The sequence below is a fragment of the Rhinoderma darwinii genome, chromosome 2 (assembly GCF_050947455.1).
Source record: "Rhinoderma darwinii isolate aRhiDar2 chromosome 2, aRhiDar2.hap1, whole genome shotgun sequence".
Taxonomy (NCBI): domain Eukaryota; kingdom Metazoa; phylum Chordata; class Amphibia; order Anura; family Rhinodermatidae; genus Rhinoderma; species Rhinoderma darwinii.
Window position 1 is genome coordinate 478175167 of NC_134688.1, and position 144179 is coordinate 478319345.

Sequence of the window (144179 nt, forward strand, 5' to 3'; positions counted from 1 at the left end):
CAGCTGATTCTCTGCTCGGGGACTCCAGCGATAGAAAACCCCTGAAGTCCCTGACCAAATATTGGGAGCGGTGCTGGAGTCCCGGGCAGAGCGCTAGCTGATGGTCTGCTCGGGGACGCCAGCAATAGGCAACGTGGCAGCCGCTCGCGGTCATGCCATTGATAACGCGCCGACACGAACAGCTGGTTGCGCCAGCCACGGTATTGATAGTGCGCCCTGTGTGAAAGCCTACCATCCACCCTGCATATAGACCTAACACTTCTCACAGCTGAGAGTTTGCTACAATGTATCAGTCTAGACAATCCTCTCAGAGGTAAACGAATTTATCAACACTAATCACTCTTCTGCTGCAATGTATCATTCTGGGGTCCAGATTGCACCTCACAGGAGATTACATCAACTGGATTCAACTGTAACAAACTTTCAGCTGTGAGAACTATAGGGTCAGTATGGGTGTTCACATTCACTGACAGCAAGTAAGAGATAGTCAAGGAAGCAAACACAGCATGTTCCTGAGGGATCTTTTCACTTAACCTTTGAGTTCCCATGATCCTTTGTGCCCGGATATAGCTTTTCCACATCAGAGGATTGTAGAGTGCCTGGTGTACATCTCCCAGAATGCACCGCAGCAGAACACGCAGTGTACAGAGGAAGCTCAGACAGAAGGTTCTCGCATCTCCAGAAGAAATCTAGAGAATTGTAAACGCAGCTCTGGATGCGACTAGAGTATTAAACAGGCAGTAACTCGAGCTCAAAGCAAAGGATTTACAGACATTCAACATTCTAGGAATACGTAACTGCTCAAGCTCTGGGCACACCGAGTCCAGCAAGTGTAGTAGGTGGGAGCCTCCGTTTCAGCCGCCTGAGCAGACCCTATGACAACACTGCACGACACAGAACCGTTATTTTCAGAGCATTTTAATAGAATTCAAAAATAAAACTTTATTAATAAGATTTACAGGAAAATCTGGTAACAAATCTCCATTTCTCTTCACCCTCCTGGGTCTCCAGTGATCTTCTTACACCAAGAAATAAGTTAACACCTCCAAGCAGCACACACTGAAAGAACAAGACGCGGGATCACTGAGGGTCTATGGGAACGCTGCCCCCTACTGGCCACTGTGTGTCAAACAGTCACCTTTTTTTTAAAATTATTAAAGGGTTTCTCCACAATCTCCACTTGTTAGAAGTGTCTCTAGATAGTAAGATGATCACAAAGTGCCAGCAGTGATCAGTGGGGGAGCCTGTGTAAGTGGTTAGTTTCCCTGCAGCGCCACCACAGGGGAAATAAAGCATTACACAGTGTCCATTCAGATCGCAGAGAGGGATGAGGATCCTGAACAGACGACCCCCCCCCCCCATATGATCTCATAATTCACTAATAGGGTGTATGACAATGGGTTTTCTAAACTGGACGATCCCTTTAAGTTGTGCGGTATTACAGCTCTGCACAATTCTCTTCAATAGAGCTGCAAAACCGGACGCCTCGCGGAGGTGCGGGAATCTATCTGGAAGGAACGGCCGTGTTTATCTGATCCTGTAAACCCCTTAAAGGGCAACGTTCCCGCAGGCCGGATACGCTGCAGGTTGTCAAGCATTTTCTGAAGCCAAAACCCGGAAAGACCTTCCTTTTATATAGTCCTGTTTCCCTTCCTGGTTTTGGCTTGAAGAATACATGCAAAATCTGAAGCAAATCTGCACTGTGTGAACAAGGCCCAGGTCCCACGAGTGACGATTCCTTACCAAACACGCCGGACCTCCCGCACTCGCTCACACTTTGAAGCCGAGGGCCCTCATACATTCTTTATGAGCCTCGATGAGATCCCGGCAGTGATCTTCGCCCTTCTCAATGATGCTAGAGGGGGAAAAAGGAAAAAAATTTGTCACGAATATATTATAGGGGGCGGGGGATTTTTTGCCGTGTTTCCTGAGGTGGGGGCAGTAGGTCAGGGGCTGTGATTAACCTCACGTTATACTCCCCGCTCCAGGAAAAGATCGGGGGCTGGTGGTGCCGGAACGTCTGCTCTGTGAAGGTCACCCAAACGCTGGATATTCATTAGTCAATGTGCAGGACTGGAGTTCCCCTTTAAAGGGGTTTCCCCACTACTTACATTTAAGAGCGCTGTGACACCCCCCCCCCCACTGATTGAAAGAACGGAGGGCCCCCAGTTTTGCACGCTCGGCTCTCATTGGCTGCGCTTGCCTTTACTCAGGAGACGCCAGATTTAGACTAGAGTGTGACGGGGGCCGGAGGAGCGCCGCAGACCCTCAGCTTTAGGGATCAGTAGTATCAATTATCGAACCACCACCACTATTCATACGTTTCTGTCATTTCTATCAGTGTCTGCAGGGCACACAGCGGATTCCAGGGGCGCAGCGCCCTCACCAGGCATCCCGCACTTTCTTGGTCTCCGGACAGGCGCAGCACGGCTTTAATGGCTTCTTCTCCTGGGTGTCCGGGGTCACGGGGGTCGACTCACAACTCGCAGCGGCAAAAGTGGACATGATGGGAAGGTGCGCAGAGAAGGACTGAGGAACAAAGGACACGAGGTCAACACCAACCACACGGGGCGCCAATACCCTACAGCACTGCAAAAACTCATCACGTACCAGGCGGCCCGGGGCAGAGGACCCTAGTGGTGGGGAGGGGTCACTACTGCGAGATACCAGGGTCACATGGCTGCCCCGGCTTTGAAGTGAGTTTCCAGTTTTATGTAACTAAACATTTAACAAACTTCTGACATGTCATAGTGAGATATAATAGTGGCATGTCAGAAGTTTGGATTGGTGGGGGTCTGAGCACCGAGACCCCCACCACTCACTAGAACGACACAGCTGAAGGTCTCGTGTGAGCGCTCAGCCGCTCGTGTCTGTTCGGCTTTTTCCAGAAATAAATGTATCGGTGTCCGGACTCAATAGAAAGTCTACGAGCCCGTCCTCCGATACATCGACTTTACGGAAAAAGCCGAACAGACACGAAGCGGCCGAGCGGTCACACGAGATCTTCAGCTGCTTCGTTTTAGTGAGTGGTGGGGGTCTCGGTGCTCAGACCCCCACCAATCCAAACTATGGACATGTCAGAAGTTTGTCAAACATTTAGCTCCACTTTAATCAAAAGTTCTACAAGTTTTTAATAGACTGTTCAAATTCCTCACCATTTCAAGATCTCTGCTTGCTGTGAGTGAGAGGGAAGATTTGTGGTTATAGCCAAAGGCTGACAACCGGTCCTGATCTGAGTTACATCTGAGGGTTTGTTATAACTGTATCCAGTCTACAGAATTCTCTGGCTGATACATCTTCCTGCACTGATACATTGTAGCAGATTTACGATCAAATAGCAGCTTCACTGTGCGGTCAGCTCTTCCCCGGGTGTAATATAGGAAGTGCGCAGGACGGGTGTAACGCCACCTCCTGGCATTGCTGTATACAGGCCGCATATCAGGAAGTGGATGAGTGAGAATTATCCTCAGCCTGTGCCCTCCTGCCTGGCACTGCCCCCAATGCCTCCTCCTGGCTGCCATCGGATCTCATGTCTGCCCGCCTCATATTCCCTCCCCTGTTCCTGCAAAAATATCACACCCAAGACTTTACTCTTGTGACCTTCCACATAAATCTAGATCTGACAGGCGTCCTACAATGTCACTGCTAGAGACAGCACGGCCTCTCTGATCATCCCGCCCCGACATTACATCATCCCGCCCCGACGCACCCGCGTGTTACATCATCCTGCCCCGACGCACCCGCGTGTTACATCATCCCGCCCCGACGTTACATCATCCCGCCCCGACGCACCCGCGTGTTACATCATCCCGCCCCGACGCACCCGCGTGTTACATCATCCCGCCCCGACGCACCCGCGTGTTACATCATCCCGACGCACCCGCGTGTTACATCATCCCGCCCCGACATTACATCATCCCGCCCCGACGCACCCGCGTGATACATCATCCCGACGCACCAGCGTGTTACATCATCCCGCCCCGACGCACCCGCGTGTTACATCATCCCGCCCCGACGCACCCGCGTGTTACATCATCCCGCTCCGACGCACCCGCGTGCTACATCATCCCGCCCCGACGCACCCGCGTGTTACATCATCCCGCCCCGACGCACCCGCGTGTTACATCATCCCGCCCCGACATTACATCATCCCGCCCCGACGCACCCGCGTGTTACATCATCCCGCCCCGACGCACCCGCGTGTTGCATCATCCTACTCCGACGCACCCGCGTGTTACATCATCCCGCCCACGACGCACCCGCGTGTTACATCATCCCGCCCGACGCACCCGTGTGTTACATCATCTTACCTCGATACATACGCATATTACATCATCCATGAAACACCCACGCATCCCATCACCCCCCCCCCCCCCCAATAGACCCACACGTCCAGTCATCCCACCCACCACTATGTATCGGTCTGGAGTTCAGGGGGGTCTACGATTGTCAAGACGGGATGATATAATAATAATAATAATAACAAAAACTTGAGTTTGAGTTTTAAGCCTCTGGATGTAAAGAAGAGGGTTTCAATTCACTGACCGCAAGCAGAAAATTTTAAAATGTTGAGAAACTGAAATAAAAAGTGTATTAGAAAGTTGCAGAACTTTCCATCAGACACGGATGAAGTTTTATTTACAGAAAAGTGGACGGACCCAGTATAATAATTCTAGTAAATGGTGATAGAGAATAGTCTGTGGAGAGGCGGCTGCGCGACCATATAAAATACGGACAGGCGGGAACATTCGCCTTCGGCGTGATCGGCGTTTACGTTATATTTTGACGCTTGAGCGACGTGCGAAGGTTATTCATTCCGAATATGGTTTTGTAATTTCTTAAAGGGTTAAATAAGCGACAATCAGGAAATATTTTAAATTGTAACCAATCGTCGATCTACAAAGATGTAACAATTACTGATCGCGGTCGCACTGCTTAGAATTATCTCTAGATTTATGGTCACCTTATTTCTGATAACTACACCCCTCCCAATATAGAAGACTCTCCCACCAACATCAACCCTCCCCCCCTTCTCCATATAACAGAAAATATAGAAAGTACCCGGGACCTCTACTACTCACGTGTTATATAAATCAACCGGGACACCGCTATACTGCGCAGGCGCTCGCCGTGAATGCTGGGAACTATAGGCCACTCGCTAAGAACGCCGGGAAGTGTAGTTTTTAATCTAAACAGACACTGTAGCTGCGCAGTATTTCCACAGCGGCATCAAGCGGCAGACCTCCGTAAGTGCACCTCTGAAGCTGCTAAAAGTACCGCCTCCTGATTATTCACGCGTCCAATACATGGCAGTTGGGGGCGGGGTTAGACAAAGTGTGTCGCCTCCAATCACGTGGTACTGTTACCACAGTGATTCCGAGACGCCGGGTACCTGGTATCCTAGCAACCGTGGCAACAAAGATGGCGGACATGGAAGAAGCAGAGGGGACAGGTAGAGAAGGCTGACGCAGCCGCTCCCGCACTAGATACATGTCTATGTGTATATTTGATGTATATATAACGTGTTTGCGCGGGATTTGTGCATTTTTTGTTGCTGTTTCAGTTACACGACTGACACATTGTAACTTTGCAAAAGATTTCCATAGTATCGTTGTATCCGGACAGTCGTTTTTTAGGCGCAATCTGCGCCTTGTTGTGATTTCATGCAATAATCGCACTCCGAAGCCTCATATTAAATACAGACGCGTTTCGTCCAACTGGTCGTTAAACCTTTCTCGCTGCAGCCATTTTTTCCTTCCAAGAGCCATAACTTTTTTTATGAAAACTTAATTTTTGTGGGATTGCGTTTTAGTTTTTAATGGCACCATTAATTGTATCATATAACGTACTGGGAAACGGTAAAAGACGAGATTAGTGTAAATATGCGCCATAATTGTGTCACAGTGACGGCAGCCGTGCGTGCGCCGTGTATCCCCCCTTCCCATTGGACATGCTGTATAATAAAAAATATTTATACTCACCTCGCCGCTCCTCTTCTCCCGGCCCGGTCCCTCACGCGGGACCCAGAGAAGAGGAGCGGCGAGGTGAGCCTTCATTTTTTATTCTTTATTCACGGTAATTGTCCGATGGGGGCAGGGTAGTTTGATTGGGGGGGGGGGCAAGTTACGGAACGCGACATGGGCCACTAACTTTCTACGCCTCCTGGTTAACCCCTAAAGGACTGAGGCTTTTTTGGCCTTCAGGACAATTTTTTCAAATCTGACGTGTCACTTTATGTGGTAATAACTTCGGAACGCTTTTACTTATCCAAGCGATTCTGAGATTATTTTCGCGTGACACATTGGACTTTATGTTCGTGGTAAAATTTGCTCGATACATTCAGTGTTTATTTGTGAAAAACACCAAAATTTAGAGAAAATTTGCAAAAAGTAGCATTTTTCTAAATTGAAATGTATCTGCTTGTAAAACAGACAGTAACACCGCACACAATAGTTACTATTTCCCATATGTCTACTTTAGATTGGCATCGTTTTTTGAACATTCTTTTATTTTTCTAGGACGTTTTCAAAATTCAAAATGTCCAAAACCTATTTTTTTTAGGGACCAGTTCAGATCTGAAGTGGCTTTGAGGGCCTTATATATTAGAAACCCCCCATAAATTGTCCCATTTTAAAAACTGCACCCCTCTCGAAACAGCAATCAGAATATTTCTTAACCCTTTAGGCGTTTCACAGGAATTAAAGCAAAGTGCAGGTGAAATTTACCAAATAATTTTTTTTGCAGAAATTTCAAAACAGTGGAACCCCCAAAAAGACACCATTTTGCAAACTACACCCCTCAAGTACTTTATCGAGGGGTGTAGTGAGCATTTTGACCCCACAGATGTTTTGGCTGAATTTAGTGGAATTAGGGCGTTAAAAACAAAAACGTAGAAATCTTCAATTTTTACAAGGAATAAAGGAGAAAAAACACCCCAACATTTGAAAATCAATACCCCATATGTGGTAATAAACTGCTGTTTGGACCCACGGCAGGGCTTAGAAGGGAAGGAGCGCCATTTGTCTTTTGGAGCTCACATTTGCAAAGCCCCTGAGGGACCAAAACAGTGGAAACCCAAAAGTGACCCAATTTGGAAAAATACACCCCATAAGCAATTTATTGAGGGGTATAGTGAGGATTTTGTTCCTACAGGTTTTTTTTTTACAACATTTATTGCAATTAGGCGTGAAATTGAAAATCTACATTTTTTTTCTAATAAAATATAGTTTTAGCTCAGATTTTTTATTTTCAAAATAGATAAAACAGAAAAAGCACCCCAACATTTGTAAAGCAAACTCTACTGAGCACCGCAATACACCATATGTGGTAATAAACTGCTGTTTGGACACATGGCGGGGCTTGGAATGGATTGGAATGCATTTTGCCCCTCCCCCACTGACTACAGATGTGGCGCTAGCGATAATGCTTTCAGCTATTGAAGTTTATTACTGTTTGTACTGTAAGTCAGTGATTCCTATGTGGAGCGAGACCCCAAACTGCAGATATTACAGTGCCACTTACGGAACAAAAACACACTGACACTTGGGGTACAGGATAATGACACTGACACTTGGGGTACAGGATAATGATACACTGACACTTGGTGTACAGGATAATGATACACTGACACTTGGGGTACAGGATAATGACACACTGACACTTGGGGTACAGGATAATGACATACTGACACTTGGGGTACAGGATAATGATACACTGACACTTGGGGTACAGGATAATGACACACTGACACTTGGGGTACAGGATAATGAGACACTGACACTTGGGGTATGGGATAATGACATTGACACTTGGGGTACAGGATAATGAAATTGACACTTGGGGTACAGGATAATGAAACTGACACTTGGGGTACAGGATAATGACACACTGACACTTGGGGTACAGGATAATGACATTGACACTTGGGGTATGGGATAATGACATTGACACTTGGGGTACGGGATAATGCCATTGACACTTGGGGTACAGGATAATGACACACTGACACTTGGGGTACAGGATAATGACACTTGGGGTACAGGATAATGATACACTGACACTTGGGGTATAGGATAATGATACTGACACTTGGGGTACAGGATAATGATACACTGACACTTGGGGTACAGGATAATGACACACTGACACTTGGGGTACAGGATAATGATACACTGACACCTGGGGTACAGGATAATGACACACTGACACTTGGGGTACAGGATAATGATACTGACACTTGGGGTACAGGATAATGATACTGACACTTGGGGTACAGGATAATGACACACTGACACTTGGGGTACAGGATAATGATACTGACACTTGGGGTACAGGATAATGATACACTGACACTTGGGGTACAGGATAATGACACACTGACACTTGGGGTACAGGATAATGATACACTGACACTTGGGGCACAGGATGATGACTCTGACCTCATGGATAATTTTGCTTTTGTATTTTCTTAGCTGACGTTGTACATGTTGGGCTACAAGAGAATGTGGGACATGAAGACAAGACTATGACACCAGGACACTTGGAGGGAGATGGACGGGGAGGCACTGGACCAGATTCTGTTTTTGAGGAAATCCCAGCTGATAACTCAGCCCCTGACACAGATGAGCCCCACATATTACCTGCACCCCTCAGTGACCAGCGATCCGGTGATGAGCCGCATAGTACAGGAGCCCATGACATAGTCTCTACCTCACCTAGACCTGGTCATTCAGCCACTGCTGGTGATGGAGGAGAAGGCGAGGAGTCCGGAGACGTTACAGGGAATACTGCGGACCGTCCTGCCACCAGCGATGACCCCTCCTCAGGACGAGAAGGTGAGGAGTCCGGAGACGTTACAGGGAATACTGCGGACCGTCCTGCCACCAGCGATGACCCCTCCTCAAGAGCAGAAGATGAGGAGTCCGGAGACATTACAGGGAATACTGCGGACCGTCCTGTCACCAGCGATGACCCCTCCTCAGGACGAGAAGGTGAGGAGTCCGGAGACATTATAGGGAATACTGCGGACCGTCCTGCCACCAGTGATGACCCCTCCTCAGGAGCAGAAGGTGAGGAGTTCGAAGACGTTACAGGGAATACTGCGGACCGTCCTGCCACCAGTGATGACCCCTCCTCAGGACGAGAAGGTGAGGAGTCCGGAGACGTTACAGGGAATACTGCGGACCGTCCTGCCACCAGTGATGACCCCTCCTCAGGACGAGAAGGTGAGGAGTCCGTAGACGTTACAGGGAATACTGCGGACCGTCCTGCCACCAGCGATGACCCCTCCTCAGGAGCAGAAGGCGAGGAGTCCGGAGATGTTACAGGGAATACTGCGGACCGTCCTGCCACCAGTGATGACCCCTCCTCAGGACGAGAAGGCGAGGAGTCCGGAGATGTTACAGGGAATACTGCGGACCGTCCTGCCACCAGTGATGACCCCTCCTCAGGACAAGGAGCTGAGACTGTGAGGGAATCACCTGCTGAGGAGGACGGAGCTGATGCTGCAGGAGAGGAACCTGTCCCAATAACCGTGGACACATCTGATGATCAAAATACTGCAGCCCCTCCAGAGGATTTTGAAGGTGGGTGTCTCTGGACTCGGCCTGGTTTTGTTATATAATATATTTATCTGCATTTGTATTTATTTGGATAATATAATGCACAGGTGGCGAAGAAGATACCGAGCCTGAAACCAGTCTGGCCGCTGACCATAAGGCTGGGTTCACACGACCTATTTTCAGACGTAAACGAGGCGTATTATGCCTCGTTTTACGTCTGAAAATAGGGCTACAATACGTCGGCAAACATCTGCCCATTCATTTGAATGGGTTTGCCGACGTACTGTGCAGACGACCTGTTATTTACAGCTGTCAAACGACGACACGTAAAAATACAGCCTCGTCAAAAGAAGTGCAGGACACTTATATACATTATATGCAGGACACTTATATACATTATATGCAGGACACTTATATACATTATATGCGGGACACTTCTTTGGACGTTTTTGGAGCTGTTTTCTCATAGACTCCAATGAAAACAGCTCCAAAAACGGACGTAAAAAACGACGCGAAAAATGCGAGTTGGTCAAAAAACGTCTGAAAAGCAGGGTCTGTTTTCCCTTGAAAACAGCTCTGGATTTTCAGACGTTTTTGGTCACTACGTGTGAACATACCCTAATACAGAAGACGGAGAAGAGAAAGCGGAGACCATGGAGCTTACTGGTCAGTCAACTTTTTACTCCCTGCACACTCGTCCGTACGACTTGTCCATATGGATGTGAAACGTACATAGAAACCACCAAGTCTATGGAGTCTGGACTAATGTATGGGGAGAGCAAGTAAACTGATCATTTCTCCCAGCATGCAGCAGTGCCTGACGATAGCTTGCAGAAACTGAGTTTTACCGGGCCGTATGTTACTATCTGTATTAGTTTGTGTATTTTATGTGCTTTGTTATTTCAGTATTCACCCGTGTAACACCATTTTTTTTTAATCTAAATGTGTCCAAAATGTACTGATTAATTTCTTAATACATCTTTATAGAGTCCATAGTTGCAATTTTCAGAGCTCCAAATCCCCTGCAGAGACATAGAGTTACATGATAAAATTCTGTCTTCCTGCAGTCACCACTAGAGGGAGCTGAGGAGCTTACTGCATACTGATTATACATTGTACTCAATAATCAAGCAGTGAGCTCCCTGTAGTGGTGGCTGCAGGAAGACAGAATTTTATCATGTAACTCTATGTCTCTGCAGGGGATTTGGAGCTCTGTATCAGGCAAACAACACTCTGACTGCTATAAAGATATATTAATAAATGAATCAGCACAGAATATTGGACCTAAAACAACATGATGATAAAATATGGACATTCATTTTAAATATTTTCTTGTATTTGTCTACACATTGGCCCCTGGTGGGCGCTGTGCTATAGATGTCCGCAATACCTACTGGAAATGAGCTGCATGTTATTGCAGGGGATAAGCAGCTGCCAGACTGCCTGGAGCTGCTTATCTCTGGGTAGATCACAACAAAATATTCTTCTGTAGAACATCCAAACTCAGAAGACGATGAAGAGGAGGTGGAAGAGACCGAGAAGATCCCAGACGACTTTTTCTATGACTATGACAGTATCTGCTCCCAGCCGTACATCTCTCCTGGCTCCGGGATCCCCAGGGGAGTTCTTCATCTTCTGTATCCTTCCACCAGACAGTCAAACATGCTCAATATTATCTCTCATCCTCTGGGAGAACAGTGAGGTTTGAGAAATATGTTTTAGATACCTGTTAGTCTAACATGTCACACAATATAATAGGGAACAATGTACGACTATATAAAAAAGGATGAAAACAAGTTACGTTATCAGGCAAAATCATGCTAAAATATTTTCACAAAAAACATAGTTAAAATATTGTTTTATTAAAAGTATTCACCACTTTGGACAATCCCTACTTATTAGAAGGGACCTTTGACCTCATCACAAAGTCTTCCCCTGCTGGGACCCCCAGTGAACAGCTGTAATTTGTGGGGAAACTTGCCAGTAACTGTTCAGTTTCCCTGCAGTGCCACCACAGGTGAAGTAAAGCATTACACAGTACTCATTCATATTAATGTATTGTCTGTGAAATACAGGACAGGTCCTCCAGAGCGAGGGACGCTCTATGTAACCGCTCTCCACTCTGACCAAGAGGGTAGGATCCGAAACAGAGGACACCCCTCTATTAACCCAGTATTCCTTAATTGGGTGTATGGAAATGGGTTTTCTAAACTGCATACCCCCTTTAAACATAATCGAAACATGGGTGATAATATGAGTGAATTACCAATATGCACCGAGCACTTTGTAGGTACCGCAATGGGCACCAACTGAAAGCCAAAAATTAAAGCATGTCATATAAATATAAAACATTGTTTTACAATTCATATAGGATCAAACTAAATAGCATAGCAAAGTGAGTAAAGTCGGATTAAGGATGGTGGAGGCCCCATTGCAAAAAATTTGGTGGGGGCCCTATTCCACCTGACCCCTTATAGTAGCCACATATAGTAGAGGTGTCCACATATGTGTGTGGCACATTCCACTAACGTTTATAGTAGTTATGGATATAGCTGAGCCGGGGAGTCGTGTGTACACTACCCATATAAGTAGTGACAGATAGATAGATAGATAGATAGATATGAGATAGATAGATAGATAGATAGATATGAGATAGATAGATAGATAGATAGATATGAGATAGATAGATAGATAGATAGATAGATAGATAGATAGATAGATAGATAGATAGATAGATAGATATGAGATAGATAGATAGATAGATAGATAGATAGATAGATAGATAGATAGATAGATAGATAGATAGATAGATATGAGATAGATATGAGATAGATAGATAGATAGATAGATAGATATGAGATAGATAGATAGATAGATAGATATGAGATAGATAGAGAGATAGATAGATAGATAGATAGATAGATAGATAGATAGATAGATAGATAGATATGAGATAGATAGATAGATAGATATGAGATAGATAGATAGATAGATAGATATGAGATAGATAGATAGATAGATATGAGATAGATAGATAGATAGATAGATATGAGATAGATAGATAGATAGATAGATAGATAGATAGATAGATAGATAGATAGATAGATAGATAGATAGATAGATAGATAGATAGATATGAGATAGATAGATAGATAGATAGATAGATAGATAGATAGATAGATAGATAGATAGATAGATAGATAGATAGATAGATATGAGATAGATATGAGATAGATAGATAGATAGATAGATAGATATGAGATAGATAGATAGATAGATAGATATGAGATAGATAGAGAGATAGATAGATAGATAGATAGATAGATAGATAGATAGATAGATAGATATGAGATAGATAGATAGATAGATATGAGATAGATAGATAGATAGATAGATATGAGATAGATAGATAGATAGATATGAGATAGATAGATAGATAGATAGATATGAGATAGATAGATAGATAGATAGATAGATAGATAGATAGATAGATGATAGATAGATAGATAGATAGATAGATAGATATGAGATAGATAGATAGATAGATAGATAGATATGAGATAGATAGATAGATAGATAGATAGATAGATAGATAGATAGATGGATAGATAGATAGATGGATAGATAGATATGAGATAGATAGATAGATAGATAGATATGAGATAGATAGATAGATAGATAGATATGAGATAGATAGATAGATAGATAGATGGATAGATAGATGGATAGATAGATAGATAGATAGATATGAGATAGATAGATAGATAGATAGATAGATGGATAGATAGATAGATGGATAGATAGATAGATATGAGATAGATAGATAGATATGAGATAGATAGATAGATAGATAGATGGATAGATAGATAGATGGATAGATAGATAGATAGATAGATAGATAGATAGATAGATAGATAGATAGATAGATAGATAGATAGATAGATAGATCGAACCGTCCTGGGAAGGCGGGGGGGGGGGGGGTCATTGGTGGTGACCCCGGGGATGTGCCCTCTTTACATTCTGGCCCCGGAATAAAGGGATGGAAGATGTAGGAACGACTACAACCTCCCATCCCAACATCCATTGCACTATATATATTTCGTAGGACTCGCCATGATGGAAGATGAACACTTTTCCACCAGGCAGCGCTGGAGCAGTCACTATTCATTATACAGATATCATCATTTCTGATGTTTTTGGTTCCTTAATATTTACCAGCCATTCTTTTGGCTATGACTGTACAAAACGTGCCAACCTTCAGTTGCTGGATGAGCAGACCTTGTTGTACGTGGCCGGTACTACGGCCATCATCCTAGGACTGAAGACTCAGGAACAGCGATATCTGAGGAGCAGCAGTGGTCGGGGTATTGGAGCTGTAGCGGTGAGATTATCTATACTCTTATAATAATAGAGACCTACCAACCTGACCCCTGACATGTTTAACCCTTCTTTACCTTTAGGTCCATCCCAGCAGGAACTATTTTGCAGTAGCAGAAAAGGGACACAACCCGAATATTATCCTGTACGAATTCCCATCTCTGAAACCATATCGGATGCTCAGAGGTCAGACCGCAGCTAAGACCTTTCATGACATCTAATAATCCTGTCCTTCACGGTAAGTCATTGTTCTTGTGTCTCTCCTGCAGGGGGCACTGTGGAAGCCTTTGCCTTCATAGACTTCAATATGTCCGGGACACTTCTGGCCAGTGTGGGCAGCAGCCCCGATTACATGCTGACTATCTGGGACTGGAAGCAGGAAAAGACTATGCTCAGGTCCAAAGCATTTTCCCAAGATGTGTTTCAAGTCACTTTCTCACCAGAAAATGAGGAGCAGCTCACCACCTGCGGGACGGGGCACATCAGGTGACTGGCGGTGTCCGTGTGTATTTTATGATAGTACTGTGTATTGCACCTCATGTGTCTATCAGGGGCGTAACTAGGAAAGACTGGGCTCCATGGCAAACATTTGATTGGGCGCCCCTCCTCCCCTGGGTGCCACACAACCCCCCCCCCCCCTTGTAGATAGTGCCTCCCTGTAGATTCCGCCACACAGCAGCTCCCTGTATACAGCGCCATACATCCCCCCTGTAGATAGTGCCATACAGCCCCCCTGTAGATAGTGCCATACAGCCCCCCCTGTAGATAGTGCCATACAGCCCCCCTGTAGATAGTGCCATAGAGCCCCCCTGTAGATAGTGCCATACAGCCCCCCTGTAGATAGCGCAATACAGCCCCCCTGTAGATAGCGCCATACAGCCCCCCTGTAGATAATGCCATACAGCCCCCCTGTAGATAATGCCATACAGCCCCCTCCCTATATAAAGCGCCATACATCCCCCTGTAGATAGTGCCATACAGTCCCCCCTGTAGATAGTGCCATACAGTCCCCCCTGTAGATAATGCCATACAGCCCCCCTGTAGATAGTGCCATACAGCCCCCCTGTAGATAGTGCCATACAGCCCCCCTGTAGATAGCGCCATACAGCCCCCTCCCTATATAAAGCGCCATACATCCCCCTGTAGATAGTGCCATACAGCCCCCCTGTAGATAGTGCCATACAGCCCCCCTGTAGATAGTGCCATACAGCCCCTGTAGATAACGCCATGCAGCCCCTGTAGATAACGCCATGCAGCCCCCTCCCTATATAAAGCGCCACACAGCCCCCCTGTAGATAGCGCCATACAGCCCCCTCCCTGTATATAGCGCCATACAGCCCCCCTGTAGATAGCGCCATACAGCCCCCCTGTAGATAGCGTCATACAGCCCCCCTGTAGATAACACCATGCAGCCCCCTCCCTGTATATAGCGCCATACAGCCCCCCTGTAGATAGCGCCATACAGCCCCCCTGTAGATAGCGCCATACAGCCCCCCTGTAGATAGCGCCATACAGCCCCCCCTGTAGATAACGCCATACAGCCCCCCTGTAGATAACGCCATGCAGCCCCCTGTATATAGCTGGGGGGGGGGGGAGCTTATGGCTGCTACAGCGGTACTTACGCCACTGGTGTCTATAGACTAAATGTAATATTAATCGGGATCTACCCTGTTCCTTGTCTAGATTTTGGAAGATGGCCCGCACGTTCACTGGATTGAAACTGCAAGGAGAAATAGGGAGATTTGGAAAGACGGCCCTTACAGATATAGAAGGATATGTCGCGTTGCCGGATGGAAAGGTAGAATTGTGAACCCTTTACGTTAAAAATGTACTTCAATTTTACTATATTAAAAATTAAAAGTGGATTATGTCATTATAGTCATCCCCCAGCAGAACAAAGCCACCGCGGCAATCAAATGGTTTTATTATAGTGTGATGGCTCGTGCCCGCCAGAACCATTCTGGCTTGTAGAGGGGGGGTTCTGAGCACAGAAACCCCCTGTTTGACATCCATGTGCCCTAATTATATCGACAGGGATTGTCTTCATTCATTGATTAAAAATAACTGAAACATGAGAAGTACTCATGAGAAAGTAATGGGCACCGCAATGGGCACTTGTTAAGGGGCCAATTTTATCCATATTTTCACTGCAGGTGATATCAGGGTCAGAATGGGGCAACATGCTGCTCTGGGAAGGTGGTCTCATCAAGGTGGAAATCTGTAGAAGAGGCCGAAGATCTTGTCACAATGGTCCTATTAACCAGTTTGTTCTGGATGAAGGAGAACTTATCACCATTGGCGCAGACGGGTTTGTCAGGGTAAGTGTGTATCCTATATATCTGACTGGAAGGAGAAACATATTTAGATTGTTTTCCTAAATTTGTACTTTTCCTATCTTGCTATTAGGTTTGGGATTTCGAGACGGTGGATACTGCGGACTCTGTGGATGACACCGGTCTCTTGGAGATGGAGCCTATGAACGAGCTTATGGTTGGAAAGAACGTAAACCTCCGGTATATGGTGAAGACCATGGATGGGGAATCCCCGGTGTGGTTTGCTCAGGTAGGCTAGGCTCTTGCTACACAGTTTATCACATGTCGTCACTTCTGCTACCAGAGATACTGCCACAGTGATTGGATAGCCCGGCTGTTATACTGGGTCATTGTACCTCACAGTCGTATTGTGTTGTATCCGGTTACAGATCGGGTAATGCTAAATCACAGTTCAGATGAGACATTGATATCTGCTTACATTGCATCCTGATGTGTATTTCAATTGACTAAGTAACGCTGAGCTAATAGATACTTTTAGGAACGCATTCGAGAATTCATGTGTATACGTTCCCGGTCTTGTTGAGTGTTCCCGGTCTTGTCGGGTGTTCCTGGTCTTGTTGAGTGTTCCTGGTCTTGTTGAGTGTTCCCGGTCTTGTTGAGTGTTCCCGGTCTTGTCGGGTGTTCCTGGTCTTGTTGAGTGTTCCCGGTCTTGTCTGATGTTCCTGGTCTTGTTGAGTGTTCCCGGTCTCGTCGGGTGTTCCTGATTTTGTGGGGTGTTCCCGGTCTTGGGTGTTCCCGGTCTTGTTGGGTGTTTCCGGTCTTGTGGGGTGTTTCCGGTCTTGTGTGGTTTCCCTGGTCTTGTGGGGTATTCCCGGTATGTAGTGGTTAGCACCGACCAAAAGTTCTCCAATTAAGGACAACCGGTGACTGGTGACAGGGTGATAGGCTCCCAAGTCTCATTAATGTGCGGGGGAGGGGATGCTGGCACATCTGCTCCGATCCCACAGAAAATCTACTGTAGTACAAATGACTTATAAAGTTACTGCTGACAATGATAGAAAGTTGTCAGGACACGCAGAACATCGCAGCTCGCTGTATATGGGGCTGTGTAGCTGCAGACCAGTCAGAGCGCCCATCCTGACCCCTGCCCACCGCCCAAAAGTGCCAACAAAGGGCACGTGATTATCAGAACTGGAGTAATGGAAAAAGGCGCCGGGTCTGATGAATCGTGTCACATCATGTGGACGGCCGGGTCCGGCACTTACCTGGGGAGAAGGTGGCAGAAGGATGCATTATGGGAAGAAGACAAGCCTGCGGGGGCAGGGTAATGATCTGGACAATGTTCTGCAGGATAACATCCCCGCCACACTGCAGGATAATGCCCCCGCCACACTGCAGGATAATGCCCCCGCCACGCTGCAGGATAATGCCCCCACCACGCTGCAGAATAATGTCCCCGCCACGCTGCAGGATAATGTCCCCGCCACGCTGCAGGATAACGCCCCCGCCACGCTGCAGGATAACGCCCCCGCCACGCTGCAGGATAACGCCCCCGCCACGCTGCAGGATAATGTCCCCGCCACGCTGCAGGATAACGCCCCCGCCACGCTGCAGGATAACGCCCCCGCCACGCTGCTGGATAACGCCCCCGCCACACTGCAGGATAACGCCCCCGCCACGCTGCAGGATAACGCCCCCGCCACGCTGCAGGATAACGCCCCCGCCACGCTGCAGGATAACGCCCTCTCCACGCTGCAGGATAACGCCCCCGCCACGCTGCAGGATAACGCCCCCGCCACGCTGCTGGATAACGCCCCCGCCATGCTGCAGGATAACGTCCCCGCCACGCTGCAGGATAACGCCCCCGCCACACTGCAGGATAACGCCCCCGCCACACTGCAGGATAACGCCCCTGCCACACTGCAGGATAACGCCCCCGCCACACTGCAGGATAACGCCCCCGCCACACTGCAAGATAACGCCCCCGCCACACTGCAGGATAACGCCCCCGCCACACTGCAGGATAACGCCCCGCCACGCTGCAGGATAACGCCCCCGCCACGCTGCAGGATAACGCCCCCGCCACGCTGCAGGATAACGTCCCCGCCACGCTGCAGGATAACGCCCCGCCACGCTGCAGGATAACGTCCCCGCCACGCTGCAGGATAACGCCCCCGCCACGCTGCAGGATAACGCCCCCGCCACGCTGCAGGATAACGCCCCCGCCACACTGCAGGATAACGCCCCCGCCACACTGCAGGATAACGCCCCCGCCACACTGCAGGATAACGCCCCCGCCACACTGCAGGATAACGCCCCCGCCACACTGCAAGATAACGCCCCCGCCACACTGCAGGATAACGCCCCCGCCACGCTGCAGGATAACGCCCCGCCACGCTGCAGGATAACGCCCCCGCCACGCTGCAGGATAACGTCCCCGCCACGCTGCAGGATAACGTCCCCGCCACGCTGCAGGATAACGCCCCCGCCACGCTGCAGGATAACGCCCCGCCACGCTGCAGGATAACGTCCCCGCCACGCTGCAGGATAACGCCCCCGCCACGCTGCAGGATAACGCCCCCGCCACGCTGCAGGATAACGCCCCCGCCACGCTGCAGGATAACGCCCCCGCCAGGCTGCAGGATAACGCCCCCGCCACGCTGCAGGATAACGCCCCCGCCACGCTGCAGGATAACGCCCCCGCCACACTGCAGGATAACGCCCCCGCCGCACTGCAGGATAATGCCTCCGCCACACTGCAGGATAACGCCCCCGCCAGACTGCAGGATAATGCCCCCGCCACACTGCAGGATAATGCCCCCGCCACACTGCAGGATAATGTCCCCGCCACGCTGCAGGATAATGCCCCCGCCACACTGCAGGATAACGCCCCCGCCACACTGCAGGATAACGCCCCCGCCACACTGCAGGATAATACCCCCCCCCCCACACTGCAGGATAATGCCCCCACCACACTGCAGGATATGGCCCCCGCCACACTGCAGGATAATGCCCCCGCCACACTGCAGGATAACGCCCCCGCCACACTGCAGGATAATACCCCCCCCCCCACACTGCAGGATAATGCCCCCGCCACACTGCAGAATAACGCCCCCGCCACACTGCAGGATAATGCCCCCGCCACACTGCAGAATAACGCCCCCGCCACACTGCAGGATAATGCCCCCGCCACACTGCAGACCTTGTCCAGGAATGATGAGGAACATGACGAAGACTTCAAGATGTCTTCAAAATCCGATCATCTGTGGGAAACAAGTCCTATCCCCGGAGGCCGCACCTCCCGACTTACAGGATCGGCTGCTGACGTCTCACACAATATTGGGCAGGTGGTTTTAATGTTATGGCTGATCTGTGCAGCCAATAACCTGACAATATGTTTTTGCGGTGCGGTAGGAACTAGAGAACACCCATGTACTGTATACAAAGAGAGAACAAACTCCAAGCAGATGTTGTCCCTGTTTGGATTCAGACCCAGGACCCCGGTGCTAATGACCCTCCCACCCTGATCCTCCACTGGGCCAGTTACACACACGTCCCCCGCGGCCGGTCAGGGTGGCTGTCGTCTCATTTTCTATTCTTGCCTTTGATTTGCAGGACGGCAGTGGAGGAATATGGAAGCTGGATCTCTCCTTCTCTAATATAGTAAGTGTTATTCTCCATTACCGGCGATCACTATGATCTGCACCCCACACGTCATGCAGGCCACTAGTCACTACTACGGTCCTGGTGGTGGATGAAGACCTGACTGTGTGGGGGTCCTGCAGGGATCTCTATCAGGTTCAGCTTTACAATTATTCTTATTTCTGTAGACACAGGACCCGGAGTGCCTCTTCTCCTGTCACTCCGGCACGATCAAGGCTTTGGACGCGTCTCCTTCAACGTATCTCATGGCCACTACGTCCCTAGACCGTAAGTCCCGGTGTCACACACAGGTTGATGTTTCTGTTCAGACGTCAGGACAGATATTATTATTTTCATGTGGCAAATATAGGATTGGTCACCGCCAACCTTTGCCCACGGTAAGTCTGAATTACCTAGTCGGTGCCTTTCCTACATATATGCCATTCTCCAGCCAGTGCATGAATGAGTCCTCCCTGAAGGAGTCACAGATAACGGGGAGTACAGGGACCCATGGGCAGTGTTCCCTATAAGGTGCACGGCTGCGCGGCCGCGCACCTTCCACAGTCCTCCCGCTCACTAAACTTTAATGCCCGCGCACTGTCACGGGCAGATGCAGTGGCGTCGCTAGCACCTGAGGGGGCTCCGGGGCTGGCGACAGCCACATTCACTTGTATGTGCGTCCTCAGGACTCAGATACAAATGAATACTATAGGCTGCAGGTCACGTTAGTCCTGCAGCCTATAAGGTGCTGGGAGTCGCGCAGGCCGGCATGATGACGTCACATCATCACGTCGGTCTGCGCATTCGTCCCGCCGGAGAGGCAGTGTAGCGCCCCGTCTGTCGCAGGAACGGGGCATGGTAAGTACAATCTTATTTTTTTTTTAAGGAACTGTGTAGCTGTATATACAAGTGGAGGGGGGCTGTGTAGCGCTATATAGAAGGGGAGAGGGGCTGTGTAGCGCTATATCCAAGGGGTGGAGGGGGGCTGTGTAGCACTATATACAAGGGGAGGAGGGGGGCTGTGTAGCACTATATACAAGGGGAGGAGGGGGGCTGTGTAGCACTATATACAAGGGGTGGAGGGGGGCTGTGTAGCACTATATACAAGGGGAGGAGGGGGGCTGTGTAGCACTATATACAAGGGGTGGAGGGGGGCTGTGTAGCACTATATACAAGGGGTGGAGGGGGGCTGTGTAACGCTATATCCAAGGGGAGGAGGGGGGCTGTGTAGCACTATATACAAGGGGAGGAGGGGGGCTGTGTAGCACTATATACAAGGGGAGGAGGTCGGCTGTGTAGCACTATATACAAAGGGAAGAGGGGAGCTGTGTAACGCTATATACAAGGGGTGGAGGGGGCTGTGTAGCACTATATACAAGGGGAAGAGGGGGGCTGTGTAGCACTATATACAAGGGGTGGAGGGGGGCTGTGTAGCACTATATACAAGGGGAAGAGGGGGGCTGTGTAGCACTATATACAAGGGGAAGAGGGGGGCTGTGTAGCACTATATACAAGGGGAGGAGGGGGGCTGTGTAGCACTATATACAAGGGGTGGAGGGGGGCTGTGTAGCAGTATATACAAGGGGTGGAGGGGGGCTGTGTAGCACTATATACAAGGGGAAGAGGGGGGCTGTGTAGCACTATATACAAGGGGTGGAGGGGGGCTGTGTAACGCTATATACAAGGGGTGGAGGGGGGCTGTGTAGCACTATATACAAGGGGAAGAGGGGGGCTGTGTAGCACTATATACAAGGGGTGGAGGGGGGCTGTGTAGCACTATATACAAGGGGTGGAGGGGGGCTGTGTAACGCTATATCCAAGGGGAGGAGGGGGGCTGTGTAGCAGTATATACAAGGGGAGGAGGGGGGCTGTGTAACGCTATATCTAAGGGGAGGAGGGGGGCTGTGTAGCACTATATACAAGGGGAGGAGGTCGGCTGTGTAGCACTATATACAAAGGGAAGAGGGGAGCTGTGTAACGCTATATCCAAGGGGAGGAGGGGGGCTGTGTAGCAGTATATACAAGGGGAGGAGGGGGGCTGTGTAACGCTATATCTAAGGGGAGGAGGGGGGCTGTGTAGCACTATATACAAGGGGAGGAGGGGGGCTGTGTAGCACTATATACAAGGGGTGGAGGGGGGCTGTGTAGCGCTATATACAAGGGGAGGAGGGGGGCTGTGTAGCGCTATATACAAGGGGCGGAGGGGGGCTGTGTAGCGCTATATACAAGGGGAGGAGGGGGGCTGTGTAGCAGTATATACAAGGGGAAGAGGGGGGCTGTGTAGCACTATATACAAGGGGAAGAGGGGAGCTGTGTAACGCTATATCCAAGGGGAGGAGGGGGGCTGTGTAGCACTATATACAAGGGGAGGAGGGGGGCTGTGTAGCACTATATACAAGGGGTGGAGGGGGGCTGTGTAGCGCTATATACAAGGGGTGGAGGGGGGCTGTGTAGCGCTATATACAAGGGGTGGAGGGGGGCTGTGTAGCGCTATATACAAGGGGAGGAGGGGGGCTGTGTAGCGCTATATACAAGGGGAAGAGGGGGGCTGTGTAGCGCTATATACAAGGGGAAGAGGGGGGCTGTGTAGCGCTATATACAAGGGGAAGAGGGGGGCTGTGTAGCGCTATATACAAGGGGAGGAGGGGGGCTGTGTAGCACTATATACAAGGGGTGGAGGGGGGCTGTGTAGCGCTATATACAAGGGGAGGAGGGGGGCTGTGTAGCACTATATACAAGGGGAAGAGGGGAGCTGTGTAACGCTATATCCAAGGGGAGGAGGGGGGCTGTGTAGCAGTATATACAAGGGGAGGAGGGGGGCTGTGTAGCACTATATCCAAGGGGTGGAGGGGGGCTGTGTAGCACTATATACAAGGGGTGGAGGGGGGCTGTGTAGCACTATATACAAGGGGAGGAGGGGGGCTGTGTAGCGCTATATACAAGGGGAAGAGGGGGGCTGTGTAACGCTATATACAAGGGGTGGAGGGGGGCTGTGTAGCACTATATACAAGGCGTGGAGGGGGGCTGTGTAGCGCTATATACAAGGGGTGGAGGGGGGCTGTGTAGCACTATATACAAGGGGAGGAGGGGGGCTGTGTAGCGCTATATACAAGGGGAAGAGGGGGGCTGTGTAGCGCTATATACAAGGGGAGGAGGGGGGCTGTGTAGCACTATATACAAGGGGTGGAGGGGGGCTGTGTAGCAGTATATACAAGGGGAGGAGGGGGGCTGTGTAGCGCTATATACAAGGGGAGGAGGGGGGCTGTGTAGCACTATATACAAGGGGTGGAGGGGGGCTGTGTAACGCTATATACAAGGGGTGGAGGGGGGCTGTGTAGTGCTATATACAAGGGGAGGAGGGGGGCTGTGTAGCACTATATACAAGGGGAGGAGGGGGGCTGTGTAACGCTATATACAAGGGGAGGAGGGGGGCTGTGTAGCGCTATATACAAGGGGAGGAGGGGGGCTGTGTAGCGCTATATACAAGGGGTGGAGGGGGGCTGTGTAGTGCTAAATACAAGGGGTGGAGGGAGGCTGTGTAACGCTATATACAAGGGGAGGAGGGGGGCTGTGTAGTGCTAAATACAAGGGGAGGAGGGGGGCTGTGTAACGCTATATACAAGGGGAGGAGGGGGGCTGTGTAGCGCTATATACAAGGGGAGGAGGGGGGCTGTGTAGCGCTATATACAAGGGGTGGAGGGGGGCTGTGTAGTGCTATATACAAGGGGAGGAGGGGGGCTGTGTAGCACTATATACAAGGGGTGGAGGGGGGCTGTGTAGTGCTATATACAAGGGGTGGAGGGAGGCTGTGTAACGCTATATACAAGGGGTGGAGGGGGGCTGTGTAGCGCTATATACAAGGGGTGGAGGGGGGCTGTGTAGCACTATATACAAGGGGTGGAGGGGGGCTGTGTAGCGCTATATACAAGGGGAGGAGGGGGGCTGTGTAGCACTATATACAAGGGGAGGAGGGGGGCTGTGTAGCACTATATACAAGGGGTGGAGGGGGCTGTATAGCGCTATATACAAGGGGAGGAGGGGGGCTGTGTAACCCTATATACAAGGGGTGGAGGGGGCTGTATAGCGCTATATCCAAGGGGAGGAGGGGGGCTGTGTAGCGCTATATACAAAGGGTGGAGGGGGGCTGTGTAGCACTATATACAAGGGGTGGAGGGGGGCTGTGTAGCACTATATACAAGGGGTGGAGGGGGGCTGTGTAGCACTATATACAAGGGGAGGAGGGGGGCTGTGTAGCACTATATACAAGGGGTGGAGGGGGGCTGTGTAGCACTATATACAAGGGGTGGAGGGGGGCTGTGTAGCACTATATACAAGGGGTGGAGGGGGGCTGTGTAGCACTATATACAAGGGGTGGAGGGGGGCTGTGTAGCGCTATATACAAGGGGTGGAGGGGAGCTGTGTAGCACTATATACAAGGGGAGGAGGGGGGCTGTGTAGCGCTATATACAAGGGGTGGAGGGGGGCTGTGTAGCACTATATACAAGGGGAGGAGGGGGGCTGTGTAGCGCTATATACAAGGGGAGGAGGGGGGCTGTGTAGCGCTATATACAAGGGGAGGAGGGGGGCTGTGTAGTGCTATATACAAGGGGTGGAGGGGGGCTGTGTAACGCTATATACAAGGGGTGGAGGGGGGCTGTGTAACGCTATATACAAGGGGTGGAGGGGGGCTGTGTAACGCTATATACAAGGGGAAGAGGGGGGCTGTGTAGTGCTATATACAAGGGGTGGAGGGGGGCTGTGTAGCGCTATATACAAGGGGAGGAGGGGGGCTGTGTAGCGCTATATACAAGGGGAGGAGGGGGGCTGTGTAGCGCTATATACAAGGGGAGGAGGGGGGCTGTGTAGCGCTATATACAAGGGGTGGAGGGGGGCTGTGTAGTGCTATATACAAGGGGTGGAGGGGGGCTGTGTAGTGCTATATACAAGGGGAGGAGGGGGGCTGTGTAGCACTATATACAAGGGGTGGAGGGGGGCTGTGTAGCGCTATATACAAGGGGAGAAGGGGTCTGTTTGGCAGTATATACAGGGGATCTGTGTGGCGCTATCTACAGGGGGTCTGTGTGGCACTATCTACAGGGGGTCTGTGTGGAGTTATCTACAGGGGGGCTGTTCGTGGCGCTATCTACAGGGGGGCTGTGTGGCGCTATCTACAGGAGGGCTGTGTGGCATTATCTACAGGGGGTCTGTGTGGCGCTATCTACAGGAGGGCTGTGTGGCATTATCTACAGGGGGTCTGTGTGGCGCTATCTACACGGGGGCTGTTCGTAGCGCTATCTACAGGGGGGCTGTGTGGCATTATCTACTGGGGGTCTGTGTTGCGCTATCTACAGGGGGTCTGTGTGGCGCTATCTACAGGGGGTCTGTGTGGCAGGATCTACAGGGGGTCTGTGTGGCGCTATCTACAGGGGGTCTGTGTGGCGCTATCTACAGGGGGTCTGTGTGGCGCTATCTGCAGGGGGTCTGTGTGGCGCTATCTGCAGGGGGTCTGTGTGCCGCTATCTATAGAGGGTCTGTGTAGTGCTATCTATAGGGGGTCTGTGTTGCGCTATCTGCAGGGGGTCTGTGTGGCACTACCTACAGGGGGTCTGTGTGGCACTACCTACAGGGGGTCTGTGTGGCGCTATCTACAGGGGGTCTGTGTGGCACTACCTACAGGGGGTCTGTGTGGCGCTATCTACAGGGGGTCTGTGTGGCGCTATCTACAGGGGGTCTGTGTAGCGCTATCTACAGGGGGTCTGTGTGGCGCTATCTACAGGGGGTCTGTGTGGCATGATCTACAGGGGGTCTGTGTGGCGCTATCTATAGGGGGTCTGTGTGGCGCTATCTACAGGGGGTCTGTGTGGCATGATCTACAGGGGGTCTGTGTGGCGCTATCTATAGGGGGTCTGTGTGGCGCTATCTACAGGGGGTCTGTGTGGCAGGATCTACAGGGGGTCTGTGTGGCGCTATCTATAGAGGGTCTGTGTGGCAGGATCTACAGGGGGTCTGTGTGGCAGGATCTACAGGGTGTCTGTGTGGCGCTATCTATAGAGGGTCTGTGTGGCAGGATCTACAGGGGGTCTGTGTGGCGCTATCTATAGGGGGTCTGTGTGGCGCTATCTACAGGGGGTCTGTGTGGCATGATCTACAGGGGGTCTGTGTGGCGCTATCTACAGGGGGTCTGTGTGGCGCTATCTACAGGGGGTCTGTGTGGCATGATCTACAGGGGGTCTGTGTGGCGCTATCTATAGGGGGTCTGTGTGGCGCTATCTACAGGGGGTCTGTGTGGCAGGATCTACAGGGGGTCTGTGTGGCGCTATCTATAGGGGGTCTGTGTGGCGCTATCTACAGGGGGTCTGTGTGGCGCTATCTACAGGGGGTCTGTGTGGCGCTATCTACAGGGGGTATGTGTGGCACTATCTACAGGGGGTCTGTGTGGCGCTATCTACAGGTGTCTGTGTGGCGCTATCTACAGGGGGTCTGTGTGGCGCTATCTATAGGGGGTCTGTGTAGCGCTATCTACAGGGGGTCTGTGTGGCGCTATCTACATGGGGTCTGTGTGGCGTTATCTACAGGGGGTCTGTGTGGCGCTATCTACAGGGGGTCTGTGTGGCGCTATCTACAGGGGGTCTGTGTGGCGCTATTTACATGGGGTCTGTGTGGCGTTATCTACAGGTGTCTGTGTGGCACTATCTACAGGGGGTCTGTGTGGCGCTATCTACAGGGGGTCTGTGTGGCGCTATTTACATGGGGTCTGTGTGGCGTTATCTACAGGTGTCTGTGTGGCACTATCTACAGGGGGCTGTGTGGAACTATCTACAGGTGTCTGTGTGGCACTATCTACAGGGGGTCTGTGTGGCACTATCTACAGGGGGTCTGTGTGGCGCTATCTACAGGGGGTCGGTGTGGCGCTATCTATAGGGGCAGTAGTGTAATGAGGGATTCTTTCATTGATTCCTATAATTGGTGTTTATAACTGTCGTCTATTTTACTGCTGGACTTGTAATATTATATTTAAAAAAGTGATTAAAACTAATTTAACATAAGTTTTCTTATTCTCTTATTCAGTTACTATATTAGCGTTTACTGCGGGTATTACTTTTGGTCATCAGATCGCCCACATTGATGGAGACTCGTCCTGCTCCCTGACTGCCCCGCTCAGGAGCTGCCAGGACTTAGAGGGAACATTGCCCATGGGACCCCAAAGCATAACTTGTAATGAGGCTGCAGTGCGTCGTGCCCACCATCAGCAGCGAGCCAACGCACAGACTGGTGCTGCCATTATTAGCGTCTTCATTCTGTGCCATCCTTGGTCTTTTCCTCTGCCCACCTTCCCATGTCCTCTAAACAAAATTCTCCTTCTTCACCGCCCTACAGATTCCTATACTTACCATTCCTAGTAACAGTGGCCGCTCTCTGCCTCTCCCCTCTAAGTTATTAAGGTGCCTTCTGAGTATTACACAGGGGTCCTGTGCACCCTGTAGCGGTGGAACGACAGCCTAACTCCTGCTCCCGCATGTTTAACCCTAATATCGAGTTTCCCGTGGTGCGATTAGGGCCTCTATAAAGGGCCCCAGGGCTGACCGTTCAGTAGACTAAATGTTGTCCTAAAAGCCGGTGTTACAGTGACGGCGATCACAATGTACAGAAGTAAACCGAAACATGATGGGTTCAAAATAAAGATGGAAAATATTAATCCCTTAATGGGATTTAAATAAATAAAAAATAAAAATGAGATAAAAAAAAAAAAAAGTTAAAAAAAAAACAGCATTTTTTTTTTTTTTACAAAAAACTTATTAATTTAGTAAAAAATTCATTTTCTTGCGCATACATTGAATAATATAAAAAAAAAACGACACTTATTAGGCATCCAGACAACCGTGATAACCTGTAGAATTAATATAACGGACTTGTTGAGTGCAAAACGAGAACGGTATAAAAAAAACAAAAAAAAACAAAACAGAAAATCGCTCTCCGCTGCTGGACCCACATCAACCGCTACCCGGGTAGTTACACATTGATAGGAAATACGCGGCCTGCTGGACCTTCATCTATACAGCAGAGGAGGATGTATGTTCTGTGCCAACTCCCATCCGGCTCAGGATGATATGCCCTCCCCCCGGTCCAGTCCGTCCCTGGTTCAAAATGCCACCCCCGTTTTCGGCTAGGTGGCGCCGCCTGAGGCTGTCGGCTCACCTCGCCTCATGGCAGGTGCGGCACTGGATATGGCTTGTATGTCATGGGGCAAGGACTGACTAGTAGGGGGATGGAGGATGGGTAGCAGAGCTCTGCTGTATAAATATCCCCCACATTTTTTGCAGTCACTCTTTGGGTTATTTTGGCCTGTGCAGTGGGTTCAGTGTATTCCCCGGATGTAAAGCTCCGCGACGCTCTTTCTTTTTTAGGATCACTGAGGATCTATGACTTTGTAGGGAAGACTCCTCTTGTGGACATGAAGTTTAAACAAGGTGGCACCGCCCTGACCTGGGCTCCTCGCATGGTTAGTTCCTTGTACATAGTTTACCCTGGAAACTTTATTTATCATGTTATCTTGCTGCTTAAAAAGGGGTTGTCCGAGATATATTTTTATTTTAAAGTTAAACACACAATGCACACATTAAGTATTCCCTAATATACTTACCTGTGCAATCTTGCTTCTGTTCTCCGTTCTGGCAGCTCTTTTCTGCCGATCACATGTCTTCTGACGTCACGTTTTCTTCCTCCTCCACTGTCGTGTCGTGTCCCGATCACATGGTCTCGCCCCAGCGAGACCTCGGATGGGACACGACACGTCACTGGAGACGTGACGTTTCTGCGCGTGCCCGCCCGCCCAGCCTATGCATCTTTTCACTGTGAACGCGCCTATGCATGTTCACAGTGAAAAAAGTGAAGAGGGACGGCACCCGCGGACTAGAAAGGTACAGTGACCTCTGTACTTTTAGTTCTTCCCCTATCAAAGCCTACACATAGTAGGCTTTGATAGGGAATTATACAACACGATGCAGCACACGGGTCGCATGCAGCCCTTGAGGCTGTTATCTGCGGCCCGCGGGACACCGTGCACTGTTTAACAACTGGTTCCCGACCGCTGGCTGTATTTTTACGGCCAGCAGTCAGGGACGGGTCCTTAAAACCCGAGCCATAGACTTTCTACGGCTCGGGTTTTAACTTGCTGCCCGCGCGATCGGGCAGCTGAATGTCGGGTCTCCGGCTGTCAGTGACTGCCGGGGACCCTGAGGAGAGGATAGAGGCAGCTTTAGCTGCTTCTGTCTTCTCTGATCACTTGTACACAGCGCTGAATGCGCTGTCTCTATTCCTCCCGGTATCATGTGACAGGTCACATGATCGCCGGGTGCCGTTAGTGGCAGACTGTTGCTGGGTCTTACTAGACCCAGCACAGCCCTATTAGTGACAATCGTCACTATGAGAGGGCTGATTTCCCCTGTAACTGGGGCTGCTGTGCAGCTCCAGTTACAGTGGAAAGACATGGTGTAAAAGAAAGAAAAAAAATATATAAAGTTCCCCAAAGGTCTTTTTTGACCTTAGAGGGACAGACAATAGTAATAAAAAAATAGTAAAGTAAAGTGCAAAAAAAAATACAATAATAAATACACATAAAATACCCACCCCAAAATAAAAACGTTCCCCCCGCCAATCATTGTTGTAACGCTAGCGCTGACCCAATTACCCTAATATAGACATGTAATATATAAAAATTTACGGTAGACAATGACGATCACAAATAAAAGGTCTATTTTAGGGTAAAACTATGTTATTACCAAAAAAAAATAGCTGAAACGTAAAAAAGCTTTTTTTTTACTAATATTTTCAAACTTTATGAAAGAAAATTCTAAAATTGCAAAAAAGGTGTGTATAAAAATGATAAAAAAAGAAACCTGCATAGTCTACGGAAAAAACGTCGCAAAAATCACGTCGTTAGCCCAACAAATAAAAAAGTTATAGCCATTTAACTAACGCGTGCTAAAAAGGGCTAAACGGTGTCTGGTCCTGAAGGCGCAAAATAGCCCGGTCCTGAACTGGTTAAGATCTTCTGGGGTCCTGTATCTAGGCCTACATTGTTAGGGTATGTTCACACGAGGGCGTCCATAACGGCTGAAATTACGGGGATGTTTCCGCCTGGTTTTTTTTTAAGCGGAAACAGCGTAGCAAAACTTGTAAAAAACGGCCCGAAAATGCGTACCATTGATTTCAATGGGAGGCGTCGGCGTCTTTTTCCCGCGAGCAGTAAAACTGCCTCGTGGGAAAAAGAAGCGACATGCTCCATCTTCGGGCGTTTACGCCTCTGACCTCCCATTGACTTCAATGGGAGGCAGAGAAAGCGTATTTCCGTTGTTTTATGCCCGCGGCGCTCAATTGCCGTGGGCGAAAAACATGACGAAAAACGCAGCAAAAAAAGCCGCAAAAACAACGCCAAAAAGGCTGCGATAAACGCCGCGAAAAACATCGCAAATAAAGCCGCGAAAAAAGAGGCAAAAAACGCCACGAAAAACGACAGGAAAAACGCCATGAAAGACGCAACGAAAAACGCAGAAAAAAAAACCGCAAACAGCGACGCAAAAAAAAGAGGCGAAAAACGACGCAAAAAAGGCTACGATAAACGCCACGGAAAACGTTGCGAAAAACATCGCGGAAAAAGCCGCAAACAAAGAGGCAAAGAACGCAGTGAAAAACTACTGGGAAAACGCCACGAAAGACGCAACCAAAAACACAGCAAAAATAGCCGCAAACAACGATGCAAAAAAAGAAACGATACGAAAAAGGCTACGATAAACGCAACATAAAACACAGCAAAAAAAGACGCAAACAAACAAGCAAAAAATGCCAAGATAAACGAAGCGAAAAACGGCCCGAACAAAGCGGCAAACAAAACCGCAAACAGCGCACAAAAAACTCCGGGAAAAATGACGCAAAAATCAACGTGCAGGGAGAGGTAAATCTGCCGCAAACTTCAAGACAGAATTTTGAGGCAGATATTCCTCCGGCAAAAAAACTCTGTGTGAACATGGCCTTAGTGGAGAGAGACGTGAGATAGAGGAGGGTGGGCGAGGGTTAGGGTGAGGGTTAGGGTGAGGGTGGACGAGGGTGAGGGGAGACACGAAGAGGTTTATAGACCTGAAAAGAGAAATAAAACATAATGGGGGGAGAACGGTCACCATCCTTCAAGAATGTCAGCAAGGAGACAATCCAGTGAAGGAGGTCAGCGGGGAGGAGCAAGGACAGCTCACATGAACTCTTGGAAGCTACGTGCACGCTCATTGCAGCCTGCAATGAGCGTGCACGGGAAAAAAGTTTCATAACAAGGAAAGATCAACAAACCAGAGCTGAACTGCATGTAAACAAACCGTGCTAAATTCAAAGAAGAAATGTGCTAAGTAGAATTTTTTTAAAAAATAATGCTTTATTTAGGTTGTCTGTATAAGGGGTAATGTATGACACAGTTTTTGAAAAAATGTTGGTATCTCGGACAACCCCTTTAAGTTCCCGGGATCCCCTACAGATGAGATTGTTGGGGTGTTTTCACCCTCTTGAATTACTGTTAGTAATAATGATAATAATAATAAATAATAGAATACTGACATATGTCCAGCAGGTGGCGCTGCAGAGAGCTCCAATTCTTCCATGACAAGGAGATCGTCTCCAGACTCCTTCCTGTCTTCAGACTCATTCGCCAGTGTAGTATGGGTCTGACCCTATTTCTTTACAGTGAGGGCAGATCACAGTGATAATTCCCTGTCTCTTCCTAGCGCTCAATAGTTCCCGAATCGTTGCCTTATTCTTAACTTCTTGTCGCATCAGGAGCTTCTACCCGTGCGCCAGTCTCAGGCTTCTATTGATCGTCTATCCTCTGTTCTGCAGGTTAATCCAAAAGGCGGCTTGTTTGCAGTGGGATTTGAAGACGGGGTTGTTCGTATCCTGGAAGTTTACAATGCCACGGGCATGAGGCTCATGGCAGGACGAGGCAGCACCCGCGATGCCGCAGTAAACCTGAAACAAGCCTTCAAACCGCACAACGCTCCAGTCACGGCATTGGCATATGAGCGCAACGGAGAGATCCTCGCCACTGGGGTAAAATCTGGTTGCTGCTTGAAGTTCATCATAGACACACGCTTAACAGTTTAGCTACGATCCCTGAATGTACTTCGCTCTGCTACACTGCATTGTGGAAGATGTAGCTGTTTCTCTTTCGACATGAAATAGTGCATCTCCCACAATGCATCACATCAGAGCTGGATATGCACAGACACTGAATCTAGCATGGTTTAGCAGTGAGATGTGACGTTCAGCTTCCTCTAGAAGAAAAGATACAGAAATGTAAATGCAGCTCTTGATGTGACTGGAGTATAAGACATGATATAAGGTGAAGAAGACCTGTCCGCTCTCCTGACTTGTCTGTTTTAGTAAATACTTGCATTCTTCATCAAATAACAATTCAGGAAAATCTGTTCTTAGAACTCTGCGTTGAGACATTACTCAATTATTCCTCCTGGAATTGTATGAATAAATGGACAAATTAGCTTTTCCTTTCCCCTTTGTCAATAGGGGGCGTCTGACACCGACAGCACTGATTGGACTGTGTAGGGACACGCCCCATTGACAAAAAGAATGGTAACACCTAGTTGTTAAGTTATGCATAGATTTCCAGGAGGAATAACAGAGGTACAGCATAATTCAGAGTTCTAAGAAAAGATGTTCCAGAATTATCTCATGGGGAATCCAATTATTTTCTAAAACAGACATGCCAGGAAAGGTGTCAGGATGCCGAGTAGTCCCCCTGCTGGCCCACTATCTTTACCCCCATATCTGAGTCTCAGCTGCCATCTTTGGGACATAATTAATATTGATAATTGTTACCAGCACTTAAAGGCGTTGTCCAGGAATGTGAAACACATGGCTTCTCTCTTCTAAAAAAGGCGCCACCCCAGTCTATGGTTGTGTGTGGTATTGCAGCTCAGCTCCATTAGAGCGGCCATGCTGATCTAATCCTCGATCACACTTTTAATTACAACATCAAACATGATCCCTCTAGAAATCCCGATCTATTCACCTGTAATAACCGACCCCATTACCTTACAGAGCATGGACAGAACCGTCTTCTTCTTCGCTGTCGGAGACGTCTATGAACCCATGGGATTTGTACGTCTTCCAGGAGCGGTCAGAGAATTGCACTGGTCTCCCCCCTCACACGTGAGTAGTGGGACAGTCCGTAATGAGTTGTGATGTTCTCCCCTCACAGGGTTATATATTATCAGACCCTTTCTTCATACTCACTGGATAGACCTATAAAAACTCCACCCCATGGACAGCGACATCCCCAAACCCTCATTTAAAGGGGAAATGCCAATATGATATATCGTAGATACGTGTCACGAGATCACGTCAGTAACTGAGCTCGGACCACCACTGCATCCGTCATTGCAACCTATGGGGCCCCTGGATCGGCCCAATGGATCTTCACTCGTGGTCCACCCTGTTTACTGTGGTTTGTTCCCTTGTTGCAGGAGCAGAGCGCGCTGCTGGTTCTCTGTGAGAATGGATTCGCCGTTCAGATCCCGGCCCCGGCACCGGAGAAAATGGACCTGGTTTTATCATATGAAATCTTCAATCTCCCTCTAAGTTACTTCAGATTCAGTAGCATCAAGTCAAAGATTGAGGTAAAAACACGGCACAGATCCGGCAGCCACATTATACACACATTACACCCACCCTACAGATCCGGCAGCCACATTATACACACATTACACCCACACTACAGATCCGGCAGCCACATTATACACACATTACACCCACCCTACAGATCCGGCAGCCACATTATACACACATTACACCCACCCTACAGATCCGGCAGCCACATTATACACACATTACACCCACCCTACAGATCCGGCAGCCACATTATACACACATTACACCCACCCTACAGATCCGGCAGCCACATTATACACACATTACACCAACCCTACAGATCCGGCAGCCACATTATACACATATTACACCCACCCTACAGATCCGGCAGCCACATTATACACACATTACACCCACCCTACAGATCCGGCAGCCACATTATACACATATTACACCCACCCTACAGATCCGGCAGCCACATTATACACACATTACACCCACCCTACAGATCCGGCAGCCACATTATACACATATTACACCCACCCTACAGATCCGGCAGCCACATTATACACACATTACACCCACCCTACAGATCCGGCAGCCACATTATACACACATTACACCCACCCTACAGATCCGGCAGCCACATTATACACACATTACACCCACCCTGCAGATCCGGCAGCCACATTATACACATATTACACCCACCCTGCAGATCCGGCAGCCACATTATACACACATTACACCCGCCCTACAGATCCGGCAGCCACATTATACACATATTACACCCGCCCTACAGATCCGGCAGCCACATTATACACATATTACACCCGCCCTACAGATCCGGCAGCCACATTATACACACATTACACCCACCCTACAGATCCGGCAGCCACATTATACATATATTACACCCACCCTGCAGATCCGGCAGCCATATTATACACATATTACACCCACCCTGCAGATCCGGCAGCCACATTATACATATATTACACCCACTCTACAGATCCGGCAGCCACATTATACACACATTACACCCACCCTACAGATCCGGCAGCCACATTATACACATATTACACCCACCCTGCAGATCCGGCAGCCACATTATACACATATTACACCCGCCCTACAGATCCGGCAGCCACATTATACACACATTACGCCCGCCCTGCAGATCAGGCAGCCACATTATACACACATTACACCCACCCTACAGATCCGGCAGCCACATTATACACACATTAGACCCACCCTGCAGATCCGGCAGCCACATTATACACACATTAGACCCACCCTGCAGATCCAGCAGCCACATTATACACATATTACACCCACCCTACAGATCCGGCAGCCACATTATACACATATTACACCCACCCTGCAGATCCGGCAGCCACATTATACACACATTAGACCCACCCTGCAGATCCGGCAGCCACATTATACACACATTAGACCCACCCTGCAGATCCAGCAGCCACATTATACACATATTACACCCACCCTACAGATCCGGCAGCCACATTATACACATATTACACCCACCCTGCAGATCCGGCAGCCACATTATACACATATTACACACGCCCTGCAGATCAGGCAGCCACATTATACACACATTACACCCGCCCTGCAGATCCGGCAGCCACATTATACACACATTACACCCACCCTGCAGATCCGGCAGCCACATTATACACATATTACACCCACCCTGCAGATCCGGCAGCCACATTATACACATATTACACCCACCCTGCAGATCCGGCAGCCACATTATACACACATCACACCCACCCTGCAGATCCGGCAGCCACATTATACACACATTACACCCACCCTGCAGATCCGGCAGCCACATTATACACACATTACACCCGCCCTGCAGATCCGGCAGCCACATTATACACATATTACACCCACCCTACAGATCCGGCAGCCACATTATACACACATTACACCCAGCCTACAGATCCGGCAGCCACATTATACACACATTACACCCACCCTACAGATCCGGCAGCCACATTATACACATATTACGCCCACCCTGCAGATCCGGCAGCCACATTATACACACATTACGCCCGCCCTGCAGATCCGGCAGCCACATTATACACACATTACACCCACCCTGCAGATCCGGCAGCCACATTATACACATATTACACCCGCCCTGCAGATCCGGCAGCCACATTATACACACATTAGACCCACCCTACAGATCCGGCAGCCACATTATACACACATTACACCCACCCTACAGATCCGGCAGCCACATTATACACATATTACACCCACCCTACAGATCCGGCAGCCACATTATACACACATTACACCCACCCTACAGATCCGGCAGCCACATTATACACATATTACACTCACCCTGCAGATCCGGCAGCCACATTATACACATATTACACCCACCCTGCAGATCCAGCAGCCACATTATACACATATTACAGCCACCCTGCAGATCTGGCAGCCACATTATACACACATTACACCCACCCTACAGATCCGGCAGCCACATTATACACATATTACACCCACCCTACAGATCCGGCAGCCACATTATACATATATTACACCCGCCCTACAGATCCGGCAGCCACATTATACACATATTACACCCACCCTACAGATCCGGCAGCCACATTATACACATATTACACCCACCCTGCACATCCGACAGCCACATTATACACACATTAGACCCACCCTATAGATCCGGCAGCCACATTATACACACATTACACCCACTGTAAAGGATCTGCCAGGCACTACGTCTGTGGAGACTCCCAGGGTTAATCAGTCGACACCTGAGGCCAGACCTCTTAGACTGACACCGGCTCCCACCAATCAGGGTGGCAGGCTCAGGAGTGGGAGAGCCTATCGCGGCCTGGTCAGTCAGAGTTAGCTCCGCCCCCTGTCCATTTATACCTGCAGTTTTCTCTTCCTCATTGCTTGTTATTCTTTTGGATTCCTGGCCCCACTGCTGCTTGCTCCAGCCTGCTTCTGCCGTGCTTCTGCCTTGCTGCAGTTCTCCTTGACTTGACTTGCTTTGCTTTGCTTTGCTTTGCCCCTGGCTTGCTTCTGTCTCCGTGCCCGCTCGGGTTACTCACTTCGTCCTGGTCCTGACTGTTCGTTCGCCGCTCCGTTTCCTCGTGGCGTTCCGTGGCTACTGCCCCTTCCCTTGCGTGTTCCCTGTTTGTTTTCCTGTGCACTTAGACAGCGTAGGGACCGCCGCCCAGTTGTACCTCGTCGCCTAGGGCGGGTCGTTGCAAGTAGGCAGGGACAGGGCGGTGGGTAGATTAGGGCTCACTTTCCCTTCACCTCCTTCCTGCCATCACAGAATAACAAGCCCTTACCTAGTCTACCATTTCTCCTACGCTGTCGCTATCATGGACCCCCTTGAGACCCTGACCCAGCAGATGCAGGGCCTCTCCCTACAGGTCCAGGCCCTGGCCCAAAGGGTTGGGCGCACCACCTCACCTCTAGAACCCGACCTCAAGTTACCTGACCGGTTTTCAGGGGACCGTAAGACGTTTCTCTCCTTCCGGGAGAGTTGCAGACTGTATTTCCGCCTAAAGCCCCACTCCTCAGGTTCCGAGAACCAGCGGGTGGGTATCATCATATCCCGACTCCAGGAAGGGCCCCAAGAGTGGGCCTTCTCCTTGGCTCCTGACGCCCCTGAACTTTCCTCTGTTGATCGTTTTTTCTCTGCCCTCGGACTCATTTACGACGAGACTGACAGGACTGCTTTAGCCGAGAGTCAGCTGGTGACCTTACGTCAGGGTAGGAGACCGGTTGAGGAATACTGTTCTGATTTTAGGAAGTGGTGCGTAGCTTCTCAGTGGAACGATCCGGCCCTAAGGTGCCAGTTTAGGTTAGGATTATCTGACGCCCTGAAGGATCTGCTGGTTAGCTACCCCTCGTCTGACTCTCTTGACCAGGTTATGGCCCTAGCAGTACGACTTGACCGACGTCTCAGGGAACGTCAGCTAGAACGCTTCAGTGTGCTCCCCTCTGACTTTTCTGCGATCCCCCCCGAGGTCCCGCCTCCTCGCCCCTCCACGGAGGACTCGGAGGTACCTATGCAACTCGGGGCCTCCATGTCCCCTCGACAACGTAGGGAGTATCGCAGAATGAACGGTCTCTGCTTCTACTGTGGGGACGACAAGCATCTACTGAACACCTGTCCCAGGCGCAAGAATAAGAAGCCGGAAAACTTCCGCGCCTAAGTGATCATCGGGGAGGTCACTTGGGCGCACAGGTATTTCCCGTTAATGTGAAACGCAATAAAATTTTGCTTCCCTTTCAGGTCTCGTTTGCTGGCCGGTCTGCCACGGGCAGTGCTTTCGTGGATTCTGGCTCATCTGCTAATATCATGTCTGTGGAATTTGCTATGTCTCTAAAGATGCCTTGTATTGATTTACCTTATCCTATCCCTGTAGTAGGAATCGACTCTACTCCCCTTGCTAATGGTTATTTTACTCAGCATACTCCTGTTTTTGAACTCCTGGTTGGCTCCATGCATTTGGAGCAGTGCTCTGTACTGGTAATGCAGGGATTATCGTCTGATCTGGTTTTAGGCCTTCCCTGGTTGCAGTTGCATAATCCCACGTTTGATTGGAATACTGGGGATCTCACCAAATGGGGTAATGAATGTCTTATGTCATGTCTTTCGGTTAACTCTATTTCTCCCCGGGAGGAGGTAAACACGCTTCCTGAGTTTGTTCAGGACTTCGCCGATGTGTTTTCTAAGGAGGCCTCCGAGGTGTTGCCCCCTCATAGAGATTACGATTGCGCTATCGATTTGGTGCCTGGTGCCAAGCTTCCTAAAGGTAGGATATTTAATCTTTCATGTCCTGAACGTGAAGCCATGAGGGTGTATATCCAAGAATGCCTGGCCAAGGGTTTCATTCGCCCCTCGACTTCTCCTGTAGGTGCTGGCTTCTTCTTCGTGGGGAAGAAGGATGGTGGTCTTAGGCCGTGCATTGATTATCGTAACCTGAATAAGGTCACTGTAAGGAACCAGTACCCACTTCCTTTGATTCCGGATCTTTTTAATCAGGTTCAGGGAGCCCAATGGTTTTCTAAGTTCGATCTACGGGGGGCATATAACCTTATCCGCATCAAAGAGGGGGATGAGTGGAAAACTGCGTTCAACACACCCGAGGGTCATTTCGAATACCTGGTCATGCCCTTTGGGTTGTGTAACGCCCCTGCTGTCTTCCAGAATTTTATTAATGAAATCCTGAGAGAGTACCTGGGTAATTTTCTTGTTGTGTACCTTGATGACATACTGGTGTTTTCCAAGGACTGGTCCTCTCACGTGGAGCATGTCAGGAAGGTGCTCCAGGTCCTTCGGGAGAATAATCTGTTTGCTAAGACTGAAAAATGTGTCTTTGGGGTACAGGAGATACCATTTTTAGGGCAAATCCTCACTCCTCATGAATTCCGCATGGACCCTGCCAAGGTTCAAGCTGTGGCGGAATGGGTCCAACCTGCCTCCCTTAAGGCGTTACAGTGTTTTTTAGGGTTCGCCAACTATTACAGGAGATTTATTGCCAACTTCTCGGTCGTCGCTAAGCCTCTTACGGACCTTACCCGCAAGGGTGCTGATGTCCTCCATTGGCCCCCTGAGGCCGTCCAGGCCTTTGAGACTCTCAAGAAGTGCTTTATCTCGGCCCCCGTGCTGATTCAGCCCAACCAAGAGGAGCCATTTATTGTGGAGGTTGACGCTTCCGAGGTGGGAGTGGGGGCCGTCTTGTCCCAGGGTACCAGCTCCCTCACCCATCTCCGCCCCTGTGCTTACTTCTCTAGGAAGTTTTCGCCCACGGAGAGTAACTATGATATTGGCAACCGCGAACTTCTAGCCATTAAATGGGCTTTTGAGGAGTGGCGGCACTTCCTGGAGGGGGCCAGACACCAGGTAACGGTCCTTACGGATCACAAGAATCTGGTTTTCCTAGAATCGGCCCGGAGGCTTAATCCTAGACAAGCTCGGTGGGCACTATTCTTTACCAGATTTAATTTCTTGGTTACCTATAGGGCTGGGTCCAAGAATATTAAGGCTGATGCTCTGTCACGTAGTTTCATGGCCAATCCTCCTTCCGAGAAGGATCCCGCTTGTATTTTACCCCCTGGTATAATCGTCTCTGCCACGGATTCTGATTTAGCTTCTGATATCGCGGCTGATCAGGGTGCAGCTCCCGGGAACGTCCCTGGGGACAAACTGTTTGTTCCCCTGCAATACCGGCTGAGGGTACTCAGGGAAAACCATGACTCCGCTCTATCTGGTCATCCTGGCATCTTGGGCACCAAACACCTCATTACCAGAAACTATTGGTGGCCTGGGTTGCCTAAAGATGTTAGGGCTTACGTCGCCGCTTGTGAGGTTTGCGCTAGGTCCAAAACCCCTAGGTCCCGACCTGCGGGCCTACTACGTCCCTTGCCCATTCCCCAGAGACCTTGGACCCATATCTCCATGGATTTTATCACCGATTTGCCTCCATCTCAGGGCAAGTCGGTGGTGTGGGTGGTAGTCGACCGCTTCAGCAAGATGTGCCACTTTGTGCCCCTTAAGAAGCTACCTAACGCCAAGACGTTAGCTTCTTTGTTTGTGAAACACATCCTGCGTCTCCATGGGGCCCCAGTCAATATCGTTTCGGACAGAGGGGTACAATTTGTTTCCTTATTTTGGAGAGCCTTTTGTAAAAAGTTGGAGATTGATCTGTCCTTCTCCTCCGCCTTCCATCCCGAAACTAATGGCCAAACGGAAAGGACCAACCAATCCCTGGAACAATATTTAAGGTGTTTCATCTCTGACTGTCAATTCGATTGGGTCTCATTCCTTCCCCTTGCTGAATTTTCCCTGAATAACCGGGTCAGTAACTCGTCAGGGGTCTCCCCGTTTTTCTGTAATTTCGGGTTTAACCCAAGGTTCTCCTCCGTCTCCCCTGGTTGTTCCAATAATCCTGAGGTAGAGGATGTTCATCGGGAACTGTGCACTGTCTGGGCCCAGGTTCAGAAGAACCTAGAGGCGTCCCAGAGCGCACAAAAGATTCAGGCGGATAGTAGACGTTCTGCTAACCCCCGGTTTGTCGTCGGGGATTTGGTCTGGTTGTCGTCCAGGAACTTGCGCCTTAAGGTCCCGTCCAGGAAGTTTGCTCCCCGATTTATTGGGCCTTATAAGGTCATTGAAGTCCTCAACCCTGTATCCTTCCGTCTGGAGCTGCCCCCATCCTTCCGCATACACGACGTCTTTCATGCTTCCCTCCTTAAACGCTGCTCCCCGTCCTGGTCCCCCTCTAGGAAACCTCCTGTTCCCGTTCTCACCCCTGAGGGGGTGGAATTCGAGGTGGCCAAGATTGTGGACAGTAGGATGATCCAGGGCTCCCTCCAGTACCTGGTCCATTGGAGAGGATACGGGCCGGAGGAGAGGACTTGGGTACCTGCTCGAGATGTTCACGCTGGGGTATTGGTCAGGAGGTTCCACCTTCTCTTCCCCACTAAACCGGGTCCTCTTAGTAAGGGTCCGGTGGCCCCTCATAAAAGGGGGAGTACTGTAAAGGATCTGCCAGGCACTACGTCTGTGGAGACTCCCAGGGTTAATCAGTCGACACCTGAGGCCAGACCTCTTAGACTGACACCGGCTCCCACCAATCAGGGTGGCAGGCTCAGGAGTGGGAGAGCCTATCGCGGCCTGGTCAGTCAGAGTTAGCTCCGCCCCCTGTCCATTTATACCTGCAGTTTTCTCTTCCTCATTGCTTGTTATTCTTTTGGATTCCTGGCCCCACTGCTGCTTGCTCCAGCCTGCTTCTGCCGTGCTTCTGCCTTGCTGCAGTTCTCCTTGACTTGACTTGCTTTGCTTTGCTTTGCCCCTGGCTTGCTTCTGTCTCCGTGCCCGCTCGGGTTACTCACTTCGTCCTGGTCCTGACTGTTCGTTCGCCGCTCCGTTTCCTCGTGGCGTTCCGTGGCTACTGCCCCTTCCCTTGCGTGTTCCCTGTTTGTTTTCCTGTGCACTTAGACAGCGTAGGGACCGCCGCCCAGTTGTACCTCGTCGCCTAGGGCGGGTCGTTGCAAGTAGGCAGGGACAGGGCGGTGGGTAGATTAGGGCTCACTTTCCCTTCACCTCCTTCCTGCCATCACACCCACCCTACAGATTCAGCAGCCACATTATACACACATTACACCCACCCTACAGATCCGGCAGCCACATTATACACACATTACACCCACCCTGCAGATCCGGCAGCCACATTATACACATATTACACACACCCTTCAGATCCGGCAACCACATTATACACACATTACACCCACCCTGCAGATCCGGCAGCCACATTATACACACATTACACCCACCCTGCAGATCCGGCAGCCACATTATACACACATTACACCCGCCCTACAGATCCGGCAGCCACATTATACACATATTACACCCGCCCTACAGATCCGGCAGCCACATTATACACACATTACACCCACCCTGCAGATCCAGCAGCCACATTATACACATATTACACCCACCCTGCAGATCCGGCAGCCACATTATACACACATTACACCCACCCTGCAGATCCAGCAGCCACATTATACACATATTACACCCACCCTACAGATCCGGCAGCCACATTATACACATATTTCATCCACCATACAGATCCGGCAGCCACATTATACACATATTACACCCACCCTACAGATCCGGCAGCCACATTATACACACATTACACCCACCCTGCAGATCCGGCAGCCACATTATACACACATTACACCCACCCTGCAGATCCAGCAGCCACATTATACACACATTACACCCACCCTACAGATCCGGCAGCCACATTATACACACATTACACCCACCCTACAGATCCGGCAGCCACATTATACACATATTACACCCACCCTACAGATTCGGCAGCCACATTATACACATATTACACCCACCCTGCAGATCCGGCAGCCACATTATACACACATTACACCCACCCTGCAGATCCGGCAGCCACATTATACACACATTACACCCACCCTACAGATCCGGCAGCCACATTATACATACATTACACCCACCCTACAGATCCGGCAGCCACATTATACACACATTACACCCACCCTGCAGATCCGGCAGCCACATTATACACATATTACACCCACCCTGCAGATCCGGCAGCCACATTATACACATATTACACCCACCCTGCAGATCCGGCAGCCACATTATACACACATTACACCCACCCTACAGATCCGGCAGCCACATTATACACATATTACACCCACCCTACAGATCCGGCAGCCACATTATACACATATTACACCCATCCTACAGATCCGGCAGCCACATTATACACACATTACACCCACCCTGCAGATCCAGCAGCCACATTATACACACATTACACCCACCCTACAGATCCGGCAGCCACATTATACACACATTACACCCACCCTACAGATCCGGCAGCCACATTATACACACATTAGACCCACCCTACAGATCCGGCAGCCACATTATACACACATTAGACCCACCCTACAGATCCGGCAGCCACATTATACACACATTACACCCACCCTGCAGATCCGGCAGCCACATTATACACATATTACACCCGCCCTACAGATCCGGCAGCCACATTATACACACATTACACCCACCCTGCAGATCCGGCAGCCACATTATACACACATTACACCCACCCTGCAGATCCGGCAGCCACATTATACACATATTACACCCACCCTGCAGATCCGGCAGCCACATTATATACACATTACACCCACCCTGCAGATCTGGCAGCCACATTATACACACATTACACCCACCCTGCAGATCCGGCAGCCACATTATACACACATTACACCCACCCTACAGATCCGGCAGCCACATTATACACATATTACACCCACCCTACAGATCCGGCAGCCACATTATACACACATTACACCCACCCTACAGATCCGGCAGCCACATTATACACATATTACATCCACCCTTCAGATCCGGCAGCCACATTATACACATATTACGCGATCTCTGCCTCCCATTGACGTCAATAGGATGTCAGAGATGGAAACGCCTGAAGATAGGGCATGTCACTTTTTTCTGTGAGCGCTTTTTACCGCTGTTTCGATGTGGTTTCCGGGTCAAAAACAGCACCAAAATACTCAGTGTGAACTAGCCCCATTGCGAGGCAGAGGTCACGTTTTTCACGGCGGTTTTTGCCCGCAGCACTTAAAAAACCGCAGCGAAAAACGCGGCAAATATACTGCTGGCAAGTCAAAATCTGCGTCAAAATTCCTGAAGGAATTTTGAGGCAGATTTTCCGCCTACAAAAAACTCCTTTAAGCCTAAGGGTATGTTCACACACTATTTACGGACGTAATTCGGGCCTTTTAGCCCCAAATTACGTCCGAAAATGCGCCTCAATAGCGTCGGCAAACATCTGCCCATTCATTTGAATGGGTCTTACGATGTTCTGTGCCGACGGTCATTTTTTTTACGCCCCGCTGTCAAAAGGCGGGGCGTAAAAAAGACGCCCGCGTCAAAGAAGTGCCTGTCACTTCTTGGGACGTAATTGTAGCCGTTATTCATGGACTCCAATGAAAAGCAGCGCCCATTACGTCCGTAATGGACGCAGCGTTCAAGCGCCTGCACATGCCGTTACGGCTGAAATGATGGGGCTGTTTTCTCCTGAAAACAGCCCCGTAATTTCAGCCGTTACGGACGCTGCCGTGTGAACATACCCTTATTGCCGGGACTTTGATATTGATGACCCTTATTTAGGATAGGTCATCAATATAAGATCGGTGGGGGTCTGACTCTTACCGCCCCCACCAATCAGCTGATTGAAGGGGCTACGGCACTCCGCTGAGCGCTGCAGCCTCTTCATTGCTTACAACACAGTGCCATACATTATGTGGTGGCTGTGCCTGGTACTGCAGCTCAGTCTCATTCACTTGACTAGGACAGCATTGTAAAGAGCAGCAATACAAAGCAATGTAGCTGTTAACCAATAAAGAGGCCTCAATACTCCGCCGCGGCCCCTTCAATCAGCTGATCGGTGGGGGGGAGGGGGGCTGGTAATCAAACCCCTACGATCTAATATTCATGACCTGTCCTAAAGATCGGTCATAAAAGTCCTGCAAAACCCCTTTAAAAGACTCGTTCTGTCCTATGTAAATAAAACGTAACCATTGTATGATGAAAAGTTCTGTAACTCTCTAATATACTTTGTCTTTTAATTCCACTCCTTTTTTAAGATCTCTGCTTTCTGTCAGTGAATGCAAACATTCTTTATATTTAGAGGCTGAAAACCTGCCCTGCTCAAACAGCAGAGGGGTTGTTACAATGTACCAGTGTATGTAAGATCTGTCACCCTGAGGTCCAGGACAACAAAGAGCTTTATGTGGCTGCTGTGTAAAACTCACAAAGGATGACCTAAACTGATGCATTGTAACAAACTGCAGCTGTGTGAGCAGGACGATGCAAAGATCTAAGAATTGGTGAGGAATTGAAGCACAAAGTATATTGGATAGTTGTATAACACTTCAGCCCGAGGTGATTATGCTTAAAGGGGTTAGAAAAACATGGCTACTTTCTACCATAAACAGCACCACACCTTCTATGGAGCTGAGCTGCAATACCAGACGCAACCTATGAACAGGTGTGGCGCTGTTTGCCATGTTTTTCTAAATTCTGGACAACCCCTTTAAGTGAAGTTGATTGTAACCTCTTTGTATTGTGACCCTATTATTTGATGGTCACATGACATCTGGACTACATAGAAGACAATGAAAACGTAGTTGTCATCCATCCCTAGTTTAGGAGGAAAACTCCATTAATGAATAATCCTTGTAAACATCCCATTAGGTTGGAATATTTATGACACAAGAAGAAAATAGAGCTTTTGACGCCAGTATGTCAATATATAAAAAGTTATAAATTTATTTGAACAGACAACATATACATTTAAAATTAATACAAAAAGTATGACTCTAGAAAATTACGGAGACCGTACTCACAAGCTGCTACACAAAATGGTCTATGGGCAAGCAAAATACCCAGCACTGTATGGACCACCGCACATTTTGAAGTCAAAGACAATGCATAACATAGGGTTTAAATGGTCAAATCTAGGGACTTACCCATGTGTGAAACAGAGAGTGAAGGAGTGTCTGCTCCGCCGTATACCCCGACGCGCGTTTCACTTCGAAAAGCTTCCTCAAGGGGATGTGTAACTGTGTGTGTCCCACCACTACCCCTTTATAGTGTCCATATCCTTTGATTACGATTGAGCCCAGCGGCGCAAGAACGCTGAGGCAGCCGGAAGCGAGGCAGGCCCCACATCCGGCTCCAGGCACGGCAGCGCACATCCGGAATCCTGACGCGTCACGGGAATTCCGGATATGCGCAATGCGCCCACGGAGACAGAGGGGGAATGTCCCGCACCAAGCCGCCGCAGCGGACATGCGCACAGCACCGCCGAATCAAGGACAGTGGGATCTGTCACGGTATGTATAACTGGGCCGATGATCAGGACATTCACATGTCAAATGCATCGCCAATAGCTCCCAAAGCATCTAATTCCTACATGCCCCGACTCTCCATCCCATGATCTATTTCCGTCCCCAATAGGGGATGAGAGAGGGGACGCTAGTTATTACATGTACTAATATGTATGGTCATAAAGAGTCCATAAGACTTAATAGGGCACAAGTAACTCTTACTATGGATACTGTAATTTGCAAACGTTCATCCTGCCCATTATATATTGCTTTGATCCCATAGATACTGTAACAGTAAATGCAAAATACAATATTCCTCATATTTGCAGTGATATACATCCAACACATAGGCACACACAAAAAATGATAATAAATATGACTCCATAGAAAAATAGAGAACAAACCAATAACAAATAATTTGTGAATATGTGTAATGAAATTAAATAAAATAAAAGTAATAATATAAAAGTGCATAAGTGAACAATTTTAGTAATTTGTCCCAAAAGAATGATATAAAGTGACAAAATTATGATTAATGAAAGTTATTGAGAATTAATAAATATAATAAACAGTGAATGATGCGTAATATAGTTATATAGTATAATGAAAAATCGTGAATAGGAATATAAAGTATAAAATATATATAAGTACAAGACGGGCATAGAGAATATATGTATATCAACAATTACATATCTATATATACTCAATGTTACGTCAGTCATATCCATGATTAAAAAAAGGAAGTACATATCAAGGAACCGATGTCATTGTCCCTATATAGAAGCATTATTGGCAATGCAGTTTTTCTTGAAGTGATGTCTCGCGGAGGTTCATAAAATTCAGGCCGATTCCAAAGGACAAAAAAGGGGGCTCGGTCAGTTACTCGTCATATCTAGTAAAGACATATAAAATAGATATAATTAAAAATACAAATATAGACATACACGGGTGGTAGGAACTGTGAGATAAACCTAAAGAAATGGAACAAAGCTAAGATTCTCATTAAGTCCCCGTGGAGTCATGGATCCCAACATAACTATCCATTTGCTTTCCCTTTGCGCCAACACCTTCGCATTACCCCCCCTGATGCCGCAATGTATCCTATCAATGCCCTTCACCAGGAAGGTTTTTGGATTGGACTCATGATGAAGTTTGAAATGTCGGGGTATCGTTTTTAATTGTGTCAAATCGTCGACCGTGCGAGCGTTCACAATATCCCGCACATGCTCACGGGTGCGAATTCGTAGTTCGCGTGAAGTTAGTCCAACGTATATCTTGGAACACCCACATGTAGCCAGATAAATAACGTAAGCGGTACTGCACGAGATATAATCCCGAATCTCAAAGTGACGTACTCCGTCAGCTGATGAGAAGTCAATTGCCCGACATATGTTGGCACAGGCTCTACATTTGCCACAAGGAAAACAGCCCTTTCTGGGTCCGCTTGAGCCAAAGAGCGCCGTCTGTCGTGGGACATAGTGACTCTTCACCAGTAGATCCCTCAGGTTCCTGGCTCTTCTAGCTGTCATAAGGGGTCTTTCAGACAGATTTTGTGCTAGTTGTGGTTCAGACATAAGAATGGGCCAGTGTCTCTCCAAGATGCCACGCATCTTATTCCACTGCCCATTGTAAGTCGATATAAACCGTACCCCGGGTTCCTTATCCTGCTGTTGTTTAGAGGTGAGGAGATCCCGGCGTGGCGTTGTTTTTGCTCTCCTATAGCCAGATTTTATAGCTCTCTTGCTATAACCACGTTCCAAAAATCTCTCCCTTAAATCTGCGGATTGATGTTCAAACAGTGCATCAGAGGAGCAGATCCGCCTCATCCTGAGAAATTGACCAACCGGGATGGCTTTGATCGTGGATGGAGTGTGGGATGATGAGGCATGCAGCAGCGAGTTAACCGATGTAGATTTACGGAATACATCCGTATGCAAATAACCCTCATTGTCCGAAAAAATTCGTATATCCAGGAATTCCACCTGTTGCCGGTGATACTTGTATGTCAATTTGATGTTAAATGGGTTTTGGTTAAGCTGCTGCATAAATCCCATCAGGCCAGACTCCGATCCTTGCCATATGAAAAAAATGTCATCAATGTATCTCAGCCACATCTGCACCTGGTCGGCAGCGTGGGCGCCGTCCCCCAGGAAAACCTGTCTCTCCCACAATCCCAGAAACAGGTTCGCATAGGACGGCGCACACGCCGCCCCCATGGCAGTCCCCTGTCTCTGCAAGTAGAAACAGTCCTTAAATACAAACAGATTGTGGCTGAGAATAAACTGTAATAGTTCAAGAATAAATTCACATAGATGGCCATCCCGGTTGCCGGTCCCCAGGAAGAAGCGGACCGCTTCCAGCCCATCCTGATGCCTGATACTTGTATAAAGTGACTCTATGTCTGCAGTCACCAGATACATGTCTGTTTCAATTTGGATTCCATTGACCCTCCCAAGCACGTCCGTCGTGTCCCTGACATAGGACGGTAGATCATATACCAGTGGTTTCAAGTAATGATCAATAAATTTACATACTGGATCACATAATCCATCTATCCCGGACACGATCGGGCGGCCCGGGGGGTCAATGGGATCCTTATGGATCTTTGGGAGGAGGTATAGAGTTGGGATTCTTGGGTCCTCAATGGTTAGTCCATCACGTATTTTTTTGGGGATAATGCCATCTTCGAAGGCCATGTCTACAATGCTTCTCAACTGCTGATTTGACCATTTAAACCCTATGTTATGCATTGTCTTTGACTTCAAAATGTGCGGTGGTCCATACAGTGCTGGGTATTTTGCTTGCCCATAGACCATTTTGTGTAGCAGCTTGTGAGTACGGTCTCCGTAATTTTCTAGAGTCATACTTTTTGTATTAATTTTAAATGTATATGTTGTCTGTTCAAATAAATTTATAACTTTTTATATATTGACATACTGGCGTCAAAAGCTCTATTTTCTTCTTGTGTCATAACTATCTGTGTATGGAGCTGCCTAGATGATTTTTTGGGGGGACAGTGATGCTTTAAAGCAGTCCCTAGCCATTAACACAACTCTGTTTAGAGTCTATATATTCATTAGGTTGGAATATTTGTTGCTTATAATTTCTTCTTGTCTGCGTTGCAGAGGGAGGAGCAGCTGGAACGCATACGGAAGAACAGAGAGCAGAAGAGTAAGGAGCGGGAAGCCTGGATACAGCAACAGAAGGAGCGGGGAGTGGAGTTGTCAGAGGACGACCTGCTGCCAATCACCGATGATGAAGAGGAGAAGCTGCCAGAGCTGTACGTTCCGAAAGATCCCAGTCCCATCCTGTGTGGTTTCTACGCCAGTCCTGGGACCTTCTGGTTATCCCTGGTATGTGTCTTGTGTCCTATTATCACCATCATCACCATCACCACCATCATCACCATCATCATTACCATCACCATCATCACCATCACCACCATCATTACCATCATCACCACCATCATCATTACCATCATCACCATCACCACCATCATCACCATCATCACCATCACCATCATCATTACCACCACCATCATTACCATCATCACCACCACCATCATTACCATCATCACCATCATCAGCACCATCATCACCATCACCACCATCATTACCATCACCATCATCATCATCATCACCAGGGCCGGCCCTAGGATAGATGGCGCTCTGTGGGAAATGATCTTTCGGCGCCCCACCCCATCATTAAAAAAAAATGGCCCATAAAAAAATTAGAATGCCCCTTTAGTGCCCCCATACAGTATAATAATAATAATAATATTTAATAATATATTACAACCCCTTCAAGGACACAGAATTTTGTCCACTAATTGTGCCCACAGTATTATGCCACCTGTAGTACCCCTACACAGTATAATGTCCGCTTAGTGGCCCCCACACAGTATAGTGCCCCCCTGTAGATATTGCCATTCAGCCTCCCTGTAGACAGTGCCATACAGTCCTCCACCTCCCCCTTGTAGACAGTGCCATACAGTCCTCCACCTCCCCCTTGTAGACAGTGCCATACAGTCCCCCACCTCCCCCATATAGACAGTGCCATACAGTCCCCCACCTCCCCCATGTAGACAGTGCCATACAGTCCCCCACCTCCCCCATATAGACAGTGCCATACAGTCCCCCACCTCCCCCATATAGACAGTGCCATACAGTCCCCCACCTCCCCCATATAGACAGTGCCATACAGTCCCCCACCTCCCCTATGTAGACAGTGCCATACAGTCCTCCACCTCCCCCATGTAGACAGTGCCATACAGTCCTCCACCTCCCCCATATAGACAGTGCCATACAGTCCTCCACCTCCCCCTTGTAGACAGTGCCATACAGTCCCCCACCTCCCCCATATAGACAGTGCCATACAGTCCCCCACCTCCCCATATAGAAAGTGCCATACAGTCCTCCACCTCCCCCATATAGAAAGTGCCATACAGTCCTCCACCTCCCCCATATAGACAGTGCCATACAGTCCTCCACCTCCCCCATATAGACAGTGCCATACAGTCCCCCACCTCCCCCATATAGACAGTGCCATACAGTCCTCCACCTCCCCCATATAGACAGTGCCATACAGTCCCCCACCTCCCCCATATAGACAGTGCCATACAGTCCTCCACCTCCCCCATGTAGACAGTGCCATACAGTCCTCCACCTCCCCCATATAGACAGTGCCATACAGTCCTCCACCTCCCCCTTGTAGACAGTGCCATACAGTCCCCCACCTCCCCCATATAGACAGTGCCATACAGTCCCCCACCTCCCCCATATAGAAAGTGCCATACAGTCCTCCACCTCCCCCATATAGAAAGTGCCATACAGTCCTCCACCTCCCCCATATAGACAGTGCCATACAGTCCTCCACCTCCCCCATGTAGAAAGTGCCATACAGTCCCCCACCTCCCCCATATAGACAGTGCCATACAGTCCTCCACCTCCCCCATATAGAAAGTGCCATACAGTCCTCCACCTCCCCCATATAGACAGTGCCATACAGTCCCCCACCTCCCCCATATAGAAAGTGCCATACAGTCCCCCACCTCCCCCATATAGAAAGTGCCATACAGTCCTCCACCTCCCACATATAGACAGTGCCATACAGTCCTCCACCTCCCCCATGTAGACAGTGCCATACAGTCCCCCACCTCCCCCATATAGAAAGTGCCATACAGTCCCCCACCTCCCCATATAGAAAGTGCCATACAGTCCCCCACCTCCCCCATATAGAAAGTGCCATACAGTCCTCCACCTCCCCCTTGTAGACAGTGCCATACAGTCCCCACCTCCCCCTAGTAGACAGTGCCATACAGCCCCCCCAAACCTCCCCCTTGTAGGTAGCGCCACACAGCCCCCTTGTAGATAGCGCCAAACAGCCCCCTGTAGGGAGCGCCACACAGCCCCCTGGTAGGGAGCGCCACACAGCCCCCTGGTAGGGAGCGCCACACAGCCCCCTGGTAGGGAGCGCCACACAGCCCCCTGGTAGGGAGCGCCACACAGCCCCCTGGTAGGGAGCGCCACACAGCCCCCTGGTAGGGAGCGCCACACAGCCCCCTGGTAGGGAGCGCCACACAGCCCCCTGGTAGGGAGCGCCACACAGCCCCCTGGTAGGCAACGCCACACAGCCGCATGGTTGGGAGTGCCACACAGCCCCCTGGTAGGGAGCGCCACACAGCCCCCTGGTAGGCAACGCCACACAGCCCCCTAGTTGGTAGTGCCACACAGCCCCCTAGTTGGTAGTGCCACACAGCCCCCTGGTTGGTAGTGCCACACAGCCCCCTGGTTGGTAGTGCCACACAGCCCACAGCTCCCTGGTTGGTAGTGCCACACAGCCCACAGCCCCCTGTTAGGTAGTGCCACACAGCCCCCTTGTAGGTAGCAAACCACCCCCCCTTCCTGTAGATAGCGCCACTGTAGCTCCCTGAAGGAGCGGAATCCCCGTGTGGCCAGGGATTGCTCTCCTGGAGCGCTCCTTGATGTCTCTGTCCATATATGGACAGTGACATCAGGGGAAACTCCTGCAGCTGCAGCGGAATCCCTGTCCACTGCGTCGCTGAGTCGCCAGGCCCGGGCAATTCTAAAACAAGCAGGGGAAGGGACCCAGCGCAGTGCCCCCTTCCACCTGCTGGAGTGATGCGCCCTGTGTGAAGGCATAGCTCGCACACCCCTAAGACCGGCCTTGATCATCACCATCATGATCACCATTTTCATCACCATCACCACCATCATCACCACCATCACCACCATCACCACCACCATCATCAGGCACAAAAAAATAATAATTGGTGCATACTGTTAAAGGGTTATTCCCATCATAGACTTTTATGGCATATCCACGGGATATCCACCACTGGGACCCGCACCTATCAGACATTTCTGTCGATATGCCATAAATGTCTATAATGGGAATACCCCTTTCATGATTTGTATTGGATGTATAATAACACATAGCGCCAAGTTCTCATACATCACAATTTTTGTGAATATGGCGCCGTCCAATTTTGTCAACCATATGACAGTTTTATAAATGTGCCCTAATGTCTTATTCTTCATCTCAGGACGGATACGACTCCGGGTTCCTCTACCTCTGTAAGTTTTCCGAAGGTCAAACTGGAGATCCAACTCTGAGGAGAGATGAACCGGTGTGCGCTGTGCCCATAGAAAACACCAGCAGCAATCCCATCCACAAAGTGCACTTCAGGTAGAGAACCCCTTATTTCCATACAGATCCTGTCACTTATACCGATAATGATTTGTAGCTAGATATCACGATATTAATATATGTCACGATATGTAGCCTGGTTTCAGAGGACAAACAAAAAGAAAAAAGTATAACAATCTTAGACCTCGTTCACACCTGCGTTGGGGTCCCGTTCTGACGTTCCGTCGGAGCTTTCCATCAGAACGGGACCCGGAACAGACACAAACTGACAGGGGTTTCCGTTTACATCACCATTGATTTCAATGGTGACGGATCCGGTGGCCATGGTTTCCGTTTGTCTCTGTTGTGCAGAAACCGCATCAGAATCAGCTCCAAAAAACTTCCGAAATCGCCCACCATTGGCGTTTTTTATTCCCGGGCAGCTCGCGGAAAAAAACCAGCATGTCCTTCCTCGCCATAGTTTCCGCCTCTGACCTCCCAGTGAATCAATGGGAGGCAGAAAAAACCTGCTGCGCACTTTTCTGACCGTTTTTCACTGCGTTTTTTGCCCGCAGTCCCTGCATTAGCTTCAATGTCCACGGGTGACGAACACCAAAAAATATGGAAAAACATGTGCAGGCATTTCAAAATCTGCCTCAAAATTCCTGCAAAAAAACTCAGTGTGAACAAGGCCTAAAAGTGATGGCTGTTGCTGTTGCTTGTGGCTTCCCTAACCGGGGTCCAAGGCGGGATGGGAAATACTAACATATACATTATGCTAATTCAAGTTGAATTATTTACCACTTTTTTCCCTAATATTTGGGGCAGCTGTGTGCATACAATATGTAGAGCGCGCTGCCCTGGTATTTTGTATTGAAATGATGTAGTGTATGGCGAATATTATATGGTGAGAGGTCCTGGATGTATAGCACGGGAGCATTGGTCCGCTGACTGTCCTGCTGGAAGCTGACGGTCCATACACCCTCAGGCTGAGATCTGACAGCAGAACAGGGCTCCCCCAGCAGACAGATGATCCCCCACCCCCGATCAGATAACTATTGAGCTTGGCCTGTAATACTGGGATAGCATTTTATTCAAGGGGGTGTATCATTATGACAACCCCTTTCAGTAGCCCCTATAGAGTATACGGACATTGCAGGGGCCCCCAGAGCAGAGAGCCGGCTTGTGATAATGGCTCCATTAATAATGAGGTTTTTCTCTCTTTCTCGTCCGCAGCTCCAACAAGCAGCTGTTGTTCTGCGGGATGGAGGACGGAGCCGTCCGGGTTTACCCTCTCCAGACCAACGATCCTTCACTGGATTCCATGAGCAATTACTGGTCCCTGGGGGTCCACGATAACCAGTACGGAGCCGTCCAAGCCATCAGCTCCAGCTTTGATAACCAGTATCTCGTGACCTGCGGAGCCGACGGCAACATCTTCTGCTTCAGCATTCTCTCCATGGAGGACATCGAGCGGGACCTGAGAGTGAAGAAAGCTGAAGTACCTTCTCCTAGGGTAGGTCCCTGGAGTCCAGAGGCAGAGCTGGAAGCAGAACCCGTACCCCTCAACCATCACCTGCCATTTATATCACCTATGTCCTCTTATAATACAAAGCAACCTCCGGGCCCCCTCCGGTACCAGGGCCCAGGTGCGACTACAACCCCTACACCCCCTATATCTACACCACGGCCTGATCTTATCCGTTCCCCTTCTCATGTCTGCATCACTAACAACATCTTATGGTTGAACGGGTCACTTACAAGTTGCAAAAAGTATGAACACCCGAACCTGGGTGGGTGATAACCAATATGGCCGCCATTGCCGCTTCCACAGAGCTTGTCACCCAGCTTTCCCTGACTTCTCTGTCACCAGACAGACCCCTTAACACCGCAGGACTTCATGACGTACATGATGGTGATTGTGTGGGAACAGGAGCTGTGCCCACCTAATTAACAGCTGGAGCCTGGCAGGGATTGGGAGTCGGGCTCCTGCTTTAACCTGCTGATCGCGATCAAAAACAACCGCGGCATCTAAAGAGCTTGACAGGAGAAGTGGCTTACCCTGTCTGCCCGATGGCGCCCTGTGACGCGAGCGTGGGGTGCCCATAAATTACCTTGGCTACTCTGGGCCTAACAAAATCCCAGCTCTACCATAGCTATGCCAGGGGCACGGCGTGATAGGTGGCCTCTCAGTGATACCAGCGATCAAATCGCAGCTTAGGGACAAAAAAGAAAGTGAAGTCAAGTTTAATACAGTTTAACAAAAAAAAAATAAATCATTTTTCATTAAAATATATTAAACAATAAAAAAAATCCATATAGAGCGTCGCCGTAACGGTAACAACCTATAGAATGGATATTTATGCCGCGTGGCGTAAAAACAAAAACTATGGCGGAATTTTATTTTTTACCCCAAAAAAAAAAAAATATTCAAAAGTTATCTAATAATTTCTATTTACCTCCAAATGGTCCAAGTATTGTGCCGAGCATTAAAACATAAAAAAGAACCGTGGTATCGGCGTAATCGTAGCGACCCATAGAATAAAGTGGGCGTGTTATTTACACCGTACAGTAACAAGCGTGAAAGAAAATACAAAAATGCCACGATGGAATTGTAGAGGTTTTTTTTCATCCCCCCCCCTCCAAAAAAATGAATAAAAGTAAATCCATAAAATATATTTACCCCAGAATGGTGCTAATAACGAGTACAGCTCGTCCATCAAAAACCAAGCCCAGAAATGTGCGCGATATCCACCGCTGCATCACGTTATCAGGAGAGATTTCCCAGATCCCCGAATGACGATTCTGCCTCGTTACGGTTCGGTCCGGAATGATTCGGACGGTGACACGATCTCCATGATTTGGGCTCCACTGCCACCACACTGGATTACAAATGAAACATCTGAGATACAATTGATGCTTAGACTTTCAGGTTTAATTCTTGGGGTTGGACAAAAATCTCCTGTGAAATGTTTAGGAATTGCCGCCATTTTTCTGCACTGCCGCCTCATTCCAGGGGTGCAAAAGTAATTGGACAAATGAACATTCCCAGAAATAAAATGTTTTTTTTTAATACTTTGTAGAGAATCCTTTGCAGGAAATGACGGCCTGAAGTCTGGAACTCATGGACATCACCACACGCCGGGTTTCCTCTTTTGTAATGCTTTGCCCGGCCTTTACTGCAGCGTCTTCAGTTGTCGCTTGTTTGTGGCTCTTTCTGCCTTAAAGAGGCTCTGTCACCAGATTTTGCAGCCCCTATCTCCTATTGCATGTGATCGGCGCTGCAATGTAGATTACAGTAACGTTTTTTTTTTTTTCAAAAACGAGCATTTTTGGCCAAGTTATGACAATTTTTATATTTATGCAAATGAGCCTTTCTAAAGTACAAGTGGGCGTGTATTATGTGCGTACATCGGGGCGTTTTTACTTGTTTTACTAGCTGGGCGCTCTGACGAGAAGTATCATCCACTTCTGTTCGTTAACACCCAGCTTCTGGCACTGCAGACACAGCCGTGTTCTCGAGAGATCACGCTGTAACGTCACTCACAGGTCCTGCATCGTGTCAGACGAGCGAGGACACATCGGCACCAGAGGCTACAGTTGATTCTGCAGCAGCATCGGCGTTTGCAGGTAAGTCCATGTAGCCTCTGTCGCCTGGTGCCGATGTGTCCTTGCTCGTCCGACACGATGCAGGACCTGGGGCAGGAAGTGACGTCACAGCGTGATCTCGCGAGGACACGCTGTGTCTGCACTGCCAGAAGCTGGGTGGTAACGAAGAGAAGTGGATGATGCGGATTAGTCAGCATCATACACTTCTATTCACAACGCCCAGCTAGTAAAACAAGTAAAAACGCCCAGATGTAACACACATAATACACGCCCAGATGTTACACATAATACACGCCCACTTGTACTTAACTTTAAACACGCCCAGTTGTACATAAGAAAGGCTCATTTGCATAAATATAAAAATGATTATAACTTGGCCAAAAATGCTTGTTTAAAAAAAAAACAAAAAACGTTACTCTTATCTACATTGCAGCGCCGATCTGCTGCAATAGGAGACAGGGGTTGCAAAATCTGGTGACAGAGCCTCTTTAAGTTTTGTCTTCAGCAGGTGAAATGCTGGATCGGGGTGAAATGCTGGATCGGGGTGAGATCTGGTGATGACACGGTCATTGCAGAATATTCCACTTCTTTGCCTTATAAACTCCTGGGCGGCTTTCACAGTATGTTTTGGGTCATTGTCCATCTGTCCTGTGCAGCGCCGTCCAATCACCTGCTGCATGTGGTGGAATCTGAGCAGAAAGTAAATCCCAGAACACTTCAGAATTCATCCGGCTGCTTCTGTCTTCAGTCACATCATCAATAAACACTAGTGACCCAGTGCCAGGCAGCCATGCACGCCCATGCCATCACACTGCCCCCACCATGCCATCACACTGCTTCCACCATGCCATCACACTGCCTCCACCATGCCATCACACTGCCCCCACCATGCCATCACACTGCCCCCACCATGCCATCACACTGCCCCCACCATGCCATCACACCGCCTCCACCATGCCATCACACCGCCTCCACCATGCCATCACACTGCCCCCACCATGCCATCACACTGCCTCCACCATGCCATCACACCGCCCCCACCATGCCATCACACTGCCCCCACCATGCCATCACACTGCCTCCACCATGCCATCACACCGCCTCCACCATGCCATCACACTGCCTCCACCATGCCATCACACTGCCCCCACCATGCCATCACACTGCCTCCACCATGCCATCACACCGCCTCCACCATGCCATCACACCGCCTCCACCATGCCATCACACCGCCCCCACCATGCCATCACACCGCCTCCACCATACCATCACACTGCCTCCACCATGCCATCACACTGCCCCCACCATGCCATCACACTGCCCCCACCATGCCATCACACTGCCTCCACCATGCCATCACACTGCCCCCACCATGCCATCACACTGCCCCCACCATGCCATCACACTGCCTCTACCATGCCACCACACTGCTTCCACCATGCCATCACACCGCCTCCACCATACCATCACACTGTCTCTACCATGCCACCACACTGCCTCCACCATGCCATCACGCTGCCTCTACCATTCCATCACACTGCCTCCACCATGCCATCACGTTGCCTCTACCATGCCACCACACTACCCCCACCATGCCATCACACTGCCTCTACCATGCCATCACACTGCCCCCACCATGCCATCACACTGCCTCTACCATGCCATCACGCTGCCTCTACCATGCCATCACACTGCCTCCACCATGTGTTACAGGAGATGTGGTGTCCTTTGGATCATCAGCCGTTCTAAGCCTTCTCCATATGTTCTTCCTCCCATCATTCTGGTACAGGTTGATCTTCGTTTCATGCTGTTCCAGAACTGGGCGGCTTCTTTACATGTTTTTTGGCAAAGTTTAATCCGGCCTTTCTATATTTGAGGCTGATTAATGATTTGCACCTTGTGGCGAACCCTCTGTATTTTCTCTCATGAAGTCTTCTCTTTATGGTAGAGTTAGATACTGATCCACCTACTTCCAGGAGAGTGTTCCTCACTTGGGTAGATGTTGTGAAGGGGTTTTTCTTCACCATGAAAGGATTCTCCGATCATCCACCACTGTTGTTTTCCATGGACGTCCAGGCCTTTTGAAGTTCACGAGATCACCAGTGCGCTCTTTTTTTCATGAATGGACTAAACTGTTGATTTGGCCGCTCCCGACATCTGCGCTATCTCTTTGATAGATTTCTTCATGTTTTTCAGCCTAACGATGGTCGGTGTCACCCTCATGTTGTGGGTTCACAGCAACAGCTTCCAAATGCAAATACCACACCTGGAATCAACTCCAAACATTTACCTGCGTAATTGATGATGGATTAACCAGGGAATAGCCCATGCAGCCCACTAAATAGCTTGTGAGATAATTGTCCAGTTACTTTTGGTCCCTTAAAAAAGAGGCAGCTACGTAGTAAAGAGCTGTAATTCCTAACCCCTTCCTCAAATTAGGATGTAAATACCCTCAAATTAAAGCTGAGAGTCTGCACTTTAAGCCCATAGTGATTATATATCTGTATATTCAATATGTTTTGGTAAACAGCGAAAATGCCAAAACTTGTGTCCCAGTCCAAATAATTCTGGACCTGACTGTATACACCGGTGAGAGCTGTACTGGCGTCCATATTGGTTGTCACCCGGCTTTCCCAGGTACAATGAGGAGCAGATGACTGGAATATTTAGCTGCTTGACACAGAAAGACGATACGGGAACTCACATTGACTTCTATTCTGTTTATGTATCCATACGCCATTGCACTTACTGAGCTTCACGTGTCACGGATCTATTGTATTTTGTAGGTCAGTCTGGATAAAGAGAAGCCTGCGGAAGATATTGAGGATCCAAGTGCCTACAGGTAAAGTCACTTGCAATGTATTCGGATAATGCTGACTGGCTCACCTCAGTCATGCAGACCCCATTTTTATACAATACAATACCCCCTGATCATAATATAAGTGGTTTACCAAATCATTGCATCAATGTCCCTCTCCAAAAACCCGTGGCTGCAGGTAATGAGCGCGGACTAGGACATGTGATGTCATCACGGACATCACATGACCCCATCACCCGCAGTCGCATCTATCCAGTGGTGCGAATACCCCCCCGCACACAAGCTCAGTGCTGTTAGATCATCTATTAGATGGTCCATTTGGCTCATAGAGTGGAGACCCCCGTCTTTTAGCACTGGACGACCGCAGCTTCACCTATTATAATTAATGGCCAACTCAGAAATCCATCAATGTGTTTGGTCTCCCTGCTCCATACATTTGATTGGGAACCCCATCCAATCAGCATCTGGGAGGGGGACCCACAAAATGGGGCAAGGTTATAATATTGAAGAACCCTCTATAACGTATTAGCTGTTACCCCCCAGCATTACATGACCACTGGTGTCACTGCGATTCCTTTCAGCATCGAGAATGCTAAGCAGAAGCGACAGTCCGACCTTCTCATGACACAAGCCGAGAAGAAGAAGGCCGGCCGGAGGCGAGAGCTCCAGGTGTTAAGGGATCAATTCCGGCAACTATTGAAAAACAACATGGAGCTACCAAATCACATGCAGCTCGGCCGGACGGTAATTATCAAGAATCAGAGACCGGAAACTACCTCTCTATGCATAGCGGACAATTATATGACTCTAACCTACAGTGACGTGACACGTGTCCAGCACCTGATAGTCCAGAACCCCCACTGGTCTTACATGTACTGAAAAAGAAGTGTCAGACTCGCAGGATGACTATCGGGTGCTGAACAATTAAAATCCTGGATTTATCTCTTTTATATTTATATTGTGTTTCGAGACTCGCAGTGGTCCACACAATCTGATAATCCAGGACCACATTGTCTTATAAGGGGTTTCGTTACAATGTGTCGGAGCTGTCTCCTTCAATGACCCATGCACCTTTTTTCAGTAAGGCCCCATGGACACGACCATTAAATCGCCCGTAATTATGGACCCATTCATTTCTATGGCCAACGGACACCTTCCCGTATACTTTCGGAAGGTGTCCGTGCCGTAGAAACTTTTTCAAAAAAATAGGACATGTCCTATTTTTTTTTATTTTACGGACCGTGTTCCCATACGTTATAATGGGAGCACGGCCCGTAAATGCGGATGGCTGTCCGCGGCTGTTCGTGCCCATAATTACGGGTCGTTATTACGGGCATGGTCGTGTGCATGGTAAATACTGTCCGTAAATACAGATCCGTAGTAATTTATAGTCATCCGTAAATCATCCACCTATACGGAAGGGTGTCGGTAAATACGGTCCATATTGCATTTACGGATCCACTAAAAAACAGGGAGGAATCTAGGGTAATCCCCTGGCATCATATAGCAACGCTTCCGTAATTACGGTAGTGCCCATAGACTTCTATGGGGAGTCCGTGCTGTAATTATGGACAAAAAAAGGAAATGTTCTATTATTTCTATGGCACGGACAACCAACCGTAAAAATACGGAAGTGTGTCCGTAGCCAATAGAATTGAATGGGTCCGTAATTACGGATGAAAAATACGGTCGTGTGCATGGGGCCTTAGACATGACTAGGATGTGTTTCATCCTTTGGTTGTTATCATTCACTGATAGCAGAGATGTTGAAAATTGTGTGATATTTAAACTCAAGGTATATTAGAAAGTTTCATCATTTTTAGTTGTGCAGTTTTTGTCCTATTTTTTTTATGCAGTTTTTTGAGCCAAAAAATACAAGAGATAAAAATCAGTAAAAAAAAAAACTGCATCAAAAACAGTCACCAAAAATTGTGTGTGTGAACTGGGCCTTACACAAAATCGGAGATCAGACTCAATCAAATGATTGCTGTATATGTGCTCGTTTCTAGTACTCCATACTTGTCCCTGACACCTCTAGTCCCACCCAATGTTGTGATGTCAGAGGCAGACGATACCTAAATACCGAGACTTGGAATAGAAAAATGCCTACAACGTGTTGTTTCCCCTTCCAGGAGTTTGAGATGGATCATAGGATCCGAGAGGAGATGGAACGTCAGACGTCAGAGAGGATCCGCACCGTACTGAAGGAGCTGGCGTGGGAGCAGGAGAGGCACAACATAGGACTGAAGAAGCTACAGGCTCGGTGAGCGAACATCCTAATTCTTTATCACCAAACCCTCCCAACATGGACTGCTTTACATGTGTTAGGGGTAATGTACATGCCATAAAAGTGGAATCAGTCAAGGTTCAACCCTGTTCCTGAAAATAAGGGGGTCCCAGTCCACAGTGGGGAAATCATTCTCATCGCTGCTTGTAGTGTATGGCCCTTTAATGACAAATGGGGTAGCGTATGGCCCTTTAATGACCAATGGGGTAGCGTATGGCCCTTTAATGACCAATGGGGTATAGTATGGCCCTTTAATGACCAATGGGGTAGCGTATGGCCCTTTAATGACCAATGGGGTAGCGTATGGCCTTTTAATGACCAATGGGGTAGCGTATGGCCCTTTAATGACCAATGGGGTGGCGTATGGCCCTTTAATGACCAATGGGGTAGCGTATGGCCCTTTAATGACCAATGGGGTAGCGTATGGCCCTTTAATGACCAATGGGGTAGCGTATGGCCCTTTAATGACCAATGGGGTAGCGTATGGCCCTTTAATGACCAATGGGGTAGCGTATGGCCCTTTAATGACCAATGGGGTAGCGTATGGCCCTTTAATGACCAGTGAGGTTTTTTATTAGAATTACTGGTTGGATGAGGGCAGATTATCCCGCTATGGTCAGCTTTACTCATTCTGGTCATATAGTCCATGTTTAATAGTAAGGAGGGGATTTTGCTACCACATTTGGTGCACTAGTTAAGTACCCTAATGTAATAGAGGGGTATTCCTTATTTGGACCACCCCTCTGTCAACCAAGCTGGAGAGCTAGTACAAAGATTTAAAGGGTGCCCTGGAATACTTAAAGGGGTCGTCTCATCATATACATTGGTGACATATCTCTAGGACCGTAGCCAATCAATGGCTCTGCTCGGGAGACGGCATGCACAGCCGTTACAGTGAAATCACATGGATCAGACGCCCGCCGATCAGACATTTATGGCATATGCTGTCTATGCCACCAATATCTATGATGAGGCAACCTCTTTAAGTTGAAAGAAAAATACTGACCTGGAATCGCTCCGCCGATGTCGTCTGATTGATCTCTGATATTGGACCTTTAGATTTCGGGATAAAGTGGAATTTGACACGGTGATCGTCCGCGCAATCAACACTGAGCATGAAGTGTCCACATACAGACTCCTGTCTCTCTCCGAGAAATATTATAAAGTGAAGGGGATGATTGGAAAGAGAAGGATGACCCGCTACGATCTGTATCAGAAAGAGTCCGACATCGCGAAAGAGAGCCGAGATTTAGGTGAGGATTATCAATAGTCAAGACAACAGGGGAGGAATAACAGGAGATGATCTCCCCCATGGAAGGATGAGATGGGGGTATTATAGGAACACTGTGGGCTCAACTAGGATATCATGAAGAATATACAGGTAGATTACCATAGAGGAGATTACTGGGGATGATCTGGTCTCCGGTAGATTACCATAGAGGAGATTACTGGGGATTATCTGGTTTCAGGTAGATTATCATAGAGGAGATTACTGGGGATGATCTGGTCTCAGGTAGATTATCATAGAGGAGATTACTGGGGATGATCTGGTTTCAGGTAGATTACCATAGAGGAGATTACTGGGGATGATCTGGTTTCAGGTAGATTATCATAGAGGAGATTACTGGGGATGATCTGGTCTCCGGTAGATTACCATAGAGGACATTACTGGGGATGATCTGCTCTCAGGTAGATTACCATAGAGGAGATTACTGGGGATGATCTGGTCTCAGGTAGATTATCATAGTGGAGTTTACTGGGGATGATCTGCTCTCAGGTAGATTATCATAGTGGAGATTACTGGGGATGATCTGCTCTCAGGTAGATTACCATAGAGGAGATTACCGGGGATGATCTGCTCTCAGGTAGATTACCATAGAGGAGATTACTGGGGATGATCTGCTCTCAGGTAGATTACGATAGAGGAGATTACTGGGGATGATCTGGTCTCAGGTAGATTATCATAATGGAGATTACTGGGGATGATCTGCTCTCAGGTAGATTACGATAGAGGAGATTACTGGGGATGATCTGGTCTCAGGTAGATTACCATAGAGGAGATTACTGGGGATGATCTGCTCTCAGGTAGATTACGATAGAGGAGATTACTGGGGATGATCTGGTCTCAGGTAGATTATCATAATGGAGATTACTGGGGATGATCTGCTCTCAGGTAGATTACGATAGAGATTACTGGGGATGATCTGCTCTCAGGTAGATTACCATAGAGGAGATTACTGGGGATGATCTGCTCTCAGGTAGATTACCATAGAGGAGATTACTGGGGATGATCTGCTCTCAGGTAGATTACCATAGAGGAGATTACTGGGGATGATCTGCTCTCAGGTAGATTACGATAGAGGAGATTACTGGGGATGATCTGCTCTCAGGTAGATTACCATAGAGGAGATTACTGGGGATGATCTACTCTCAGGTAGATTACCATAGAGGAGATTACTGGGGATGATCTGCTCTCAGGTAGATTAAGATAGAGGAGATTACTGGGGATGATCTGCTCTCAGGTAGATTACCATAGTGGAGATTACTGGGGATGATCTGCTCTCAGGTAGATTACCATAGTGGAGATTACTGGGGATGATCTGCTCTCAGGTAGATTACCATAGAGGAGATTACCACAGAGGAGATTACCCGTGATGATTTACGTAATAGGTTAACACAGGGGGTTACTGGTGATTCCTCTTCTTATTCCTAGAGCTACAATAATCTATATTCACCAACCGATAATCTATATTCGCCAACCAATAATCTATATTCACCAACCAATAATCTATATTCACCAACTATTCCTTGTTTCACATCTTGTAGCAGCTACTACAGAAGCAGATGAGCCTAGTTCTGTAACACAGCACAGGCAGCAGTGGAGAGGAAGACGCACTGAGGGACGCATGGAAAGAATCAGGAAGATCCTTGAGAAAACCGAAAAGGCAAAATCCAAAATCTTACAGAGGAGGCAGGAATGGGACGAACTGTAAGATTATATCCAGAACACGGCACACACTGCTGAGTACTTTATATCCAGAACACAGCACACACTGCTGAGTACTTTATATCCAGAACACTGCACACACTGCTGAGTACTTTATATCCAGAACACGGCACACACTGCTGAGCACTTTATATCCAGAACACTGTACACACTGCTGAGTACTTTATATCCAGAACACTGCACACACTGCTGAGTACTTTATATCCAGAACACTGTACACACTGCTGAGTACTTTATATCCAGAACACTGCACACACTGCTGAGCACTTTATATCCAGAACACTGTACACACTGCTGAGTACTTTATATCCAGAACACTGCACACACTGCTGAGCACTTTATATCCAGAACACTGTACACACTGCTGAGTACTTTATATCCAGAACACTGCACACACTGCTGAGTACTTTATATCCAGAACACGGCACACACTGCTGAGCACTTTATATCCAGAACACGGCACACACTGCTGAGCACTTTATATCCAGAACACTGTACACACTGCTGAGTACTTTATATCCAGAACACTGCACACACTGCTGAGTACTTTATATCCAGAACACTGCACACACTGCTGAGTACTTTATATCCAGAACACTGCACACACTGCTGAGTACTTTATATCCAGAACACTGCAAACACTGCTGAGCACTTTATATCCAGAACACTGCACACACTGCTGAGTACTTTATATCCAGAACACTGCACACACTGCTGAGTACTTTATATCCAGAACACCGCACACACTGCTGAGTACATTATATCCAGAACACTGCACACACTGCTGAGTACTTTATATCCAGAACACTGTACACACTGCTGAGTACTTTATATCCAGAACACTGTACACACTGCTGAGTACTTTATATCCAGAACACTGTACACATTGCTGAGTACTTTATATCCAGAACACTGCTGAATACTTTATATCCAGAACACTGCACACACTGCTGAGTACTTTATATCCAGAACACTGTACACACTGCTGAGTACTTTATATCCAGAACACTGTACACACTGCTGAGTACTTTATATCCAGAACACTGTACACACTGCTGAGTACTTTATATCCAGAACACTGTACACATTGCTGAGTACTTTATATCCAGAACACTGCTGAATACTTTATATCCAGAACACTGCACACACTGCTGAGTACTTTATATCCAGAACACTGCACACACTGCTGAGCACTTTATATCCAGAACACTGTACACACTGCTGAGTACTTTATATCCAGAACACGGCACACACTGCTGAGCACTTTATATCCAGAACACTGCACACACTGCTGAGTACTTTATATCCAGAACACAGCACACACTGCTGAGCACTTTATATCCAGAACACTGCACACACTGCTGAGTACTTTATATCCAGAACACTGCATACACTGCTGAGCACTTTATATCCAGAACACGGCACACACTGCTGAGTACTTTATAGCCAGAACACTGTACACACTGCTGAGTACTTTATATCCAGAACACGGCACACACTGCTGAGTACTTTATATCCAGAACACTGTACACACTGCTGAGTACTTTATATCCAGAACACTGCACACACTGCTGAGCACTTTATATCCAGAACACTGTACACACTGCTGAGTACTTTATATCCAGAACACTGCACACACTGCTGAGTACTTTATATCCAGAACACTGCACACACTGCTGAGCACTTTATAATCCAGAACACCGTACACACTGCTGAGTACTTTATATCCAGAACACTGCATACACTGCTGAGTACTTTATATCCAGAACACGGCACACACTGCTGAGTACTTTATATCCAGAACACTGTACACACTGCTGAGTACTTTATATCCAGAACACTGCACACACTGCTGAGCACTTTATATCCAGAACACTGTACACACTGCTGAGTACTTTATATCCAGAACACTGCACACACTGCTGAGCACTTTATATCCAGAACACTGCACACACTGCTGAGCACTTTATATCCAGAACACCGTACACACTGCTGAGTACTTTATATCCAGAACACTGCATACACTGCTGAGTACTTTATATCCAGAACACGGCACACACTGCTGAGTACTTTATAGCCAGAACACTGTACACACTGCTGAGTACTTTATATCCAGAACACGGCACACACTGCTGAGTACTTTATATCCAGAACACTGTACACACTGCTGAGTACTTTATATCCAGAACACGGCACACACTGCTGAGTACTTTATATCCAGAACACTGCACACACTGCTGAGTACTTTATATCCAGAACACGGCACACACTGCTGAGTACTTTATATCCAGAACACTGCACACACTGCTGAGTACTTTATATCCAGAACACGGCACACACTGCTGAGTACTTTATATCCAGAACGCTGCACACACTGCTGAGTACTTTATATCCAGAACGCGGCACACACTGCTGAGTACTTTATATCCAGAACGCGGCACACACTGCTGAGTACTTTATATCCAGAACGCGGCACACACTGCTGAGTACTTTATATCCAGAACACTGTACACACTGCTGAGTACTTTATATCCAGAACACTGCACACACTGCTGAGTACTTTATATCCAGAACACTGCATACACTGCTGAGCACTTTATATCCAGAACACTGTACACACTGCTGAGTACTTTATATCCAGAACGCTGCACACACTGCTGAGTACTTTATATCCAGAACGCGGCACACACTGCTGAGTACTTTATATCCAGAACACTGTACACACTGCTGAGTACTTTATATCCAGAACACTGCACACACTGCTGAGTACTTTATATCCAGAACACAGCACACACTGCTGAGTACTTTACATCCAGAACACTGCACACACTGCTGAGTACTTTATATCCAGAACACTGCACACACTGCGGAGTACTTTATATCCAGAACATCGCACACACTGCTGAGTAGTTTATATCCAGAACACTGCACACACTGCTGAGTACTTTATATCCAGAACACTGCACACACTGCTGAGTAGTTTATATCCAGAACACGGCACACACTGCTGAGTACTTTATATCCAGAACACGGCACACACTGCTGAGTACTTTATATCCAGAACACGGCACACACTGCAGAGCACTTTATATCCAGAACACGGCACACACTGCTGAGCACTTTATATCCAGAACACTGCATACACTGCTGAGTACTTTATATCCAGAACACGGCACACACTGCTGAGTACTTTATATCCAGAACACTGCACACACTGCTGAGTACTTTATATCCAGAACACGGCACACACTGCTGAGTACTGTATATCCAGAACACTGTACACACTGCTGAGTACTTTATATCCAGAACACTGCACACACTGCTGAGTACTTTATACCCAGAACACTGCACACACTGCTGAGCACTTTATATCCAGAACACTGTACACACTGCTGAGTACTTTATATCCAGAACACTGCACACACTGCTGAGTACTTTATATCCAGAACACCGTACACACTGCTGAGTACTTTATATCCAGAACACTGCTGAGTACTTTATATCCAGAACACTGCACACACTGCTGAGTACTTTATATCCAGAACACTGCACACACTGCTGAGTACTTTATATCCAGAACACTGTACACACTGCTGAGCACTTTATATCCAGAACACGGCACACACTGCTGAGTACTTTATATCCAGAACACTGCACACACTGCTGAGCACTTTATATCCAGAACACTGCACACACTGCTGAGTACTTTATATCCAGAACACTGTACACACTGCTGAGTACTTTATATCCAGAACACTGTACACACTGCTGAGTACTTTATATCCAGAACACTGTACACACTGCTGAGTACTTTATATCCAGAACACTGTACACACTGCTGAGTACTTTATATCCAGAACACTGTACACACTGCTGAGTACTTTATATCCAGAACACTGCTGAGTACTTTATATCCAGAACACTGCACACACTGCTGAGTACTTTATATCCAGAACACGGCACACACTGCTGAGTACTTTATATCCAGAACACTGTACACACTGCTGAGTACTTTATATACAGAACACTGTACACACTGCTGAGTACTTTATATCCAGAACACTGTACACACTGCTGAGTACTTTATATCCAGAACACTGTACACACTGCTGAGTACTTTATATCCAGAACACTGTACACACTGCTGAGTACTTTATATCCAGAACACTGCTGAGTACTTTATATCCAGAACATTGCACACACTGCTGAGTACTTTATATCCAGAACACGGCATACACTGCTGAGTACTTTATATCCAGAACACTGCACACACTGCGGAGTACTTTATATCCAGAACACTGCACACACTGCTGAGTACTTTATATCCAGAACACTGCACACACTGCTGAGTACTTTATATCCAGAACACGGCACACACTGCTGAGTACTTTATATCCAGAACACTGCACACACTGCTGAGCACTTTATATCCAGAACACTGTACACACTGCTGAGTACTTTATATCCAGAACACTGCACACACTGCTGAACACTTTATATCCAGAACACTGTACACACTGCTGAGCACTTTATATCCAGAACACTGTACACACTGCTGAGTACTTTATATCCAGAACACAGCACACACTGCTGAGTACTTTATATCCAGAACACCACACACACTGCTGAGCACTTTATATCCAGAACACTGCACACACTGCTGAGTACTTTATATCCAGAACACTGCACACACTGCTGAGTACTTTATATCCAGAACACTGTACACACTGCTGAGTACTTTATATCCAGAAAACCGCACACACTGCTGAGTACTTTATATCCAGAACACTGCATACAATGCTGAGTACTTTATATCCAGAACACCGCACACACTGCTGATCACTTTATATCCAGAACACCGCACACACTGCTGAGTACTTTATATCCAGAACACTGCACACACTGCTGAGCTCTTTATATCCAGAACACTGCACACACTGCTGAGCTCTTTATATCCAGAACACTGCACACACTGCTGAGCTCTTTATATCCAGAACACTGTACACACTGCTGAGTACTTTATATCCAGAACACTGCACACACTGCTGAGTACTTTATATCAAGAACACTGTACACACTGCTGAGTACTTTATATCCAGAACATTGCACACACTGCTGAGTACTTTATATCCAGAACACTGTACACACTGCTGAGTACTTTATATCCAGAACACTGTACACACTGCTGAGTACTTTATATCCAGAACACTGCACACACTGCTGAGTACTTTATATCAAGAACACTGCACACACTGCTGAGTACTTTATATCCAGAACACTGTACACACTGCTGAGTACTTTATATCCAGAACACTGCACACACTGCTGAGTACTTTATATCCAGAACACTGTACACACTGCTGAGCACTTTATATCCAGAACACGGCACACACTGCTGAGTACTTTATATCCAGAACACTGCACATACTGCTGAGCACTTTATATCCAGAACACGGCACACACTGCTGAGTACTTTATATCCAGAACACTGCACACACTGCTGATCACTTTATATCCGCAACACGGCACACACTGCTGAGTACTTTATATCCAGAACACGGCACACACTGCTGAGTACTTTATATCCAGAACACTGCACACACTGCTGAGTACTTTATATCCAGAACACTGCACACACTGCTGAGTACTTTATATCCAGAACACTGTACACACTGCTGAGTACTTTATATCCAGAACACTGTACACACTGCTGAGCACTTTATATCCAGAACACGGCACACACTGCTGAACACTTTATATCCAGAACACGGCACACACTGCTGAGTACTTTATATCCAGAACACTGTACACACTGCTGAGTACTTTATATTCAGAACACTGCACACACTGCTGAGTACTTTCTACCCAGAACACTGCACACACTGCTGAGCTCTTTATATCCAGAACACCGTACACACTGCTGAGTACTTTATATCCAGAACACTGCATACACTGCTGAGTACTTTATATCCAGAACACTGCACACACTGCTGAGTACTTTATATCCAGAACACTGTACACACTGCTGAGTACTTTCTACCCAGAACACTGCACACACTGCTGAGCTCTTTATATCCAGAACACCGTACACACTGCTGAGTACTTTATATCCAGAACACTGCATACACTGCTGAGTACTTTATATCCAGAACACGGCACACACTGCTGAGGACTTTCTACCCAGAACACTGCACACACTGCTGATCACTTTATATCCAGAACACCGCACACACTGCTGAGTACTTTATATCCAGAACACGGCACACACTGCTGAGTACTTTATATCCAGAACACTGCACACACTGCTGAGTACTTTATATCCAGAACACTGCACACACTGCTGAGTACTTTATATCCAGAACACTGTACACACTGCTGAGTACTTTATATCCAGAACACTGCTGAGTACTTTATATCCAGAACACTGCACACACTGCTGAGTACTTTATATCCAGAACACTGTACACACTGCTGAGTACTTTATATCCAGAACACTGCTGAGTACTTTATATCCAGAACACTGTACACACTGCTGAGTACTTTATATCCAGAACACTGTACACACTGCTGAGTACTTTATATCCAGAACACTGCTGAGTACTTTATATCCAGAACATTGCACACACTGCGGAGTACTTTATATCCAGAACACTGCACACACTGCTGAGTACTTTATATCCAGAACACTGCACACACTGCTGAGTACTTTATATCCAGAACACTGCACACACTGCTGAGTACTTTATATCCAGAACACTGTACACACTGCTGAGTACTTTATATCCAGAACACGGCACACACTGCTGAGTACTTTATATCCAGAACACTGCACACACTGCTGAGTACTTTATATCCAGAACACTGCACACACTGCTGAGTACTTTATATCCAGAACACGGCACACACTGCTGAGTACTTTATATCCAGAACACGGCACACACTGCTGAGCACTTTATATCCAGAACACCGTACACACTGCTGAGTACTTTATATCCAGAACACGGCACACACTGCTGAGTATTTTATATCCAGAACACGGCACACACTGCTGAGTACTTTATATCCAGAACACTGTACACACTGCTGAGTACTTTATATCCAGAACACTGCACACACTGCTGAGTACTTTATATCCAGAACACTGCACACACTGCTGAGTACTTTATATCCAGAACACTGTACACACTGCTGAGTACTTTATATACAGAACACTGTACACACTGCTGAGTACTTTATATCCAGAACACGGCACACACTGCTGAGCACTTTATATCCAGAACACTGTACACACTGCTGAGTACTTTATATCCAGAACACTGTACACACTGCTGAGCACTTTATATCCAGAACACGGCACACACTGCTGAACACTTTATATCCAGAACACGGCACACACTGCTGAGTACTTTATATCCAGAACACTGTACACACTGCTGAGTACTTTATATTCAGAACACTGCACACACTGCTGAGTACTTTCTACCCAGAACACTGCACACACTGCTGAGCTCTTTATATCCAGAACACCGTACACACTGCTGAGTACTTTATATCCAGAACACTGCATACACTGCTGAGTACTTTATATCCAGAACACTGCACACACTGCTGAGTACTTTATATCCAGAACACTGTACACACTGCTGAGTACTTTATATTCAGAACACTGCACACACTGCTGAGTACTTTCTACCCAGAACACTGCACACACTGCTGAGCTCTTTATATCCAGAACACCGTACACACTGCTGAGTACTTTATATCCAGAACACTGCATACACTGCTGAGTACTTTATATCCAGAACACGGCACACACTGCTGAGGACTTTCTACCCAGAACACTGCACACACTGCTGATCACTTTATATCCAGAACACCGCACACACTGCTGAGTACTTTATATCCAGAACACGGCACACACTGCTGAGTACTTTATATCCAGAACACTGCACACACTGCTGAGTACTTTATATCCAGAACACTGCACACACTGCTGAGTACTTTATATCCAGAACACTGTACACACTGCTGAGTACTTTATATCCAGAACACTGCTGAGTACTTTATATCCAGAACACTGCACACACTGCTGAGTACTTTATATCCAGAACACTGTACACACTGCTGAGTACTTTATATCCAGAACACTGCTGAGTACTTTATATCCAGAACACTGTACACACTGCTGAGTACTTTATATCCAGAACACTGTACACACTGCTGAGTACTTTATATCCAGAACACTGCTGAGTACTTTATATCCAGAACATTGCACACACTGCGGAGTACTTTATATCCAGAACACTGCACACACTGCTGAGTACTTTATATCCAGAACACTGCACACACTGCTGAGTACTTTATATCCAGAACACTGCACACACTGCTGAGTACTTTATATCCAGAACACTGTACACACTGCTGAGTACTTTATATCCAGAACACGGCACACACTGCTGAGTACTTTATATCCAGAACACTGCACACACTGCTGAGTACTTTATATCCAGAACACTGCACACACTGCTGAGTACTTTATATCCAGAACACTGCACACACTGCTGAGTACTTTATATCCAGAACACGGCACACACTGCTGAGTACTTTATATCCAGAACACGGCACACACTGCTGAGCACTTTATATCCAGAACACCGTACACACTGCTGAGTACTTTATATCCAGAACACGGCACACACTGCTGAGTATTTTATATCCAGAACACGGCACACACTGCTGAGTACTTTATATCCAGAACACTGTACACACTGCTGAGTACTTTATATCCAGAACACTGCACACACTGCTGAGTACTTTATATCCAGAACACTGCACACACTGCTGAGTACTTTATATCCAGAACACTGTACACACTGCTGAGTACTTTATATACAGAACACTGTACACACTGCTGAGTACTTTATATCCAGAACACGGCACACACTGCTGAGCACTTTATATCCAGAACACTGCACACACTGCTGAGCACTTTATATCCAGAACACTGCACACACTGCTGAGTACTTTATATCCAGAACACTGTACACACTGCTGAGCACTTTATATCCAGAACACTGTACACACTGCTGAGTACTTTATATCCAGAACACTGCACACACTGCTGAGTACTTTATATCCAGAAAACTGCACACAGTGCTGAGCACTTTATATCCAGAACACGGCACACACTGCTGAGCACTTTATATCCAGAACACGGCACACACTGCTGAGTACTTTATATCCAGAACACGGCACACACTGCTGAGTACTTTATATACAGAACACTGCACACACTGCTGAGTACTTTATATCCAGAACACGGCACACACTGCTGAGTACTTTATATCCAGAACACGGCACACACTGCTGAGCACTTTATATCCAGAACACTGCACACACTGCTGAGTACTTTATATCCAGAACACTGTACACACTGCTGAGTACTTTATATCCAGAACACTGTACACACTGCTGATCACTTTATATCCAGATCACTGCACACACAACTGAGTACTTTATATCCAGAACACCGCACACACTGCTGAGCACTTTATATCCAGAACACTGCACACACTGCTGAGTACTTTATATCCAGAACACTGTACACACTGCTGAGTACTTTATATCCAGAACACTGCACACACTGCTGAGTACTTTATATCCAGAACACTGTACACACTGCTGAGTACTTTATATCCAGAACACGGCACACACTGCTGAGTACTTTATATCCAGAACACGGCACACACTGCTGAGCACTTTATATCCAGAACACTGCACACACTGCTGAGTACTTTATATCCAGAACACTGCACACACTGCTGAGTACTTTATATCCAGAACACTGCACACACTGCTGAGTAGTTTATATCCAGAACACTGCTGAATACTTTATATCCAGAACACTGTACACACTGCTGAGTACTTTATATCCAGAACACTGCACACACTGCTGAGCACTTTATATCCAGAACACTGCACACACTGCTGAGTACTTTATATCCAGAACACTGCTGAGTACTTTATATCCAGATCACTGCACACACTGCTGAGTACTTTATATCCAGCAACACTACACAAAGTTTTGCATTCTTCTGTAAGACCCCATGCACACGACCGTAAGAATCGCCAATAATTGTGGACCACAATTACGGTCTGCAATTACGAAAGCGTTCACTTCTATTGTTTATGGACACCTTCCTGTTTATATACGGGAAGTTGTCCGGGCTGTAGATGTGTGCCGCAAAAGATAGGACATGTCCTATCATTTGCTTTTTATGGTCCGCGCTCCCATACGAAAATATAGTCTGCTGTCCGCGGCTGTCGTTGACCGTGATCACGAGCACGGCCATGTGCATGGGGCCTTAATGTGCAAATGTTTCCTACTTTACAGAATAACAACGTTCCTGCTATTTTTTTCCCAGGTACAAAACGAAGCCCAGTGAGGACTATGAGGACCCAGCGGATGTTTTGGCCATTAAAAATGCCATGGAGAACATGGGAGACTTTAAACTAAAAACTGCAAAGGATTACACTGTCCCCGAGCACCTGCGTATAAATGCAGAAAGAAAGAGGAATGAACTGGCAATGTTAGAAAGCATGGTATGTCTGAATGTTATGTACACATATAAGGCTGCAGGTATGACGTTATCTCCAGGGCAGGAGCAGAGGATTGACATTTCATGCTAAACATATCCTATAAATCAGGTTGTGAACCCCTGACACTCGTCGTCAGTGATTAATCAGTGATCAGTAATTAGTTATTGATCGTACAGGAGATACTGCGCTGATTTGTATTGTAGACCGGCTCCATATAACTCTGACTTGTGTTTCTTCTTAAAGATACATGAACATAAATCATCCATGAACCGCTCCATCATGGCGCTCCGTGATCTCAAGCTAGAAACCATAGAAAAGATGGAGCGTTTGGTCCGAGAATTGATAGACATCCAGGAAGCACTGGACCCGTCCAAACACCTCCCTATCCCGAGAGTCCCTTCACTGCTCCCTGACGAGACACCAGAGAAGAAGTTCCAGTATGACAGCGAGACTCTCCGCAGGTTCCAACTGCAGCAAGAGAAGCGGGTCCAGGCACGGCCGGCGGTAGAGAACGGAGGGTTTGGTGGATTTGGCAGTTTTGGAGGAAAAGAGCAAACGGCAGCAAAGAAATCAGAATCACATTCCAGACCGTCCACCACGAGCACCTTCAAATCACACCGCATCGTGTCTTCCCAAAGTTGCCGTATACAGAATACAGAGCTGTCTGACCTGGAGAAGGAGGCCGTGCAGAGAGAAGAAATCCAGAATTTATACATGCAGGAAAACCTCATCAAACAGGTAACCGACAGGGACACGGCACAAGCGGAGTAACGGTGAAACTAGTATCACCGGCCCCACTGCAGAGAAAAACACAGGGCAGATCAATGCACCCACCGCCCCATTGTAGCTGCACCTACTAATATTGCTGCATTACAAAGTCGTCATAAATACTCTAACCTAAAGAATACATTCAAATCTGAACTGCATTTTATAAATGTGTAATGGCATCGGGAACATAAATAAAAGAGCTGCCTCTGGAGAATTGGGAACAGAGACCCCAGTAACCCCTAATATTATTTTAAGCACCGCATCCCAAAAACTCCTCAACGAGGGGCAACTCCACCAAACATGAGACATGGAACCTCCCACAGCTCCACAACGCCAACAATTGTCAGGCACGGACGGATACCATTTATGAAGAGCAGCCGGGACCCGGTACCATCTAGAAACAATTTTGGAACTAGTTTCCTGGGCTCTGATGGCTATAGAGGCTTTTTTAGAAAGAGAGAAACACCGTTTCCATTTTGCGTCAGTGAAATTATATGTAATTCTCTCTCCCAAGCCCCGCAGAAGGAAGGGAGTTGGTGGGATCGCTGGGAAAGGAGTAGTTTATATAATGTGGAGATGGCATGGGTAGGGGGCAGGGTGGAAACACATAAGCGTTCAAAATGAGTAAGCAGCCGGTGAAGATGTGAGCGGCGATTGATAGCACCATAAAAATGCTTTAACTGGGAATATTCAAACATATAGCGAGTAGAGGGCGTATCAGTGGGGCAGATGGAGGCTAGAGGGAGTAGAGAGGAATCGGAAAGGACTTGAGTAAAATACATGGGATTGGTGGACGTCCTGCCTAGGAAGGAGCGACGAGCCCTACCAACAGGAAAGGCTGGATTGTCAGTAATAGGGGTTAAAGGACCCGATGGGTCTATGAGCGAACCACCCGCCGCCCCTGAAGATCGCAACGCCAAAAAGGTGTGGTAAACAACAAATGAGGCTTGAGTCGGTCTGTTCCCAGACAGGGTCCACGGCAGGGTAGATGGGGTACTAGGGCAGAGTTGTTGGGCTAAACAAACCCACATTTTTGAGTCGCGATTATGAAAAAAATCCAGAACACGAGCATGATTCGACGCCAAGTAATAGAGGCGACAGTCCAGCAGACCAACCCCACCTGCATCTCTGGATCGAGTAAGAAGAGCTCGACTCAAACGTGGATGACCGGTTGGCCATATGAAGGATCCAAAGCATTGCTGGATACGCAACCAGTAAGAGGATGGGATGGAGATGGGGATCGTCTGCAGGAGGAACAGTAATCTGGGAAGGAGAGACATTTTGATAATATTAATACGGCCAAACCAGGAGAATTCCGTCTTATGCCAGGAAGTGAGATCTGTGCCAAACTTGGCCAATAGGGGAATGAAGTTATTTGTAAACAGTTGTGAGAGGTCACTACTTATACGGGCCCCCAAGGATGTTATACCCCTAGAGGGCCAAGAGAAGGGGAAATTGCTTTTGAGAAGCGACACTAACGGGACCGGGAGAGAGACATTCAACGCTTCAGACTTGGAGAAGTTGATCTTGAAGTTAGACCATGTCCCAAAACGGGACCGCTCGGACATCAACGAGGGGAGAGAGACATGCGGGTCCGTGAGGTAAACCAATAAGTCATCAGCAAATGCAGAGCACTTATATTCCTATGGTAATGCCTTTAATATCTGTGCTGTTCTGAATGGAGGCCATGAGATGCTCCATGACCAGGACATACAACAACGGGGACAGGGGGCAGCCCCGCCTGGTGCCATTATGAAGTTGAATCTGTTTTTAACGGTACAGAACAACGGAAATGAACAACACCGATGTGAATAGAGCCTAAATGTTTCCGTAGATCTCCGTTTCACAAGTCTCTGTCAGAATCAGTTTTCTAGACAGGACATAGAAATGGAGACTGTTAGGGCCCGTTCGCTTTCCGTTCCGGGGTTCCGTTGGAGGTTTCCGTCGGGTGAACCCCGCAACGGAAAGTGAAAGTGAAACCACAGCTTCCGTTTCAGTCACCATTGATGTCCATGGTGACGAAAACATCGCTAATGGTTTCCGTTCGTCACCATTCCAGCAGGTTTCCGGTTTTCCAGAGTCGACTCCGCTATTGATTCCGTCGGAAAACCGGAAACCTGCCAGAATGGTGACGAACGGAAACCATTAGCGATGTTTTCGTCACCATGGACATCAATGGTGACTGAAACGGAAAGTGAACGGTGATGTGAACAGGCCCTTATCTATAAACCCGGTATGTTCTGAATGCATGGCGCAAGATGTTAGGCTATATTCACATCTGCTAACGGAGCCTTCGTCGCAGGTTCCTCCGTCACTGCCGTCATTTTTGTTGCTTTGCTCTTATAACAGAGCAGAACAATGAAACGACAGACACAGATGTGAAAAGAGCCTTAAACAAACATGTAAAAAAAACATATGCGTCCGACAAATGCAACCTGTCAGCTTTCAGACTCCCATGTTAAAAAACATACACCTTAAAAATTAGGGGTGGACACATCTGTATGTCAAGGAACAGGAGTGGATTTTAGCAAATGCCCAGACTCTGCCATTGGACGAAAAGAAAACCTTATATATTAGCACCCATTATCCTTATCCCTTTACTCCTCTCATTGGGTCAGGGCCCACGTGGAAATCCTGTTGAATCATTTTCCACCTCTATTCCAGATGAACAAACTGGCCAGCGACTTTGACGCCGAGCTTCGCCTTTTACGACACAAGAAGTTGCAGCTGGACGTGCAGATGAAGATGGCTGACCTGCGGCACATCACGCTTTTCGAAGAGCTTCTCCTGCTGAAGGAGTTTGAGAAGCGAGAAGACATCTTGCAGGAGAAAGTCAGTGACCGAATTACTGAGCTGGATGAGATGAATGTACGTCTATAGATATCATGCCTGGGGAGGGGGGGGGGGGGGGTTCAGGACCTGAATATCCAAACATTACATTATTTTTTACATCCTGTCTTGTAGAGAAGGTCCGAGGATTTTATGCAGCTGTTGGAGGCGAAGAGGAAGGAAGTCGTGAAGCTGCAGGAGAAAGAGAAGGCTTTACACGCCGCCTTCCAGACCTCTCTGGGAGAAGGCAACAAATTTGCCACGTTCCTCACCAAAGTCTTTAAGAAGAAGATCAAGCGGGTAAAGAAGAAGGAGGCGCGCGGAGACGAAGGTTGGTGTCCAACTACAGTATACAACTAATGTCATCATACAGTACACACAACTAATGTCATCATACAGTACACACAACTAATGTCATCATACAGTACACACAACTAATGTCATCATACAGTACACACAACTAATGTCATCATACAGTACACACAACTAATGTCATCATACAGTACACACAACTAATGTCATCATACAGTACACACAACTAATGTCATCATACAGTACACACAACTAATGTCATCATACAGTACACACAACTAATGTCATCATACAGTACACACAACTAATGTCACATACAGTACACACAACTAATGTCATCATACAGTACACACAACTAATGTCATCATACAGTACACACAACTAATTTCATCATACAGTACACACAACTAATGTCACATACAGTGCACATAAATAACACTGCCATACTGTACACACAACTAATGTCACCATACAGCACACATAAATAACACTGCCATACTGTACACACAAATAATGTCACCATACAATACACATAAATAACACTGCCATAATATGCGCATAACTAATGTCACATACAGTACACATAAATAACACTACCATACTGTACGCAACTAATGTTCCCATACAGTACTCATAAACAGTTCCATAGTATACACAAAGCTAATGTCACCATACAGTTCACATAAATAACACTGCCATACTATACACATAACTAATGTCACCATACAGCACACATAAATACCACTGCCATACTGTATACAACTAATGTCACCATACAGCACACATAAATAACACTGCCATACTGTATACAACTAATGTCACCATACAGCACACATAAATAACACTGCCATACTGTACACACAAATAATGTCACCATACAATACACATAAATAACACTGCCATACTGTATGCAACTAATGTCACCATACAGTACACATAAATAACACTGCCATAATATACGCATAACTAATGTCACCATACAGTATACATAAATAACACTGCCGTACTATACACATTACTAATGTCACCATACAGTACACATAATTAACACTGCCATACTATACGCAACTAATATTTCCATACAGTACACATAAATAACACTACCATACTATACCCATAACTAATGTCACCATACAGTACACATAATTAACACTGCCATACTATACCCATAACTAATGTCACCATACAGTACACATAAATAACACTGCCATACTATACACATAACTAATGTCACCATACAGCACACATAAATAACACTACCATACTATAGACAAAACTAATGTCACCATACAGTACACATAAATAACACTACCATACCATATATATTACTAATGTCACCATACAGTACACATACCATACAGTACACATAAATAACACTGCCATACTGTACACACAAATAATGTCACCATACAATACACATAAATAACACTGCCATACTGTATGCAACTAATGTCACCATACAGTACACATAAATAACACTACCATACTGTACGCAACTAATGTTCCCATACAGTACACATAAACAGTGCCATACTATACACAAAACTAATGTCACCATACAGTACACATAATTAACACTGCCATACTATACACATAACTAATGTCACCATACAGTAAAAATAAATAACACTGCCATACTGTACACATAACTAATGTCACCTTACAGCACACATAAATAACACTGCCACACTGCACACATATCTAACAGTACAAATAAATAACGCTGCCATACTGTACACAACTAATGTCATCATACAGTACACATAAATAACACTGCCACACTGTAGACATTACTAATGTCATCATACAGTGCACATAAAGAACACTGCCATACTATACACATTACTAATGTCACCATACAGTTAAAATAAATAACACTGCCTTACCATACACATAACTAATGTCACAATATAGTACAAATAAATAGCACTGCCAAGCTGAACACATAATTAATGTCACCATACAGTACACATAAATAACGACATACTGAACACATAACTAATGTCACCATAGTACAAATAAATAATGCTGCCATATAGTACAAATAAATAACGCTGCCATACTGTACACATTACTAATTTCACCATATAGTACACATAAATAGCACTGTAATACTATACACATAACTAATGTCACCATACAGTACAAATAAGTAACTGCCATACTATACACATAACTAGTGTCAACATACAGTACACATAAATAACGCTGCCATACTATACACATTACTAATGTCACCATACAATACACATAAATAACACTGCCATACTGTATGCAACTAATGTCACCATACAGAACACATAAATAACACTGCCATACTATACACATTACTAATGTCACCATACAATACACATAAATAACAGTCATACTATACACATTACTAATGTCACCATACAGAACACATAAATAACGCTGCCATACTATACACATTACTAATGTCACCATACAATACACATAAATAACACTGCCATACTATACACATTACTAATGTCACCATACAGAACACATAAATAACACTGCCATACTATACACATTACTAATGTCACCATACAGAACACATAAATAACAGTCATACTATACACATAACTAATGTCACCATACAGTACACATAAATAACAGTCATACTATACACATTACTAATGTCACCATACAATACACATAAATAACACTGCCATACTATACACATTACTAATGTCACCATACAGAACACATAAATAACAGTCATACTATACACATAACTAATGTCACCATACAGTACACATAAATAACAGTCATACTATACACATAACTAATGTCACCATACAGTACGCATAAATAACAGTCATACTATACACATAACTAATGTCACCATACAGTACACATAAATAACAGTCATACTATACACATTACTAATGTATCCATACAGTACACATAAATAACAGTCATACTATACACATTACTAATGTATCCATACAGTACACATAAATAACAGCCATACTATACACATAACTAATGTCACCATATAGTACACATAAATAACACTGCCGTACTATACACATTACTAATGTATCCATACAATACACATAAATAACAGTCATACTATACACATAACTAATGTCACCATACAGTACACATAAATAACAGCCATACTATACACATAACTAATGTCACCATATAGTACACATACGTAACTCTGCCATACTGTAGACATAAATAATGCTGCCATACACTAGAAATTAATAACACTGCCATACTATACAGATAACTAATGTCATAATACAGTACACATAAATAACACTGCTGTACCATACACAAAGAATGCTGCCATATTGTACACATAATTATCACCACCATACAGTACACAATAAAAAATGCTGCCATACTGTACACATTACTGTCACCATACAGTACAAATAAATAACACTACCATACTGTACAAATAACTAATGTCACCATACTGTACAAATAAATAACACTGCCATACTATACACATAACTAGTGTCAACATACTATACACATTACTAATGTCACCATACTGTACAAATAAATAATACTGCCATACTATACACATAACTAGTGTCAACATACAGTACACATAATAAACACTGTCATACTATACACATTACTAATGTCACCATACTGTACAAATAAATAACACTGCCATACTATACACATTACTAATGTCACCATACAGTACACATAAATAACACTGCCATACTATACACATTACTAATGTCACCATACTGTACATATAAATAACACTGCCATACTATACACATAACTAGTGTCAACATACTATACACATTACTAATGTCACCATACTGTACAAATAAATAATACTGCCATACTATACACATAACTAGTGTCAACATACAGTACACATAATAAACACTGTCATACTATACACATTACTAATGTCACCATACTGTACAAATAAATAACACTGCCATACTATACACATTACTAATGTCACCATACAGTACACATAAATAACACTGCCATACTATACACATTACTAATGTCACCATACTGTACAAATAAATAACACTGCCATACTATACACATAACTAGTGTCAACATACAATACACATAAATAACAGTCATACTATACACATTACTAATGTCACCATACAGTACACATAAATAACACTGCCATACTATACACATTACTAATGTATCCATACAGTACACATAAATAACAGCCATACTATACACATAACTAATGTCACCTTACAGCACACATAAATAACACTGCCACACTGCACACATATCTAACAGTACAAATAAATAACGCTGCCATACTGTACACAACTAATGTCATCATACAGTACACATAAATAACACTGCCACACTGTAGACATTACTAATGTCATCATACAGTGCACATAAAGAACACTGCCATACTATACACATTACTAATGTCACCATACAGTTAAAATAAATAACACTGCCTTACCATACACATAACTAATGTCACAATATAGTACAAATAAATAGCACTGCCAAGCTGAACACATAATTAATGTCACCATACAGTACACATAAATAACGACATACTGAACACATAACTAATGTCACCATAGTACAAATAAATAATGCTGCCATATAGTACAAATAAATAACGCTGCCATACTGTACACATTACTAATTTCACCATATAGTACACATAAATAGCACTGTAATACTATACACATAACTAATGTCACCATACAGTACAAATAAGTAACTGCCATACTATACACATAACTAGTGTCAACATACAGTACACATAAATAACGCTGCCATACTATACACATTACTAATGTCACCATACAATACACATAAATAACACTGCCATACTGTATGCAACTAATGTCACCATACAGAACACATAAATAACACTGCCATACTATACACATTACTAATGTCACCATACAATACACATAAATAACAGTCATACTATACACATTACTAATGTCACCATACAGAACACATAAATAACGCTGCCATACTATACACATTACTAATGTCACCATACAATACACATAAATAACACTGCCATACTATACACATTACTAATGTCACCATACAGAACACATAAATAACACTGCCATACTATACACATTACTAATGTCACCATACAGAACACATAAATAACAGTCATACTATACACATAACTAATGTCACCATACAGTACACATAAATAACAGTCATACTATACACATTACTAATGTCACCATACAATACACATAAATAACACTGCCATACTATACACATTACTAATGTCACCATACAGAACACATAAATAACAGTCATACTATACACATAACTAATGTCACCATACAGTACACATAAATAACAGTCATACTATACACATAACTAATGTCACCATACAGTACGCATAAATAACAGTCATACTATACACATAACTAATGTCACCATACAGTACACATAAATAACAGTCATACTATACACATTACTAATGTATCCATACAGTACACATAAATAACAGTCATACTATACACATTACTAATGTATCCATACAGTACACATAAATAACAGCCATACTATACACATAACTAATGTCACCATATAGTACACATAAATAACACTGCCGTACTATACACATTACTAATGTATCCATACAATACACATAAATAACAGTCATACTATACACATAACTAATGTCACCATACAGTACACATAAATAACAGCCATACTATACACATAACTAATGTCACCATATAGTACACATACGTAACTCTGCCATACTGTAGACATAAATAATGCTGCCATACACTAGAAATTAATAACACTGCCATACTATACAGATAACTAATGTCATAATACAGTACACATAAATAACACTGCTGTACCATACACAAAGAATGCTGCCATATTGTACACATAATTATCACCACCATACAGTACACAATAAAAAATGCTGCCATACTGTACACATTACTGTCACCATACAGTACAAATAAATAACACTACCATACTGTACAAATAACTAATGTCACCATACTGTACAAATAAATAACACTGCCATACTATACACATAACTAGTGTCAACATACTATACACATTACTAATGTCACCATACTGTACAAATAAATAATACTGCCATACTATACACATAACTAGTGTCAACATACAGTACACATAATAAACACTGTCATACTATACACATTACTAATGTCACCATACTGTACAAATAAATAACACTGCCATACTATACACATTACTAATGTCACCATACAGTACACATAAATAACACTGCCATACTATACACATTACTAATGTCACCATACTGTACATATAAATAACACTGCCATACTATACACATAACTAGTGTCAACATACTATACACATTACTAATGTCACCATACTGTACAAATAAATAATACTGCCATACTATACACATAACTAGTGTCAACATACAGTACACATAATAAACACTGTCATACTATACACATTACTAATGTCACCATACTGTACAAATAAATAACACTGCCATACTATACACATTACTAATGTCACCATACAGTACACATAAATAACACTGCCATACTATACACATTACTAATGTCACCATACTGTACAAATAAATAACACTGCCATACTATACACATAACTAGTGTCAACATACAATACACATAAATAACAGTCATACTATACACATTACTAATGTCACCATACAGTACACATAAATAACACTGCCATACTATACACATTACTAATGTATCCATACAGTACACATAAATAACAGCCATACTATACACATAACTAATGTCACCATACTGTACAAATAAATAACACTGCCATACTATACACATTACTAATGTCACCATACAGTACACATAAATAACACTGCCATACTATACACATTACTAATGTCACCATACAGTACACATAAATAACACTGCCATACTAATTTCACCATATAGTACAAATAAGTTTCGCTGCCATACTATACACATAATTAAGGTCACCATATAGAACACATATGTAACACTGCCATACTGTAGACATAAATAATGCTGCCATGTTGCCATACAATAGAAATTAATAACAGTGCCATACTATACAGATAACTAATGTATAAATAATACAGATGCTGATAGGTGTGAAGAGAGCCTTATGTGTATAAGTTATTACTACATGAAGCTTTGTCTAGACCACCGTACAAAACATCTGTCCTGCCTGAAGTTCCCATCACTATATTGCTGTATTCTATATGTGGCACGGTCACATGACCACATCCTTTAATAGTTCTAGCATTGTACGCCTAGAGCACTAGAGCCATTGGTGGATGTGGTCATGTGGCCATGTAACCTGATTGCTGGGGTGGCGTTACATTGGATGGTACGTGACAGGGACTGCAGTGTTACAGGCAGGGGGGCTGGCACCATATTTTTAATATCTACTTATAGGTGAGCGACAAATGACAACAAAAATGAGAAAAACGGCCCCGTAACTTCCCTTGTAGCAGCCTGACAATACTTATAATGTACCATGTTGTCTAAGCAACTGGCCCCAGGTCGTCTTGTTCAGTATGACCATGCATGAATGTGGCCAAAGTGGCGGATGCATCTCAATACAGTAACTCCAGTGACAGCAGACCATGCCTAGTGACAGCGGACCATGCCTAGTGACAGCGGACCATGCCTAGTGACAGCGGACCATGCCTAGGGACAGCGGACCATGGCCAGCGGACCATGGCCAGCGACAGCGGACCATGGCCAGCGACAGCGGACCATGCCCAGCGACAGCGGACCATGCCCAGCGACAGCAGACCATGCCCAGCGACAGCAGACCATGCCCAGTGACAGCAGACCATGCCCAGTGACAGCAGACCATGCCCAGTGACAGCAGACCATGCCCAGTGACAGCAGACCATGCCCAGTGACAGCAGACCATGCCCAGTGACAGCAGACCATGCTCAGTGACAGCAGACCATGCCCAGTGACAGTGCCCCCTGTAGAATGTGCCATACAGCCCCCTGTAGACAGTGTTATAAAGCTCCACCTATAGACAGTGTCACACCCCATTTGTAGATAGTGCCATACAGCCCCCTGTAGATATCGCCATAAAGCCCCCACTGTATATAGCGCTATACAGCTCCCACTGTATATAGCGCTATACAGCTCCCACTGTATATAGCGCTATACAGCTCCCACTGTATATAGTGCCACACAGCCCCCCTCCCTTGTATATAGTGTCGCACAGCCCGCCTTAGTAGATAGTGCAGCACAGCCCCCCTTAGTAGATAGTGCAGCACAGCCCCCCTTAGTAGATAGTGCCACACACAGACCCCTGTAGATTGTGCCACACTCAGCTCCCTGTAGATAGAGCCACAGCCACCCCCCTTGTAAATAGTGCTATACAGTTCCCCCTTGTGTATAGTGCCACACAGCTCCCTCTTGTGTATAGTGCCACACAGCTCCCCCTTGTGTATAGTGCCATACAGTTCCCCATGTGGATAGTGCCACACAGCTCCCACTTGTGTATAGTGCCACACAGCTCCCCCTTGTGTATAGTGCCACACAGCTCCCCCTTGTGTATAGTGCCACACAGCTCCCCCTTGTGTATAGTGCCACACAGCTCCCCCTTGTGTATAGTGCCACACAGCTCCCCCTTGTGTATAGTGCCACACAGCCCCCCCTTGTGTATAGTGCCACACAACCTCCCTTCTGTATAGTGCCATACAGCTCCCCCTTGTGTATAGTGCCACACAGCCCCCCTTGTGTATAGTGCCACACAGCCCCCCTTGTGTATAGTGCCACACAGCCCCCCTTGTGTATAGTGCCACACAACCTCCCTTGTGTATAGTGCCACAAGGCAATGGTGCATCCGAGAAAGTTGTATCAGCCAGGGAGATGTCACTCAAACATGGAAAGGTGGGTTTGGAGGCCGGACTATGTGACTCTTCAGGATAGCGGCACCGCCCCATGACCCTCTAATGAGTAATTAGCCTATAGTGTGCAACTTTTTAAAAGTGGATTTGAAAGATTTTGCTGCATTTGAAAAGAACATTCAAGGGAATGTTTGTAAATATTGTCAGGTCATGTATCACCGCATAGTGGTGGTTCAAGGGGTTAAAACTACCTGACTGATTCCCATGAAATATACAATGAACTGAGAACAATTCCATCTGCCGGGCGATTATGTTATTATAAATATATTCTATATAACTACAGATCCAGAACCAAGTTCTGACATATATACAGTACCGCAAACCAAGCTCAGTACATAAATACAGCACTAGAACCAAGCCCATACATATATACAGCACCAGAACAAAGCTCAGTACATATATACAGCACCAGAACCAACCTCAGTACATACATACAGTACCAGAACCAACCTCAGTACATACATACAGTACCACAACCAAGTTCTGACATATATACAGCCCCAGAACCAAGCTCTGACATATATACAGCACCAGAACAAAGCTCAGTACATATATACAGCACCAGAACCAAGATCAGTTCAGATATACAACACCAGAACAAATACAGCTCAATTTAGTGCAACCCCTGCCGTATAGGTGTGTACGGCGTAAAACTACAGCTCCCAGCATGGCCCGAACAATGATAAGGATATGCTGGGAGATGCTGTTTCACCAAAAAAAAAATCATATCATAATCATCTCTCTGCAGATCATACAGTGACTACAGTGCTGATTAGAGGCAGAATAAACATTTACATTAAGTGACTCACCGGTGACATCTCAGATTCTAGTTCTTTTCTTCTCCCTCTGGTCCAGACCTCTATGATGGATTTCTCCCGGCCACGACCCATTTCTGCAGTTTGCCGCTCACATGTCTTCAGCTTCTCACTTTTAAAACATTTCTGCAGCTATAAACAAAGTTAAAATTCTCAACACCTCTAAATATAATAAAGCGCCATACACTGCACTTCTAACTATAATAGCAACATACACTGTGTCCCTGATTATAATAGTACCATACACTGTGTCCCACACACCCACACACACACACACACACACACACACCGTGCCCCCTGTAGATAGTGCCCCCATAGCCCCCTGTAGATAGTGACCCCATAGAGCCTCTGTAGATACTGCCCTACATAGAAGCCCCTGTAGATAGTGTCCCACATACAGCCCTCTGTAGATAGTGCCCACATATGGACTCCAGAGCTGCAAGGCAATAGTGCTAACCACTGAGCCACCGTGCTGCCCTACATATAGCTTCCCCTATAGATAGTGCTCCATGTATAACCCACCTCTGTAGATAGTCTCAAATATAGCTCCCCCTGTATATAGTGTCACCCCTGTAGACAGTGCCCTACATATAGCCACCCTGTAGCTAGTGCCCCACAGGTAACCCACCCCTGTATATACTGTCCCACATATAGCCCACCCCTATAGAAAGTACCAGAAAAATATCTCCCCTATAGTGCTCTACATATAGCTCCCCCTGTATATAGTGGCCCACATATAGACCCCCCTGAAGAAGCTGTACTTGCGAAACGCGCGTTGGAGCGTTTCAATAACTCTGCGGACCACTACATTCCCCTCATCTCTATGGGTAAGATTTTCCACACGGACCCCCCTGGTTTCACCAGGTGGGCATAGACTCACACTTAAGGCTATCCCAGGACACCTTTACCTGATCTACCTTTGGTAATCCGGGCAGCTTTGCCCATTCCCACAAAGGTTCTTATGTACAAATCGTACCTTTTGCTAAACGATATGTTATGTCTTAGCACTAGGACTCTATCATAGCACTTATAACTGAAATAGGTGTCTTGTCTAGCCGCACGGAATATAACTTTGTTCTGTGTGTATTAGTAACATCTACCCGTGACTGCATTATTACTTCTTGAGTGGTCCATGTACAGACAATGTTCTTTAGATCCTCTTTTCTATTTTTATACTGTTTGTCTTTTTTATTATAATAAAATTTATACCATTTTCTATTTATTTAAGGCTTTGTGACTCATTGTTCTCTTTTTTTTGTCTATGACCGCAGACCATGCCCAGTGACAGCAGACCATGCTCAGTGACAACAGACCATGCTCAGTGACAGCAGACCATGCTCAGTGACAGCAGACCATGCTCAGTGACAGCAGACCATACCCAGTGACAGCAGACCATACCCAGTGACAGCAGACCATGCTCAGTGACAGCAGATCATGCCCAGTGACAGCAGACCATGCTCAGTGACAGCAGACCATGCTCAGTGACAGCAGACCATGCTCAGTGACAGCAGACCATGCTCAGTGACAGCAGACCATGCTCAGTGACAGCAGACCATGCCCAGTGACAGCAGATCATGCCCAGTGACAGCAGACCATGCTCAGTGACAGCAGACCATGCTCAGTGAAAGCAGATCATGCCCAGTGACAGCAGACCATGCCCAGTGACAGCAGACCATGCTCAGTGACAACAGACCATGCCCAGTGACAGCAGACCATGCTCAGTGACAGCAGACCATACCCAGTGACAGCAGACCATGCTCAGTGACAGCAGATCATGCCCAGTGACAGCAGACCATGCCCAGTGACAGCAGATCATGCCCTGTGACAGCAGACCATGCCCAGTGACAGCAGACCATACCCAGTGACAGCAGACCATGCCCAGTGACAGCAGATCATGCCCAGTGACAGCAGACAATGCCCAGTGACAGCAGACCATGCCCAGTGACAGCAGACCATGCAGTACATATAGATGGGACCAGCAGTGACACACATAGAGCCGCACTGACCTCTCCCATCTCAGAAGTCAACAAGGTGAAGCCTTGGCTCCTGTTGCCTGATCTTTCTGGGTAGATTAAGCTATGTGTTCCATGACTACTGTCAGGATTTGGGGCACACTAGAGCCTAGAAGTATTGGGGAGCTCTGCCGAAAACACACTTATATATTCCAAAGCCCCTTTAATTTAATTGTAGCAATCACTGATGGATAATATAAACTTCTGACTGATATCCATGCCATAAAATGATTGCGATAACTTCTATTGTTGGGGGATCTTGCTTTACCTTAAAAAAGATCTTAGCGGGACACTAAACTAGGAATGAGGACGTGAAGGTAGGTTTCTGCTGCTGCAAGCTGCCTCCCTGCTGAGATAATGCAGCCTCTTTCCTCACACCGATTGTTCCCATGCTGGATCCTAGGACGCACTATACATGACAGATGCACGATGGGGGGGGGGGGACCATTGAAGTCATTTCTAGTAATGCCCATGATCATGACTACCCATGGAATTTCTGGGACTGAATTTCTGTCTGCAGTCAGGATGGCATTGAGAAAGTGAGGAGGGCGCAATGTTCATCTATGACAGTGTCCCTGATGATTTAGGGGGGTTTCTGGATGGTCTAGGGTGGTGGTTTAGGGACTTTCTAGACTATCAGATTAAAGGACTTTCACGTCACTAATAGAAGCATTATTTGTTTTCTAGAGGAAGATGAGGACAGTGATGAAGATTCGGATGAAGAGTCCACGTATGAAAGCGACGATGAGGAGTTGGAGTCTGAAGAAGGCGTTTTCGATGATTCTGTTTGCCCAGACAGTGAGTATTATCTGACTGCGTTTATCATTTAACCCTTTCGCTGCCGGGACAATGCTTTTACACTTTTGACATACACAAATAAAGCATCAATTATAAAATAAAAAAAATCATATTACACCCCGGCTACCCATATATTTACATTAGACACCTGGCACATTGTGGAAATGCCACCCAGTACTGTACAAACATCGGCGCCTGCATGCAATTTTTCAGCAAAGCATAACCTTGGGTAAAAAATGCAAGAGGTCGTGTTTGTGGATAAAAGTCTGAGCCCGGCAGAGCAGGAGATATATAACAATCTCCAGACATGCAGAGTTCATACATGTCACCAAAACTGAAGAGACCAAAAGTCTCCATGACCCAGGTGCCGGAAAACGTCCGAGTCACGGGGCCGAGAAATGGTCTGATTAGATGCAGGGGGTGATTACAAAAAAAAGACCCCCCCCACCAAATGTGCCAGTGAGCACATATATAATAGGGGTGATAACATGGAGAAATGTTCCTGTATCCCCCCCTGGGGTCACTGAGGTTGAACAAGAGGGGAGCTGACAGTAACCGGCTGGGATCTTTCGTCCTGCTCTCACTTGCAGCTCCCTCCTCCCTCCCTTACAAAGACACAGAACCAGGAAGTAAAAGTTTTCATCCCGCTCCCCGACTTCAAACTAATGCCGCTCCCCGGATATTGCCCCTAAATTTGATCCTGGTATCATTTGAAAACGAAGACTTTAAGCTTTAATATAAAACCAAGATGTAAGCGCCAGTTCTTATTTTCTAGTCTCGACAAACGTTCAAATTCCAGACGTATAACAGGCATCCTCGGCAGTGAAAGAGTTAAAGGAGCTCAATGCCTGAAATTAAAATCGGTTAAGGGTTAAATTCTGGTGACAACCAATTTCCCATGTGGATTGTCACTGTGAGCCCTACTGTCTGACTCCAGGGATGTGTCTTATTTCCTTCCTCATGAAATTTACCCTAAGCAGTTGCCTAGCAACAGTCCAGACAAGCACTGGGTGACCACGAGAGACCGCCATCATCCCATGTGATCTACCATTGTCAGGGACCGCTTCTCTAGACCCCTCCTGTCCACGTCTGATGGATTGAGATTGCTACACAACCCTCTTCCCCCTTTCTTTAGTGGGCTCATGATTGCTCCGGTATAGACTCCGTAAACAATAATTCAGCTTTATTTGCAGAAAACGTTAAAATCACCTCAAAATATTTGGAGATTTTGTCATTGTCTCTTTGTCCCATTCAGACTGTGACCCCGAACTGTTCGACAACATTCTACAACTGAGAGAGAAAAGACTGGATATTGAGGAGGCTCTGGTGGAAGAGAAAAAGATTATGGACAATCTGAAGAAAGAATGTGATACGCTGGCCAAGAAGGTGACTAGAACTATTCTGCTGGTGGAGTCACTGTGTACATACATTACATTACTTATCCTGTACTGATCCTGAGTTATATCCTGTATTATACTCCAGAGCTGCACTCACTATTCTGCTGGTGGAGTCACTGTGTACATAGATTACATTACTTATCCTGTACTGATCCTGAGTTACATCCTGTATTATACTCCGGAGCTGCACTCACTATTCTGCTGGTGGAGTCACTGTGTACATACATTACATTACTTATCCTGTACTGATCCTGAGTTACATCCTGTATTATACTCCAGAGCTGCACTCACTATTCTGCTGGTGGAGTCACTGTGTACATACATTACATTACTTATCCTGTACTGATCCTGAGTTACATCCTGTGTTATACTCCAGAGCTGCACTCACTATTCTGCTGGTGGAGTCACTGTGTACATACATTACTTATCCTGTACTGATCCTGAGTTACATGCTGTATTATACTCCAGAGCTGCACTCACTATTCTGCTGGTGGAGTCACTGTGTACATACTTTACTTATCCTGTACTGATCCTGAGTTATATCCTGTATTATACTCCAGAGCTGCACTCACTATTCTGCTGGTGGAGTCACTGTGTACAGACATTACATTACTTATCCTGTACTGATCCTGAGTTATATCCTGTATTATACTCCAGAGCTGTACTCACTATTCTCCTAGTGGGGTCACTGTGTACATACAAGACATTACTTATACTGTACTGATCCTGAGTTACATCCTGTGTTATACTCCAGAGCTGTACTCACTATTCTCCTGGTGGGGTCACTGTGTACATACATGATATTACCTATCTAGTATTGATCCTAATTTACAGCCTGTATTATACTCCAGAGCTGCACTCACTATTCTGCTGGGGGAGTCACTGTATATATACATTACATTACTTATCCTGTACTGATCCTGAGTTACAGCCTGTATTATACTCCAGAGCTGCACTCACTATTCTGCTGGAGGAGTCACTGTGTACATACATTACATTACTTATCCTGTACTGATCCTGAGTTATATCCTGTATTATACTCCAGAGCTGCACTCACTATTCTGCTGGTGGAGTGACTGTGTACATACATTACATTACTTATCCTGTACTGATCCTGAGTTACATCCTGTATTATACTCCAGAGCTGCACTCACTATTCTGCTGGTGGAGTCGCTGTGTACATACATTACTTATCCTGTACTGATCCTGAGTTACATCCTGTATTATACCCCAGAGCTGCACTCACTATTCTGCTGGTGGAGTCACTGTATATATACATTACATTACTTATCCTGTACTGATCCTGAGTTACAGCCTGTATTATACTCCAGAGCCGCACTCACTATTCTGCTGGTGGAGTCACTGTGTACATACATTACATTACTTATCCTGTACTGATCCTGAGTTACATCCTGTATTATACTCCAGAGCTGCACTCACTATTCTGCTGGTGGAGTCACTGTGTACATACATTACTTATCCTGTACTGATCCTGAGTTATATCCTGTATTATACTCCAGAGCTGCACTCACTATTCTGCTGGTGAGGTCACTGTGTACATACATTACATTACTTATCCTGTACTGATCCTGAGTTATATCCTGTATTATACTCAAGAGCTGCACTCACTATTCTGCTGGTGGAGTGACTGTGTACATACATTACATTACTTATCCTGTACTGATCCTGAGTTACATCCTGTATTATACTCCAGAGCTGCACTCACTATTCTGCTTGTGGGGTCACTGTGTACATACATTACATTACTTATCCTGTACTGATCCTGAGTTACATCCTGTATTATACTCCAGAGCTGCACTCACTATTCTGCTGGTGGAGTCACTGTGTGCATACATTACATTACTTATCCTGTACTGATCCGGAGTTATATCCTGTATTATACTCCAGAGCTGCACTCACTATTCTGCTGGTGGTGTCACTGTGTACATACATTACATTACTTATCCTGTACTAATCCTGAGTTACATACTGTATTACACTCCAGAGCTGCACTCACTATTCTGCTGGTGGAGTCACTGTGTACATACATTACTTATCCTGTACTGATCCTGAGTTACATCCTGTATTATACTCCAGAGCTGCACTCACTATTCTGCTGGTGGAGTCCCTGTGTACATACATTACATTACTTATCCTGTACTGATCCTGAGTTACATCCTGTATTATACTCCAGAGCTGCACTCACTATTCTGCTGGTGGAGTCACTGTGTACATACATTACTTATCCTGTACTGATCCTGAGTTACATCCTGTATTATACTCCAGAGCTGCACTCACTATTCTGCTGGTGGTGTCACTGTGTACATACATTACTCCTGTACTGATCATGATCTTCTTTCTTATAAGTGTTGGAAAATGTCTGTGTTGTATCTGGATGTGAAATGTGGGATTACGCTCAGAGGAGAAGCCATAGTTGTTTATAATGTGTGGCTTGTGATGTATAATGGGCCCTCAGTCATGATATATAAGAATATTACAAGTCACTCAGAGTCCTGGTCCTGTGGTCGGGGGACCTCTGCTTTCCTCTAGTGTTCCGCACACACCTGATGGCTGCAGACAATCACGGGGACGTCCTCTTGGTGACCGCGCACGCCCTCCATGTGTGACAGACTCCACATCTCTTTGTTTCTGCTGCTGACAGGTCAGGATAGTAGAAGTGAATCTGAAGACTGCGGAGGCCGAACTAGAAGCGTTTCAGCGGGAGAAGCAGCAGAAGCTGAACGAGCTCCATGTGGTGGTGCCAATGAAACTGCACCAGGTAATGTACAGAGATAGACACTACACACACCTGCTGTATACTACACTACACACACCTGCTGTATACTACACTACACACACCTGCTGTACACTACACTACACTACTTATACCTGCTGTATACTACACTACACATACCTGCTGTACACTACACTACACTACTTATACCTGCTGTATACTACACTACACACACCTGCTGTATACTACACTACACACACCTGCTGTATACTACACTACACACACACACACACCTGTATACTACACTACACACACACACCTGTATACTACACTACACACACACACACACACACACCTGTATACTACACTACACACACACACACACACACACACCTGCTGTATACTACACTACACACACACCTGTACACTACACTACACACACCTGCTGTATACTACACTACACATACCTGCTGTATACTACACTACACTACACACACCTGCTGTATACTACACTACACATACCTGCTGTATACTACACTACACTACACATACCTGCTGTATACTACACATACCTGCTGTATACTACACATACCTGCTGTATACTACACTACACTACACATACCTGCTGTATACTACACTACACACACCTGCTATACACTACACTACACACACCTGCTGTACACTACATCGCTCCTTACACATAGCAGCACGCAGGTACAGTTCAGGATCTATATCCTAGGTAGCGCTCTATGTGCTCCGGGGGTTGTGTATACTGGTTTGCAGCACATGTTTGCGGTCTCTGGAGACACTTGGTATATCATGTGGTTTGTTTTCTTCAGGTTGAATACGTCATAAATGGAGAGATTCCCAGTGACCTGTCGCAGGCTCTTGTCTTCACCAACCAATCCCTAGAGGGTCTGCAGCATCGGATCCGCGAGTTACAGATGGAAAAAGTGGAGCAGCGAGAACTGTATAAAAAGGCCAAAGAGCAGCACAAGCAACTCATCCGAGAAAAGAAAGAGATGGAGAGCAAAATCCAGAGTGAGTAACCAAGCAACCGGGCGACCAGGGCCAGCCGCAACGTGGGAACGATGGGTGACATGGAGGTTGCTATTGGTAAAACATCATGTTGTCGTTTTATATGGTGATAATATGGTGTCATATTATTCCAGGTCTGGAGGAGAAGTGTCGGCAGCAGATGATGATGAAGTTCGGCCGACTGGTGGACCTGGAGGCGCTGCAGACCCTGTCTGTAAACACCGGCCTGGAAGAGCTGAAGATGAAGTCAGCCGAGAGGCAAGAGGAGATGGATCGTGAGATCGCTGAATGGAAGGTGAGCATGAACCCTACAGGCCCTGCACACGGGACGGAAATCTGCAGAGCATTTCATTACCAGTCATGTGGATCTCACCCATATGCTGCGGAAAGTTTTCTGCACGGATATCAGAGAATATTGCGGATTTTCACTGTGGATTTGCTACAGAAAAATCATCATCATCAACACATGTTAAAGGCATGGCTTAAGTCTTGGTGTAGAGGAGAAGGCTTTGGGTTCCTAGAGCACTGGGCTGACTTATCATTGGGGTACAAACTGTATTCTGCAGATGATTTGCACCTAAATGGAAGGGGGTCCGCTGTGCTGGGGGAGAGAATTCTAGCTGGGGTGGTGGAGTATTTAAACTAGGGCTGAGGAGGGAGGTCAATGTAGAAAATAAAGGGGTAGTCAGGTTAGAGAGGGGTCAGACTATATTGGTGGGGGGAGAAACAGACTGTGGGGAGAGGACTATGCAACAGGATAGGGAGTTCCTTTTGTTTCAAAACAGCAGTGAAAATGAAAATGCCAAAATAATGTCAAATAATCAAATTTCTGATAATAAAAGTAAAAAACTGAAAGGCAAGTTAAAGTGTATGTTCACAAATGGCAGAAGTCTTGCATGCAAAATGGGGGAGCTGGAGGCCTTGATACTGGGAGAAAATATAGATATAGTTGGTGTTGCTGAAACATGGATATACTCTTCACATGACTGGGCTGTAAATCTACAGGGTTTTACACTTTTTCGGAAAGACAGGACAAATAGGAAAGGCGGTGGTGTATGTCTGTATGTGAGAAGTGATATGAAGGTGGTGGTGTATGTCTGTATGTGAGAAGTGATATGAAGGCGGTGGTGTATGTCTGTATGTGAGAAGTGATATGAAGGCAGTGGTGTATGTCTGTTTGTGGGAAGTGATATGAAGGTGGTGGTGTATGTCTGTATGTGAGAAGTGATATGAAGGTGGTGGTGTATGTCTGTATGTGAGAGGTGATATGAAGGCGGTGGTGTATGTCTGTATGTGAGAAGTGATATGAAGGTGGTGGTGTATGTCTATGTGAGAAGTGATATGAAGGTGGTGTATGTCTGTATGTGAGAAGTGATATGAAGGTGGTGTATGTCTGTATGTGAGAAGTGATATGAAGGTGGTGGTGTATGTCTGTATGTGAGAAGTGATATGAAGGCGGTGGTGTATGTCTGTATGTGAGAAGTGATATGAAGGCGGTGGTGTATGTCTGTATGTGAGAAGTGATATGAAGGTGGTGGTGTATGTCTGTATGTGAGAAGTGATATGAAGGTGGTGTATGTCTGTATCTGAGAAGTGATATGAAGGTGGTGGTGTATGTCTGTATGTGAGAAGTGATATGAAGGTGGTGTATGTCTGTATGTGAGAAGTGATATGAAGGCAGTGGTGTATGTCTGTATGTGAGAAGTGATATGAAGGCGGTGGTGTATGTCTGTATGTGAGAAGTGATATGAAGGCAGTGGTGTATGTCTGTTTGTGGGAAGTGATATGAAGGTGGTGGTGTATGTCTGTATGTGAGAAGTGATATGAAGGTGGTGGTGTATGTCTGTATGTGAGAAGTGATATGAAGGTGGTGGTGTATGTCTGTATGTGAGAGGTGATATGAAGGCGGTGGTGTATGTCTGTATGTGAGAAGTGATATGAAGGTGGTGGTGTATGTCTGTATGTGAGAAGTGATATGAAGGGGGTGTATGTCTGTATGTGAGAAGTGATATGCAGGTGGTGTATGTCTGTATGTGAGAAGTGATATGAAGGTGGTGGTGTATGTCTATGTGAGAAGTGATATGAAGGTGGTGTATGTCTGTATGTGAGAAGTGATATGAAGGTGGTGTATGTCTGTATGTGAGAAGTGATATGAAGGTGGTGGTGTATGTCTGTATGTGAGAAGTGATATGAAGGCGGTGGTGTATGTCTGTATGTGAGAAGTGATATGAAGGCGGTGGTGTATGTCTGTATGTGAGAAGCGATATGAAGGTGGTGGTGTATGTCTGTATGTGAGAAGTGATATGAAGATGAAGGTGGTGGTGTATGTCTGTTTGTGGGAAGTGATATGAAGGTGGTGGTGTATGTCTGTATGTGAGAACTGATATGAAGGTGGTGGTGTATGTCTGTATGTGAGAAGTGATATGAAGGCGGTGGTGTATGTCTGTATGTGAGAAGTGATATGAAGGCGGTGGTGTATGTCTGTATGTGAGAAGTGATATGGAGGTGGTGGTGTATGTCTGTATGTGAGAAGTGATATGAAGATGAAGGTGGTGGTGTATGTCTGTATGTGAGAAGTGATATGGAGGCGGTGGTGTATGTCTGTATGTGAGAAGTGATATGAAGATGAAGGTGGTGGTGTATGTCTGTATGTGAGAAGTGATATGAAGGCAGTGGTGTATGTCTGTATGTGAGAAGTGATATGAAGGTGGTGTATGTCTGTATGTGAGAATTGATATGAAGGTGGTTTATGTCTGTATGTGAGAAGTGATATGAAGGCGGTGGTGTATGTCTGTATGTGAGAAGTGATATGAAGGCGGTGGTGTATGTCTGTATGTGAGAAGTGATATGAAGGCAGTGGTGTATGTCTGTTTGTGGGAAGTGATATGAAGGTGGTGGTGTATGTCTGTATGTGAGAAGTGATATGAAGGTGGTGGTGTATGTCTGTATGTGAGAAGTGATATGAAGGTGGTGGTGTATGTCTGTATGTGAGAGGTGATATGAAGGCGGTGGTGTATGTCTGTATGTGAGAAGTGATATGAAGGTGGTGGTGTATGTCTGTATGTGAGAAGTGATATGAAGGGGGTCTATGTCTGTGTGAGAAGTGATATGCAGGTGGTGTATGTCTGTATGTGAGAAGTGATATGAAGGCGGTGGTGTATGTCTGTATGTGAGAAGTGATATGAAGGCAGTGGTGTATGTCTGTATGTGAGAAGTGATATGAAGGTGGTGGTGTATGTCTGTATGTGAGAAGTGATATGAAGGCGGTAGTGTATGTCTGTATGTGAGAAGTGATATGAAGGTGGTGTATGTCTGTATGTGAGAAGTGATATGAAGGCGGTGTTGTATGTCTGTATGTGAGAAGTGATATGAAGGCGGTGGTGTATGTCTGTATGTGAGAAGTGATATGAAGGTGGTGGTGTATGTCTGTATGTGAGAAGTGATATGAATGTGGTGTATGTCTGTATGTGAGAAGTGATATGAAGGCAGTGGTGTATGTCTGTATGTGAGAAGTGATATGAAGGTGGTGGTGTATGTCTGTATGTGAGAAGTGATATGAAGGTGGTGGTGTATGTCTGTATGTGAGAAGTGATATGAAGGTGGTGGTGTATGTCTGTATGTGAGAAGTGATATGAAGGTGGTGGTGTATGTCTGTATGTGAGAGGTGATATGAAGGCGGTGGTGTATGTCTGTATGTGAGAAGTGATATGAAGGTGGTGGTGTATGTCTGTATGTGAGAAGTGATATGAAGGGGGTGTATGTCTGTATGTGAGAAGTGATATGCAGGTGGTGTATGTCTGTATGTGAGAAGTGATATGAAGGTGGTGGTGTATGTCTATGTGAGAAGTGATATGAAGGTGGTGTTTGTCTGTATGTGAGAAGTGATATGAAGGTGGTGTATGTCTGTATGTGAGAAGTGATATGAAGGTGGTGGTGTATGTCTGTATGTATGTGAGAAGTGATATGAAGGCGGTGGTGTATGTCTGTATGTGAGAAGTGATATGAAGGCGGTGGTGTATGTCTGTATGTGAGAAGTGATATGAAGGCAGTGGTGTATGTCTGTATGTGAGAAGTGATATGAAGGTGGTGGTGTATGTCTGTATGTGAGAAGTGATATGAAGGTGGTGGTGTATGTCTGTATGTGAGAAGTGATATGAAGGTGGTGGTGTATGTCTGTATGTGAGAGGTGATATGAAGGCGGTGGTGTATGTCTGTATGTGAGAAGTGATATGAAGGTGGTGGTGTATGTCTGTATGTGAGAAGTGATATGAAGGGGGTGTATGTCTGTATGTGAGAAGTGATATGCAGGTGGTGTATGTCTGTATGTGAGAAGTGATATGAAGGTGGTGGTGTATGTCTATGTGAGAAGTGATATGAAGGTGGTGTATGTCTGTATGTGAGAAGTGATATGAAGGTGGTGTATGTCTGTATGTGAGAAGTGATATGAAGGTGGTGGTGTATGTCTGTATGTGAGAAGTGATATGAAGGCGGTGGTGTATGTCTGTATGTGAGAAGTGATATGAAGGCGGTGGTGTATGTCTGTATGTGAGAAGCGATATGAAGGTGGTGGTGTATGTCTGTATGTGAGAAGTGATATGAAGGTGGTGTATGTCTATGTGAGAAGTGATATGAAGGTGGGGGTGTATGTCTGTATGTGAGAAGTGATATGAAGGTGGTGTATGTCTGTATGTGAGAAGTGATATGAAGGCGGTGGTGTATGTCTGTATGTGAGAAGTGATATGAAGGCGGTGGTGTATGTCTGTATGTGAGAAGTGATATGAAGATGAAGGTGGTGGTGTATGTCTGTTTGTGGGAAGTGATATGAAGGTGGTGGTGTATGTCTGTATGTGAGAACTGATATGAAGGTGGTGGTGTATGTCTGTATGTGAGAAGTGATATGAAGGCGGTGGTGTATGTCTGTATGTGAGAAGTGATATGAAGGCGGTGGTGTATGTCTGTATGTGAGAAGTGATATGGAGGTGGTGGTGTATGTCTGTATGTGAGAAGTGATATGAAGATGAAGGTGGTGGTGTATGTCTGTATGTGAGAAGTGATATGGAGGCGGTGGTGTATGTCTGTATGTGAGAAGTGATATGAAGATGAAGGTGGTGGTGTATGTCTGTATGTGAGAAGTGATATGAAGGCAGTGGTGTATGTCTGTATGTGAGAAGTGATATGAAGGTGGTGTATGTCTGTATGTGAGAATTGATATGAAGGTGGTTTATGTCTGTATGTGAGAAGTGATATGAAGGCGGTGGTGTATGTCTGTATGTGAGAAGTGATATGAAGGCGGTGGTGTATGTCTGTATGTGAGAAGTGATATGAAGGCAGTGGTGTATGTCTGTATGTGAGAAGTGATATGAAGGTGGTGGTGTATGTCTGTATGTGAGAAGTGATATGAAGGCGGTAGTGTATGTCTGTATGTGAGAAGTGATATGAAGGTGGTGTATGTCTGTATGTGAGAAGTGATATGAAGGCGGTGTTGTATGTCTGTATGTGAGAAGTGATATGAAGGCGGTGGTGTATGTCTGTATGTGAGAAGTGATATGAAGGTGGTGGTGTATGTCTGTATGTGAGAAGTGATATGAAGGCGGTGGTGTATGTCTGTATGTGAGAAGTGATATGAAGGTGGTGGTGTATGTCTGTATGTGAGAAGTGATATGAAGGGGGTGTATGTCTGTATGTGAGAAGTGATATGCAGGTGGTGTATGTCTGTATGTGAGAAGTGATATGAAGGGGGTGTATGTCTGTATGTGAGAAGTGATATGAAGGGGGTGTATGTCTGTATGTGAGAAGTGATATGAAGGTGGTGGTGTATGTCTGTATGTGAGAAGTCATTTGAAGGTGGTGTATGTCTGTATGTGAGAAGTGATATGAAGGCGCTGTTGTATGTCTGTATGTGAGAAGTGATATGAAGGCGGTGGTGTATGTCTGTATGTGAGAAGTGATATGAAGGTGGTGGTGTATGTCTGTATGTGAGAAGTGATATGAAGGTGGTGTATGTCTGTATGTGAGAAGTGATATGAAGGCAGTGGTGTATGTCTGTATGTGAGAAGTGATATGAAGGTGGTGGTGTATGTCTGTATGTGAGAAGTGATATGAAGGTGGTGGTGTATGTCTGTATGTGAGAAGTGATATGAAGGTGGTGGTGTATGTCTGTATGTGAGAGGTGATATGAAGGCGGTGGTGTATGTCTGTATGTGAGAAGTGATATGAAGGTGGTGGTGTATGTCTGTATGTGAGAAGTGATATGAAGGGGGTGTATGTCTGTATGTGAGAAGTGATATGCAGGTGGTGTATGTCTGTATGTGAGAAGTGATATGAAGGTGGTGGTGTATGTCTATGTGAGAAGTGATATGAAGGTGGTGTATGTCTGTATGTGAGAAGTGATATGAAGGTGGTGTATGTCTGTATGTGAGAAGTGATATGAAGGTGGTGGTGTATGTCTGTATGTGAGAAGTGATATGAAGGCGGTGGTGTATGTCTGTATGTGAGAAGTGATATGAAGGCGGTGGTGTATGTCTGTATGTGAGAAGTGATATGAAGGCGGTGGTGTATGTCTGTATGTGAGAAGTGATATGAAGGTGGTGGTGTATGTCTGTATGTGAGAAGTGATATGAAGGTGGTGGTGTATGTCTGTATGTGAGAAGTGATATGAAGGTGGTGTATGTCTGTATGTGAGAAGTGATATGAAGGCGGTGGTGTATGTCTGTATGTGAGAAGTGATATGAAGGCGGTGGTGTATGTCTGTATGTGAGAAGTGATATGAAGATGAAGGTGGTGGTGTATGTCTGTTTGTGGGAAGTGATATGAAGGTGGTGGTGTATGTCTGTATGTGAGAACTGATATGAAGGTGGTGGTGTATTTCTGTATGTGAGAAGTGATATGAAGGCGGTGGTGTATGTCTGTATGTGAGAAGTGATATGAAGGCGGTGGTGTATGTCTGTATGTGAGAAGTGATATGGAGGTGGTGGTGTATGTCTGTATGTGAGAAGTGATATGAAGATGAAGGTGGTGGTGTATGTCTGTATGTGAGAAGTGATATGGAGGCGGTGGTGTATGTCTGTATGTGAGAAGTGATATGAAGATGAAGGTGGTGGTGTATGTCTGTATGTGAGAAGTGATATGAAGGCAGTGGTGTATGTCTGTATGTGAGAAGTGATATGAAGGTGGTGTATGTCTGTATGTGAGAATTGATATGAAGGTGGTTTATGTCTGTATGTGAGAAGTGATATGAAGGCGGTGGTGTATGTCTGTATGTGAGAAGTGATATGAAGGCGGTGGTGTATGTCTGTATGTGAGAAGTGATATGAAGGCGGTGGTGTATGTCTGTATGTGAGAAGTGATATGAAGGCGGTAGTGTATGTCTGTATGTGAGAAGTGATATGAAGGTGTTGTATGTCTGTATGTGAGAAGTGATATGAAGGCGGTGGTGTATGTCTGTATGTGAGAAGTGATATGAAGGTGGTGGTGTATGTCTGTATGTGAGAAGTGATATGAAGGCGGTGGTGTATGTGTATGTGAGAAGTGATATGAAGGTGGTGTATGTCTGTATGTGAGAAGTGATATGAAGGTGGTGTATGTCTGTATGTGAGAAGTGATATGAAGGCGATGGTGTATGTCTGTATGTGAGAAGTGATATGAAGGCGGTGGTGTATGTCTGTATGTGAGAACTGATATGAAGGTGGTGGTGTATGTCTGTATGTGAGAAGTGATATGAAGGCGGTGGTGTATGTCTGTATGTGAGAAGTGATATGGAGGTGGTGGTGTATGTCTGTATGTGAGAAGTGATATGAAGATGAAGGTGGTGGTGTATGTCTGTATGTGAGAAGTGATATGTAGGCGGTGGTGTATGTCTGTATGTGAGAAGTGATATGAAGATGAAGGTGGTGGTGTATGTCTGTATGTGAGAAGTGATATGAAGGCGGTGGTGTATGTCTGTATGGGAGAAGTGATATGAAGGTGGTGTATGTCTGTATGTGAGAAGTGATATGAAGGTGGTGTATGTCTGTATGTGAGAAGTGATATGAAGGCAGTGGTGTATGTCTGTATGTGAGAAGTGATATGAAGGCAGTGGTGTATGTCTGTATGTGAGAAGTGATATGAAGGCAGTGGTGTATGTCTGTATGTGAGAAGTGATATGAAGGTGGTGGTGTATGTCTGTATGTGAGAAGTGATATGAAGGCGGTAGTGTATGTCTGTATGTGAGAAGTGATATGAAGGTGGTGTATGTCTGTATGTGAGAAGTGATATGAAGGCGGTGTTGTATGTCTGTATGTGAGAAGTGATATGAAGGCGGTGGTGTATGTCTGTATGTGAGAAGTCATATGAAGGCGGTGGTGTATGTCTGTATGTTAGGAGTGATATGAAGATGGTGGTGTATGTCTGTATATGAGAAGTGATATGAAGGTGAGTGTGAAAGAGACATTGGAGGGTGAAGATTCTGAGCAGGTTGAAACATTGTGGGTGGAACTAGAAAGGGAGGTAAGCACTGAAAAAATTACTTTTGGTGTCATCTATAGACCCCCCCCCCCCAATATAACTGAGGAGATGGAAGTTCAGCTATATAAACAGATGGAGCGGGCTGCACAGGCGGGTACTGTAGTGATAATGGGAGATTTTAAAAACTGGGATATTAATTGGTGTCATGGTTCGGCTTCAACTGCAAAGGGGAGACATTTCCTCAACTTGTTGCAGGAACATTTTCTGGGCCAGTTTGTGGAAGACCCGACTAGAGGTGAAGCTCTGTTGGATCTGGTCATTTCTAATAATGCAGATCTTGTTGGGAATGTCAATGTTCGTGAAAACCTCGGTAACAGTGATCACAATATAGTTATATTTTACCTATACTGTAAAAAACAAACACAGGCTGGGAGGGCAAAAACACTTCATTTTAAGAAGGCCAATTTCCCCAGGATGAGGGCTGCAATTCAGGATATGGACTGGGAAGAACTAATGTCAAATAATGGAACAAATGATAAATGGGAGGTTTTCACATCTATTTTGGGTAATTATAGTGCAAAATTTATTCCGACAGGTAACAAGTATAAACGACTCAAATTAAACCCCACATGGCTTACACCTTCTGTGAAAGGGGCAATACATGACAAAAAAAGGGCATTTAAAAAATACAAATCTGAGGGTACAGCTGCAGCCTTTGTAAAATATAAAGAGCTTAATAAAATCTGTAAAAAGGTAATAAAATTGGCAAAAATACAAAATGAAAGGCAGGTGGCCAAGGATAGTAAAACAAATTCTTCAAGTATATAAAGGAAAAAAAGCCAAGGTCTGAACATGTAGGACCCCTAGATAGTGGTTAATGGGGAGTCAAAGGGGATCAAGAGAAGGCAGAGTTACTAAATGGGTTCTTCAGCTCTGTATATACAACAGAAGAAAGAGCGGCTGATGTAGCGGGTGCCAGTGCTGAAGAGCTGATGTAGCCGGTGCCAGTGCTGAAGAGCTGATGTAGCCGGTGCCAGTCCTGAGGAGCTGATGTAGCCAGTGCCAGTGCTGTTAATATATCAGTTGATATACTGTATTGGATGAATGTAGATATGGTGCAAGCTAAATGAAATAAAATAAACGTACACAAGGCCTCGGGACCAGATGGGTTACACCCTAGAATTCTTAAACCCTTCCCGCAATTTCTCGTACAGTTACATGATGGGAGCTGGTTTTTTTCCCGCAATTCCACGTAACTGTACGTGAAAGAGATGGAGCTGGCTCCGTAGCTGAGCCAGCGACATCACCGCCGGGCTGGCACCCTGAGGTATCGGCCAGGACCGGAGCTAGCCTCCGATCCGACCGATTAACCCCTCACATGCTGCGTTCAATAGAGATCGCAGCATGTGAGGAGTTTATAGCCACCGGCACCCCAGCAACGTGATCAGCACAGAAGCTGAGCCGGCGTCATCAGCAGTGGGTGCCCGCTGTATGTTACAGCAGACATCCCACTGTAAAGGCAGGAACCGGAGATAGCTCAGATTCCTGCCATTAACCCCTTCAATGCAGCGATCCAATGCAATCGCTGCATCAAAGTGGTTTGTATGAAATCGGCAGCCTGCCATGCTGTGGCAAGGCTGGTGACTGTTACTATGGCAACAGGAGGCCTAACAATGGCTTCCTATCTGCCATTACGGAAGCCGATTAGGCCCCGTCCGGAGCTTCAAGCCCTCTAGTGGGACTAAAGAATAGTGTAAAAAAAAAAGTGTAAAAAAAGTAAAAATAAAAGTTGTAAAAAAAACAATAAATGTTTCAAGTAATAAAATAAAACACAATCACCCTTTTTCCCTTATCAAGTCATATTTGGTATCGCTGCGACCGTAACGACCTGAACTATAAAAATATTATGTTATTTATTTCGCACAGTGAACGCCGTAAAAAAAAAACTAAAAAATGCTGACATAATTGCTATTTTTTGGTCACTTTGTCTTCCAAAAACTGAAATAAAAAGTGATCAAAAAGTCGCATGTACCTAAAAATCCTACCTATAAAAACTATAACTCGTCTCGCTAAAAACAAGCCCTCATACAGCTCCGTCGACGAAAAAATTAAAACCGTTATGGCTCTCACAACTTGGCGACAGAAAAAATCCATTCTCTTTACAAAAGTAATTTTATTGTGCAAAAAGTTGTAAAACATAAAAAAGTCCTATAAATTAGGTATCGCCGGAATCGTACTGACCCGAAGAATGAAGATAACATGTAATTTATAACACGTGGTGAACGCTGTATAAAAATAACTAAAAAAATATGCCAAAATTGCTGTTTTTTGGTCACCTTGCCTCCCAAAAAAAAGGATAACATGTGATCAAAAAGTCGCATGTACCCCAAAATGGTACCAATAATAACTACAGCTCGTCACACAAAAAAAAAACAGCCCTCATACCGCTACGTCTATGAAAAAATAAAATTAGTTATGGCTCCAATAAGTCAGGAAAGAAAAAATATGCAGTTGTGCCCGAGGGGAATATTTTTTCTGTTTCAAGTGGCGAATTATCAAGGACCTAAAATTAGGGAACCAGGAAAGCGAGGGCCCAAACATATCCGCTGGAAGCGACGGTGCCCATATTATACCAGGACAACACTTTCCCAGCAAAATTCCTCAAACTGCAAAGATGCCGAGTGTGGACCAAAAGGGGGATAAGTAAGGACCATTTATCAGTGCGACACCGGCCTGTGCAGAAAGGATTGTGTCACAGCGTAACACACATCTATGGATCATTTTATTGTTTTTTTTTTACCCCATTATTATACCACCTGACTATGCCCCTTATATACTCCGCCCGGCTTACATGTACCCCCATATTATAAACTGAAACACCAGTAAGACTCCAAGCAAAACTACCACCAAGCAAAGTCCACACTCCAAAAGCCAAATGGCGCTACCTCCCTTCTGAGCCCTACAGCGTGCCCAAACAGCAGTTTACTTCCACATAAATGGCATCGCCATACCCGGGAGAACCCTTGTAACAATTTTTGGGGTGTGTTACCAGTGGCATAAGATGAGCATGACATATTTCCCACTAAAATGTCATATCTAGGGAAAAATTGAAATTTTTACTTTGCACCTTCCGCAGCGCAATCATTCATGAAAAAGGCCTGTGGGGTGAAAATGCTCACTACACCCCTTAATAAATGCCTTGAGGGGTGCAGTTTCCAAAATAGGGTCACTTCTCAGGTGTTTCTTTTATTATTTCACATCAGAGCCCTGCAGTTGTGATCCAATACTTTGTAAATTGCCAAATTAGGCCTTAATTTTACATGGTACTCTTTCACTCCTGAGCCTGGTCGAATGTCCAGGCAACAGATTAGGGCCACATGTAGGGTGTTTCTAAAACCGGGAAACACCGCATAATAATTAGAGAGCTCTCTTGTTATGGTGGCACAAGCCGGGCACCACATATTGGCATATCTATGGAAAAAATCCCATCGAGTGCACAACAATTTCTGCCAATCACCTGTGGGGTTAATATGCTCACTACACCCCTAGGTGAATACCTTGAGGGGTGTAGTTTCCAAAATGGGGTCACTTCTGGGGGGATCCACTGTTTTGGTCCCACAGGGACTTTGCAAATGCGACATAGCGCCCAGAAACCAATCCAGCAAAATCTGTACTCCAAAAGCCAAATGGCGCTCCTTCCCTTCTGAGCCCTACTCTGTGCCCAAACAGCAGTTTATGACCACATATGTGGTATTTCCGTACACAGGTACACAGGAGAAGTTGCTTTACAAGTGTTGTAGTGCTTTTTTTCATTTATTTGTTGAGAAAATGAAAAATGTTCAGCTAAAACTACGTCTTATTGAAGAAAAAGGATTTTTTTTATTTTCACTGCCCTATTCTAATAAAATCTATGAAACACCTGTGGGGTCAAAATGCTCACTACACCCCTAGATGAATTCCTCTAGGGGTGTAGTTTCGTGAATCGATTCACTTTTGGGGAGTTTCCACTGTACTGGTACCTTAGGAGCTTTGCAATAGTGACATGGTGTCAAGAAACCAATCCAGCAAAATCTGTGCTCCAAAAGCCAAATGGCGCTCCTTCTCTTCTGATCCTTGCCGTGTGCCCAAACAGCAGTTTATGACCACAAATGGGGTATTGCCGTTCTCCAGAGAAGTTGCTTTACAAATGTTGGGGTTCTTTTATTCCTTTATTTGTTGAGAAAATGAAAAATTTTGAGCTAAAGCTACGTCTTATTGGAAAAAAAGGATTTTTTTTATCTTCACTGCCCAATTCTAATAAAATCTATGAAACCCCTGTGGGTTCAAAATGCCCACTACACCTCTAGATGGATTCTTCAAGGGGTGTAGTTTCCTAAATGGAGTCACTTTTTTGGTGTTTTTACTGTTTTGGTCCCTCAGGGGCTTTGCACATGCGACGTGGTCTCCGCAAACCATTCCTGCTAAATTCTAAGCCCTGCCGTGTGTCCAAACAGCCGTTTATGACCACATGTGGGGTATTGTTTTACTCGGGCGAAATTGCTTTACAAATGTAGGGGAGCATTTTCTTGATTAGTCCTTGTGGAAATTAGAAAAAATTAGCTAAACCTACATTTTCTTTGAAAGAATGTATATTTTTATTTTCACGGCCTACTTCCAATAATTTCTGCAAAAAACCTGCGTGGTCAAAATGCTCACTATAACCCTAGATAATTTCCTCAAGGGGTATAGTTTCCAAAATGGGGTCACTTTTGGGGGATTTCCACTGTTTTGGCACCGCAAGAGCCGTTCAAACCTGACATGGTGCCTAAAATATTTTCTAATAAAAAGGAGGCCCCAAAATCCTCTAGGTGCTCCTTTGTTTCTGAGGCCGGTGCTTCAGTCCATTACCACACTAGGGCCACATGTGGGGTATTTCTAAAAACTGCAGAATCTGGGCAATAGTTATTGAGTTGTATTTCTCTGGTAAAACTTTCTGTGTTACAAAAAAAATAGATGAAAAATGAATTTCTGCAAAAGAAATTTGAACATTTCACATCTACTTTGCCTTAATTCCTGTGAAACGTCTAAAGGGTTAAGAAACGTTCTAAATGCTGTTTTGAATACTTTGAGCGGTAAAGTTTTTAAAATGGGGTGACTTATCGGGGTTTTTTAATATATAAGGCCCTAAAATCCGCTTCACAACTGAACTGGCCCCTGTAAAAATAGCCTTTTGAAATTTTCTTGAAAATGTGAGAAATTGCTGCTAAAGTTCTAAGCCTTGTGACGTCATAGAAAAATAAAAGGATGTTCAAATAACAATGGCAATCTAAAGTAGACATATGGGGGATGTTAATTAGCAACAATTTTGTGTGGTATAACTGCCTGTCTTACAAGCAGATACATATAAATTTAGAAAAATGTTACTTTTTGCAATTTTTCGCTAAATTTGGGTGTTTTTCACAATTAAATATTTAATGTATCGAGCAAATTTTGCTAGTAACATAAAGTCCAACGTGTCACGAGAAAACAATCTCAGAATCGCTTGGATAGGTAAAACCATTCCGAAGTTATCACCACATAAAGTGAAACATGTCAGATTTGAAAAAATTGTCCTGAAGGCCAAAACAGGCTGCGTCCTTAAAGAGTTAAAGAGCTTAGTTCAGTTATTGATATAATGATTATATGAGGGGTGAGGAGAAGCCTAGACAGAGGGGCCGCTGTGGATATAGTGTTTATATGAGAGGTGAGGAGAAGCCTAGACAGAGGGGTCGCTGTGGATATAGTGTTTATATGAGAGGTGAGCAGAAGCCTTGACAGAGGGGCCACTGTGGATATAGTGTTTATATGTAAAGTGAGGAGAAGCCTAGACAGAGAGGCTGCTGTGGTTATAGTGTTTATATGTGTGGTGAGGAGAAGCCTAGACAGAGGGGCCGCTGTGGATATAGTGTTTTTATGTGAGGTGAGGAGAAGTCTAGACAGAGGGGCCGCTGTGTATATAGTGCTTATATGAGAGGTGAGGAGAAGCCTAGACAGAGGGGCCACTGTGGATATAGTGTTTATATGAGAGGTGAGGAGAAGCCTATACAGAGGGGCCACTGTGGTTATAGTGTTTATATGTGGGGTGAGGAGAAGCCTAGACAGAGGGGGTGCTGTGGATATAATGCTTATATGAGAGGTGAGTAGAAGCCTAGACAGAAGGGGTGCTGTGGATATAGTGTTTATATGAGAGGTGAGCAGAAGCCTAGACAGAGGGGCTGCTGTGGATATAGTGTTTATATGTGAGGTGAGGAGACGTCTAGACAGAGGAGCCGCTGTGGATATAGTGTTTATATGAGAGGTGAGGAGAAGCCTAGACAGAGGGGCCGCTGTGGATATAGTGCTTATATGAGAGGTGAGGAGAAGCCTAGACAGAGGGGCCGCTGTGGATATAGTGCTTATATGAGAGGTGAGGAGAAGCCTTGACAGAGGGGCCGCTGTGGATATAGTGTTTATATGTGAGGTGAGGAGAAGCCTTGACAGAGGGGCCGCTGTGGATATAGTGTTTATATGAGAGAAGAGCAGAAGCCTAGACAGAGGGGCCGCTGTGGACAAAGTGTTTATATGTGAGGTGAGAAGTCTGGACAGAGGGGCCGCTGTGGATATAATGCTTATAAGTGAGGTGAGAAGAAGTCTAGACAGGGGCCGCTGTGGATATAGTGTTTATATGGGATGTGAGGAGAAGCCTAGACAGAGGGGCCTCTGTGGATATAGTGTTTTTATGTGAGGTGAGGAGAAGCCTAGACAGAGGGGCCGCTGTGGATATAGTGCTTATATGAGAGGTGAGTAGAAGCCTAGACAGAGGGGCCGCTGTGGATATAGTGTTTATATGTGAGGTGAGGAGAAGCCTAGACAGAGGGGCCGCTGTGGATATAGTGTTTATATGTGAGGTGAGGAGAAGCCTAGACAGAGGGGCCGCTGTGGATATATGTCCTAGGGGGAGCTACACTGGGGGAGTCACTTGTTGAGAAGGATCTGGGTGTAATAATCTGCAGCATCATATGTCCTAGGGGGCGCTACACTGGGGGAGTCACTTGTTGAGAAGGATCTGGGTGTAATAATCTGCAGGCATCGTATGTCCTAGGGGGCGCTAAACCGGGGGAGTCACTTGTATAGAAGGATCTGGGTGTACTTGTAAATCATAAACTAAATAACAGCACAATGTCAATCAGCTGCTTCTAAGGCCAGCAAGATATTGTCGTGTATAAAGAGGCCTGGCCTCGCGGGACAGGGATGTAATATTACCACTTTACAAAGCATTAGTGAGGCCTCATCTAGAATATGCAGTTCAGTTCTGGGCTCCAGTTCATAGAAAGGAGGAAAAATACAAAGAAGAGCAATGAAGCTAATAAGGGGCATGGAGAATCTAAGCTATGAGGAAAGATTGAAAGAACTAAACCTATTTAGCCTTGAGAAAAGACGACTAAGGGGGGACATGATTAACTTATATAAATATATGAATGGCGCATACAAAAAATATGGTGAAATCCTGTTCCATGTAAAACCCCCTCAAAAAACAAGGGGGCACTCCATCCGTCTGGAGAAAAAAAGGTTCAAGCTGCAGAGGCGACAAGCCTTCTTTACTGTGAGAACTGTGAATCTATGGAATAGCCTACCGCAGGAGCCGTCACAGCAGGGACAGGAGACACCGCAGGAGCCGTCACAGCAGGGACAGGAGACACCGCAGGAGCCGTCACAGCAGGGACAGTAGACACCGCAGGAGCCGTCACAGCACGGACAGTAGACACCGCAGGAGCCGTCACAGCAGGGACAGGAGACACCGCAGGAGCCGTCACAGCAGGGACAGTAGATGCTGCAAAAAAGGCAAAGATCGTTTCCTAGAACAAAAAGTATTCGCTCCTATGTGTAGAAATTTTTCCTTCCCTTTTCCCTTCCCTTGGTTGAACTTGATGGACATGTGTCTTTTTTCAGCCGTACTAACTATGTAATAACTATGTAACACATCCAGCACATGCGTGTAATGCGTGTAATTATCCTGACGTGTAATGTATGGGGCCATGCAGACTCTCCGGATTTCTTCTGTAAGGGAATAAACTATCTGACATAGTGGATTTTAACCTGTCAGATTATTTGTTTACCATGGAAATGAGCAGTGCCAGTTGTGTCAGACAGCCACTTATCTCCATGATCTATTAAAATAGCATATATTCAGCCAAGCTGGACAGGGCTTTAGAAAAAAATAAATGTCTTAGACCCCCTACACACAACCGTAAAATCGCCCGTAATTACAGGCCCATTCATTTCTATGGCCGACCGACACCTTCCCGTATGTCCATGGCCGGGTGTCCGTGCTGTAGACAGCTGCCGCAAAAAATAGGACATGTCCTAATTTTTTATTTTACGGACTGTGCTGCCATACTTTATAATCGGATCATGGCCCGTAAAGATGTCCAGCTGTCCGCGGCCGTCCGTGCCCGTAATTACGGGTCATAATTACGGGCACGGTCGTGTGCATGAAGCCTTACTGTATGTCTTACTTCTATGCTGAGGTCTTTTTTTCTTAAAGCTACAGGCCCAAAGCCTAAGGCTGCACTACTGAGAGGCTACTTTCTGTCAGTTACAATGCTGTGATGGAGCCGTTGTGTGGATCCAAATCACCACCACATCAATATCCACATCCTTCCTGTGATGAGCAGTGTTTATATGTGTGGACATTGATGTGGATGGTGATTTGCAGCACTTGTCCCCTGCTACCTCCATGGACACAGGGAAAAATGATTCCCCACGAGGTGAAGTCGCCTCTTATGTGTCGTTACAGTAAATCTTCTTTTATTCTCACCATATCTTTTTCCTTTGCACTTGAAAGATCGAAGTGATGGAGACCAAGAGGAGTCTGATGGAAATCACACGGGAGCAGACAAAGAAGTTAGAAAGGTTAAACGAGCTGCTGGTGGAGAAGAAGACCATAGAGGCCAAACTGGACGCCCGGCAAACTGCTGTGGTAAGTCTCAAGGCAGCAGTCAAGCTACAGACCTTACATTATGCCTCTACACTTTACAGTTCAGCCAAAAATGAAGACCCATCTGTGGTCCTGACTCCTTATGTGCAGTCCCTTCCTCACATTTTTGTGCTCCAGACTTATACTTTCTTCAGTTTCTCGGACAGGAAGTAGCTGCCTGACAGCAACAATTGTCAGCCATATTATCTCTCATAGAGCAGCTTATTCTGTCACCCGGAGGATCCGCCCCTTTCCTCTCTCAACTCTGTCTGGCAGCTAATCACAGTAATAGAACCCATCTCACTGTACAGAGACATGCTTGATTCAATCTCTGCCTGTAGAAACATGATCTGGTATCAGTGACCAAATGATAATATGTCCATCAGGGATGTGTCAGACAAACCGGAGCAGACACTTCATCCTCACATTAACACTACAATGGGACAAGGGTTTGTTAAAAAAAAACTAGGATTGCTGGGAAGTGTAGTATAAATCGTGTCATCTGTAAGAGAGGAAGTAGCTAACTTCTCCTCCAATTCAGGTTTCAATAGAAATCAGTAGAGTTGCCACCTGTATTAATAGTTTTATCGTCCGTCCTGGGACACAATGAACAGGTTTTGTTCAAATCTTTGGAAATACTTTTTAATATAATTATTTTTGCGGCTGCTACATAGGACACTGGTCATCATATAGTTCCTTCCAGGTTCATAAGACTGATGTGATTGCTTCAGGGAGTGCAGAATCTACAGCCCCTCTCATCGGGATGTATATATTGTGGTTGGAGACATTTACTTCAATGGTCAGACAGTCAACAGCCAAGAAAGATGACGGGCAGGTGACAAGGCGGAGGGTGATGGATGCTGCAAAGTAGTCCTTGCTTTACTGCCACGTCCTCTATACATATGACAAAGCCAATAGCCTTCACCTGTATAGTATATTAAATCTGCAGCCACTGTTAGATATAAGGGTTAGAATAGGGGGAATAGAATCTGTAACAAGACCGTGTGCCGTATGTAGTAATGGTCTCCGCTTAGATGGCGGAAGGGCCTATAATGTAACGAATCCTAAAATCGGACTCTCTGATATCACTGCTCAGGGTGAAGAATTCCAGGGTCCGCGGAAAGCCGACATTCGAGAGAGGCAGAAGCTCCTCGAGCTGGTCCAGATGCAAAGCGAAGAAATCCGGGGTCTGAAAGAAGAGATTTTACTACTCAGCAGGAAAGGAGGGAACATTCTGCCCCCGGCGCAGTCACCCGCCGCCCACAGCACGGGCACCCTGGCCTGACCACTATCCCTCCCATCGATCAGACTGCACCTTCTCTCCTCAGGCTCCGCAACGGTCTTAAAGAAAGTCCGAATGTACCAAGAAATCCAGGTCGTGTCCTACGTCTTCCCCTACAAGTAATGGAAGCGACGTGTCTCCTAATGTTTCCCCATGGAAATAAAAGTTCCAAGTCAACAGTTACAAAGTTACTTGTGTCTTTTACTTCTCTCCGGGAAATATTGTGGTTGTGGCGATCCAGTGATTTTACCGCCGTGGAGCCCCGGTCTGATCTGGAGCTAGTTTAACCCTTTCACTGCCGGGCGTCAGGGTGGAAAAAGGGGTTAAATAAAACTTTTCTGTGGTTGTAATTGAGATCGGGTGTCCTGATATAACGCGGGTTCAATGAAATCCCGCCCAAAAAGTTAATATATGCAAAAATATAGAAGAAAAAAAAAAACCACTCTAAAGGGTTAAAGCAGTGGTCTCCAACCTGTGGCTCTTCAGCTGTTTGGAAACTACAACTCCCATCACATACAGACTGTCAGGGTATGCTGGGAGTTGTAGTCACAGGTGAAGAACATTGGGTATGTTGGTTAATGGTCATATGCAAGGCCAGGACAAGGGGCAGGCGGAGTAGGTGCCCGTTCGTGGTGCCATCAAGCCTTTAGTTGCTGCGAAAAATGTTAAATTTTTGATAATATTACAGCCCCCATACCCATATTTCTTTGGAAGAAGAGCTGGCACACCGTGAATATGCCAACCAGCACGTTACACTCATGAGCGTCTTCATTCAATGTCGCATCAACGCGCAACATTGTGTAAAAAATGCATAAAAAGTTTGTTTGTGGCTAAAAGTCTGACCCCAGCGGAGCCGGAGACCCCTCTGAAAATAAAACACACGATGCGGAGAGTTCATCCAGGTCACGTACATCCTCCCAATCACCAGAACTGACGAGACAACATGATTTCATGTGTAACTGATCATCTTCCCACCTCTGTAGTGGGAAAAAGCCCCCTCTAAAGGTGGCCGAGAGCTCGTACCCTCTCTCATTGGTAGAACGGGTGAGAACATGAGGACAAGTCCTTGTACCCCCCCCCCCCTCAGGGGTCACTGGAGGCTGCACAGGGGGGAGATGATAGTAACAGGTCACCGGCTGGGCTCTTCCTTCCTGCTCTCACTTGCAGCTCCCCCTCCCACCTCCTCCCTACACAGACACAGCACCAGGGGGTAAAACTTTTCATCCTGCTCCCTGTCTTTAAATGAGTGCTGCGCCCCGGAATATTGCCCCCTAAATTTGATCCTGGTATCATTTGAAAGCTTTGATTCTGGTCTTTAATATGAAACCAATATCTAAACGCTAGTTCTCATATTCTAGCCATTCAAGCATTTCAAGTCATGACATATTACAGACATCCTTGGCAGTAAAGGGGTTAAAGGAGCTCAATGCCTAAAATTAAAATCGGTTAAGGGTGACAACCAGTTTCCCGTGTGAATTGTCCCTGTGAGCCGTACTTTCTGGCTCGATCTCCCCCCGATCGATCCCCGGGGTCACTGAGTTGGACAGAGGACAGTAACAGGCTGATCTTTCTTCCTGCTCTCCCTTTTGGACCTGAATGATCAGTAACTTACGGCACCCCCAGCGATACGCCAGAACTTATATCCGCAGGAAAACCCCTTTGAAATTTGGTCCCCAAGCGCGGATCTCAGGGACCGCGGCTGTAAAGATAAAATGTGCAGAATATCGCGCCACGTACGGACGCCTGTCAAGCACCTCTAGAGATACGCCCTTAATAATCGCACAGGAACATCGCAACCTCCTGTGTCAGCGGGAACTCTGCATAAGAACTGACCGCTAACACCCTGCGTTTACCTCGGGCACCCAGGGAGCTTGTCCGAGAAGTCGCAGGGCAGCTGCTGTGAATCCTCCGGCTCTATGTAGTGGTGGAGGCGGGTAACAATGTGTCAGCGAATTTACTTATAATGCAATTTCCTTATATTCTATCCCAAAACTTCCATAGCCAAAGACACAAAGTGACACCTGTCATTCTGCCGGTCAAACAGCAGATGGCGCTCCAAGCTTTCTGCCAGCACCAGGGGAGGCAGAGACTATATAACTATGGGATGAAGAAGGGACCCACAAACTGTCCGTATACGGGGTGCCCACACCTGAGACATTCTGTGAACACATTTCTTAAGGTTTTTTTTACACAGTGATTAGATAATATGGCGCAAATGTTGGGACCACCAGTGATCCTGGGGGGCTGCACAATTAGGATATGTGCACACACACTAATTACGTCCGTAATTGACGGACGTATTTCGGCCGCAAGTCCTGGACCGAACACAGTGCAGGGAGCCGGGCTCCTAGCATCATACTTATGTACGACGCTAGGAGTCCCTGCCTCTCCGTGGAACTGCTGTCCCGTACTGAAAACATGATTACAGTACGGGACAGTTGTCCTGCAGCGAGGCAGGGACTCCTAGCGTCGTACATAACTATGATGCTAGGAGCCCGGCTCCCTGCACTGTGTTCGGTCCGGGACTTGCGGCCGAAATACGTCCGTCAATTACGGACGTAATTAGTGTGTGTGCAAATACCCTTACCATTAAAGTCTATGAGCGATATAGAACATGTCACATTGTGTTATCACAATCCTGTGTCAGCTAAACACAGCAGCAGCACAAATCTCTCTTCTGTTCTGATTGTTTGCTACAATGTATCAGTCTGGAGTCTACACTGTTTATCTCACAGAGCATTGTCTGGACTGGATACAATTGTAACAAACCCTCAGCTGTCAGAAGTATTAGGTCAGGATAGCTTTTGAGGTTTCTATGGATGAAAACAAGAATTTCCAAGATATTGACAGCAAACAGAGATCTTGAAAATGCTAAGAAATTGGCTATAAGAAAGCTACAAAACTTTTCATTATGCAATAATTAAGATTTATCTACATAAGACTGGACCGGCCCTTAATATTTTTAACACATCGCTGCATGACTACGTCGATTTTCCATTCAGGGGACCAGGAAAGTTGAGTAGCAGGAGCGGCGATGGCAGACATATTGGTTGTCACCCGGATTTCCTAGGTTTCTGAATGGTAAATCTAACAACTGATACATTCCCCATGTCAACGCATAACTAGGTGGACTTGCCATTCAGGAGTTTGGAAAAGCTGGGTGACAACTTTTCTTTTCTTTTTTAAGATGAGGGGGAAATGCTCTTTCCTGACTCCTGTCATGGGAATGTTTTCTGCTGCCGGGAGAACAGAGCAGTTCTGTAGCGGAGACGTCGATGGTGGGACGTGAAGTGAGAGGGTAATTTGCGCTGTGGTTGAGGTTACTGCGGTGGACGAGTGCTCTGACCGGGTTATGGTCACATTATGTAACTCAAACCTCCACTGCACCAGGAGACGCATCATGTACAGGCCATGTGAGATGCTCTGCACAAAACACTAATCTATCCCTGACTGCTATAATCTAAACAGAGCAATGGTCTGCAGAGAGGTCAGTGGTGGAATAATCTGCAGGATATATCACTATGTATCTGTCAGGAGGTAGAGGAGCGATGTTCTGCAGATCTGTAGAGAGGTCAGTGGTGTAATAATCTGCAGGATATATCACTATGTATCTGTCAGGAGGTAGAGGAGCAATGTTCTGCAGATCTGTAGAGAGGTCAGTGGTGTAATAATCTGCAGGATATATCACTATGTATCTGTCAGGAGGTAGAGGAGCGATGTTCTGCAGATCTGTAGAGAGGTCAGTGGTGTAATAATCTGCAGGATATATCACTATGTATCTGTCAGGAGGTAGAGGAGCAATGTTCTGCAGATCTGTAGAGAGGTCAGTGGTGTAATAATCTGCAGGATATATCACTATGTATCTGTCAGGAGGTAGAGGAGCAATGTTCTGCAGATCTGTAGAGAGGTCAGTGGTGTAATAATCTGCAGGATATATCACTATGTATGTCAGGTGGTAGAGGAGCGATGTTCTGCAGATCTGTAGAGAGGTCAGTGGTGTAATACTCTGCAGGATATATCACTATGTATCTGTCAGGAGGTAGAGGAGCAATGTTCTGCAGATCTGTAGAGAGGTCAGTGGTGTAATACTCTGCAGGATATATCACTATGTATCTGTCAGGAGGTAGAGGAGCGATGTTCTGCAGATCTGTAGAGAGGTCAGTGGTGTAATAATCTGCGGAATATATCACTATGTATCTGTCAGGAGGTAGAGGAGTGATGTTCTGCAGATCTGTAGAGAGGTCAGTGGTGTAATAATCTGCGGAATATATCACTATGTATCTGTCAGGAGGTAGAGGAGCGATGTTCTGCAGATCTGTAGAGAGGTCAGTGGTGTAATAATCTGCAGGATATATCACTATGTATCTGTCAGGAGGTAGAGGAGCGATGTTCTGCAGATCTGTAGAGAGGTCAGTGGTGTAATAATCTGCGGAATATATCACTATGTATCTGTCAGGAGGTAGAGGAGCAATGTTCTGCAGATCTGTAGAGAGGTCAGTGGTGTAATAATCTGCAGAATATATCACTATGTATCTGTCAGGAGGTAGAGGAGCGATGTTCTGCAGAAATCTGGATAGGTCAGTGGTGTAATAATCTGCAGAATATATTAATATGTATCTGTCAGGAGGTAGAGGAGCGATGTTCTGCAGATCTGTAGAGAGGTCAGTGGTGTAATAATTAGCAGGATATATCACTATGTATCTGTCAGGAGGTAGAGGAGCAATGTTCTGCAGATCTGTAGAGAGGTCAGTGGTGTAATAATCTGCAGAATATATCACTATGTATCTGTCAGGAGGTAGAGGAGCGATGTTCTGCAGAAATCTGGATAGGTCAGTGGTGTAATAATCTGCAGAATATATTAATATGTATCTGTCAGGAGGTAGAGGAGCGATGTTCTGCAGATCTGTAGAGAGGTCAGTGGTGTAATAATTAGCAGGATATATTAATATGTATCTGTCAGGAGGTAGAGGAGCAATGTTCTGCAGATCTGTAGAGAGGTCAGTGGTGTAATAATCTGCAGGATATATCACTATGTATCTGTCAGGAGGTAGAGGAGCGATGTTCTGCAGGTCGGTAGAGAGGTCAGTGGTGTAATAATCTGCAGGATATATCACTATGTATCTGTCAGGAGGTAGAGGAGCAATGTTCTGCAGATCTGTAGAGAGGTCAGTGGTGTAATAATCTGCAGGATATATCACTATGTATCTGTCAGGAGGTAGAGGAGCGATGTTCTGCAGATCTGTAGAGAGGTCAGTGGTGTAATAATCTGCTGGATATATCACTATGTGTGTCAGGAGGTAGAGGTGCAATGTTCTGCAGATCTGTAGAGGTCAGTGGTGTAATAATCTGCAGGATATATCACTATGTATCTGTCAGGAGGTAGAGGAGCAATGTTCTGCAGATCTCTAGAGAGGTCAGTGGTGTAATAATCTGCAGGATATATCACTATGTATCTGTCAGGAGGTAGAGGAGCGATGTTTTGCAGGTCTGTAGAGAGGTCAGTGGTGTAATAATCTGCAGGATATATCACTATGTATCTGTCAGGAGGTAGAGGAGCAATGTTCTGCAGATCTGTAGAGAGGTCAGTGGTGTAATAATCTGCAGGATATATCACTATGTATCTGTCAGGAGGTAGAGGAGCAATGTTCTGCAGATCTGTAGAGAGGTCAGTGGTGTAATAATCTGCAGGATATATCACTATGTATCTGGCAGGAGGTAGAGGAGCGATGTTCTGCAGATCTGTAGAGAGGTCAGTGGTGTAATAATCTGCAGGATATATCACTATGTATCTGTCAGGAGGTAGAGGAGCGATGTTCTGCAGAAATCTGGATAGGTCAGTGGTGTAATAATCTGCAGAATATATTAATATGTATCTGTCAGGAGGTAGAGGAGCGATGTTCTGCAGATCTGTAGAGAGGTCAGTGGTGTAATAATCTGCAGGATATATCACTATGTATCTGTCAGGAGGTAGAGGAGCGATGTTCTGCAGATCTGTAGAGAGGTCAGTGGTGTAATAATCTGCGGAATATATCACTATGTATCTGTCAGGAGGTGGAGGAGCGATGTTCTGCAGAAATCTGGATAGGTCAGTGGTGTAATAATCTGCAGAATATATTAATATGTATCTGTCAGGAGGTAGAGGAGCGATGTTCTGCAGATCTGTAGAGAGGTCAGTGGTGTAATAATCTGCAGGATATATCACTATGTATCTGTCAGGAGGTGGAGGAGCAATGTTCTGCAGATCTGTAGAGAGGTCAGTGGTGTAATAATCTGCAGGATATATCACTATGTATCTGTCAGGAGGTAGAGGAGCGATGTTCTGCAGATCTGTAGAGAGGTCAGTGGTGTAATAATCTGCGGAATATATCACTATATATCTATCAGGAGGTGGAGGAGACAGCAATGATCTGCAGGACTCTCGATAAGTCTATGGTGGAATAATCTGCAGAACATATCAATATACGCTCCTCAATATGGAAATGACAACACCAAGGACGAGCCGTAATGTCCTGCAGATCTGGGACGTCGCCGGTGCCGCTGAGATCTGCTGATGATGAAATTCTCCGGCACTCGCTCCAATCTGTATAAGTCAGATTGAAAGCAACGTTTTTTAGCCGCATGAAACCTCAATAATCGGATGGCGTGGCGCGGGATGATTGTGCGATGCCTCCTGTTCGTCGACGTGCCAGTTATCGCCACATGTCGTAAGCTGAGAGGGACGGAGTTGACCTGAGGGACCTCGGTTTATCACTACAGCAGATCGCTGGGCGCCTCGGCCGAGATGTCAGCGCCGTTCAACGCAGCATGTCCCGGAGGTTGGGAGAACAACAATGAATGGGAATGGCAGCAGGAGGTGCGTGGAGGTGAATCTCTGCACGGACGGATCGTCTGATTGGAAGAATGGCGCGTAGTGATCCAGTCTGAAGTGAAACTGGATGTCCCATAAAAAAAGAATAATGCCCCCCACAGTATAATGCCCTATATAGTGCCCCCCACAGTATAATGCCCTATATAGTGCCCCCCACAGTATAATGCCCCCCCACAGTATAATGCCCTATATAGTGCCCCCCACAGTATAATGCCCTATATAGTGCCCCCCACAGTATAATGCCCTATATAGTGCCCCCCACAGTATAATGCCCTATATAGTGCCCCCCACAGTATAATGCCCCCCCACAGTATAATGCCCTATGTAGTGCCCCCCACAGTATAATGCCCTATATAGTGCCCCCACAGTATAATGCCCCCCCACAGTATAATGCCCTATATAGTGCCCCCCACAGTATAATGCCCTATATAGTGCCCCCCACAGTATAATGCCCCCCCACAGTATAATGCCCTATATAGTGCCCCCCACAGTATAATGCCCTATATAGTGCCCCCCACAGTATAATGCCCTATATAGTGCCCCCCACAGTATAATGCCCTATATAGTGCCCCCCACAGTATAATGCCCCCCACAGTATAATGCCCTATGTAGTGCCCCCCACAGTATAATGCCCTATATAGTGCCCCCCACAGTATAATGCCCCCCCACAGTATAATGCCCTATATAGTGCCCCCCAAAGTATAATGCCCTATATAGTGCCCCCCACAGTATAATGCCCCGCCACAGTATAATGCCCTATATAGTGCCCCCCACAGTATAATGCCCTATATAGTGCCCCCCACAGTATAATGCCCCCCACAGTATAATGCCCTATGTAGTGCCCCCCACAGTATAATGCCCTATATAGTGCCCCCACAGTATAATGCCCCCCACAGTATAATGCCCTATATAGTGCCCCCCACAGTATAATGCACTATATAGTGCCCCCCACAGTATAATGCACTATGTAGTGCCCCCCACAGTATAATGCCCTATGTAGTGCCCCCCACAGTATAATGCCATATATAGTGCCCCCACAGTATAATGCCCTATATAGTGCCCCCCACAGTATAATGCCCCCCCACAGTATAATGCCCTATATAGTGCCCCCACAGTATAATGCCCTATATAGTGCCCCCACAGTATAATGCCCTATATAGTGCCCCCCACAGTATAATGCCCTATATAGTGCCCCCCACAGTATAATGCACTATATAGTGCCCCCCACAGTATAATGCACTATGTAGTGCCCCCCACAGTATAATGCCCTATATAGTGCCCCCCACAGTATAATGCCCTATATAGTGCCCCCCACAGTATAATGCCCTTTATAATGCCCCCCCACAGTATAATGCCCCCCCCAGTATAATGCCCTATATAGTGCCCCCCACAGTATAATGCCCTATATAGTGCCCCCCACAGTATAATGCACTATATAGTGCCCCCCACAGTATAATGCACTATGTAGTGCCCCCCACAGTATAATGCCCTATATAGTGCCCCCCACAGTATAATGCCCTATATAGTGCCCCCCACAGTATAATGCCCTATATAGTGCCCCCACAGTATAATGCCCTATATAGTGCCCCCCACAGTATAATGCCCTATATAGTGCCCCCCACAGTATAATGCCCTATATAGTGCCCCCCACAGTATAATGCACTATATAGTGCCCCCCACAGTATAATGCCCCCCCACAGTATAATGCCCTCCCACAGTATAATGCCCCCACAGTATAATGCCCCCCCACAGTATAATGCCCTATATAGTGCCCCCCACAGTATAATGCCCTATGTAGTGCCCCCCACAGTATAATGCCCTATATAGTGCCCCCCACAGTATAATGCCCTATATAGTGCCCCCCACAGTATAATGCCCTATATAGTGCCCCCCACAGTATAATGCCCTATATAGTGCCCCCCACAGTATAATGCCCTATATAGTGCCCCCCACAGTATAATGTCCTATATAGTGCCCCCCACAGTATAATGCCCTATGTAGTGCCCCCCACAGTATAATGCCCTATGTAGTGCCCCCCACAGTATAATGCCCTATATAGTGCCCCCCACAGTATAATGCCCTATGTAGTGCCCCCACAGTATAATGCCCTATATAGTGCCCCCCACAGTATAATGCCCTATATAGTGCCCCCACAGTATAATGCCCTATATAGTGCCCCCACAGTATAATGCCCTATATAGTGCCCCCACAGTATAATGCCCTATATAGTCCCCCCACAGTATAATGCCCTATATAGTGCCCCCACAGTATAATGCCCTATATAGTGCCCCCACAGTATAATGCCCTATATAGTGCCCCCACAGTATAATGCCCTATATAGTGCCCCCCACAGTATAATGGCCTATATAGTGCCCCCCACAGTATAATGCCCTATGTAGTGCCCCCACAGTATAATGCCCTTTATAGTGCCCCCCACAGTATAATGCCCTATATAATGCCCCCCACAGTATAATGCCTTATATAGCCCCCCCCCACAGTATAATGCCCTATATAGTGCCCCCCACAGTATAATGCCTTATATAGTGCCCCCCACAGTATAATGCCCTATGTAGCGCCCCCCACACAGTATAATAATATATTACAACCCCTTCAAGGACACAGTATTTTGTCCTCTAATTGTGCCCACGCAGTATATTGCCCCCTGTAGTAGCCCTACACAGTATAATGTCCGCTTAGTGGCCCCCACACAGTATAATGCCCCCTCCACTGGCTGCCACACACAGCCCCCCTTGTAGATAGCGCCGCCCTGTAGACTGTGACGTAATCCCCCACTCCCCCTTGTAGACAGCGCCCTCGTGCCTGGTGTCGCAGCTAGCAGTCGATATGGCTGTTATAGCGCTAGCGACGCCACTGAGTGAAGAAGCTCCCGGGCGGAAAAGCAACTGCTGAGTCGCCAGGCCCGGGCGCTTCTGATACATGCAGGGGAAGGGCGCCAGCGCAGAGCCCCCTTCCTCCTGCTGGAGTGATGCACTGGCACAGGTCGCACACCCCTAAGGCCGGCCATGCGTCCAGTTACAGGTGTTCCATTGACCACGCACCACCGCTCTCAAAGTCTATCATGGCGCACAGCAAGACGGCAATGGAGGTCATTCCTCTTCAGAGATGAGTCCCGCTTTTGTCTCGTAAGCAACGATAGCCGGAGATTGGTCTGGAGACCACGTGGGCAACTCCATGAAGAGGCCTTCACAAGGGAACATCACACCGGTCCTACTCCCGGGATTATGGTGTGGGGTGGTATAATAATGTACGGTAGTCAGACCCCTCTAGTCTTCATTTCATTTCAGGTCCACTAACAGCTCGGCGTTACATGGATTTGGTCGTGGAACCAGTGGTGCCGCCATTCCTCCAAAGTGTCCCAGAATGCCAGGCCGTACGTTGCTCGTGCTACTGTGAGCAGCCTACGTGGCCTAAACGTGGTACCATGACCTGCAGGGTCTCCGGACTTTAATCCCATCGAGCACATCTGGGACGTCATTGGTCGGCAATTGCACAGGGAGCCGCCAGCAGCCAATCTTGATGATTTCTGTGCCGAACTGCATTCATCGTGGCAGAACATTCCTCAGACAACCGTTAATAACCTCATTAATATCACGCCAAGGCGGGAGGAGCGCGGATTTCTGTGCGTGACGCTCATACTCCATACCGAATAAAACAAGACGTTTAGAATATTTTGTTTCCATTTTTTATCATTTGCATATCATTTACATATCATTAACATGTCTACTGATCCTGTGATCTCCACAATTCCAACACTTTTCCTTCTTGGTGTTACAGTATCAATGTAGAGGAGTTTATATCTGTCAGGAGGTAGAGGAGCGATGTTCTGCAGATCTGTAGAGAGGTCAGTGGTGTAATAATCTGCAGGATATATCACTATGTATCTGTCAGGAGGTAGAGGAGCGATGTTCTGCAGATATGTAGAGAGGTCAGTGGTGTAATAATCTGCAGGATATATCACTATGTATCTGTCAGGAGGTAGAGGAGCGATGTTCTGCAGATCAGTAGAGAGGTCAGTGGTGTAATAATCTGCAGGATATATCACTATGTATCTGTCAGGAGGTGGAGGAGCGATGTTCTGCAGATCTGTAGAGAGGTCAGTGGTGTAATAATCTGCAGGATATATCACTATGTATCTGTCAGGAGGTAGAGGTGCAATATTCTGCAGATCTGTAGAGAGGTCAGTGGTGTAATAATCTGCAGGATATATCACTATGTATCTTTCAGGAGGTAGAGGAGCAATGTTCTGCAGATCTGTAGAGAGGTCAGTGGTGTAATAATCTGCAGGATATATCACTATGTATCTGTCAGGAGTAGGAGCAATGTTCTGCAGATCTGTAGAGAGGTCAGTGGTGTAATAATCTGCAGGATATATCACTATGTATCAGTCAGGAGGTAGAGGAGCGATGTTCTGCAGATCTGTAGAGAGGTCAGTGGTGTAATAATCTGCAGGATATATCACTATGTATCTTTCAGGAGGTAGAGGAGCAATGTTCTGCAGATCTGTAGAGAGGTCAGTGGTGTAATAATCTGCAGGATATATCACTATGTATCTGTCAGGAGTAGGAGCAATGTTCTGCAGATCTGTAGAGAGGTCAGTGGTGTAATAATCTGCAGGATATATCACTATGTATCAGTCAGGAGGTAGAGGAGCGATGTTCTGCAGATCTGCAGAGAGGTCAGTGGTGTAATAATCTGCAGGATATATCACTATGTATCTGTCAGGAGGTGGAGGAGCGATGTTCTGCAGATCTGTAGAGGTCAGTGGTGTAATAATCTGCAGGATATATCACTATGTATCTGTCAGGAGGTAGAGGAGCGATGTTCTGCAGATCTGTAGAGAGGTCAGTGGTGTAATAATCTGCAGGATATATCACTATGTATCTGTCAGGAGGAAGAGGAGCGATGTTCTGCAGATCTGTAGAGAGGTCAGTGGTGTAATAATCTGCAGGGTATATCACTATGTATCAGTCAGGAGGTAGAGGAGCGATGTTCTGCAGATCTGTAGAGAGGTCAGTGGTGTAATAATCTGCAGGATATATCACTATGTATCTGTCAGGAGGTAGAGGAGCGATGTTCTGCAGATCTGTAGAGAGGTCAGTGGTGTAATAATCTGCAGGATATATCACTATGTATCTGTCAGGAGGTGGAGGAGCGATGTTCTGCAGATCTGTAGAGAGGTCAGTGGTGTAATAATCTGCAGGATATATCACTATGTATCTGTCAGGAGGTAGAGGAGCGATGTTCTGCAGATCTGTAGAGAGGTCAGTGGTGTAATAATCTGCAGGGTATATCACTATGTATCAGTCAGGAGGTAGAGGAGCAATGTTCTGCAGATCTGTAGAGAGGTCAGTGGTGTAATAATCTGCAGGATATATCACTATGTATCTGTCAGGAGGTAGAGGAGCAATGTTCTGCAGGTCTGTAGAGAGGTCAGTGGTGTAATAATCTGCAGGATATATCACTATGTATCTGTCAGGAGGTAGAGGAGCAATGTTCTGCATATCTGTAGAGAGGTCAGTGGTGTAATAATCTGCAGGATATATCACTATGTATCTGTCAGGAGGTAGAGGAGCGATGTTCTGCAGATCTGTAGAGAGGTCAATGGTGTAATAATCTGTAGAATATATAACTATGTATCTGTCAGGAGGTAGAGGAGCGATGTTCTGCAGATCTGTAGAGAGGTCAGTGGTGTAATAATCTGTAGAATATATAACTATGTATCTGTCAGGAGGTAGAGGAGCAATGTTCTGCAGGTCTGTAGAGAGGTCAGTGGTGTAATAATCTGCAGGATATATCACTATGTATCTGTCAGGAGGTAGAGGAGCAATGTTCTGCATATCTGTAGAGAGGTCAGTGGTGTAATAATCTGCAGGATATATCACTATGTATCTGTCAGGAGGTAGAGGAGCAATGTTCTGCAGATCTGTAGAGAGGTCAGTGGTGTAATAATCTGCAGAATATATCACTATGTATCTGGCAGGAGGTAGAGGAGCGATGTTCTGCAGATCTGTAGAGAGGTGAGTGGTGTAATAATCTGCAGGATATATCACTATGTATCTGTCAGGAGGTGGAGGAGCAATGTTCTGCAGATCTGTAGAGAGGTCAGTGGTGTAATAATCTGCAGGATATATCACTATGTATCTGTCAGGAGGTAGAGGAGCAATGTTCTGCAGATCTGTAGAGAGGTCAGTGGTGTAATAATCTGCAGGATATATCACTATGTATCTGTCAGGAGGTAGAGGAGCGATGTTCTGCAGATCTGTAGAGAGGTCAGTGGTGTAATAATCTGCAGGATATATCACTATGTATCTGTCAGGAGGTAGAGGAGCGATGTTCTGCAGATCTGTAGAGAGGTCAGTGGTGTAATAATCTGCAGGGTATATCACTATGTATCAGTCAGGAGGTAGAGGAGCAATGTTCTGCAGATCTGTAGAGAGGTCAGTGGTGTAATAATCTGCAGAATATATCACTATGTATCTGTCAGGAGGTAGAGGAGCGATGTTCTGCAGATCTGTAGAGAGGTCAGAGGTGTAATAATCTGCAGGATATATCACTATGTATCAGGAGGTAGAGGAGCGATGTTCTGCAGATCTGTAGAGAGGTCAGTGGTGTAATAATCTGCAGGATATATCACTATGTATCTGTCAGGAGGTAGAGGAGCGATGTTCTGCAGATCTGTAGAGAGGTCAGTGGTGTAATAATCTGCAGGGTATATCACTATGTATCAGTCAGGAGGTAGAGGAGCAATGTTCTGCAGATCTGTAGAGAGGTCAGTGGTGTAATAATCTGCAGAATATATCACTATGTATCTGTCAGGAGGTAGAGGAGCGATGTTCTGCAGATCTGTAGAGAGGTCAGAGGTGTAATAATCTGCAGGATATATCACTATGTATCAGGAGGTAGAGGAGCGATGTTCTGCAGATCTGTAGAGAGGTCAGTGGTGTAATAATCTGCAGGATATATCACTATGTATCTGTCAGGAGGTAGAGGAGCAATGTTCTGCAGATCTGTAGAGAGGTCAGTGGTGTAATAATCTGCAGGATATATCACTATGTATCTGTCAGGAGGTAGAGGAGCAATGTTCTGCAGATCTGTAGAGAGGTCAGTGGTGTAATAATCTGCAGAATATATCACTATGTATCTGTCAGGAGGTAGAGGAGCAATGTCCTGCAGATCTGTAGAGAGGTCAGTGGTGTAATAATCTGCAGGATATATCACTATGTATCTGTCAGGAGGTAGAGGAGCAATGTTCTGCAGATCTGTAGAGAGGTCAGTGGTGTAATAATCTGCAGGATATATCACTATGTATCTGTCAGGAGGTAGAGGAGCAATGTTCTGCAGATCTGTAGAGAGGTCAGTGGTGTAATAATCTGCAGGATATATCACTATGTATCTGTCAGGAGGTAGAGGAGCGATGTTCTGCAGATCTGTAGAGAGGTCAGTGGTGTAATAATCTGCAGGATATATCACTATGTATCTGTCAGGAGGTAGAGGAGCAATGTTCTGCAGATCTGTAGAGAGGTCAGTGGTGTAATAATCTGCAGGATATATCACTATGTATCTGTCAGGAGGTAGAGGAGCAATGTTCTGCAGATCTGTAGAGAGGTCAGTGGTGTAATAATCTGCAGGATATATCACTATGTATCGGTCAGGAGGTAGAGGAGCAATGTTCTGCAGATCTGTAGAGAGGTCAGTGGTGTAATAATCTGCAGGATATATCACTATGTATCTGTCAGGAGGTAGAGGAGCGATGTTCTGCAGATCTGTAGAGAGGTCAGTGGTGTAATAATCTGCAGGATATATCACTATGTATCTGTCAGGAGGTAGAGGAGCGATGTTTTGCAGATCTGTAGAGAGGTCAGTGGTGTAATAATCTGCAGGATATATCACTATGTATCTGTCAGGAGGTAGAGGAGCGATGTTCTGCAGATCTGTAGAGAGGTCAGTGGTGTAATAATCTGCAGGATATATCACTATGTATCTGTCAGGAGGTAGAGGAGCAATGTTCTGCAGATCTGTAGAGAGGTCAGTGGTGTAATAATCTGCAGGATATATCACTATGTATCTGTCAGGAGGTGGAGGAGCGATGTTCTGCAGATCTGTAGAGAGGTCAGTGGTGTAATAATCTGCAGGATATATCACTATGTATATGTCAGGAGGTAGAGGAGCAATGTTCTGCAGATCTGTAGAGAGGTCAGTGGTGTAATAATCTGCAGGATATATCACTATGTATCAGTCAGGAGGTAGAGGAGCAATGTTCTGCAGATCTGTAGAGAGGTCAGTGGTGTAATAATCTGCAGGATATATCACTATGTATCTGTCAGGAGGTAGAGGAGCAATGTTCTGCAGATCTGTAGAGAGGTCAGTGGTGTAATAATCTGCAGGATATATCACTATGTATCTGTAAGGAGGTAGAGGAGCGATGTTCTGCAGATCTGTAGAGAGGTCAGTGGTGTAATAATCTGCAGGATATATCACTATGTATCTGTCAGGAGGTAGAGGAGCGATGTTCTGCAGATCTGTAGAGAGGTCAGTGGTGTAATAATCTGCAGGATATATCACTATGTATCTGTCAGGAGGTAGAGGAGCGATGTTCTGCAGGTCTGTAGAGAGGTCAGTGGTGTAATAATCTGCAGGCTATATCACTATGTATCTGTCAGGAGGTAGAGGAGCGATGTTCTGCAGATCTGTAGAGAGGTCAGTGGTGTAATAATCTGCAGGATATATCACTATGTATCTGTCAGGAGGTAGAGGAGCGATGTTCTGCAGATCTGTAGAGAGGTCAGTGGTGTAATAATCTGCAGGATATATCACTATGTATCTGTCAGGAGGTAGAGGAGCAATGTTCTGCAGATCTGTAGAGAGGTCAGTGGTGTAATAATCTGCAGGATATATCACTATGTATCTGTCAGGAGGTAGAGGAGCAATGTTCTGCAGATCTCTAGAGCGGTCAGTGGTGTAATAATCTGCAGGATATATCACTATGTATCTGTCAGGAGGTAGAGGAGCAATGTTCTGCAGATCTGTAGAGAGGTCAGTGGTGTAATAATCTGCAGAATATATCACTATGTATCTGGCAGGAGGTAGAGGAGCGATGTTCTGCAGATCTGTAGAGAGGTGAGTGGTGTAATAATCTGCAGGATATATCACTATGTATCTGTCAGGAGGTAGAGGAGCAATGTTCTGCAGATCTGTAGAGAGGTCAGTGGTGTAATAATCTGCAGGATATATCACTATGTATCTGTCAGGAGGTAGAGGAGCGATGTTCTGCAGATCTGTAGAGAGGTCAGTGGTGTAATAATCTGCAGGATATATCACTATGTATCTGTCAGGAGGTAGAGGAGCAATGTTCTGCAGAGCTCTAGAGAGGTCAGTGGTGTAATAATCTGCAGGATATATCACTATGTATCTGTCAGGAGGTAGAGGAGCAATGTTCTGCAGATCTGTAGAGAGGTCAGTGGTGTAATAATCTGCAGGATATATCACTATGTATCTGTCAGGAGGTAGAGGAGCGATGTTCTGCAGATCTGTAGAGAGGTCAGTGGTGTAATAATCTGCAGGATATATCACTATGTATCTGTCAGGAGGGGGAGGAGCAATGTTCTGCAGATCTGTAGAGAGGTCAGTGGTGTAATAATCTGCAGGATATATCACTATGTATCTGTCAGGAAGTAGAGGAGCGATGTTCTGCAGATCTGTAGAGAGGTCAGTGGTGTAATAATCTGCAGGATATATCACTATGTATCTGTCAGGAGGTAGAGGAGCGATGTTCTGCAGATCTGTAGAGGACAGTGGTGTAATAATCTGCAGGATATATCACTATGTATCTGTCAGGAGGTAGAGGAGCAATGTTCTGCAGATCTGTAGAGAGGTCAGTGGTGTAATAATCTGCAGGATATATCACTATGTATCTGTCAGGAGGTAGAGGAGCGATGTTCTGCAGATCTGTGGAGAGGTCAGTGGTGTAATAATCTGCAGGATATATCACTATGTATCTGTCAGGAGGTGGAGGAGCAATGTTCTGCAGATCTGTAGAGAGGTCAGTGGTGTAATAATCTGCAGGATATATCACTATGTATCTGTCAGGAGGTGGAGGAGTGATGTTCTGCAGATCTGTAGAGGACAGTGGTGTAATAATCTGCAGGATATATCACTATGTATCTGTCAGGAGGTAGAGGAGCAATGTTCTGCAGATCTGTAGAGGTCAGTGGTGTAATAATCTGCAGGATATATCACTATGTATCTGTCAGGAGGTAGAGGAGCGATGTTCTGCAGATCTGTAGAGGTCAGTGGTGTAATAATTGTTGAGAATCGTTTCCATGTGTTGTAGGGCTCCGGCTGTAGAAGGGGTTAAGTTGAGTATTTGGAGTAACAATAAGCCCCATGTGGTTCCCCTTTGTTGCACGCAGTGACCCCCACCTCCTCTCCTGCTATTGAAGTGAGTGAGGAGGGGGCCCCATCCTGAGACCCGAGGACATTAGTGATCCCTTTACATGAGAGCTGTTTGCTTAACTACATCTAAGCTGGATTCAATATACTCTGAGCAAACACGGCCTCAAGTGGAGACCCCCAACCCCCCGACTCTTCAGGGATCAAACTCAGCCAACGAAAATGTTTCCATACAATGACGTTGCATTTATTGTATAATGTCCCGGTGCTGAACGGTCATCAATATGAGACAGACGGCCATTACTCACCGTCCAGCCGTGTTCCCACAGCACCACGAAAAATACTAACACCGTCACCGGGAGAAAAAACATATATGATGGGATTTACCCTACAATTACATCTTCTTTTAATTGTCACCCTCCTCATCAGTGAGAATAGATTTCGTATTCTCCTTATAATAAGTTTATCCCGCATTTCCTAGCGCCCTCTGCTCAATATTGTACGATATATGAGCTGCCTAGGAGAGCGGGCAAAGGAACGTGACAACTACGCTGAGCATAAGAACACCAATTTAGTAATACTGCCCCCTATATACAAGACTATAACTACTATAATACTGCCCCCTATATACAAGACTATAACTACTATAATACTGCCCCCTATATACAAGACTAGAACTACTATAATACTGCCCCCTATATACAAGACTATAACTACTATAATACTGCCCCTATATACAAGACTATAACTACTATAATACTGCCCCTATATACAAGAATATAACTACTATAATACTGCTCCTATATACAAGAATATAACTACTATAATACTGCCCCCTATATACAAGAATATAACTACTATAATACTGCCCCTATATACAAGAATATAACTACTATAATACTGCTCCTATATACAATAATATAACTACTATAATACTGCCCCCTATATACAAGACTATAACTACTATAATACTGCCCCCTATATACAAGACTATAACTACTATAATACTGCCCCCTATATACAAGACTATAACTACTATAATACTGCCCCTATATACAAGACTATAACTACTATAATACTGCCCCTATATACAAGAATATAACTACTATAATACTGCTCCTATATACAAGACTATAACTACTATAATACTGCCCCCTATATACAAGACTATAACTACTATAATACTGCCCCCTATATACAAGACTATAACTACTATAATACTGCCCCCTATATACAAGAATATAACTACTATAATACTGCTCCTATATACAAGAATATAACTACTATAATACTGCCCCCTATATACAAGACTATAACTACTATAATACTGCCCCCTATATACAAGAATATAACTACTATAATACTGCCCCCTATATACAAGAATATAACTACTATAATACTGCCTCCTATATACAAGAATATAACTACTATAATACTGCCTCCTATATACAAGAATATAACTACTATAATACTGTCCCCTATATACAAGAATATAACTACTATAATACTGCCCCCTATATACAAGAATATAACTACTATAATACTGCCCCTATATACAAGAATATAACTACTATAATACTGCTCCTATATACAAGAATATAACCACTATAATGCTGCTCCTATATACAAGAATATAACTACTATAATACTGCCTCCTATATACAAGAATATAACTACTATAATACTGCCCCCTATATACAAGAATATAACTACTATAATACTGCCTCTATATACAAGAATATAACTACTATAATACTGCTCCTATATACAAGAATATAACTACTATAATACTGCCCCCTATATACAAGAATATAACTACTATAATACTGCCCCTATATACAAGAATATAACTACTATAATACTGCTCCTATATACAAGAATATAACTACTATAATACTGCCCCCTATATACAAGACTATAACTACTATAATACTGCCCCCTATATACAAGACTATAACTACTATAATACTGCCCCCTATATACAAGACTATAACTACTATAATACTGCCCCTATATACAAGACTATAACTACTATAATACTGCCCCTATATACAAGAATATAACTACTATAATACTGCTCCTATATACAAGACTATAACTACTATAATACTGCCCCCTATATACAAGACTATAACTACTATAATACTGCCCCCTATATACAAGAATATAACTACTATAATACTGCCCCCTATATACAAGAATATAACTACTATAATACTGCCTCATATATACAAGAATATAACTACTATAATACTGCCTCCTATATACAAGAATATAACTACTATAATACTGTCCCCTATATACAAGAATATAACTACTATAATACTGCCCCCTATATACAAGAATATAACTACTATAATACTGCCCCTATATACAAGAATATAACTACTATAATACTGCTCCTATATACAAGAATATAACCACTATAATGCTGCTCCTATATACAAGAATATAACTACTATAATACTGCCCCCTATATACAAGAATATAACTACTATAATACTGCCCCCTATATACAAGAATATAACTACTATAATACTGCATCGTACATACAAGAATATAACTACTATAATACTGCCCCCTATATACAAGAATATAACTACTATAATACTACCCCTATATACAAGAATATAACTACTATAATACTGCCCCAATATACAAGAATATAACTACTATACTAATGCTCCCTATATACAAGAATATAACTACTATAATACTGCTCCTATATACAAGAATACAACTACTATAATACTGCCCCCTATATACAAGAATATAACTACTATAATACTGCCCCTATATACAAGCATATAACTACTATAATACCGTCTCCTATATACAAGAATATAACTACTATAATACTGCCCCTATATACAAGAATATATCTACTATAATACTGCCCCTATATACGAGAATATAAATACTATAATACTGCCCCCTATATACAAGAATATAACTATTATAATACTGCCCACCAAATACAAGAATATAACTACTATAATACTGCTCCTATATACAAGAATATAACTACTATAATACTGCCTCCTATATACAAGAATATAACTACTATAATACTGCTCCTATATACAAGAATATAACTACTATAATACTGCCCCCTGTATACAAGAATATAACTACTATAATACTGTCCCTATATACAAGAATATAACTACTATAATACTGTTCCTATATACAAGAATATAACTACTATAATACTGCTCCATATATACAAGAATATAACTACTATAATACTGCCCCTATATACAAGAATATAACTACTATAATACTGCCCCCTATATACAAGAATATAACTACTACAATACTGCCTCTATATACAAGAATATAACTACTATAATACTGCCCCCTATATAGAAGAATATAACTACTATAATACTGCCCCCTATATACAAGAATATAACCACTATAATACTGCCCCTATATACAAGAATATAACTACTATAATACTGCTCCTATATACAAGAATATAACTACTATAATACTGCCTCCTATATACAAGAATATAACTACTATAATACTGCCCCTATATACAAGAATATAACTACTATAATACTGCTCCTATATACAAGAATATAACTACTATAATACTGCCCCTATATAGAAGAATATAACTACTATAATACTGCCCCCTATATACAAGAATATAACTACTATAATACTGCCCCCTATATACAAGAATATAACTACTATAATACTGCTCCCTATATACAAGAATATAACTACTATAATACTGCCCCTATATACAAGATTATAACTACTATAATACTGCCCCCTATATACAAGAATATAACTACTATAATACTGCCCCTATATACAAGAATATAACTACTATAACACTGCTCCTATATACAAGAATATAACTACTATAATACTGCCCCTATATACAAGAATATAACTACTATAATACTGCCCCCTATATACAGGAATATAACTACTATAATACTGCTCCTATATACAGAAATATAACTACTATAATACTGCCCCCTATATACAAGAATATAACTACTATAATACTGCCCCTATATACAAGAATATAACTACTATAGTACTGCCCCTATATACAAGAATATAACTACTATAATACTGCCCCCTATATACAGGAATATAACTACTATAATACTGCTCCTATATACAGAAATATAACTACTATAATACTGCCCCCTATATACAAGAATATAACTACTATAATACTGCCCCCTATATACAGGAATATAACAACTATAATACTGCCCATATATACAAGAATATAACTACTATAATACTGCCCCTATATACAAGAATATAGCTACTATAATACTGCCCCCTATATACAAGAATATAACTACTATAATACTGCTCCTATATACAAGAATATAACTACAATAATACTGCCCCGTATACAAGAATATAACCACTATAATACTGCCCCCTATATACAAGAATATAACTACTTTAATACTGCCCCTATATACAAGATTATAACTACTATAATACTGCCCCCTATATACAAGAATATAACTACTATAATACTGCCCCTGTGTAATGGCAGGAAGGAGGTGAAGGGAAAGTGAGCCCTAATCTACCCACCGCCCTGTCCCTGCCTACTTGCAACGACCCGCCCTAGGCGACGAGGTACAACTGGGCGGCGGTCCCTACGCTGTCTAAGTGCACAGGAAAACAAACAGGGAACACGCAAGGGAAGGGGCAGTAGCCACGGAACGCCACGAGGAAACGGAGCGGCGAACGAACAGTCAGGACCAGGACGAAGTGAGTACACCCGAGCGGGCACGGAGACAGAAGCAAGCCAGGGGCAAAGCAAAGCAGGTCAAGCAGAACTGCAGCAAGGCAGAAGCACGGCAGAAGCAGGCTGGAGCAAGCAGCAGTGGGGCCAGGAATCCAAAAGAATTACAAGCACTGAGGGAGAGAACAGGGCAGGTAATAAAGGACAGGGGGCGGAGCTAACTCCGACAGACCAGGCCGCGATAGGCTCTCCCACTCCTGAGCCTGCCACCCTGGTTGGTGGGAGATGGTGTCAGTCGAACAGGTCTGGCCTCAGGTGTGGATTGATTAATCCCAGGAGTATACCTAGATGAAGTACCTGGCAGATCCCTAACAGTACTCCCCCTTTTATGAGGGGCCACCGGACCCTTACTATGGGGACCCGGTTTAGTGGGGAAGAGAAGGTGGAACCTCCTGATCAATACCCCAGCATGAACATCACGGGCAGGTACCCAAGTCCTCTCCTCCGGCCCGTATCCTCTCCAATGGACCAGGTACTGGAGGGAGCCCTGGACCATCCTACTGTCCATAATCTTGGCCACCTCGAATTCCACCCCCTCAGGGGTGAGAACGGGAACAGGAGGTATCCTCGAGGGGGACCAGGACGGGGAGCAGCGTTTAAGGAGGGAGGCATGGAAGACGTCATGTATGCGAAAGGATGGGGGAAGCTCCAGACGGAAGGATACAGGGTTGAGGACTTCAATGATCTTATAAGGTCCAATAAATCGGGGAGCAAACTTCCTGGACGGGACCTTAAGGCGCAAGTTCCTGGACGACAACCAGACCAAATCCCCGACGACAAACCGGGGGTTAGCAGAACGTCTATTATCCGCCTGAATCTTTTGTGCGCTCTGGGACGCCTCTAGGTTCTTCTGAACCTGGGCCCAGACAGTGCACAGTTCCCGATGAACATCCTCTACCTCAGGATTATTGGAACAACCAGGGGAGACGGAGGAGAACCTTGGGTTAAACCCGAAATTACAGAAAAACGGGGAGACCCCTGACGAGTTACTGACCCGGTTATTCAGGGAAAATTCAGCAAGGGGAAGGAATGAGACCCAATCGAATTGACAGTCAGAGATGAAACACCTTAAATATTGTTCCAGGGATTGGTTGGTCCTTTCCGTTTGGCCATTAGTTTCGGGATGGAAGGCGGAGGAGAAGGACAGATCAATCTCCAACTTTTTACAAAAAGCTCTCCAAAATAAGGAAACAAATTGTACCCCTCTGTCAGAAACGATATTGACTGGGGCCCCATGGAGACGCAGGATGTGTTTCACAAACAAAGAAGCTAACGTCTTGGCGTTAGGTAGCTTCTTAAGGGGCACAAAGTGGCACATCTTGCTGAAGCGGTCGACTACCACCCACACCACCGACTTGCCCTGAGATGGAGGCAAATCGGTGATAAAATCCATGGAGATATGGGTCCAAGGTCTCTGGGGAATGGGCAAGGAACGTAGTAGGCCCGCAGGTCGGGACCTAGGGGTTTTGGACCTAGCGCAAACCTCACAAGCGGCGACGTAAGCCCTAACATCTTTAGGCAACCCAGGCCACCAATAGTTTCTGGTAATGAGGTGTTTGGTGCCCAAGATGCCAGGATGACCAGATAGAGCGGAGTCATGGTTTTCCCTGAGTACCCTCAGCCGGTATTGCAGGGGAACAAACAGTTTGTCCCCAGGGACGTTCCCGGGAGCTGCACCCTGATCAGCCGCGATATCAGAAGCTAAATCAGAATCCGTGGCAGAGACGATTATACCAGGGGGTAAAATACAAGCAGGATCCTTCTCGGAAGGAGGATTGGCCATGAAACTACGTGACAGAGCATCAGCCTTAATATTCTTGGACCCAGCCCTATAGGTAACCAAGAAATTAAATCTGGTAAAGAATAGTGCCCACCGAGCTTGTCTAGGATTAAGCCTCCGGGCCGATTCTAGGAAAACCAGATTCTTGTGATCCGTAAGGACCGTTACCTGGTGTCTGGCCCCCTCCAGGAAGTGCCGCCACTCCTCAAAAGCCCATTTAATGGCTAGAAGTTCGCGGTTGCCAATATCATAGTTACTCTCCGTGGGCGAAAACTTCCTAGAGAAGTAAGCACAGGGGCGGAGATGGGTGAGGGAGCTGGTACCCTGGGACAAGACGGCCCCCACTCCCACCTCGGAAGCGTCAACCTCCACAATAAATGGCTCCTCTTGGTTGGGCTGAATCAGTACGGGGGCCGAGATAAAGCACTTCTTGAGAGTCTCAAAGGCCTGGACGGCCTCAGGGGGCCAATGGAGGACATCAGCACCCTTGCGGGTAAGGTCCGTAAGAGGCTTAGCGACGACCGAGAAGTTGGCAATAAATCTCCTGTAATAGTTGGCGAACCCTAAAAAACACTGTAACGCCTTAAGGGAGGCAGGTTGGACCCATTCCGCCACAGCTTGAACCTTGGCAGGGTCCATGCGGAATTCATGAGGAGTGAGGATTTGCCCTAAAAATGGTATCTCCTGTACCCCAAAGACACATTTTTCAGTCTTAGCAAACAGATTATTCTCCCGAAGGACCTGGAGCACCTTCCTGACATGCTCCACGTGGGAGGACCAGTCCTTGGAAAACACCAGTATGTCATCAAGGTACACAACAAGAAAATTACCCAGGTACTCTCTCAGGATTTCATTAATAAAATTCTGGAAGACAGCAGGGGCATTACACAACCCAAAGGGCATGACCAGGTATTCGAAATGACCCTCGGGTGTGTTGAACGCAGTTTTCCACTCATCCCCCTCTTTGATGCGGATAAGGTTATATGCCCCCCGTAGATCGAACTTAGAAAACCATTGGGCTCCCTGAACCTGATTAAAAAGATCCGGAATCAAAGGAAGTGGGTACTGGTTCCTTACGGTGACCTTATTCAGGTTACGATAATCAATGCACGGCCTAAGACCACCATCCTTCTTCCCCACGAAGAAGAAGCCAGCACCTACAGGAGAAGTCGAGGGGCGAATGAAACCCTTGGCCAGGCATTCTTGGATATACACCCTCATAGCTTCACGTTCAGGACATGAAAGATTAAATATCCTACCCTTAGGAAGCTTGGCACCAGGCACCAAATCGATAGCGCAATCGTAATCTCTATGGGGGGGCAACACCTCGGAGGCCTCCTTAGAAAACACATCGGCGAAGTCCTGAACAAACTCAGGAAGCGTGTTTACCTCCTCCCGGGGAGAAATAGAGTTAACCGAAAGACATGACATAAGACATTCATTACCCCATTTGGTGAGATCCCCAGTATTCCAATCAAACGTGGGATTATGCAACTGCAACCAGGGAAGGCCTAAAACCAGATCAGACGATAATCCCTGCATCACCAGTACAGAGCACTGCTCCAAATGCATGGAGCCAACCAGGAGTTCAAAAACAGGAGTATGCTGAGTAAAATAACCATTAGCAAGGGGAGTTGAGTCGATTCCTACTACAGGGATAGGATAAGGTAAATCAATACAAGGAATCTTTAGGGACATAGCAAATTCCACAGACATGATATTAGCAGATGAGCCAGAATCCACGAAAGCACTGCCCGTGGCAGACCGGCCAGCAAACGAGACCTGAAAGGGAAGCAAAATTTTATTGCGTTTCACATTAACGGGAAATACCTGTGCGCCCAAGTGACCTCCCCGATGATCACTTAGGCGCGGAAGTTTTCCGGCTTCTTATTCTTGCGCCTGGGACAGGTGTTCAGTAGATGCTTGTCGTCCCCACAGTAGAAGCAGAGACCATTCATTCTGCGAAACTCCCTACGTTGTCGAGGGGACATGGAGGCCCCGAGTTGCATAGGTACCTCCGAGTCCTCCGTGGAGGGGCGAGGAGACGGGACCTCGGGGGGGATCGCAGAAAAGTCAGAGGGGAGCACACTGAAGCGTTCTAGCTGACGTTCCCTGAGACGTCGGTCAAGTCGTACTGCTAGGGCCATAACCTGGTCAAGGGAGTCAGACGAGGGGTAGCTAACCAGCAGATCCTTCAGGGCGTCAGATAATCCTAACCTAAACTGGCACCTTAGGGCCGGATCGTTCCACTGAGAAGCTACGCACCACTTCCTAAAATCAGAACAGTATTCCTCAACCGGTCTCCTACCCTGACGTAGGGTCACCAGCTGACTCTCGGCTAAAGCAGTCCTGTCAGTCTCGTCGTAAATGAGTCCGAGGGCAGAGAAAAAACGATCAACAGAGGAAAGTTCAGGGGCGTCAGGAGCCAAGGAGAAGGCCCACTCTTGGGGCCCTTCCTGTAGTCGGGATATGATGATACCCACCCGCTGGTTCTCGGAACCTGAGGAGTGGGGCTTTAGGCGGAAATACAGTCTGCAACTCTCCCGGAAGGAGAGAAACGTCTTACGGTCCCCTGAAAACCGGTCAGGTAACTTGAGGTCGGGTTCTAGAGGTGAGGTGAGGGGTACTACTAAAGCAGCGTCACCCTGATTGACCCTTTGGGCCAGGGCCTGGACCTGTAGGGAGAGGCCCTGCATCTGCTGGGTCAGGGTCTCAAGGGGGTCCATGATAGCGTCAGCGTAAGAGAAATGGTAGACTAGGTAAGGGCTTGTAATTATGTAATGGCAGGAAGGAGGTGAAGGGAAAGTGAGCCCTAATCTACCCACCGCCCTGTCCCTGCCTACTTGCAACGACCCGCCCTAGGCGACGAGGTACAACTGGGCGGCGGTCCCTACGCTGTCTAAGTGCACAGGAAAACAAACAGGGAACACGCAAGGGAAGGGGCAGTAGCCACGGAACGCCACGAGGAAACGGAGCGGCGAACGAACAGTCAGGACCAGGACGAAGTGAGTACACCCGAGCGGGCACGGAGACAGAAGCAAGCCAGGGGCAAAGCAAAGCAGGTCAAGCAGAACTGCAGCAAGGCAGAAGCACGGCAGAAGCAGGCTGGAGCAAGCAGCAGTGGGGCCAGGAATCCAAAAGAATTACAAGCACTGAGGGAGAGAACAGGGCAGGTAATAAAGGACAGGGGGCGGAGCTAACTCCGACAGACCAGGCCGCGATAGGCTCTCCCACTCCTGAGCCTGCCACCCTGGTTGGTGGGAGATGGTGTCAGTCGAACAGGTCTGGCCTCAGGTGTGGATTGATTAATCCCAGGAGTATACCTAGATGAAGTACCTGGCAGATCCCTAACACCCTGTATACAAGATTATAACTACTATAATACTGCCCCCTATATACAATAATATAACTACTATAATACTGCCCCTATCTACAAGAATATAACTACTATAATACTGTCCTCTATATTCAAGAATATAACTACTATAATACTGCTCCTATATACAAGAATATAACTACTATAATACTGCTCTATATACAAGAATATAACTACTATAATACTGCCCCCCTATATACAAGAATATAACTACTATAATACTGCTCCTATATACAAGAATATAACTACTATAATACTGCCTCCTATATACAAGAATATAACTACTATAATACTGCTCCATATATACAAGAATATAACTACTATAAGGGCATGGCCACACGTGGCGGATTTCCTCCGCAACTGTCCGCATCAATGCCGCACCTAATCCGGGTTGCGGATTACGGCTGCGGATCTGCACAAAATGTGCAGTAAATTGATGCGGACTAGCTGCTGCGGACTGCGGGAAAAGTGCTTCCCTTCTCCCTATCAGTGCAGGATAGAGAGAAGGGACAGCACTTTCCCTAGTGAAAGTAAACGAATTTCATACTTACCGGCCGTTGTCTTGGTGACGCGTCCCTCTTTCGGCATCCAGCCCGACCTCCCTGGATGATGCGGCAGTCCATGTGACCGCTGCAGCCTGTGCTTGGCCTGTGATTGGCTGCAGCCGTCACTTAGACTGAAACGTCATCCTGGGAGGCCGGACTGGAGACAGAAGCAGGGAGTTCTCGGTAAGTATGAACTTATATTTTTTTACAGGTTGCTGTATATTGGGATCGGTAGTCACTGTCCAGGGTGCAGAAACAGTTACTGCCGATCGCTTAACTCTTTCAGCACCCTGGACAGTGACTATTTACAGACGTCTCCTAGCAACGCTCCCGTCATTACGGGAGCCCCATTGACTTCCTCAGTCTGGCTGTAGACCTAGAAATACATAGGTCCAGCCAGAATGAAGAAATGTCAAGTTAAAAAAAGCAAGACGCATCCGCAGCACACATGACATGTGCATGACAGCTGCGGACTTCATTGCGGAAATTAGAATCTCCATTGAAGTCAATGGAGAAATTCCGCCATGAGTCCGCCACTGCTCCGCAACAGACAGAGCATGCTGCGGACACCAAATTCCGCTCCACAGCCTATGCTCCGCAGCGGAATTTTACGCATCGTCTAAACGAACACTGCTAAATTAAAGTGGAAGTCAATGGACAAACGGCTCTGCTGCGGATTAACGCTGCGGAGTGTCCGCAGCGGAATTTAAGTGAAATTCCGCCACGTGTGAACCCAGCCTTATACTGCCCCTATATACAAGAATATAACTACTATAATACTGCCCCTATATACAAGAATATAACTACTATAATACTGCTCCCTATATACAAGAATATAACTACTATAATACTGTCCCCTATATACAAGAATATAACTACTATAATACTGCCTCTATATACAAGAATATAGCTACTATAATACTGCTCCTATATACAAGAATATATCTACTATAATACTGCCTCCTATATACAAGAATATAGCTACTATAATACTGCTCCTATATACAAGAATATAACTACTATAATACTGCCCCTATATACAAGAATATAACTACTATAATACTGCTCCCCATATACAAGAATATAACTACTATAATACTGCCCCCTATATACAAGAATATAACTACTATA

The 144179-nt window shown here is 45.7% G+C and overlaps 2 protein-coding genes across 6 annotated transcripts; one reads left to right on the top strand and one right to left on the bottom strand.

Moving 5' to 3' along the window:
- Positions 1–902: 902 nt before the first annotated feature.
- COX17 (cytochrome c oxidase copper chaperone COX17) lies at positions 903–28569 on the bottom strand. 3 transcript variants are annotated; one of them, XM_075854702.1, is made up of 4 exons: positions 28494–28569; positions 2387–2529; positions 1744–1855; positions 903–1059 (listed from the first exon to the last, which is right to left on the bottom strand). In XM_075854702.1, the coding sequence occupies exons 2-3, from the start codon at positions 2503–2505 to the stop codon at positions 1771–1773; spliced, it is 204 nt and encodes a 67-aa protein (XP_075710817.1). In that variant the 5' UTR covers positions 2506–2529; positions 28494–28569; the 3' UTR covers positions 903–1059; positions 1744–1770. The 3 variants fall into 3 exon arrangements, with proteins under 3 accessions (XP_075710817.1, XP_075710816.1, XP_075710815.1); XM_075854701.1 differs by lacking the exon at positions 28494–28569 and adding an exon at positions 5082–5207; XM_075854700.1 differs by lacking the exon at positions 28494–28569 and adding an exon at positions 3156–3381.
- Positions 5307–115461, top strand: CFAP44 (cilia and flagella associated protein 44). Of its 3 annotated transcripts, none has more exons than XM_075854697.1 (34): positions 5307–5452; positions 8472–9584; positions 11053–11197; positions 13779–13941; positions 14021–14123; positions 14207–14423; positions 15621–15735; positions 16091–16255; positions 16344–16499; positions 19826–19873; positions 20041–20140; positions 28258–28352; positions 31730–31939; positions 32948–33058; positions 33373–33525; positions 49153–49380; positions 52593–52735; positions 53912–54191; positions 59071–59126; positions 59684–59846; positions 61235–61365; positions 62449–62642; positions 64219–64378; positions 74821–74998; positions 75239–75733; positions 78428–78631; positions 78728–78923; positions 91297–91407; positions 92663–92793; positions 95467–95583; positions 96378–96579; positions 96711–96871; positions 113861–113995; positions 115089–115461. In XM_075854697.1, exons 1-34 carry the CDS (start codon positions 5422–5424, stop codon positions 115275–115277), a joined length of 6399 nt encoding a protein of 2132 aa, XP_075710812.1. In that variant the 5' UTR covers positions 5307–5421; the 3' UTR covers positions 115278–115461. The 3 variants fall into 3 exon arrangements, with proteins under 3 accessions (XP_075710812.1, XP_075710813.1, XP_075710814.1); XM_075854698.1 differs by having other exon boundaries at positions 5309–5452; positions 33379–33525; positions 64216–64378; XM_075854699.1 differs by having other exon boundaries at positions 5315–5452; positions 64216–64378.
- The last annotated feature ends 28718 nt before the right edge of the window (positions 115462–144179 follow it).

Coding starts and splice junctions, on each gene's coding strand:
- COX17 (XM_075854700.1), bottom strand. Junction 1,856..2,386: donor AAGAAAGTGCGGGATGCCTG/GTGAGGGCGCTG, acceptor TTCCCCCTCTAG/CATCATTGAGAAGGGCGAAG.
- CFAP44 (XM_075854699.1), top strand. CDS start 5,422: ATGGCGGACATGGAAGAAGCAGAGGGGACAG. Junction 19,874..20,040: donor ATCTCTCCTTCTCTAATATA/GTAAGTGTTATT, acceptor TTATTTCTGTAG/ACACAGGACCCGGAGTGCCT. Junction 31,940..32,947: donor GAGAGATCCTCGCCACTGGG/GTAAAATCTGGT, acceptor ATTACCTTACAG/AGCATGGACAGAACCGTCTT.